Source organism: Microcebus murinus, chromosome 2 (genome assembly GCF_040939455.1).
Source record: "Microcebus murinus isolate Inina chromosome 2, M.murinus_Inina_mat1.0, whole genome shotgun sequence".
Lineage (NCBI taxonomy): Eukaryota > Metazoa > Chordata > Mammalia > Primates > Cheirogaleidae > Microcebus > Microcebus murinus.
Window position 1 is genome coordinate 117,410,507 of NC_134105.1, and position 122,834 is coordinate 117,533,340.

Below are 122,834 nucleotides of genomic sequence, written 5' to 3' on the forward strand. Positions count from 1 at the left end.
AAAACAATGAAAACATAGGCAAAATTTTCAAAATCAACTTTTTCAGAACTCAAGAGAATTAAATCAAAGGCTTGCAATAATCACGGTGTGTTAATGCAAGAAGAATGGCTAAATCTCAGTAAGAAAATCAAGTTTTGTGATGTTTTACTCCACCCTTTTCTCATCTTCTTCAAGCTTCATGATAGCCTTGAAAACCAACAACCTCACAACTACAGTAGCTATGAAAACCAGCAACCTACCTTCTATTAGAGAGGGCAGAATAGGTTTGTATCACCTTTGAAATCCTCCAGGAAACCATCACTATCTGACCTGTCTGGCATCTCTATGAAAAAGCATCATTCATAGAATTTATCTTTATTTGACCTGATTCAGAGCTCATTCAGTACAAATAGCCCTATTATCAGAGCATTTAAAAAAAATAATCAGTGGCAATTGTTTAACATTGCAGCTTCCTAAGGTGGCAATACCAGCTGAGACAAACAAGAATTTTATCAAAATACTTAAAAGAAAAATTTGAGAAATGAGATGTCCACAGGAGAATTTGACATATTCCTGGTTATCCAGAAAGACACACATATGTGCAGGGCTTTGCACATGCCAAGGAAAGAGCTGAGAAGGCCCTAATCTTTCACTTCTAGCTGACCTTGAGGCTCTTTGCAATCAGGAAGTAAAGGCTAAGGCAGAGTTGTAAACTGCTGAAAGTGTTGAAGACATTTCACAACACAAACACAGAGCCCTTTGGCAAAGGCTGAAAAACTTTTTGTTTGAAAACCTTTAAGGAAATTTCTGTCCAATCATTATCTGACCACTAAGCTACCTGAACAGAAAATTCAGTGGCCTCATATGAAAAATAATAACAAACTTTATAGAATTAGTCGATGTAAATTTATGAACTACGTTCATAAAAATAAAACCACCACCACAACAACAAGCATAACAACAAACCCTGGGGGGGGGAGATAATCTGGTTTCCAGAGCTGCCATGGTATATTATTTAAAATGTCCAGATTTCAATGAAAATCATGACACATGTCAAGAAAAAGGAAAGTATGACCCACAAACAAGATAAAAAGCATTCAATGGACACTGAAAAAAATCATATATTGAACTTATTAGACAAAGACTTTTAAGAAACTAATAAATATAGTCAAAGAACTAAAGGAAATCATGTCTAAATAGCTAAAAGAAAGTATGAGAATGATGTCTCTATCACCAATATAGAATATTTTTAAAAGATAGAAATGATACCAAATAACCAAATAGAAATTTTGCTTTTGAAAAGTGCAATAACTGAAATGAAAAATTTACTAGAGTGGCTCAACAACAGGTTTGAGTAGCAGAAGGAAAAATCAGTAAACTTTATGATTGGTCAACTGATGTTACCCAGTCTAAAGAACACAAATAAAAAATAATAATAATAAAGAAGCAGAGCCTCAGAGACCTGTAGGACATCATCAAGCATACCAACTTATGCATAGTAGAAGTCTCAGAAGGAGAGGAGAGATAGGAGCAGAAAGAATATCTGTATAAATAATGTCCCCAAACTTCCCAAATCTGATGGAAAACATTAATTTACATATCAAAGAAACTCAAAAAATAAATAGAATCTCTAAAGACAAAGAGAGACTCTCAAAAGAAGCAAATGAAAATCAACTTTTCATACACAAGATATTATCAATAAAATTAACACCTGATTTGTCAACAGAAACCATGAAGGCCAGAAGGCAATGAGATGACATATTCAAAGAACCTTAAAAAATGATTGCCAGTCAAGAATTCTATATCTGGCAAAACTATCCTTCAAAAATGAAGAAAAAAATTATACATTCGCAGATAAACAAAGGTAGAAATTTTTTTGTTGGTAGTAGCTCTGTCCTACAAAATATATTAAAGATACTGCTTCAGGCTGAAATGAAAGGATACTAGACAGTAACTCAAATCTACACAGAAATAAAGAAATCTACTCACAAATCTACACATCAATAAAGTTAACTACATAGGTATATATAAAAGGAAGTATGAAAATGTTTTGTTTTGTTCTCCTATCAGATTTAGAAGACAACAGCATAAAGCAATAATTATAAAACTAAGTTGGTGGGATTATAATTTTAATATATTTATACATATATATAATATGTATATGTATGGCAATAATAGCACAAAAGATAAAAGACGGAACAAGCTATATTGAAGCACAGTTTTTGTGTACTACTGATCCTAATTTGGTATTAATTCAACGTACATCATTTTAGGCTAAGGTTTTAATTATAATCCCAGGGCAACCACTAAGAAAATAATTTAAAAATATATAGTAAAAAAAATTAAAATGGTACACTAGATAATTTCTATTTAATACAAAATAAAACATGAATTGAACATGAACATACAAAATAAAACATGAATTGAGAAATAGAGAAACAAAAAAGATATGAGACACATATAAATAAATAGCAAAATGGCAGATGTAAATCCTACTATATCTATAATTACATTAAATATAAATAAGGCTGGGCACAGTGGCTCACTCCTGTAATCCTACACCTCTGGTAGGCCAAAGCAGGAGGATCCCTGAGCCCAGGAGTGTGAGACCAGCCTGGGCAACATAACAAAATTCCATTTCTACAAAAAGTAGAAAATTTAGCCAGGCATGGTGGTGTAAGCCTGTAGTCCCAGCTACTTGGGAGGCTAAGGTAAGAGGATCCCTTGAGTCCAGGAGTGAGCTATGATCGTGCCATTGCACTCTAGCCAGGGCAACAGAGCAAGACCATATCTCTAAATAAATAAATAAATAAATTTAAATAAATATTATAAATAAATATAAATAGGATAAACATTGCAATGAGAAGTTGAAGGCAAGTAGAATGAATTTGTAAATAATGATTTGAATATTTACTTTCTATGTCCCTTTCTAAAGGGACATACTTTAGATTCAAAGACTTAAATAAATTAAAAGTAAAAAGGTAGAAAAAGATATACCATGCAAACAGTGATCAAAAAAGAAATTAAATGACTTTAATAATAATGGACAAAATGAACTTTATGAGTAAAACTGTTACTAGAGACAAAGGACATTTTTATAATGATAAAAGAGTCAATCAATCAGGAAGACATAACAATCATAAACACATATGCACCTAGACAAAGAGCCCTGAATTACATGAAGCAAAAAGTGACAGAATAGGATAGAGAAGTAATCAATCAACAACAATAGTTGGAGAACTACCACACCCCATTCTTAATTATGTATGGAACAATTAATCATAAAAACAACAAGAAATGGAAGACTTGAGCAACACCATAAACCAACTAAACTTAAGAATCATCTATAGAACACTCTACCCTGGAACAGAAGAATGCACTTTCCTCTCAACTGCATGTGGAACATTCTCCAAGATAGGTTATATGAGACCATAAAATAAGCTATAGTACATTCTAAAAGACTGATATCATACAAAGTATTTTGCCCATACACAAGGAAATAAAATTAGAAATCTTTTTTCTAATTTTGAGAAATTTGGGAAATTCAGAAACATACAAAACTTAAATAGCACACCCTGACATAACCATTAAGTCAAAGAAGAAATCACAGGGAAAATTAGAAAACATATTGAGATGAACAAAAACAAAAACATAACATACTGAAGTTAGGGGATGCAGCTCAACTGATAACAGTAAATGCCTATATGAAGAAAAAAGAAAAGTCTCAAATCAATAACTAACTTTCCACCTTGAAAATAGAAAAAGAAGAGCAAACTAACTCAAAACTAGCAGAAGGGAAGAAATAATAATGATTAGGATGAAAATAAATGAAATAGAGATTAGAAAAAAAGAGAAATTAAATAAAGTCAAAAGTTGGTTCTTTGACAAAATAGTGAGATTGTCAAAGTTTTAGCTATACTTCCTGCCTCAGAAGGGAGAAGATTTAAATGACCAAAATATGCAATAAGAAAATATCATTATCAACCTTATCAACCTTATAGAAATAGGACAGATTATAGGGGAATACTCTGAACAATATATGCCAACAAATTAGATAACACAGATGAAATGAACAAATTCCCAGAGAGGCACAAACTACCAAAACCAATTCAAGAATTAGAAAAAACTTGAATAGATCTATAATAAGTAAAGATATTGAATTAGTAATAAAAAACCTTCCCATAAAGCAAAGCTCAGGACCAGATGGCTTTACCAGTGAATTCTATCAAATGTTTAAAGACAAATTAACACCAATCCCTCATAAAATCTTAAAAAAAGAAAGAAAGAAGAAGAATCAGGACATTTTCCAATTCATTCCTGTGATACCAAAACCAGGAAAAGGAATTGCAATAAAAGAAAACTACAGACAAATATTCCTTATAAATATAGATGTGAAAATCCAAAACAAAATAGCAGCAAACTGAATCCAGCAACATATAAAAAAGGATTATATGCAATGACCAAGTGCAATTTATTTCAAAAATGCATTGTTGGTTTAGTACCCAAAAATCAATTAATGCAAAACACCATGTTAATAGAATAAAGGAAAAAAGCATTATGAGCACCTTAATATACACAGATAAAACATCTGACATAACTTAACACCCTTTCATGATAAAACCATTCAACAAACTAAAAATAGAAATTTCTTCAATGTGATAAAGGGAATCTATGAAAAACCCACAGGTGACATCATACATACTGGTGAAAGACTAAATAATCTCACTACATCTACTACATCTGTAATGTCAACATTGTACTAAAGGTTCTAACCAGGGAAATTAGGTAAGAAAAAGAAATAAAAGTGTCTGAATTTGAAAAAAAGAAGACTATCACCATTCATAGATGACAAAATCTAATAAAGTCACAAAAAATATTGGAACTAATAAACAAGTTCAGCAAATTTTTGAGTATATTATCAATATACAAAAATCAATTGTATTTCTATACACTAGCAATGAAATTCCAAAAATGGAATTAAGAAAAAATTTTCTTCAGAATCACATAAAAAAGAATAAACTATTTGCTACAAATTTAACAAAAAAAGTGCAAACTTGCACACAATAACAATAAAACAATGTTGAAAGAAATTAAAGAAAAATAAATGGAAAGATACTCCATTTTTCATGGATCAGAACTTAATATCATTAAGATGGCAATATTCTCCAAATGAATCTACAGATTTGACACAGTCCTTACCAAAATCCCACCTGCATTTATTGTAGTCATTGATAAGCTGATCTTAAAATGCATATAGAAATTCAAGGAACCAAGGATGGCTAAGACAATCTTGAAAAAGGAGAAAAAATGTTGAAGGATTCACACTTCCTGTTGTCAAACTTTACTGTAAAGCTATAATAATCAAGACAGTATAGTACTGGCATACGATAAACATAGATCTGTGGGATTGAATTGAATTCAGAAATAAACCTTCACCATTTTAGTCAACTTATTTTTGACAAAGATGATGTGAAGGCAATTTAATGGGAAAAAGAATACTATTTTTTAACAAATGGTACTGGGACAAGTGGATATCCAGATGTAAAAAAAGTAAAGTTAGACCTCTAACTCATACCATATATTAAAATTAACTCAAAATGGATTAAAGGCCTAAATAAAAGACATAAAACCATAAAACTCTTAGAAGAAAATAGGTTTAAATATCTGTGAAGTTAGATTAGGCAACAGTTTCTCAGTTCTGATACCAAAAGCACAAACAGCAAAAGAAAAAATGATAAATTAGACTTCATTTAAACTAAAAACTCTCGTGCTTCTAGAGACACTGAAGATAGAAAGTAGATAGGTTATTGCCAGAGTGGGGGTAGGGGAAGGGGATGGTCAGAGACTGCTAATGGGTATAGGGTTTCTTTTTGGATTATTGAAAATGTTCTAAAATTAGATGGTGCCAATGGTTGTATACCTCTGTAAAAATGTTCAAAACAACTTAATCATATGCTTTAAAAGGATGAATTTTATGGTGTGTGAATTACATCTTGATAAATCTGTTATAAAAAGAATGTTACAATGAACATCCTTTCCCATGCCTCTTTGTCTCTTAGTACACCAATGGTATAAATATTTGTATAGTCTATAAACCTACAATTGGAAATTTGGAGTTATAAGTTTTCAATTTTGCTAGGACTTGACAAATTGCTTTATAAACTAGTTATATTCATTTATAATTCTACCAGTAGTGTAATAAAGGTCAGGTTCCTTTTTATCCTTGCCAATATTTGAAATTATCAAATTTTTATTTTTATTTGTTTTCTAGATTTTATTTTATTGCTTTGTATTTTTATGACTTTAAACAAAACTAACATCTTTTTATATATTTATTGGTAATTCAATTTTTCTCTTCTGTGAACTTTTTATTCAACTCTTTTGCCCAGATTCTATTGCACTGTTGATTTGCAGAACTACCTTTCAGTGCTGGTGACATAGAAACTTCCCCTTCTCAATAGTGACAGGTGAGCATTAGCAAGCAATGGACATGCCAGTGTACATTCTAGCCAGGTGCCACATGCATTCCAGAATGGAATCTTTGAAATATATGGTTGCCATGACAAGTGGCAACATTTCAAATGATTCCCTTGGTTGATACCTATCCAAAGTGTTTTGCCTTTGGTTAAGAGATAATATACTAGAGTTTCTCTTCACCACTTTGTCTCATCAATGATTGCAGAGAAGTGACAAACAGGTAAGTGACAGTCCTATTAACCCTAATTTTCTCAGTATTTTTGTTCTATTAAGAGAAAAAAACTATAGATACCCATTCTCCTGTGATTGCTAAGTTCAAGCTGGTGTTGGATGACCTTCATGTAGGGTGGTTGAGTTGGGGGTTAGGTAAGACCTTCTCCACAGAGGCTGGTATTGTGGGGGGATTGCTCTGTCTGGGGTCTCCCCGTGGAGGTGACAGGGGCAGCTGTGTGAGGCTATCTAGGCAGTGGTAAGCGGTGTCTGGGCTGTAGGGTTTTGTTCAAACCAGGTCCAGGTATTATGGCAGCTCAAGGCTAGAGGGTGCCTTTGGGATCGCTGGACCTCAGGAAGTTTCACAGGCCCAGTGACAGTGGTGGAGACTTGGGGGTGGAGTCTTGGGGCCCAGGTGCAGCCCTGGAATCTCAGGGTCAGAGTTGCGGGCCTGGTGGGATCACTGGAACCACTGGGATGGATCCTTGGGTCCTGGGGACAGCATTGGAGCCTCAGGAGGTAGAGCCACAGACTTGGCAGCAGCAGTGGACCCTGGGGACAGAGTCTCAAGCCCAATGGTAGTGCTTATTCTTGTCCCCTTATCTAACTCCCCCCCTTGAAGCTGAAATATTAAGAATGGGTATAGGCTGAAATTCTGAATAGTATGAAAAATCAATCTCAGAATTATGTTACATACATGGCAAAAGGGATTTTACAGCTCTTGTTAAGGTTATCAATCTTTTGTCTCTGAACTAAAAGGGAGATTATCCGAGTGGCCCTGACCTGATCATTTTAGCCCTTTGAATCTGAGTCTAGAGGATGGGGACAGCCCTATGGAAAGGTTCATATGGCAAGGAACTACAGACAGCTTCTATGAGAGATGTCCTCATAGCACCTAGCAAGAGAATGGGCCCTCAATCTGACAGCCTCAAACAACTGAATTTTGCCAAGAATTTAAATAACCTTAGGAGAGGACCCTGAGCCTCAAATAAGATAGCACTACCAGCTGACACCTTGATTCCAGCTGTATGAGACCCTGAGTAGAGACTACCACTAAGCTGAAACTGAATCTTCTGACCTACAGAAACTGATAATCAATGGTTTGTTATGAAAACTATTAACTTTGTGATAAGTTGATGCATATAATAAAAAATTAGCATAATACATACTATATATCATAGTAACATCAAAATCGATACAGCAAAACTGTAGGAAAGTTACTGGTTTATGTACTAATACATAATACTCTTTTTCAGCATCAATAGTAGAAGACTTTCATTCACCTCTGTCAGCATGTCATTAAAGAGTAAAAGACCACGTAAGGCTTTGGGACATAATAGAAGGATATGAGGTGTGGTGTGTATGTGTCTGTGTCAGAAAGAGAGAAACAAAGACAGAGACATGAGAGACAGAGAGAGAGAGAGAGAGACCCATATATCAATCTGCATCTGTGAGAAAAAAGAATACATCTTTTTTTCCCCCTAATGCCCATAGAACATCACAAAAGTAACCATATGTTAGGCTAGAAGTTTCTATATAAATTTCAAAAAGTAGAAATGGCAGAAATATTCTGTATTAGAAACTAACAATAAATGTATCAAACAAACAAGTAAAAACAACCTATAATTTGCCAACGAAACTTTCTATATTAGTTCTTGGGTCAAAGAAGAAATTAATAAGAAATTACAGAATATTGATAACACTACATATCAGACCCTATAGTATGCAGCAAAAGGGGTGCACAGAGAAAAATTTATACCCTTTAATACTTAGAACAATAAACCAGAAAGAATGAAAATAATTGAATCAAGTATCTAAGACAAGAAATTATAAAAAGAACAACAAAATAAATTTCAGGAAGACAGAAAGAAAAAACAACCCATACAAAGATGTAGCTGAATTTTTGAATGTAGGAAGAGAAAAATAGCAGCACTAATAAATAAATTCAAGTTCTAGTACTTTCTCATGATGAGGTCATTCACTCTCTGACATTCTATCCCCAAACCTATATTCCCAACCTAATAATGTGAAAAAAATCAGTTAAATTCATACTGAGGTACATTCTACAAAATATCTAGCCAGTACTCTTCAAAACTGTCCAGTTCATGTACAAGGAAAGATTGCCACACTGTAAGAGATTAGAAGAGAATAAGGATACATACCGACTAAATGAAACATGAAATCCTGGACTGCAATCTGGAAGAGGAAAAGAACATTAGTGTAAAAACAGATGAAATCCAAATGATGTTTACAGTTTAGTTAATGAAGTTGTACCAGTGTTAATTTCGTAGTTTTGAAAAATGTACCATAGTTAACAGTGGGGAAAAACTGGTTGAAGGATATATGAGTATACTCTAGACTGTCTTTACAACTTTCTTGTAGATTTAAAATTATTCCAAAATAAAAAGTTTATTTCATGTACATGTATTATTTAAAAAAGGAATTCAAAAATTTCTAGAAAATCTAAACAGAGCAATTAAAATGGAAGAAATAAAAATAATTATCAAAGGGCTACCTCCTCCAAACAAGCAAACAAAAATATACTATGTCCTAAATATTTTTAAAAGGCAATTTTACTAATCATATCAGTAATTGATTATTGCAATTCCACTTAAGTCATTCTGATAATATTGAAAAATTTTAAAGGCATTCATATTTTTCCCATGAAGTTAATAATTCAATAAAAATTATCTTTTGCTCTCCAATTTTAATAAACATGCATTCAATTCTATTAATATTTTCTAGTACTACTGAATGGTACTTCCAGAAATGGTAGATGATAGTAGTAATAATGGTCATCTTTGTCTTATTCTTCACTAAAAATTCTTCTAATTATTTCCTTATTGCACCTGGTGTTGGCTTTATTATCTATCACATGAAGAAATTAAATACATATCTGTTTTATTAAGAATTGTTACCAAGATTGGATTTAAAACCTTGTCAGAAATTTGGCCTCAATAAAAATTATCATGTACATTTTCTTTTTTTAGCAATTACTGTTGAAAATTGGACTAAAGATTCTCTTTTACCAAACCATTCTCTATGTTTACAATAGCGCACTATTCTTTTAATGTGTTGCTGTATTCTGTTTGCTAATCTTTTCGTTAAGTGTTGTGCAGTAAGATTCAAAATAAATTTGTCTGTAGTTTGTGTAGTGTGTGTGTGTGTGTGTGTGTGTGTGTGTGTGTGTCTTTGTTGGGCTTTTCCACAAAGGTCATGCTAGCTTCAAATTTGGGGATAAGTTCATTCCCTTTTTAACTAGTCTCCACCTTCTTTCTGGATAGTGACTAGGCTCAAGATTCTGCAGTCCAGTGTGAAATGGCACCAGATGGTAAGTGATATTCTATAAAACATTAATGGAACTGAAATCTCTTGGAAAAAATAACTCCTTCGCTTTCTTCATTAAAAGAATGTTATAATTAATGCTTAAAGTATAATACATGTGTGGTATGGAAGGAAAAACAAAAAGGAATTTGGTTGAAAACTGTTTTTACTTTCTTTCCTGCAAAGTCATGTTCTTGCTCACCCTGCTGTGCCCCTGGAAATTACCTTCAATACTAGTTCAAAGGGATGAAAGTTTTTATCCACCCTACTGTTTTTCCCACCCACCCTCCATTTACCGAATGGTCTCTGTAGCAGTCTCCTCACTCATATGATCTTGTCCACCACCACTGTGGATAGCCTTCCCATCAAACTGCAGCCCCTGCCACCCAGCCTCTGACTGCGTGGCATCATTTCCATGTTTGAGAGCCATTCTACTGTGCATCTTTCCATTTCCATTCATCTTATTTTACATTGTGTTCTAGGCCCTTGGCAGATTTCTTGTCCTTCATCTCTTGAGGGCAGAGATTGTGATTATTTATCTTTGTGTTGTCTGCAGTGTGTAGCACAGCATTGTCTTCATGGGTATTTATCCTGCAGTTTTTAAAAATTGTGCTAAAACCCTGAATCTCTAATAGACCCTTCCACCATTTTAATATCCATGTTCAAATTATTATAACAGAAGATATAGGGAAGGGCTACCATAAGAACTTACATAATCTTTTACCCTTAGAAAAAAGAATGGGCCAGGGTGGACATTAAAACTTTTATAGACTGTTCCTTCATGATCCCTAGGTCAAAGTCACTGATAATTAAAGTAAAATATTGATAATAGTTGATGGAAAATTGATTTTTTGCCAGTCATGACATTGGGACAGTTGTCAATAAAACCACATTCTAGTAAACAGACCAGTTTTGACCCTTTCCCATTTGTACAGCCCTTAGAGTCAGAAACATACAGTTTAGCACTTAACTCGCTCAATCACTCATTCATTCATTTATTCAATACATATATATTGAGCATCAACTATGTGTTGACTATTATGCTCTCCTTTTGAGATGCAAATAGAATAAAACTCAAACACTAGCCTCAAAGTGCTTTTAGTCTAATGGGAGAGAAATTTTTTTTTTAAGTCAGTAATTAGAAATTTCCATAAATTATGATGAAATTACAGTAGGCAGAAAATGATAGAAGCATACTTGGTGGAGACTTCAAATGTGACTTTGGATCAGAGAAGACTTGAGCTGGACTTTGAAGGATGAGTGGAGTACCTAGATGAAGGTGAGGTACATTCCAAGAATAGGAAATGGCACTTGTAAAGGCAAGGGGAAAAAAGCAACATACATTTGTAGAATTGTAGACTGTAGGTGTGATTCCCCAAGAAGCAGACTCTAACATGGTGATTTGCAACCAGGAAGTTTACTGGATATGTTCTTGGAATCTATACTAGTGGATGAGGGGTGGAAGCAAAGTAGAGGAAGCAGGATTGGGTACGGGGAGGAGTTGAACTGTAATTCAGCTGCAAACAGGTTTCAGCTACTCCTAATTGGGAGCTCTGGAACTACGATGGGCTTTCAGAGTTGACTGTCTTTGAGGAGAGGGGAACTTGTCTTTGTTCCCCCACATCAACCAATCATCAGACGTAGGTTGCCCTCAGCAAGGGAACATGATCTCAGACTAGGGGCCTCTTTGGCCAAGGGATTTCTCAGAGACTGCTCATCTGAGAGCTCTTAGCCGCTAACATTCCCAGCAGATGGGAAAAGAGTGTTTCAGTCTTGTAGTGAGGAGGGGTAGTCCAAACAGTGTCCTACAGCATCTACCTATGACAACAGGTACATCTAGGATAAAGACTGTTCGAGGAGAAGTGGTAGAAATTGTGAATAGAGGGTAGGTGCAGACCCAGTCATGAAAGTTCCTTTGAGCTTTGCTAAAAAGTTCAAAACTGTGGTGACTTATTGAATCAAAAGAGTGGTATTGCTCCAACAGAATTATATTAATAGGTGATGAAACACAGAGACTCATTATAAATAATAGCAGGCCATCTGAGTTGAAGGATATAACTGGGAGTTGATGGCTATTGGGAACCCCAGCACATGGGTCAAGTAGACTTGTGCTTCAAAAGTTTACAAAAGATTGAGGATCTTCCAGACCATGTAGTTGGGCCTTGAGAGTGACACTGCTATAGGGGATTGAGTTCCTCATAAGCAGGTACATTGGGGCCATCACCTGCTGGGTCAGAAGTAAAGACCAACAGGAAGAGGACGATAAGTCATGCCATGAACATACAAAAAAAGGAAAATAGTGTTCACAATTCCTCAGCCACAACCCTGGAAAATAAAGACAGAAAAGATGAGAAAGGGCATAGGGACAGAAAAGTGCATGTTAGGCAACTCCCTTCCCCATTCCAAAACAGTAAAGATATCTAAAACTTACATAGCACTTATAACATGGTAGGCATGCTCTGAGTGCTTTAAATGAATAACTTATTTAATCCTCACAACAGCCTTATGGAGTAAGTACTACTTTGCAAATGAAACAGAGACAGCGGGTGCCCTGCTCAGTGGTTACATAGCTACCAAGTGGCAGAACCAGGATATAAACTCATGGAGTCTAGCTGCAGAGCTGCTGGGCTAAGCACCAAGCTATACTGTGTCTACCCTAAAACCAAAAATCTTACCTGCCCTGGAGATCAGGAAGAACTTTGAACAAATTATGAAGTCAAAGATTGTAAATAAACAGAATTCAGCATTAATAATAATAGTGAAACTGTTTTAATAACCAAAAGAAATGGAAAATTTATGGAATCAGACTTAGAATGGTCAATAAGTGAGGTAGCTACCTAGCAGGGAAAGGAGGAATGAGGGAGTTAGTAGAGAAGAAGGGCAGAGCACGGTGGCAGCAGTTACAGGGAAAAATAGAACCATTTTCTACATATACATCTTAGAGGCTGAGATTTCTCAATAAAAAGAATGTTATTAACATTCCTATAGCTATACCATCTATCGCTGGAAGGATGCATAGGAAACCAGTAGCTACTGTAGACTCGGGATGGGAGATAGGAAAGATGTGGAGACAATGTGCACTGGTTACCCCTTTGTACTGTATTGCACATGTACATGTACTTTTTAAAATAATTAAACAAATAGGGTATGATACTTTAAAAATTCATTCAAGGAAATGCATCTATCTATTTCATGGCTGTATCAAACTATGTATCTATATCTAAATTTGTAATTCATCTCTTATTCTTATAAAGGAGCCATTTTATTATCCACGTTTGTAAATGCCCCTTACTCTCAAATATTCCATTTTATGTTAACTTTTATTATTTATTTTCTTTTAGCTTTTGTTTCACATCATTGAATTGTTTTTGTTTGTCTCTAATCCACCTAAAATCTTTCTTCATTTCCCTAGTGCAGAAGGGGAGTCTTAATAAAAAATAAATAGGAAAAAAAGATGATATCTTCTTATGTGGATTTGAAACTATGTTTTTACTGGTAGGAATTATAAAATAAAGACTTGCCATCAGTGAGAAATGATCATACTAAATTTTGATGTAATTGGATTTATATGCTATTAAAGAAATAGAATAGTCCAAACAAAATCATTGCCAATAGGGTGGTGAGTTTTATTGAAAATATAAAGTGTACAGAAACTTTAAAAAGCCTGAAGTGTTAATTTATGATATTCCAACTACAGAAACCAGTGTATTAAATCCACCAATTTTTTGTCTAAACGCATACTAGGAATTAGTGAAGTAGCTGTTAAATATGCATAGTAAGAACATGGTCCCAAGAAGGCAAAAACTGCACTACCACTTCAGGTCTTAACTTGTCTTTCATCAGCATTGTCTACATTTCCCTTAGCTGTGAAAGAGGTCAAGTCCCCAAACCAAATTATATTACAAAGAATGACAAAGACTTAGGTTGGAAATAGGAGTTGTATACAGAAAAGAGAAGATAGTGAAATGGTTTGTGGGAAACAAAACAAACTTGTTTGTTGTAGCGGTCAGGGTTTGAGTCTCAGCTGAGTTCTTGCTAGCACTCAGGCACGTGTAGACAGACCACTCACCATTCAAGATGAGGCAGGACTGGCAGGATCAAAGAGACTGCAAGGAAAGACATATCCTATATGAAAAGTATTAAGGTGCATTCATGTGATTCCAGGACAGTGGGATAGTTTCAGAGGTTGGTAAGTGAGTCTCACTATAGCACAGTCCTGGCTGCTAAGTCCTATAAGGACTGTTGTAAAACAAAGCAAAACAATGATGCTAGAATTGATGAGGGTGAGTCAGGTCACCTGTGACTTTAGCTATAAAGTGAGTGCACCTTTTGTGCAGACCCAAGCTCTTTGAGAAACAAGGAGTGTCAGCAGCCATGGGACTATACCAGCAGGCACTACTACCAAGGCCTTTGACAGATGGTAGGGGCAGCAGCAGCAGCATCTTTGGACTTCAGCATGGATGGATAATGCCATCACATCAAATTACAGCAATAAGGGAGATACCACACTAATCTTAAACTACTACAGGTAGCTCAGATGTATAACAAAATCTTTTGTAATATAATAAGGTAAGTCTATCCAATTATTTTTCCTTTTAAAAAATGTATTGGCTACTTTAACTTGTTTACACTTACAGGGGAACTTTAGAATATACTGTCAAACTTCTTCCGCAATTTCTTTTGGCTTATTGATTAGGAGCACTAAATTTATTGATTAATTTTTTTGTATAATTTGCTTCTTTAAACTATTGTCTTGTCATCAAGAACACGTATTTTTTTCTTTCCAATTACTTGAATCTTTAGTAAAATTTTTTCTTCATGAAGACTTTATATTTTTTTCAGAGGTACTTTATAAATTATTTTGTTATTGAATGTAAAATATATGATTTGAAAATATTTTCTCTCAGTATATGGCTCATCTCCATTTTCCTAATGGTGCTTTTTGAAGAACAAAGGTTTTAATTTTGATCAAGTCCAATTTATCATTTTTTTTTCCTTTGGTGGGCCATGTTTTTGATGTATCTAAAGAAAATTTTGCATAACCAAACATAACCAATATCCTTTTTGTCTTCTAAAGGTTTTATAGTTTTAGCTCTTGACATTTATATCTATGATCCATTTTGAGTATTTTTGTGTAGGTATGAGGTAAGGGTATACATTTATCTTCTGGCGTATAAATATCCATTGTCCCATTGTCATGTTTTTAACATAAAATCTTGTAGCATGGACCTGCATAGTTTCTAACTTTAAGAATTTAAAGAGATTTTCTTTGTGAAGTGGATATGTGATCAATTTTAAATGCTTTTATAGTTTTACAAAAATAATATGCTTTCATTTTAAAAATTCATGCAATATAGATGAGTGAAAAAATTTATCACCGTAAAAATAGCTATCACCAATTATCATTCCAGCCATATCTCTGGGTTGCAAGTCATTTTCTCTAAAAAAAAAAAAAAAAAAAAAGAAAGAAAGAAAAAAAGAAAAACTTTGAAGACATAACTTACGTTGTATTCTGGTATCCAGTGTGACTAATGATGGTGGTCTGATTCTCTAGCTTCTATCACCTGTTTTCTCCTCCAGAAGCCTTTAAGATTTATCTTTATCCTTGGTAAACTGAGATTTTAGAACAATCTGTCTACAGGTATTTTTTAAATTCAAATATACTAGCCACTCACTCATGTTTTCAATCTAAAGACCCCAGCCATTTATTCTTTGACAAATTATATTGCACTTTTGATTGGACAATTTTTCTCCTTATGTGAACTCCATTATTTCTTTCTGGGATTCCTACTATTTAGATATTGAATTATAACATCTTAAGAAATCCCATGATCTGATGGCTTTGAATTTTTTTTGACTCCTTACTATCTTACACTACATTTTCTCTATCCATTCATCCATGGAATGTTACTTAGGTAGATTCTATATCTTAACTATTGCGAATAATGAATACTACAATGAATAGTAGTAGGGAATGTAGATGTCTCTTTGCGATCCTGATTTTATTTTCTTTGGAGATATATATATACCCCCACAGGTTGGATTGATGAATCATTTCCAGTGCTATTTTTAATTTTTAGAAACCCCCATACTGTTTTCCATAATGGCTGTACCAGCTTACATTCCCTGCAAGAGCATCCAAGGGTTTTCTGCCCATCGTCACCAACACTTGTTACCTCTCGTCTTTTTGATAATAGCCATCTTAACAAGATGTTAGCCATCTTAACAGCCACCTACATTTAAGTGAGGGGATATCTCATTGTGGTTTTAATTTGTATTTCCCCAATGATTAGTGATGTTGAAAATTTTTCACATATCTGTTGGTCATTTGTATATCTTCTTTGAAAAAATGTCTATTGAAGTCCTTTGTCTCATTTTTAAATTGGGTTATCTGGGGTTTTTTTCTATGGAGTTGTATGAGCTCCTTATATATTTTGTAAATTAGTCTCTTATCATGTGTATGGTTTACAAATATTTAATATTTTCTCCCACTCTAGATTGGCTTTTCATTTTGTTGACTATTTCCTTTGCTGTGCAGAGCTTTTTAGTTTGATGTAGTCCCATGTGTTTATTTTTGCTTTTGTTGCCTAAGCTTTTGGTGTCTTCTCCAAAAAGTCATTGCCAACACCAGTGAAAAGGAGGCTTCCCCGGTGTTTTCTTCTAGGAGTCTTATGGCTTCAAGTATTATGTTTATAAGACTGTAATCCATTTTGAATTAATTTTTATATATATTTAATATTATAAGATAAGTGTTCAGTTTCATTTATTTATAGGGACATGCAGTTTTCCCAACACCATTTATTGAAGAGACTACCCTTTGTCTATTGTATATTCTTGGCTCTCTTATCAAAGATTAGTTGACTTGAATGAATGCATTTATTTCTGGGCTCTCTATTCCATTCCATTGGTCCATGTGTTTTTTTTTTATGCCATTCCATGTCATTTTAATTCCTGTAGCTTTGCATTATAGCTTGAAATCAGGAAGTGTGATGCCCCTGGTTGTGCTCTTCCTTCTCAAGATTGCTTTGGCTAGTTGAAAAGAAGAATTCTTGAAAACAGAATGATAAATTCCTAATGGAATCCTTTTAATTATCACTGTTAAAGTTATATTAGACAGCTGTGCATTGACCTGTAGTGGTTCTCATTTTACAACGTGAATTTAGTCATTCTTTTATTATTATTATTTTTTTTAGCATATTATGGGGGTATAAGTGTTAAGGTTATTTATGTTGCCCATGCCCCCCTCCTCCCTCTAGTAAGAGTTTCAAGCATGTCCATCTCCCAAACGTTGCACATCTCACTCGTTGTGGTTGTATATACCCCTTCCCCCCTCCCTCCTCCCACACTCCTGACACCCGATAAATGTTACTCCTATATGTCCACTTAGGTGTTGATCTGTTAACACCAATTTGCTGGTGAGTACATGTGGTGCTAGTGTTTCCATTCTTGAGATACTTCACTTAGTAGAATGGGTTCCAGCTCTATCCAGGAATATACAAGAGGTGCTAGATCACCATTGTTTCTTAAAGCTGAGTAGTATTCCATGATATACATATACCACATTTTATTAATCCACTCATGAATTGATGGGCACTTGGGTTGTTTCCACAGCCTTGCAATTCTGAATTGTGCTGCTATAAATATTCAAGTGCGGGTATCTTTTTCATAAAGTGACTTTTTATCTTTTGAGTAGATGCCCAGTAATGGAATTGCTGGATCAAATGGTAGATCTACTTGTACCGCTTTGAGGTATATCAATATTGCTTTCCACAGAGGTTGAACTAGTTTGCAGTCCCACCAGCAATGTAGGAGTGTTCCTCTCTCTCCGCATCCACACCAGCATTTGTTGTTTGGAGACTTTTTGATAAAGGCCATTCTCACTAGAGTTAAGTGATATCTCATTGTGGTTTTGATTTGCATTTCCCTGATGATTAGAGATGTTGAACATTTTTTCATATATTTGTTGGCCATTATTCTGTCTTCTTTTGAAAAGTTTCTGTTCATATCCTTTGCCCATTTTTGATAGGGTTGTCTGATTTTTTTCTTGCTGATTTTCCTGAGTTCTAAATAGATTCTAGTTATCAGCCCTTTATCAGATGTGTAGCTTGCAAAATTTTTCTCCCATTCTGTGGGTTGTCTGTTTGCTCTCTTGACATTTTCTTTGGCTGTGCAGAAGCTTTTTAATTTCAGTAGGTCCCATTTGTTTATTTTTGTTGGTGTTGTGATTGCCTTTGGGGTCTTCTTCATAAATTCTTTGCCTAGGCCAATGTCTAGAAGAGTATTTCCAACATTTTCCTCTAGAATTCTAATAGTCTCATACCTAAGGTTAAAGTCTGTTACCCAGCATGAGTTGGTTTTTGTGAGAGGTGAAAGGTGTGGGTCTTGTTTCAGTCTTTTACATGTGGCTATCCAGTTTTCCCAGCACCATCTGTTGAATAAGGATTCTTTTCCCCAGTGTATGTTTTTGTCTGCTTTGTCAAAAATTAGTTGGCTATATGAGGATGGTCTTATATCTGGGTTCTCTGTTCTGTTCCACTGGTCAATGTCCCTGTTCTTGTGCCAATAAAAAGCTGTTTTAATGACTATAGCCTTGTAGTATAGCTTGAAGTCTGGCAAATTGATACCTCCTATTTTGTTTTTATTGCCTAGGATTGATTTTGCTATACGAGGTCTTCTCTGGTTCCATACGAAGCGTAAAATTATTTTTTCTATATCTGTGAAAAATGATGATGGTATTTTGATAGGGATTGCATTGACTCTGTAGGTCACTTTGGGTAGCATAGACATTTTAACAATGTTGATTCTGCCAACCCATGAGTATGGTATATTCTTCCATCTGTTTATGTCCTCTGCTATTTCCTTCTTCAGTGTTTCATAGTTCTCCCTGTAGAGGTCTTTTACCTCCTTAGTTAAATATATTCCTAGGTACTTTATTTTCTTCATTGATATTTTGAAGGGAATTGAGTCTTTGATTTGGTTCTCATTTTTACTGTTGTTGGTGTATATGAATGCCTCTGATTTCTATGTATTGATTTTGTATACTGAGACTTTACCAAATTCGTTTATTAGATCAAGGAGTCTCTTGGTTGAATCCTTGGGGTTTTCTAGGCATAATATCATGTCATCAGCGATGAGAGTTTGATCTCTTCTGCTCCCATTTGGACACCCTTAATTCCACTCTCTTGTCTGATTGCTGTAGCAAGAACTTCCAGCACTATGTTGAACAGAAGTGGAGATAGTGGGTAACCTTCTCTTGTTCAAGTTCTAAGTGGGAATGCTTTCAATTTTTCCCCATTCAGTATGATATTGGCTGTGCGTTTGTCATATATGGCTTGTATCATTTTTAGGTCAGCCCCATCTATGCTTATTTTGTTGAGCGTTCTTATCATAAAAGGGTGTTGAATTTTGTCAAATGCTTTCTCTAAGTCTATTGAGAGGATCATATGGTCTTTGTTTTTGCTTCTGTTTATATGGTGAATTACATTTATAGATTTACATATGTTGAACCATCCCTGCATCCCTGGGATGAAGCCCACTTGGTTGTGATGAATTATTTTCCTGACAAACACCTGGATTTGATTGGCTAGGATTTTGTTGAGAATTTTTGCATCTATATTCATAAGGGATATTGGTCTGTAGTTTTCTTTCTTTGTTGCATCCTTTTCTGGTTTTGGTATCAGGGTTATGTTCCCTTCATAAAAATGTTCTGGGGAGAATTCCATTCTTCTCAATGTGGAATAATTTCTGCAGGATAGGCACCAGTTCTTCTTTGTAGGTGTGGTAAAATTCAGGTGTGAAACCATCTGGCCCAGGACTTTTCTTTTTAGGAAGGTTTTTTATTGCTGTTTCACTTTCAGTACTTGATATTGGTCTGTTCAGGAATTCTATTTCTTCCTGGTTGAGCCTACGCAGGCTGTGTGTTTCTAAGAATTTGTCCACTTCCTCTACATTTTCCAGTATGTGTGCATAGAGGTTTTTGTAGTATTCATAAATTATATCTTGTATCTCTGTGGCATCAGTTGTAATTTCTCCTTTATTTTCCTGATGGAGCTTATTAGAGATTTTTCTTTTCTGCTTTTCGTTAGTCTAACCAATTGTGTGTCAATTTTGTTTATTTTTTCAAAGAACCAACTTTTTGTTTTATTAATCTTCCATATAGTTTCCCTGTTGTCAATTTCATTTAGTTCTGATTTGATCTTAATGATTTCACTTCTTCTGCTGGGTTTGGGGTTGGTCTCTTCTTCTTTTTCCAGCTCTTTGAGACGATTCATTAGGTGGTCTATTTGTGATCTTTTCGACTTTTGGATATAGGCATTTATGGAAATAAACTTTCCTCTCAGGACTGCTTTAGCTGTGTCCCACAGGTTTTGGTAACTTGTGTCACCTTTGTTGTTTAGTTCAAAGATTTCTATCTTGATTTCCTCGTTTATGAAGTGATCATTCGGCAGAAGGTTGTCTAGTTTCCATGACTTTGTGTAGAAATGAAGACTCCTGTTAGGATCGATTTCTACATTTATTCCATTGTGGTCTGAAAAGATACATGGTATAATTTCTATTTTTCAAAATTGTTTGAGACGTGCTTTGTGTCCTAGGATATGGTCAATCTTAGAGAATGACCCATGAGCTGATGAGAAGAACATATATTCAGTGGTTTGGGGGTAGAATGTCCTGTAGATGTCAGTCAGGCCCATTTGTTCTAGGGTTCTGTTTAAGTCCATTATTTCTTTGTTGATTTTCTGTTTGGAGGATCTGTCCTGTGCTGTCAGTGGGGTGTTAAAGTCTCCAACTATTATGATGTTGTTGTTTATCCATTTGTTTAGATCAAGTAGAGTTTGATTTATGAATCTGGGTGCACCAAGCTTGGGTGCATATATATTTAGAATTGTTATGTCCTCTTGTTGGACTGTACCCTTCACCATTATATAGTGACCTTCTTTGTCTTTTATTACTTTTGTTGATTTAACAACTAAGTTATCTGTAATCAGCACCGCCACGCCAGCTTTCGTTTGGCTTCCATTTGCTTGAAATATTGTTCTCCACCCCTTTACCTTTAGTCTAATTGCATCCTTGCAGGTTAGATGTGTTTCCTGAAGGCAGCAGATACTTGGCTTGTGTTTTTTTATCCATTTGGCCAGCCTATGTCTCTTGAGTGGGGAGTTCAAGCCATTCACATTTATTGAGATAACTGATAGGTGGGGCATATTTCTGTTCATTATGTTGGGTTGAACTTTGTTGCTTTGTTTTCTCTCTTGAGCCATTGTGGTATCTGGGCTTTGATCTTTAGCTTTTAGTAGATTTACATTCGTGAATGTTTATTGTGCTGATCCGTGGGTAACACTGTTTTGAGTACTTCTTCAAGGGCTGGTCTTGTCTTGGTAAATTCCCTGTCTTTACTTATCTGAGAATGTCTTGATTTCTCCTTCCTATACAAAACTTAGTTTTGCAGGGAATAAGATTCTAGGCTAGGCATTGTTCTGTTTCAGAAGAGTGAGAATGGAGCCCCAGTCTCTTCTTGCTTGTAAAGTCTCAGTGGAGAACTCTGGTGTTATTTGAATTGGCTTTCCCTTGTATGTTACTTGCTTCTTTCGTCTTACAGCTTTTAGAAGGGCCTCTTTAGTTGATATTTTGGTCAGTCTGATGACTGCATGTTGTGACGTCTTCCTGTTTGCATTGAATCTCCCAGGGGTCCTCTGAGCTTCTTGAACTTGTATATCGAGATTTTGAGCAAGGCCTGGGAAATTTTCCTCTATTACATCTTCAAATAGTTTGTCCAACCCTTGAGTGTTGTCTTCTTCCCCTTCTGGTAACCCTATGACCCTCACATTAGGTTTCTTCACATAATCCCACATCTCTTGTAGGCTTTGCTCTTTTCTCTTGTTTCTCTGCTATATCTCTGTGATGGTTTTATTTAGTTGGAGGGTGTTATTTTCAATCTCTGAGATTCTTTCTTCTGTTTGATCTACCCTGTTCTTGAGACTTTCCACTGTATTATGTATTTCCCTGAATTGATTCTTCATTTCCAGGCGTTCAGTTAAACTTTTCTTCATTGTGTCTATTTCTTTAGTGAACTTTTGTTCCAGGTCCTGGAGGCTTTTTGTGGTTTCTTTGTGTTGGTTATTGAGTTGTTCTTGCAGGTTATTGAATTTTCTTATGATCCACATTTGGAATTCCTCTTCTGTCATTTTGGTTGCCTGATTTTGGTTGGTGTTCATTACTAAGGGGCTAGTGCTCCTCTTTGGGGGTGTGGTTTCCGTTTGGTTCTTCATTTTCCTGGAGTTCCTTTGCTGATTTCTTCCCATATTGATCGGTTGTTGCTTCTTTCCTTTAGGTTTTCGTTTGGGTATTCACACGCCTTGTTTAATTTCTGAGCTGGTAGGTGGTGTCTGTGGATGAGATTCGACTACTCCCTGTATAATGAGTCAGTAGGTGCCATGAAACGGTTGTGCAGGAAGTCCTCCTTGTCAGTAGGTGGCACTTGCTTGGAGGAACAGGCTATGCTGTTGTTTTTGTGTCCTGTTATCAGCTCTTGTTCCTGTAGAGAGGCACCCTAGTGCCTCAGGTGGTCGGTGGGGCCCTGAGACTTCCAGGTGTGTCCTTTTCTTCCCCTCAGTGAGGGCTAGTCTGGGAGTGAGTCTGGACGGAGCTGGGTTTGGTAAGCCTGCCCTTAGGCACCACCAATGCTGTTAGCAGGGGTCAAAGTTCTGTTCTCTGCTTCCAGGAAAAGCTTTCAGGGAGGGGCTGGAATGGCCCTGCTCAGTCAGAAAGTCTGCGTGTGGAGTGGGGCTATCTGAGACCCGCAGTCTGGAGCAAGCCTCGCTTCTTTCCACCCTCCCCAACTCTGTAGCTACTCCTGGGCTTCTGCCAGCAGGCCAGACCTCACGCCACCAGGCCTCCCCTGTCTTTGATGCCGGCTGGGAGGTTCCCTGCACAGGAAAGCCACCTGGGCTGGGCTCACGGCCTCCCTTTGGGAGGAGGTTTGCCCTCCAGGACGTTGATCTGCCTCTGAAGACACACACACCTCAGTAGTCTGTTCGTGTATATCCCTTCTGTGTCCCGGGCAATGTGAGACCTGGGTGCACGGGATCTGGTCTGCAGGTCTGACCTCTGGGCCCCAGAGTTCAAACTATATCCCCACTAGGGAGAGGAGTTCCAATCTCAATTCACCCACAGGGAGCACAAGCTGGGTCTATGTCTCTCAGCCTCAGGGTCTGCCCCGTTCTCCTGGATTCACCAGGCCAGCAGCACCTGGGAGGGCTAGCGGGTAGGGAGTGCACCATCTGAGTTCCCTTCAGTCAGCTGTAGGGCCCCAAAAGGGAAGGTCCCATTCCCTGGAGGTGCCTCTGGCTGGTGGCTATATTGTCTCTCTCGGCAGCCACAGATAGTGTTGGGGGAGGGGAGAAGGAGGCAATATGGAGCCTGCCGTGGGGCTTGGGTCTGTGCACAGGGAAGTGCCCTGCAGGAGTTGGAAGCCTAGTCCTGTGTCCGCTACAGGCTTACCGCTCACTGGTGGTGGACTTCTCTGGCTGGTGTTCGCAGGTCTCTCCACCCGCTGGGGAGCCCACCAGCAGTCCACGATGCAAGGGAGGGGAGAGTTAATTCCTCTACCTACCCTTGCTGCTGGTCTCAGGGCTGCTCCAGTGGTCTCTGCTTCCAGTTCTCCTCCACAACCTCCTCCCGTGGAGTCTCCCGTGGTCTCAGGTACCCCTCCTTCCAACCCTCATCTGATGTATGCTTGTCTTCTTGCTTTTTTCTTCTAATTTCTACTAGAATCTGTCTTTTCTGCAGAGATACTCTGTCTGGCAGTGTTTCTCATCCGCCATCAATTTAGTCATTCTTTAGTAAGACCTGATTTCAATTGCCCTTCTGAAAGTTTTATAGATAGATTCCACACTCAGTAGACTGCACTTAACAGTTACAGTGGTGTACAGAAGTATACTTAGTAAAGAGCATCCTTAACAAAATGCTGTCTGGAAATGGTAATTATATAAGCATAGTTGGCTGCAAAAGACTACAATTTAGGCTAAAATCCTACTGTGGTTTTAAATTACAGTTATTTGATCTCAGTACATGAACTCTTGATCGTATTTTCTAATCTGATTTATTTCCTTTAGTCTCTGTAAAAGGGAGAACTACACATAATATCATAAGCCTCAGTGGTCTGTTTCTTGTTTCTTTGTTTCATTGTTTCTTGTTTCCCCCCATGGTACTTAGGTGCATCTAGCCGGCAGCCTATGTGATGTATACTCAGGCCTCTTAAGTCATCAATCTATGATCTTGGCCATGAACTCAAGGTATGGTAAGCAGTAAAGCTCTTTCATTTTACTGATTGAATGTCTTTTAAATGTTATATATTTTAAATAACCATAATTGTAAAAAATTTTTAAATTACCCAAAATTCCACCATTCTAATCTAGCAACTGTTATTAATATTTCTTTCTCATACTCCTTCCAATTTGTCTTTATTGCATGTACAGGCAGATAATCTCTTTAGTTGTTGATGGGCACTTTTCATTTGTCATCAATCTGAAGATACATTCCAATGTCATAAATATTAAAAAGTGAAAAACATATTATCAATGATTAGAGAAAATTTGGCAGTAATATAGTTCAACTGTGTAAAGTTTAGCATGGCTTTGTGGACATGGCTGGGAATGTAACCACTCTGCATTATTATGGACAGCTATCTTCTGATTTCTAAATAATTGTTTATAGATGATATTTATAAAGAAATTAATTCCTTTATATTTAAAGAATCATTTTCATTTTAAGGGAATATTTAAGACCTGTGAGTCATATAAAGCCAAAGCTGAACCTTATTTTCTCTTATTGCTAAGGAAAAGCCAGTAAAGTAGGCTTACATTTGTTCTCTCATCGATTTAGTAATTATATCCTTTTCTCCCCAGCTTTGTGGACCCCTTATTGCAATTTGAAAATCAATTGAAGATAATAGAGTCATCCTTTAATATGTTAGTTACCATACCAAGTCTTGCCAAAGTAAAAAAATTGGGGACTACTGATGAAGAAGTTGAGGATGTGGTGGTAAGATTTTTCTTCTTTTAAAGATAATTAGACATTATTATGCACCACAGCAGTCCTGCAGAATGTGTCTCAGTAGGTCATGATCTTTGTAGTCTTCCTCTTCACTGTTTTTAGATAAAATAGATAAATAGTATCTTCTAGCACTAATTTTTACCCCTAGACTCCTTGTGAATTCTACAACCCATGGGATTTTCATGGATTGTTTAAGATTTATTAGAAGAAATGAATGAAGATATTTTTGATTAATTGTTTTAGCAAGGACAGGGAGTTTACTGGCAAGTGCTTCCTAGAAGGGAATAGGAAACAGAGAAAGGTGGAAGTAGGAAGAGTCCTATAGTAAGATTAGCAAATGTCAGTGGTTTCCATTTCTTCAGCATTGCTATGTAGTGAATTTGCTCTATGAAATAGAGAAGCCATTCATAGCATATAGTATTGGGTGGGGTCCCATCAGTGTAGACACTACTCCTTTTTCTTACCTTCAGTTTGTGGGGAGAATTTACAACACACAGATGCAATGCTGTAGACATTAGGTAAAATTTTATATACAGTTGGTTGACTGGTTGTGCAACATTTTTGTATTTCAGAATTTATACCATAATATTTTTAACACATTTGAAGACACTCTTCTGATCTTAGTGTCTAAAGACCTCTACAAACTACAGATCTTAAAGGTAAAATATGGGAAAATAAGTAGTTTTGTTTTCTTATCATAAATCTGGAGAGCTCACTATGTTTCACTTATTTTCCGTTTGCCATATTTGAATCTCCTTCAAGTATTTGGTGGGTAAAACTTATTTTAAACCCAACAAAGTGACATTATTCCCAAAATGAAAGCACTTCTCTTTATGTGAATTATAGAGGCATAGTTTTAAGAATTCAATTTTGGGGAGATGGCATCAGCAGCCATCTTGAGAAGTCAAGTCTTATGTTGCAATATATGGGTGAGCACAATATGGAAGAGCAGAGAATATTATTAGCCTAATTCACCTACAAGTTTATGTAACAATGAACTATGCTGTGATAGTGTCTAAGTGCATGCTTCTTCCCCATCAACTCTGGTGCTGGGGTATGTTGTGTGCATCTTGTCTTCATGGATATTACTGTATCTAAGGATGGCCTAACAACTTTCCAAAACCCCCCTTTTTACAACCAAGACCTCACTGTGCTTTTAACATCCTGACCAGAGACAGAAGACTACTCTGGAAGTCTTCCAGTCTTCAATTTTGCATCCCAACATGTTGACATCAGAGGCCAACTATCTAGAAATACTGCAAAAATAGACTGACTTAACCTATCAGGAGCATCCATGAGTTGTGCAAATAATAAATACATCCAAGTAAAGAGGTTTGGGCAAGCTGGCTGACCAGAGACATTGGTTGCTAGATTGACTCAGAAAGAAGGAAAAGTTTTAGACAGGAAAAAAAAAAAAAAACATAGCTCAGGTGTAATTCTGAGGGGAAAGTGCCAGAACCTATCAGAGATTTCATGGGAAGAAGTTGCAGAGCAGAACAAGAAGGAACAAGATTTTGGCAGAGATCAACCCCTGAGAAACTTGGAGTCCTGTGGAATGGGTAGGTGGGGGTTTTGTTTCTCCCTGCTTCACATCTCCAGTGGTCAGCAGGCTCCTGAACTATTGGAGAGCTTCTCTACACTCATGAGCTCAAAAGCTGCTGATGTCAGTGAACTGGAAGGTTCTTGAAAACAAAGCACTGGGCTGCCAGCCCCCTCAGGGTTGTTCCACTTCACTACAAACCCAAGCGGAGACAGTGGGCACCATACTGCTTCTCCACCCATTGTGTGAATTTATACTCCCCAGGGAGCTTCAGCCCCTCAGTTTTCATGTCACTTGTCCCCACACAAGCATATCTCGACTCCTGGACAGATTAATGGTGGAGACAGGGGCTGATCGGTCCCAGGAGAGCAGTGTGATCCCAGAGCTTGTATATTCCATTGCCTTCCAGGGAGAGGGACAAAGAGGACAGAGTGTCAACTCTCTCCATCCAGATCCTTTTTCTCTCCGTCCCTTCCCCTGCCCACTGCTGCTGAGTGACACAGGTGCCCCAAAGGGTGACTGAGTTAGGGCTCTCAGAAATGGCTGTTTTTCTTCTGTTGGTGTGCCCACCACACTGAGGCTTCCCAAGAGAGTGGGATTCACACCTCTAGTCTTTAAGACCTGTAGCAGAATAAGGGGTGCTCAGACCCTGAGCTCCCTGCCTGCCAGCCTTCCCTGGTGCTACTCATGTGGCTATTCCAGCAAAGCAGGGCATACCCTGACCAGAGGGGCATTAAGGCTACTTGAGCACTCCACATGTAACTGGGGACCAGCACACTTCTCTCTGACATGGTCAGGGATTGAACTTGGGGGACCAGAGGACAGGCCTGCAGTCCAGATCCCATAACCTCAGGACTTGATTGTGTTGCTCAGGGACACAGAAGAGAGATTTGTGAACTACTCTTGGAAGGCAAGGGAGCCCATGTGGGCAGAACTGAAAGGGTAATGCAACATGGGTCTGAGCCACAGCGCACTTGTGCAGCATCCCTCTGCCTATAGCAAAGCCGTGCTCTTGGCCCAGGGAGAGATCCTGGGCAGGGAAGCTCCCAGCCCACAGTGCCATTGCTGATGAGCTCATCTAGTTTAGGCTCCTCCTTGTGGCCAGATTCCAGAAGGAGACCTCGGGACAGGGGAGGAGTGAAGGAGGAAGGGCAAAAGGCACTCCTGAAAGCCAGTCTATGAATCCCAGATGGCCTCTCCCCCTTGAGACTTTCGGGAATGATGGGGCCACTTCAGCCCATCCCTTGTCATTTTCCCCAGTGGCCTGAGAGCTGACCCTCAAATCCTGCTGAGACAGCACTTGTGCCCACATTTGTGGAGGCTGAACACCAGCTTGCCTGACTCAGCCCTGCCCAACCTCACTTCTCCACCCACTTCTGCTGTGGTAGAGAATAAAGAGTCCTCTGGGAGCCCTTGACCCCACCCACTATGTGGGACATATGAGTGCTTCTTCTGATCATCTAGAGCCAGTCACAAGTTCCAGAAAACAACACTATAGCTGGCTCATTCTGGAAAGCACCACCTGCTTTTAGAGAGGACAACTTGTATAGCCCTTTACAGCATTTACTGACTCAATCATACAGGGTGTGGCTGACTCTGATGCACAAGTACAATGTACTGTCTCAGAGACTAAACTGAGCATCCCAATATACCTTGTTAAGAAGACCATAGGGCTGGGGAAAGAAAAAATTTGAAAGATCTCCATCTTCCCTTGTCAACAAGAGATAGGGAATCTGCCCATGCACATAGTATACCACCATTACAGCCTACAAATAACTAGCAAATTAGAAAACTACCATACTAAGAATATCTATAACCAAGGTTTCCATCCAGAACCTAGACATTCATCAAAGTACTCACAAGCTAAGCCAAAGGTCTTTCTCTAACATATGCTACAGACACACCCCTAAGAGTGGTGGGGGAAAGCCCTATCTAAACAAATAAAATGCAAAAATAAGAAGCAACAGCTTCTTCAGATGAGAGGAATCAGTGTAAGAACTCCAAAAGTATGAACAATCAGAGTGAAAGGATACTATCAAAGGAGCACACCAGCTCTCTACAATGGATCCCACCCAAAATGAAAATACTGAAATGACAGATAAAGAATTTCAAATATGGATTGTAAGGAGGCTTAATGAAATCCAGGAGAAAATGGAAAATCAACTCAAAGAAACCAGAAAAACAGTTCAAGAAATGAATGAAAAATTTACTAAAGAGATAGATATATTCTTTAAAAGCCAAATAGACCTTCTGGAAATAAAAAAGTCACTTAGGGTAATACAAAAATCAGTAGAAAGTTTTAAGAATAGACTATACACCAAGCAGAAGAAAGAATTTCAGAGCTTGAAGATAACTCTTTTAAATTAACCCAGTCAAAAATAAAGAACAGAGAGAGAATCAAGAGGACCAAACAAAGTCCGTGAGAAATATGCAATTATATAAAATGGCCAAATATAAGAATCACAGACATCCCTGGAGTGAAGAATAAAAAGCACAGTATTTTGTAGTTCCCTGAATTGATTCTTCATTTTCAGGAGTTTGGTTAAACTTTTCTTCATTGTGTCTATTTCTTTAGTGAACTTTTGTTCTAGGTCCTGGAGGCTTTTTGTGCTTTCTTTGTGTTGGTTATTGAGTTGTTCTTGCAGGTCAGTGAGTTTTCTTATGATCCACATACGAAATTCCTCTTCTGTCATTTTGATTGCCTGATTTGGGTTGGTGTCCGTTTCTAGGGGGCTGGTGCTCCTCTTTGAGGGTGTGTTTTCCGTTTGGTTCTCCATATTTCTGGAGTTCCTTCACTGATTTCTTCCCATGTCGATCAGTTGTTTCTTTTCTTTAGGTTTTTGTTTGGGTATTCACACGCCTTGTTTAGTTTCTGAGCCAGTAGGTGGTGTCAGAGGAAAATGTTGGAAACACTCTCCTAGACATCAGCCTAGGCAAAGAGTTTATGAAGAAGTCCTCAAAGGCAATCACAGCAGCAACAAAAATAAATAAATGGGACATGATCAAACTAAAAATCTTCTGCACAGCCTAAGAAATAGTCATGAAAGTAAACAGACACCTACAGAATGGGAGAAAATTTTTGCATCCTACGCATCCGATAAGGGGCTGATAACTAGAATATACTTAGAACTCATGAAAATCAGCAAGAAAAAATCAAATAACCCTATTAAAAAGTGGGCAAAGGACTTGAACAGAAACTCTTCTAAAGAAGACAGAAGAATGGCCAACAAACATGAAAAAATGCTCAACATCTCTAATCATCAGGGAAATGCAAATCAAAACCACAATGAGATATCACTTAACTCCAGTGAGAATGGCCTTTATCAAAAAATCTCCAAACAATAAATGCTGGCGTGGTTGCGGAGAGAGAGGAACACTCCTACACTGCTGGTGGGTCTGCAAACTAGTTCAACCTCTGTGGAAAGCAATATGGAGATACCTTCAAGCAATACAAGTGAATCTACCATTTGATCCAGCAATCCCATTGTGGGCATCTACCCAAAAGATCCAATGACACTCTACAAAAAAGACACCTGCACTCGAATGTTTATAGCAGCACAATTCATAATTGTAAGGCTGTGGAAACAATCCAAGTGCCCATCCATCCAAGAATGGATTAATAAAATGTGGTATATGTATACCATGGAGTACTATTCAGCACTAAGAAACAATGGTGATATAGCACATCTTATATTTTCCTGGTTAGAGCAGGAACCCATACTACTAAGTGAAGTATCCCAAGAATGGAAAAACAAGCACCACATATATTCACCAGCAAACTGGTATTTACTGAGCATCACCTAAGTGGACACATAGGTAGTACAGTAATATGATATTGAGCACTCCTACACTGCTGGTGGGACTGCAAACTAGTTCAACCTCTGTGGAAAGCAATATGGAGATACCTTAAAGCGATACAAGTGAATCTACCATTTGATCCAGCAATCCCATTGCTGGGCATCTACCCAAAAGATCCAATGACACTCTACAAAAAAGACACCTGCACTCGAATCTTCATAGCAGCACAATTAATAATCGCAAGGCTGTGGAAACAGCCCAAGTGCCCATCAATTCAAGAATGGATTAATAAAATGTGGTATATGTATACCATGGAGTACTATTCAGCTCTAAGAAACAACGGTGATATAGCACATCTTATATTTTCCTGGTTAGAGCTGGAACCCATACTACTAAGTGAAGTATCCCAAGAATGGAAAAACAAGCACCAGATATATTCTCCAGCAAACTGGTATTAACTGAGTAGCACCTAAGTGGACACATAGGTGCTACAGTAATAAGGTATTGGGCAGGAGGGAGGGGGGAGGGGGGCGGGTATATACATACATAATGAGTGAGATGTGCACCATCTGGGGGATGGTCATGCTGGAGACTCAGACTTGTGTGTGTGGGGGGGGGGGAATGGGCATTTATTGAAACCTTAAACTCTGTACCCCCATAATATGCTGAAAAAAAAAAAAGCACAAAACCTGGAAAACCTATTTGAGGAAATAATTGAGAAAAACTTCCCTTGCCTGATTTAGACATCCAAATACAAGAAGTTCAACAAACACTTGGGAAATTCATTACAAAAAGAGAATTACCAACCCTATAGTCATGAGACTGGCCAAAGTCAACATGAAGGAGGAACTCCTATGAGCTGTGAGGCAAAAATGTCAAGGAACTTACAAAGGAAAACCCATCAGACTAACAGCAGCCTTCATAAGAGAAACTTTACAAGCCAGAAAGTAATGGGGTGTTATCTTTAGTCTCCTTAAAAGAATAACTGCCAGCCAAGAATTTTGTGACCTGCTAAACAAAGTTTCATAAATGAAGGAGAAATAAAGTCTTTCCCAGACAAGCAAACACTAAAAGAATTTGTCACTACTAGACCCACCCTACAGGAAATGCTCAAAAGGGCATTATAAATGCAACAGCAGAGTAGATACCAACCAGTGCAAATGGACCTAACAGACATTTACAGAACATTCTACCCCAAAACTGCTCAATATAGATTTTTCTCATCAACACATAGGACATTTTTCAAGATTGATCACATCTTAGGTCACAAAACAAGTCTCAGCAAATTCAAAAACACTCACAGCATTTATATTCTCATACCACAGTGGAATAAAACTAGAAATCAATTTCAAGGAAAACATTCAAATCTACACAAAGCCATGGAAATGAACAACCTGCTGCTGAATGATCCTTGGGTCAATGAGGAAATTAAGATGGAAATCAAAAGATTATTTGACAGAATCACATATGATTCTGTCAATAGATGCAGAAAAAGCATTTGACAAAGTCCAACACACCTTTATGATAAAAACTCTTAACAAAATAGGCATAGACGGCTCATACCATAAATTTATCAAATCCATTTATGACAAACCCACTGTTAATATCATTCTGAATGGGCAAAAATTGAAGTCATTCCCTCTGTGAACCGGAACTAGACAAGGATTCCCACTATCTCCTCTTATATTCAACATAGTGCTGGAAGTCCTAGCTATAGCAATCAGGCAAGAGAAGGGTATTAAGGGCATCCAAGTAGGAGCAGATGAGATCAAACTCTTGCTCTTCACTTATGATATGATATTATACCTAGAAAACCCCATGGAGTCATCCAAGAGATTCCTAGATTTGATAAATGAATTTGGTAAAGTTTCAGGTTACAAAATCAATATACACAAATCAGAAGCATTCATATATGCCAAGAACCATCAAGCAGAAACTCAAATAAAAAAGGCAATACCCTCCAAAGAAAATTAAATATCTAGGAGTATATTTAATGAAACATATGAAATATTTATACAAGGAGAACTATGAAATGCTAAAAAAAGAAATTGCAGATGATATAAACAGATGGAAAAATCTACCTTGTTCATGGATTGGTAGAATCAATATTGTTAAAATGTCAATATTACCCAAAGTGATCTACAGAATTAATGCAATTCCCATCAAAGTACCACCAGCATTCTTTACAGATCTAGAAAAAATAATTCTTCATTTTGTATGGAATCAGAAAAAACTTCATATAGCCAAAGCAATCTTAAGTAAAAAGAACAAACTGGGAGGCATCAGCCTTCCTGACTTCAAGCTATACTATAAAGCAATAATAGTTAAATCAGCCTGGTACTAACACAAGAACAGAAGCATCGATGTTTGAAATAGAACTGAGATACCAGAAATGAAACCATAAGCATATGGCAACCTAATCTTTGATAAAGCAGACAGAAATATACAATGGGAAAAAGAATCTTTCTTCAATAAATGGTGCTGGGAAAACTGGGAGGAGGGGATGGGTGTATACTTACATAATGAGTGTGATGCGCACCACCTGGAGGGTGGACACGCTTGAAGCTCTGAGACGGTGGGGGTGGGGGAGCAATGGCAAGGGCAATATATGTAATCTTAACAATATTTGTACCCCCATAAGATGATGAAATAAAAAGGAAAAAAATGATTCTTTGAACTGAATGTCAAAGGAGATGTAAGCTTTCAAAACCTATGGGATACAGTGAAGGCATCCCTAAGGAGAAAGTTTATATCCTTTAATTCTTACATCAGAAAGACAGAAAGATCACAGATTAACAACCTAATGTCATATCTCAACAAACTAACATTATAAAAGAAGGACAAACCAAAATCAAAGCCAGCAGAAGACAAGAAATAACAAAGCTCAGAGAACTAAATGAAATGGAAACCAAAATAAACAAACAAACAAATACAAAGCAGCAATGAAACAAAAGGTGGTTCTTTGAAAAGATAAATAAAATTGATAGGCCACTAACCAGGTTAACCAGAAATAGAAGAGAAAGGACTCAAATAACCTCAATCAGAAATGAAAAAAGACATTTCAACTGATACCACAGAAATATAAAATATCATCCATGAAAACCTCTATGAAAATAAACTAGAAAACCTAGAGGAAATGGATAAATTTTGGTAACACACAACCTCCCAAACCTGAATCAGGAAGAAACAGAAACCCTGAACAGACCAATAATTAGCAACAAGATTGAAAGAGTAATAATAATCTCCCGACAAAAAAATCCCTGGACCAGGTAGATTCACAACTGAATTCTACCAGACCTACAAAGAGAAACTGCCACCTATGCTACAGAAACTATTCAATAACATCAAGAAGAAAGGAATCCTCCCTAACTCATTCTATGAATCCAGCATCATCTTGATACCAAAGCTAGGAAAGAACACAACAAAAAATGAAAACTACAGACCAATATTCATTATGAACATAGATGAAAAAATCCTCAACAAAATACTAGCAAACCGAATTAAGCAGCACATAAAAAAAAAAAAAAAACTCCACCACAATCAAGTGGGTTTCATCCCATGGATGCAAGCATGTTTTAAAATATGAAAATCATTACATGTGATTCAACGCAAAAACAGAGACTATATGATCATCTCAACAGATGCAGAAAGAGAATTCAGCATAATCAAGCACTCTTTCCTGATGAAAACTCTTAACAAACTAGGCATACAAGGAATATACCTAAAAATCATAAAAGCCATATATGACAAACCCATTGCCAAGATTATCCTGAATGGGGAAAAGTACTAGAACAAAACAAAGATGTCACCACTTTTATTTAGCATAGTACTGGAAGTCCTAGCTGGAGCAATCATACAAGGGAGAATAATGAAGGGCATCCAAATGGGGAAGCAGGAGGTCAACTATGCCTACTTGCTGATGATATGATCTTGTATCCAGTTCAACAAAAAGACTCCTAGAATTTACAAATAAATTCAGCAAATTATCAGGTTATAAAATCAATGTACGCAAATCAATAGCATTTCTATATATTAATAATAGTCAGGCAGAAAGTCAAATCAAGGACTCAATACCATTCATAACTACAAAGAAAATAAAATACCTAATAATATACTTATCAAAGGAGGTTAAGGACCTCTACAAGAACTACAAAGCACTGATGAAAGAAATTGCAGATGACACAAACAAATGGATAATATATCATGCTCATAGATGGTTAGAATCAACATTGTTAAAATGTCCATGCTGTCCTAAGTGACTTATAGATTCAACAAAATCCCTATCAAAATACCAGCATCATCTTTCACAGATCTAGAAAAAGTAATCCTAAGCATCATTTGAAACCAAAAAAGAGCCTGAATGGCTAACACAATCTCAAGTAAAAAGAACAAATCTGTAGGTATTACATTTCCTGACCTTAAATTATACTGCAAAGCTATAGTAACCTAAATAGCATTATACTGGCATGAAAGTAGAGGCGTAAACCAATGGAACAGAATAGAAAACACAGAAATAAAATCATCTACCTACAACTAACTGATCTTCAACAAAGTAGACAGCAACATACAATGGGGAAAGGAAACCATACTCAATAAATGGTGCTGCCAAAATTGGATAGCCACATACAGAAGAATGAAACAGGATACCTGTCTCTTGATATATACAAAGCTTAATTCAAGATGGATTAAATACTTAAATGTAAGGTATAAAACCATAAAAATTCTAGAAGAAAATGTAGGAAAACCTCTTTTGGACATCAGCCTAGGCAAAGAATCTATGACTAAGACTCCAAAACGAATTTAGCAATAGCAAAAATAAATAAATGGGACTTATTTAATTAGAAAACTTCTTCACAGCAAAGGAAATAATCAACAGGGCAAATCAACCTACAGAATGGAAGGAAATATTCACAAACTATGCATCTGACAATGAACTGATATCCAGAATCTACAAAGAACTCAAACAAATCAGCAAGGAAAAAAAACAAAAACAACCACATCAAAAAGTAGGCAAAAGACTTGAACATCATCCCAGGGATGCAGGGATGGTTCAACATACGTAAATCTATAAATGCAATTCACCACATAAACAGAAGCAAAAACAAAGACCACATGATTCTTTCAATAGATGCAGAAAAAGCTTTTGACAAAATTCAACACCCTTTCATGATACGAACACTTAAGAAAATAGGCATAGAAGGGACATACCTAAAAATGATACAAGCCATATATGACAGACCCATAGCCAACATCAAACTGAATGGGGAAAAATTGAAATCATTCCCACTTAGAACTGGAACCAGACAAGGCTGCCCTCTATCTCCACTTCTGTTCAACATAGTACTGGAAGTCTTGGCTACAGCAATCAGACAGGAAATTGGAATCAAAGGTATCCAAATAGGGGCAGAAGAGATCAAACTCTCACTGTTTGCTGATGATATGATATTGTATCTAGAAAACCCCAAGGATTCAACCAAGAAACTCCTGGAACTGATCAATGAATTTAGTAAAGTCTCAGGATACAAAATCAATACACAGAAATCAGAGGCATTCATATATGCCAACAACTATCTAATTGAGAACCAAATCAAAGACTCAATTCCCTTCACAATAGCAACAAAGAAATTAAAGTACCTAGGAATATACTTAACCAAGGACGTAAAAGACCTCTACAGGGAGAACTATGAAACACTGAGGAAGGAAATAGCAGAGGATGTAAACAGATGGAAATCCATACCATGCTTGTGGATCGGCAGACTCAATATCATCAAAATGTCTATACTACCCAAACTGATCTACAGATTCAATGCAATACCTATTAAAATCCCATCAGCATTCTTCACAGATATAGAAAAAATAATTTTACGCTTCGTATGGAACCAAAGAAGACCCCGAATATCAAGAGCAATTCTAGGCAACAAAAACAAAATGGGAGGCATTAATATGCCAGATATCAAACTATACTACAAAGCTGTAGTAATTAAAACAATATGGTATTGGCACAAAAATAGGAATATTGACCAGTGGAACAAATGTGAGAATCCTGATATAAAACCATCCTCATATAGCCATCTAATCTTTGACAAAGCAGACAAAAACATATGCTGGGGAAAAGAATCCCTCTTCAATAAATGGTGCTGGGAAAACTGGATAGCCACCTGTAGAAGGCTAAAACAGGACCCACACCTTTCACCTCTCACAAAAACCAACTCACGCTGGATAACAGACTTAAACCTAAGGTATGAAACTATTAGAACTCTAGAGGAAAAAGTTGGAAACACTCTCCTAGACATCGGCCTGGGCAAAGAGTTTATGAAGAAGTCCCCAAAGGCAATCACAGCAGCAACAAAAATAAATAAATAAATGGGACATGATCAAACTACAAAGCTTCTGCAAGGCCTAAGAAATAGTCATGAAAGTAAAAAGACAACCTACAGAATAGGAGAAAATTTTTGCAACCTATGCATCCGATAAGGGACTGATAACTAGAATATACTTAGAACTCACGAAAATTAAGAAGAAAAAATCAAATAACCCCATTAAAAAGTGCGCAAAGGACTTGAACAGAAACTCTTCTAAAGAAGACAGAAGAATGGCCAACAAACATATGAAGAAATGCTCAACATCTCTAATCATCAGGGAAATGCAAATCAAAACCACAATGAGATATCACTTAACCCCAGTGAGAATGGCCTTTATCAAAAAGTCTCCAAACAATAAATGCTGGCGTGGTTGCGGAGAGAGAGGAACACTCCTACATTGCTGGTGGGACTGCAAACTAGCTCAACCTCTGTGGAAAGCAATATGGAGATACCTTAAAGCGATACAAGTGAATCTACCATTTGATCCAGCAATCCCATTGCTGGGCATCTACCCAAATGATCCAATGACACTCTACAAAAAAGACACCTGCACTCGAATGTTTATAGCAGCACAATTCATAATTGCAAGGCTGTGGAAACAGCCCAAGTGCCCATCAATCCAAGAATGGATTAATAAAATGTGGTAAATGTATACCATGGAGTACTATTCAGCTCTAAGAAACAATGGTGATTGTTTCTTAGAGCACAATAGCACATCTTATATTTTCCTGGTTAGAGCTGGAACCCATACTACTAAGTGAAGTATCCCAAGAATGGAAAAACAAGCACCAGATATATTCTCCAGCAAACTGGTATTAACTGAGTAGCACCCAAGTGGACACATAGGTACTACAGTAATAGGGTATTGGGCAGGTGGGAGGGGGGAGGGGGGCGGGTATATACATACGTAATGAGTGAGATGTGCACCATCTGGGGGATGGTCATGATGGAGACTCAGACTTTTGGGGGAGGGGGGGAAATGGGCATTTATTGAAACCTTAAAATCTGTACCCCCATAATATGCCAAAATAAAAAAAAAAGTTAAAAACAATACAAAAAAAAAAGATTTGAACAGAATTTTTTCAAAAGAAGATAGACAAATGGACAAAAAACACATGAAAGAATACTCAATATAATTAATCATCAGGGAAATTCAAATTAAAACTACAATGTGATACCGCAGTACTCTTATCAGAATGGTTATTATTGAAAAGTCAAAAAACAATAGATACTGGTGTGGATGCAAAGAGAAAGGAACACTTACACACTATTGGTTGGACCTCACGTTAGTGCAACCTGTGTGGAAAACAGTATGGAGATACCTCAAAGAAATATATTCACCATTCAATCCGACAATCCCACTGCTGGGTATCTTTCCAAGGAAATGAAGTCATTTTGTCAAAAAGACACCTGCATGTGAATGTTTATTGCAGCACAGTTCACAATTGCAAAGATTTTTAATCAATCTAAGTGCCCTTCAATTCATGAATGGCTAAAGAAAATGTGATATATATATATATATATATATATATATATATATATATATATTCCTACCATGGAGTACTACTCAGCCAGAAAAAGGAATGAAATGTCATTTTCAGTAACATGAATGGAACCAGAGACAATTATCCTAAGTGAGGTGTCTCAGGAATGAAAAATCAAACACCAAATATCCTCACTCAAGAGTGAGAGCTAATAGATGGGTACACACAGGCACAAAGTGATATAAAAGGCATAAGAAACCAAGAAGTGGGGAAGGCAAGAAGGTAAGTAGCCATACCTACCCTACCATGGCTAAAAACTCCCCTAATCCACAAAAAGAGCCGTAACCTCATTCCTGAAAAGGAAAAAGCAGAGTTTGAACCCGCTGAGATTTAGAAACTCTTCCACCTTAGGAAGCAGAACAGTTTCCACAATGGGAGCAAGTGAAGGGGAAGAAATCTGGGCAACCATTTACTGGCATAAATACAATGAACCCCAACAGATTGCCTTAAGAAGTCTGTCAATGGTGATTGGCATGCGAGGCAAATGCAGTTTTCTTCCTTTCCCAACGCTGTAAATATGTCCCTCTTTCTGAGGATTTAGAAAAAATAGAAGGTACAGCAAAGCCAATTTGAATTAAAATTTGCCAGAATTTTCTAACTAAACTGCCTCACAGTAATGTACTCTCCCACCATGAGACAACATATTTCTGAGTAGTGAGTTTGCAGAGGAATTCTAGGAAAAGATGATATTTCAGTATCAGATAAGATTTCAATTGTCTTTTAAAGCTGAGAAGCAGATTCTGTGATTTAAAAATCAAAGGGGGGAATACATACTTTGTAAGAAAAAGAGGAGACAAAACAGCTGATAATCACATCATGGCCTTGTGGTCAACTTTTCGTGATGCCTGACAAAGTGACTATTATAGTGAATGTCAAGTGAATACTTGTTGAATAGAATTAAATAAAATAAAATTAAGATGTATTTACCATAGTAAATGAAGTGGCGTACTAGATAACAACTGGCTTGCCGTTTGTATTTTTGAGATCAGAGCTGGTTAAGTGTCAAATAATTGGGACACCATATGGACCCCTGAATTGGTGAAGCTGAAGATGAGGAGGGCACTTTGGGAAATGGAAATATGATGGTTCTAAGATGACTTTTATGTTTCCAACAGGAAATTATTGTGTGGATGAGTGAAGATGACTCATACCTGCAAGAGAGAATGATGGTGATCATCAGGAGGGTGTTACACTTCGCATCCAGGGAGGTCGTGGGACATGTAAGTCACAGAGTGCAATAATGCCACCTGATTCTGAACACTGCATTTCCATAGTGCTGCTTTCCATGTCTTGGGTCTTGAGAGCTTGAGAGCCCTAAATGCCTGCCTGGTATCATTGTGCTGGTAGGTTGGGATATCAGGAAAGGAGTCACTATCCTACATGACTTTGTGTTAATCAGAGGAGAGTTTCTCAAACAATTGATTAAGATGTATTATGTTTACACAAATAGTATGAGTGTGTCAAAACCAGGTTCTTGCTGACTTTCTGGAGTCTCCTCTATGAACCACAATCAACATTATTTGTAACTTTATAAATTCATTCGTCTTTGTCTTCCTTCTTGTTTTTCTGAACTATTTTGAAAATCTTATTTATTTTAAATTCATATGAGTAACTCTCAAGTACTTTCATTGTAAAACATGCTAAATAGCAATAGAGTATAAGTCTTCCTTTACTATCCTTTCCATCCCAACCCCACCCTTAGCCATGCCAGTAGGATGTATGTCCTGCCAAACCACCTTCTATGCACACATCTATGCACACACTCGCACATCCATGCACACACTGAGATACATAGCTTTATTATTTAGTGTTCTTTACTACAGTTACAGCATTTTACATACACTTCTGCAATTTGCTTTTTTCACTGAACAATATGTTCTACAGATACTTCCATGTCAATACATGTAGATTTATTTCACTTTTCAAGCACAGTGTATATCCCATAGTTTTGATGTATTATGATCTGCTTAGCTATTTTTCAGTTGATGGACATTGAAGTATATTTTTATTTTTTCTATCTCAAACAATACGAAATGGTTATCTTTGTGCAAGTATGTGAGTATATGCTTAGAAATGCTTGGAAAAATAATTGTCAGATCAAAAAATATGATAGGTTAAAGTTTAGTAATGCACAATTGTTCCCCAATTTGCATTCTTGTGACTATTATAGTATCCAATTCCCCATACCTTCACAAACCTTGGGATATTATACAATATTTTAATTTTGCCTGTCAGGTGGCAAAGAAACAACTGTCTCATAATTGCCAATATTTACTGAGGTTGTCTGTACTTTGAATGACCTCATTGCCAGCCTTCCCAGAAACCTCTATCTGTGAATATTTCTCTCTTGTGGAGACTGTGTATTCAGTCTCCCTTTCCCAACTCATCCTTCACAGTGATTATTAAACATACTCTACTACTTGCTTATCTGATTGCTTTAGTCATTTCAGAAGGAGATATGAGTGAAAGGGGTGGGAGACATGCATTCACAATGCCATCTTTAAGTATCCATTTTCTACTACTTGTACAAATAGTCCCCAGACACGTTGAGACAAAAAAACTACATCAGCCTTATAACATATCTGAATTTTTTAAAAAATTGTCTTTGGAACATATCATAATTTACTTACATGGCGGAATACAGTCCATGATGTTCTTTGCATCGTGTTGATCCAAAAGAGAGGCTGAGTGGCTTCTTTAATCTTGTGATTCTCTGATCTGGGAAGACAGTCTCTTTGTGCTTCTAAAATATCTTTTATGGTTCATTCAAGTGTCCAGAAGTTTCATCATAGAAAATTTTGCAAGCAAGACTTGAGATTAAGTATAGTTCACTACTCAAGGCTGTTTTCTGCACAGTTCCCAACACATGTTATACATTCAGCAAGTATTTGATGCCAATGGAGTCTATTCACATGCTTCTCTCTGTATTTGTATGCATATATATTATGCTATATATATATGTGTGTGTGTGTGTGTGCATATATATATATATATATATATTCATTCTAGTGAATGCCACTCAAGTAGCAGATAAGACATTTTGGAATTTCATCTTCTATTACCTCTTCCTCTTCTCTCTTTCCATTACTGTAGTACAATTCATTCTCTCTTGAAATGTGAACAAACTTTGCTATAGTAACAGTCATTCCTCCATTTAACTGTGAAAGAATAAATGTGGAAATTCACATATGTAGCAGAAGGCTCCCATCTATTAGTTGAGGGTTGCTAGCTATTAACAGATTTGTTTAGGTGACCAGTCTGTTCTGCAATGCTCGCTGAATGCCACCAGGGGGAAGTACATCCGCATTTTCCAGATCATTGAAACTAAGAGCTAGAATCAACCAGCTCGTTAACAGTCATGGGAGCATAAAACTTCACTAAGTTAGCTTTCTCTTTAAAATAATGTCTTCTAAAGATGTTTCAGTCAGTGAAATTAATGTGGTGGGGGAGAGACAAATATATAAAATAAAAGAATTGAAAATATATATTAACAAGTTAAAAGCTGAGATTCCTACAGGCCTAGTTTGTGTATCTCTGTATTTGACACATTATAAACAATGGATATTTGTTCTGCCCTTTACTAACTACGTATAACTACCTATTTTGTTCTCCTGTACTTTTCATACATTGGATAGACTTTCCTCTTTATAATCATGCTTACCTAGGTCTTCCAGAGTGTCAGAGACCCTGGTCCTATTGAACAATCTTGACTATCATTTGTATTCTGTCAGAAACATTTTTTAAAGTGATAATTCCCCTCCCATGACCTATGTCACTCCTACACTCAAAGAATATTTGTTCCTTCAATTAAACTATTTAATTTTCAATAGGCAAAGAAATGGGAGCTAAGCATGTCATAGCATTAACAGAAAAAGATACTTCCTAGCTTCATTCCTTTGACACATCAGCATTTAAAGATGGATGAAGGAGTCCCAGCTAAAGCTAACAAATTCTCCACACGTATTTATCTCCTCTCCTTCCTCTCCTCTCCTCCTCACAAAATGATAGTAAAAAAAAAAAAAATGTCAAAGGTATAAATCCACAGCAACAAAGTGAATTAGTGAAGGGTTTCCAATGGGCTAGAGACGTGGGTAAACTTCTAGAAGACAGAATAGATGGTAACTGATAAAGCCTAGCAGGGGGTCTGAATGGCATGACCATGACCATTAGGCTGGGGACAGCTGAAAAGGGAGGCGGTTTGTCCGGGGGAGCCCTCGAGACAGTGGAGCTTGGAAAGCCCATTAATATGAAGAGTGGGAGTCAAAGGAGGGCTGAAACACATGCACTGATTAAATGGACTCATTGCAAGTGTATACAGAAGAATCTGCGTTGCCTCCCATTTCCTTTGACACACATTGGCCAACAAAATTTTCAGACTTTCTTCTTTCAAAACCATCACTAAGTTCCCTGAGAAAAGAATCTTGCATTCTGTTTAGCTACACTTCAGCATGACCCCAGTCTCCCTGTTAGCCAGTCTAATGCAAAGTAGACCAGGTATCAAGCCTCAATTACACACAAAACCCCATCAGGAAGCATCGCATTCTTAAATAGGAAGAGATAACCCACAATTTGTGACATTTGGGAAAAATCTCCAAGGAAAAGAGACGGAAAAAGTTAGATAAAGAGAAAAAAATCACTATCAAAAATAGATAATTCAGGGTACAGATGAGAACTTATTCTCAAAAAGAGTGGAAAAGACATGTATATGCCCAAAGAAAACATAACCAAAATGAGCATGCCTACACATTAAACAATTTTACTTATTCACAATGACATCATATTATTTATTTTCAATTCTTGGAATTAATCTATAAACCAAGTACTTAAAACAACAAATGAGTTACTGAACACAATATACATGCTATGAACTCAATAATGCAAAAATAAAAGTCCAGGGAAGAGTTTAGTGATTCTTCAACAAGTTAAATATAGAATTATCATATGGCCTAGCAATCAAAGAATTCAAAATTCAAAAGAATTTAAACCAGGTGTTCAAACAAAAACTTGTACACATTTGTAGGGCATACTTAAGAAGAAAAACAAAAACTTGTACACAAGTGTTCATTGCAGCAAAATCTATAGTAGCCAAAGAATGGAAACAACTCAGATGTCCATCAACAGACAAATGAATAAACAAAATTTGGTGTGGTTGTACAATATCATATTACTCAGCCAAAAAAGGAATGAAGTCTGATATATGCTACAACATGGATAAACCTTAAAAACATTATACTAAGTGAAAGAAGCCAGACACAAAAAGCTACATATTATGTGATTCCATATTCACATATTATGTGAAATAACAGAATAGATAGAAAAATCCTTAGAGATTAAAAGCAGTTTTGTGGTTACCAGAGGCTGCAAGTAGGGAGGATGAGGTGGTATGAGTGACTGCTTCACAGGCAGAAGGTTTGTACTTAAGGTGATGGAAAAATTCAGGAACTAGATAATAATTATACTTATATAAAATTATATACTTTGCAACATACACTGAATTATATATGCTTTAAAATAATTTACATGGTACATTTTATGTTATATATAAATTTTATCATAATAAAAAATGCAAAAAAAGAGTACAGGTAATAGTTGTAGAAAAGTAGATGTGACGGAGGGAAGTTGGAAAGAAATAAGAGTTCTCCAAACTACTTACCTTATTAGGTAGAAGACCAACAAGATATCTTTGTTTTAGGAAACAAGAAATAAAAATATTACGGTATTATTGAAACACAAAAGTAGAAGAATTTAAAATAGTAACATATAATAATAAGTAATATACTCTACTGAGAGAATGTGGCAAAGTGGAAAGATGGAATTGAGTTTTAAACCCTAATTTATCATAGCAAGAATAGATAGGTAATATTCCAAACTGATATTAGAAACAGAACAGAAGGTACGTTGTTTAGGGAGCTACAGAGATTACTTACAGAAGAAGGATCTAAAATGCCTCTGGAATCTAGCATTTAAAACTATCTTTATTGTTAAGATAGGGAACTGGAGAGGTCAGATCTACAAAGAGGAAGGGATCCAGATGGAAAGAACCAGAACACTAAGCTGGAGTACTTAGACGTAAGAATGAATACTGAAAAGCTACTTTTCTCCAGGTCTTAACTTCACTTTTTTGTAGCACTTGGATAGATTTTCTATAAAAGCAGGGTCTATCATAATGAAAGTTTTCAGTTTGGTGTCTGAGGAGATGTACCTGTGTCTGACACACTTCCAAAGGGTCAGTGCAGAGTGTAATCAGCGTGCTCCACGATCCACACTGCTTACTCCTCTCTTGGCCTATATTAGGTCATGCCCCACTCCCCCAAAATGCCTTTTTAATTGGTGAAGGTAAGTGGGATGCAATCTAGACATGGCCACATCTACTCTGCTAGAGACATATACCTAGACAGATCTTGTCTGGCAAACAGAATCGAAGGAAACCACTAGTAGCTTCATTTACAAAAACACCTGCTAAGAATTATACATCCACAAATCCACAAGAAGGGATAATCAGAGAGGAAATCTGAGGTAAAAACTGTAATACAATAAGACCGTAGGGCCCATGCCCTGTACGTAGTCCTGTTTCAGTGAGCTAAGCTCTGAGTACTCCTCCTCTATCATGTCCAATAGAGAGAAAGAACTCCTCACCCTTTTAACTTAGGCCCATATACAAGGGTGGTTTTTAAAATCTTGCCATCAGATAGAAAAAAGAAACCTGGAATGCAAATCCAAAGAAAAGGATATCCAGGGAAAGAGATAATTTCTCCCTAGGTCCCAAAGTAGAGTCAGCTAATACTGTCTACTTCTAAATTCTCCTAAGTCATAGGCCTCCTACAAGGGGAAGTCCCCGGCCAGTCTTACAAAGAAGTATGGGTGGGAAAAATCCAAGGAGAATATCCATAGAAGAACGAGATTTATAATCTTCCCTTCTCCTACTGAGACCATCACTTCCAGCATCCCGATTCAGTTATGGCCTTACCCTATGACCTAGGTCACATCAGAGTTCTTAGAAATTACTCTGTATGTGTGTGTGTGTGTGTGTGTGTGTGAGAGAGAGAGAGAGAGAGAGAGAGAGAGAGAGAGAGAGAGAGAGAGAGAGAGAGAGAGAGAAAGAGAGAGAGAGAGAGAGAGAGAGAGAGAGAGGCATGAGTGAGTCAAGCCACATGAGAGGCATAGAAAGAAGTAGATGCAGACTTTGGGATCCCACACTTAAAATCTAACTTTACCATCAGCACTTGCTCCAATCATGAAAGCAAATATCTAGGAAAAGTAATCACTTGTCTTAGAGACAAGAATACCTGGCAGGCCATGCCACCTGTTTGCCAAGCCTCCATGTGGGCAGAGCCCTTCTTTGTTTAAAAAGAAGGCACACAAAATTGGTAAAGGGTACTCATATCTTCATAAAAGCAAATGTCTCTTACACCTCTCCTCTCTTCTTTTATGTCTCCACTCCTTTCTCTATTTGGATTTGATTTAGCTAAGCAGTCAAAGATGAAAACCTAAATATTTCAGCAGCCTATATTTCAAAGAAGTTGTAAGGGGAAATAAATGTTGTAGTAGTAGCTTTGATATCAGAAGCAAACTCTGAATTTAAAAAATTGAGTTTCCCCGAGCAATTCCAGGAAAAAAGGTCAGACTTCTCCCAGTCATTTACAGAGGCATATGGAGTGTTTCATATGTGAAGAAGGAACCATTAAAGATTTTGGAAATCCATGTCTCACCCTCCTTCCCTATATCCTGGAAATTTTCTATCTGCAAATTTCTACCTGCTTTATGGAATAAAAACTAGTGTTAGGGAGTTACTATTATTTCTAAGTAGTTTGCTAGAAACTTAACTTTTTGTCATAAATCTTGCCCCTTTTCCCCCTTCACAATAACTGTTACAAGGTGGCGCTTGTCTTCATTTCTTAGATGAGAAAATTGAGACTCAGTAACAGAGCCAGGATTTGAATACATAGTTTATAAACTCTGAAGTTTATCCTCTAATCCTAGTCTGATATATAATAGGACCAGTTGCAGACATCAATGCTGACTATGCATAGCAAATGCATTTTTCTTTTGTTTCCCCATTAGACAAGTGTTGATGCTCCCTGTTTGGGTGTCCTGGCAGCAGAGCTGTGTCTTTTGTGTTCCCATGCTGATTCCTCAATCACACAGCAAGCAGCACTGGGACTGTATCACCTCCTCCACATTGCAAAGTGTCAGACTGGTAAGAATGGTTCACCACCTTTTCTAAGGGTTACTAAAAATCTGTTCCTAATTATTCTACTTATGGGTCCCAAGAAAGCTCTAGGTCTGTGAATTTCTAAATCCTTCCCCAAGATCTGTAGCTCTACTTTCTAAAACATGTTTGTTTTAATGTTTTTACCATTTTCAAAAAATTCTAATAATAGTTGGTTCTTCAAATTTGTAAACTAGTATGCTTAGATTAGTGTTGAGTGTTAATGATGGGTAAAGGAATGCAGGGAGAAAGAGGAATGAGAGAAGTGACCAATGGGGTTTTAAAAATGAAGTATATTTCTTCCTCTAATGGGGCATCCAATAGAATACTCAAAAGATTATTGCTTTAATGGAGGAGAAGAATCAGCCCAAGACTAAAATGAATGTTGCTATGGCTTGCCTAACAAAGCATAAAAGGAAGATCTGAAACTATTTCCAAGTAACTTACCTGCATCTCAGAATAAAGGTTAAAAGTACTTACAGTATACACCTGCTTTCATGCAAGATATACTAACAGAGAACAGATTTACTCTATGTTCTCTTCCATGAAATAAACTTAAGATATACATTTGGTTCTTAGTTCACTGGAATCAAATAATGGAGGACAATGTTTCTTGTGAGATGGGAAGATGGGAATAAATGAGGTGGGGTCTTTAATTGCCTGAACTTACCATCTAGAGTAAGTTTCTAAGTTCTAGCACACAAAAAAGATAGCCCAACAGTCTCACCAAGTTGAAGAGACAGAACTGATAGTCCAGGGAGATGAAGATATCTAGAGTTCAAAGGGCAGAGTACCAGGGATGAGTGTACACGCACACCCATACACAAAACACTCCAGAGATGTACAGAGACATAAGAGCCCCCTTTAAGTATTTAGCAGAGTACCAACGAGAACATGCCTGTTAGAAAACTGCCTGAGGCTGAGAATGGGGGAATAACAAACAAGGATTACAGAAAAAAAAACCAGTAAGCTCATGAAGGCTGGTAACAGTGCCTATGTCTCTAAGCCAGAATTTAAAACTTCATATAATACACAAGTAATGGGGTAGGGTACTCAGAGAAATATTGTCTCATTAGGAGAAATAAATTATCCCTAGTCTAAACTATTTTATTATCATTTAACAAGGCTTAAAAACAAGATATAAAAGGATCATTACCTCCAAATATTATAATTTCTCACCAGAACAAAGCTAAAGACTACTTCTAGGAATTCAAAAGTTGCAGCCCTCAACAAGTTAAAATTAACAATGTCTGATGTCCAATAAAAAAATATCAAGCATGCAAAAATTCAGGAAAATAAAACCTATAATGGGGATAAAAATCAATCAAAACTGATCCAGAAATGACATAGATGATCAGTAAATGGAAACATTAAAACAATTACAATAACTATATTCCATTTATTTAAGGAGTTAATAGAAAAGATGAACATGTTAAGTAGAGACATAGAAAAACTTCTAAAAGACCCTTACTGAACCTCTAGACATAAAAGCTATAATATCTAAGAAGAAAAACTCTCTGGCAGGGATTAACAGCAATTAGAAATTGCAAGAAAAAAAGGTTAGTGAGACTAAGTTGCAGACTTAGTAATGGTAATTATCAAAAATTAAACAGAGAAATAAAAGACTGAAACAAATAGAACCTCAGTGAGCTGTGAGACAATCTGTCAGCCTAATACGTGTCTCATTTGAGTCCCTGAAGGTGAGAAAGTGAAGAAAGAAAAAATATTTAAAGAATAATGGCTGAAAATTTTTCAAATTTCATAAAAGCTAAAACTAGTAGACCCCAAAACCCAGAAAGTACAAGAAATGTGAAGAAAACAACATCAAGGTACTGGGTAATTAAATTGCTTACAACTAATGATAAAGATAAAATCTGGAAAAGGAGTCAAATTAAAAAAAAAACACATTATACACAGAGGAAGAGAGGTAAGGATTACAGCAGATTTCTCATCCAAAATGATGCAAGCCATAGGCAATGAAGCAACATCATAAAGAAAAAAGAACTATCAATCTAGAATTTTTTAACCAGAAAAAAATGCATTTTGAAATATAGATTTATAGATATAAAAGAGCTGATAAAATTTATTACCAGCAGATCTATAGTATAAGAAATGTTAAAGGAAATCCTTCAAGAAAAACAATGATGCCAGATGAAATTCTAGATCTACAGAAAGGAATGAAGAGCACTGGAAATTACAACCATGTAGATAAATATTAAATTTTTCTTTCTTATTTAAATCTCTTTAGATGATAATCAGCAGTTTAAAGCAAAAAATAACAACAATATAAAAGGAAAACATGTGACAACAATGGCACAAAGCCTTGAAGGGGATAAATATACAAATACTATTTTAAGAAAACTGTTTTTATAAAACTGCCTGAGGCTGAGGATGGGGGAATAATAAACAATGATTACAGAAAAAAAAAAACCCAGTAAGCTCATGAAGGCTGGTAACAGTGCCTATGCCTCTAAGCCAGAATTTAAAACTTCATATAATACACAAGTAATGGGGTAGGGTACTCAGAGAAATATTGTCTCATTAGGAGAAATAAATTATCCCTAGTCTAAACTATTTTAGTATCATTTAACAAGGTTCTTCTACTAGGCACAAAGTTATAAACTACCACTTGGAAGTAAACTTTAATAATTTAAATGATATGTCATATAAACCCTAATGCAACCACTAATATATTAATAATATAGCAAAATTGTATAAAATAAGCCAAAATGGTGATAAAATAAAATAATAAAAAATATTTAATTCAAAAGAAGGAAAAAAAGAGAAAAAACAGAAATAATAGATGGCAAAAATACAAAACAAATAAGAAAAGACTTAAACCCTATCACCATAAATAAATGTTCCAAATAAAATAAAAAGGCAGAGATTCTTAGACTGAAAAAAAACCAAAACTGACCTATACACTACCTATAAGAATCTCACTTTAAATATACAAACATAAGAGTTTTTCCAACATTTTCTTCTAGCATTCTTATGATTTTTCCTGCCTTACATTTAAGTCTTTAATCCATCTTGAATTAATTTTTGTGAGTGATGAGAGATATGGATCCTGTTTCATTCTTCTGTTTGTGGATACCCAGTTCTCTCAGCATTATTTATTGAATATGGCTTTTATAACTAAGTGTATATTGCTTTCTGCTTTGTCAAAGATCTGTTGGTTGTATGTAGTTGGTTTTATATCCAGGTTCCCTGTTTTGTTCTATCAATCTGTCTCTATTTTTGTGCCAATGCCACATTGTTTTTGTTACTATAGACCACTATTAATAGTATAGTTTGAAGTCTGGTAATATGATGCCTCTAGATTTGTTCTTTTTGTTTAAGATTGCTTTGGCTATTCAGGCACTTTTCCAATGAAGCATAGAATTATTTTTTCTAGATCTGCAAACTACGATGTTGGATTTTGATGGGGATTGCATTGAATCTGTAAATCACTTTGGGTAGCATGGACATTTTAACAATGTTGATTCTACTGATCCATGAGCATGATATGTTTTTCCATTTGTGTCATCTGTGATTTCTTTCTCCAGTGTTTCACTGTTCTCTCTGTAGAGTATATTTCTGGATATTTTCTTTCTTTGTGACTATGGTGAATGGTATTGTATCTTTTATTTGACTCTCGGTTTGATTGTTGTTGGTGTATAGTAATACTACTGATTTATGTACACTGATTTTGTACCCTGAGACTTTGCTGAATTTATCAATTCCAGGAATATCTTGCTGGAGTCTTTGGGGTTTTCTAAATATAAGATGATATCATCAAAAAGTGATAGTTTTACCTCCTCTTTACCAATTTGGATACTCTTTATTTCTTCTTGCCTGATTTCTCTGGCTAGGACTTTCAGCACTGTGTTGAATAGAAGTGGTAACAGTGGGCACTGTTGTCTTGTTCCAGTTCTTAGTGGGAATGCTTTCAATTTTTTCCCATTCAGTAGGATGTTGGTTGTGGGTTTGTCATATATGCCTTTTATAGTTTTGAAAATATTCTTTCTATGCCTAGTTGGTTAACGATTTTTATCATGAAAGGGTGCTAAATTTTGTCAAATACTTTTTCTGCATATATTGAGATGATCATATGGTCTTTCTTTTTGCTTCTGTTTATGTGGTGAATCAGTTATTGACTTCCATATGTTGAACTGTCCTTGCATTCCTGGGATGAAGCCCACTTGGTCATGGTGAATTATTTTTTTAATGTGCTCTTGAATTTGTTTTGCTAGTATTTTTGTGGATTTCTGCATCTATATTCATAAGAAATATTTGTCTTTGTTTTTTTTTAATGTGTTCTTTTCTGGCTTTGGTATCAAGGTGATACTGGCTTCACAGAATGGGTTGGGAAGGATTCTCTCCTTCTCAATGTGATGAAATAATTTCTGCAGTATTGGTACCAGCTCTACCTTGTAGGTTCTAGTAAAATTTGGCTATGAATCCATGTGGTCCAGAGATTTTTTTGTTGTTGTTGGAAGCTTTTTTTTTTTTATCACTGATTTAATCTTGTTGCTTATTCTTGGTCTGTTCAGGAGTTCTATTTCTTCCTGATTGAGTCTTGGAAGGTTGTGTGTTTCCAGGAATTTGTTCATTTCCTCTACATGTTTTAGTTTATATGCATAGATATTTTCATAGTATTCACCAGTGATATTTTGTATTTCTGTGGTATCAGTTGTCACATATCCTTTTTCATTTCTGATTGAACTTATTTGGGTTCTTCCTCTTCTATTCCTAGTTAATCTAACAAGAGGTCTATCAATTTTGTTTATCTGTTCAAAGAACCAACTTTTTATTTCATTGATACTTTGTATTTTTTTGTTGTCTGTTTTCCATTTAGTTTAGTTCTGCTCTGACCTTAGTTATTTATTTTCTTCTGTTGGCTTTGGGTGTAGTTTGCTCTTCCTTTTGTAGTTCCTTGAGACATGTCATTAAATTGTTGATCTATGATCTTTCCGTCTTTTTGATGTATGCATTTAAGACTATGAATTTTCCCCTAAGTAGAGATTTATGAAGACTCCAATGGCAATCACAACAACAAAAATAAATAAATAGGACTTGATTAAATTAAGAGGCTTCTGTAGAGTTAAGGATATAATTGACAGAGCAAATAGCCTACAGAACGAGAGAAAATATTCACAAGCTACACATCTGATAAAGGGCTAATAACCAGAATTTACGAATAACTTAAGGAAATCAGCAAGAAATAAAACAAACAACCTCATTAAAAGTAGACAAAAGACATGAATAGAAGCTTTTCAAAAGAAGATAGAATGGCCAATAAAAATATGAAAAAAATGCTCAATCTCACTAATCATCAGGGAAATGCAAATTAAACCCACAAGAAGATATCCTCTTACCCCAGTTAGAATGACTTTTATTAAAAAGTCCCAAAACAATAGATACTGGGATGGATGCAGAGAGAAAGGAACACGTATACACTATTGGTGAGACTGCAAATTAGTACATTTATGGAAAACAGTATGGAGGTTTCTCACAGAACTAAAATTAGACCTGCCATTCAACCCTGCAATCACATTACTGGGCATCTACCCAAAGAAAAAGAAGTAATTTTATGAAAAATACACCTGCACTCTAATGTTCAGCACAGCACAATTGACATTGGCAAAGATGTGGAATAAACCTAAGTACGCATCAGTTCATGAGTGGATTAACAAAATGTGGCAGATATATATATCATGAAGTACTACTCAGCCATAAAAATAAATGAATTAATGTTTTTGCAGCAATTTGGATGGAACTGGAGACCATTATGCTAAGTGCAGTATCTCCAGAATGGAAAATAAACACCACACGAACTCTCTAATAATTTGGAACTAATTGGTGGGTACAGAAAGAAGTCAAAATGTTCAAAATCAATAAGGGGGTATGAGGGAAGAGGGGAGGGGTAAAAACCTACCTAACAGGTACAATGAACACTATTTGGGTGATCAGCACACTTATAGCTATGACAAAAGCATTATAGAAGCTATTCATGTGACAAAAACATTTGTACCCCTTAATATTTTGAAATGAAAAAAATAATGTTTAAAAGAGTAGATTTGAATAGTCATTTCACCAAAGAAGCACAGAGGGTGAAAAATCACATTAAATAATGTTCTATATATAATTATTTAAAATGTAAATTAAAAATACAATGGAATACCACTACATACCCATTAGAATGTTAAAAATTGAAAAGACTGATCATACCATCTGTTGTTAAGGATGTATAGTAACTGGAACTCACATAGGAGAATGTAAAATTGCATAACAACTTTAGAAAATATTATAATTTGGCAGTATCCTAAAAAGTTAAACATACATCTACCATATATAATTCAGTCCTTCCATGACTGTGTATTTACCTGAGAGAAAACAAAGCAAATATCCATACAAACATTTACTTGTCTATGAATGTTCATAACACTCTTATTGGTAATAACCAAAAACTAGAAACAACCCAAATGTCCATCAGTAGGTGAATGGATAAAGAGATTTTGGCATATACACATAATAGAATAGTGCTCATCAATGAAAAATAATGAACCATTGATAGGTGTGACACCATGGAGGAATCTCAATAGTTTTGCTGGGTGAAAGAAGCCAAATTAAAAAAAAAATAGTACATACTATACGACTTCACTTACATGAAATTAGAAAATACAAAGTTGACAAAAAGCAGATTAGTGATTAGTGGTTGCCTTAGAATCAAGGGCCATGTACAGGGAGTAAGTGTGAGGGGTTACAAAAGGACATGAGGAAACTTTTAGAGGCAATAGATATGTTCATTTTCTTTATTTTACTGTGGTATGTTTTCATGAGTATGTACATATACAAAAACTTACCAAGTTATACATTTGAAATGTGTTATATGCCAATTATATATACATAAATACATTAAAAAACAAACAAAATCATTTAAAACCCACTTTGTCTGGAGCTAAAGACATCTGTGTACCTGATGCTTTTACTGAGAGCTTCTGGCTTTCCTAGTATGCTATTCCTCAGCTCTTTTCAAAATGTCTTCAAATCTGTTATCTCACCAGTAGACCTTCCAACTTATCATTAGCTTTTCCAGTGCACTGAATGATGCATTTGATGGTCTAAATATAATTGTTACCTACTCAATCTATTAAAATTATTTATGTTCTTCATTCACATTTGACATGACCTCTCCTGAACACTTTATAAATTCTGGATCACTGCCATCACAATATTTTATGTGACTAAACTCTGAGCATAGAGTTAAATATTCAGAAAACTTCACATCTCCAGAATTGGGCAGGGAAAGGAAACTTGAAATATAATAGCAATGCCATAGAAGAAACCAATGATTAAATAAACATTAAATTATTTTTCTTAATACAGAGGATATTGAACAAAGTAAACTTCCAAGCCATGACCATAACTACCTCCTGCCTTCTTCTTCTGATATAGAACTCCTGTCCACGGGCTTTCGAGACAAAAGTAAGATTTCTCAGGTAACTTAGCCCCTACTTTATCCTATTGCTTTTGTAACAAATGTATTATTACTCTTAGTGGCAACTTATTTCTACAAAGTTTATATTTCTAATAAGAAGTATTTTTCCATATTTTTAAACTCAGTGAAGCAAAGTGTAGTGATACATAGAGCATTTTTGGTTTCCTGATTTTCATCTCTATTAATAAGAATTATGCTCATAATTCTCAAATATAACAATTTATATTACTCTAATTCTTATAAAACGTTCATGAAGTAGGTATTTTCTAGTTATGCTTCTTTTTGCTTGGCTAACAAATAATAAACAGTTCACTAAAAACGAGGACCTGCTGCTTATTTAGAAAAATTAACAAAGTTACCACTTAACAGCCTTTTCAATACAATCATGATTTATTCCCCAAGCATAATAATGACATTGTGACTTGTATTTTGTGTAAAAGAGCTATTAAATTGAAAAACAAGACAATAAAATAGTTTACCTCAGTACCAAGTAAATAGTTTTTACACTGTCCCAATCCTTGAGAAAACTGGGAGGCTGTATATCTCTATATATTCCCCTACTTTCTTCAAAGTACATAAGTTTATCCATAGGCTCTATTAGTCAATTTGCCCTGGGGCTGAGGTTGGGCTGTCCAGCAGATGGCCTTGTATCCACACACAATGAGCCAGGAGCTCAGTAAAACTGCTTGGAAAGCCTTAAAGGTTAGGAATTTCTTAGGATGGAAAGGTCTAAGCAGTGCCTTCTCCTCCCATGGCTGAGGTCATTAGAACTGTGGGAGGCTGAGGAGATACAGAAGCAACACATTTCACATTATATGGTAAAAAATGCCACATAGATTAAATATCCGTATGCCTGATGATGTATCTTTCCAAAATCAAGGGTCATTCTTATCCACCTCACCTCAAAAATCACAGGCCTGGTTGACTCTGAAGCTGTCCATTTTCATGAGGAAACCAGGCATCTGCGTGTAGGTTTACTTGCCATTCTTTCTTCTTCCACACACTCCAGTGCCCTGGCATTGAAATCCTGAGTGCCACCAGTGGGCTAGTGAGCCTAGGCCAGGCAGCTTCCTCGGGTCCTCTTCCAGGTGGTTTGGGAGACTCACTGTCACCATCCCCAGGTTAGTGTCCTCTCTCATCTGAGTTAAAGTCCATCAGGTTTAAAAAACAGATTTGGGGGAAGATTCCTTGGGTCTTTGTGTTCATGACCTGTTATTTAGCTCCCAATTGTGAGACCAAACGAAGCCCAGTGCTAGCTCTGTATGCAGGACTAGCGGCTGGACAATCCAAGTGTAGGACTATCAGAAGTAGATGGAACAGGTGGGTTGAGAGAACCCAAGATTATAGAAGAAGACCAACAGGATCATAGCCAAAAACAAAGTCCAAATGATGTAAATAGGAGTTTAAGCAGCAAGGTTGTTAGCCAAAGGAGCTGGAAGAAAAACACCATTAAATGCAAGGAATGGATTAGGAAAGAAAAAAACAGTTCACAAACTAAGGTACTTTTCTTTTATGTAGTGACCAGTTGTAAGAGAAAACACTGTCTTGTAAAGGATCCACAGAGAGCCATGAAAGTGTCAGTAACTTAAAAAAGGAAAACTTGTTTATGGACAATAAACTATTAATCTCATTCATGGATTTATAAAGTAATACATCTATTTGCGAGATGTTCTTCATAGATGTGAGATTTTTAAAAAGAGTGTAAGTCAAACATGCAGGAATACTAAACAAATTGTGGAATATCAAGTTAACATCCACTATGCTGAAATTAAAACAAGTAGCATCAAGAACATGTAACAACATGGTGTGATAGCAAGAAGCAAGAGGATATAAAGGTGACCTCTAGGGAGTCCAGCTGATCCTATGTGATTGATGTATTCCTACAGAGTTAGGTGTAGATCGTATTTTATAAAGCAAACTCTATCCTTTGATTTAATCTACTGTCATAGCAGTGCCTTTACAAGACAGAAACTTTTAACTCTAGTTCTACATTTCACTGGGAATTGCTTCTACAACTTTTAGATATATAAATGCTTTGTTGAGTAAACAATTATTCAAAAAGAATATTCCCCCTTCCAATGATTTTTTTAACTTAGCATCTTATATAATTAAATTTGTCTTTCTTAAACTAGGGCAAACTATTTATGATATTCAGTCCACCTCACTAAGCCTAGGTTACCCTATTTTAGTTTTCTTCCATAGCTTTCCAAGACTACCATCTGTCACCCCTTGGCCCAAGGGGACAGAGGCTGCTGGCCATCCATTCTCACTCAGACCTCAGTTCTTCCCTATTCACAAAAAAATAGCAATACTCCATCCTTTTTAAGAGGATGCAGAAAAGCTTTATTGGTGATATTGAGTACCTTTTGCACTTGGGAGAGTAACTTTTTTTATGTAAAGCCAAAAAAGACAAAATCTGGCTCATTCATCTTTCATTAGCTGAGAGATCCATAGTAATGTAATTATGTTCAAATTTTATTTTATTTTAAAATTCGTTTTATTTCAGCATATTACAAGGATACAAATGTTTAGGTTACATATATTGCCTATGTCCCACCCGAATTTAGAACTTCAGACATGTCCATCCCCTAGGCCGTGAGCACTGCACCCATGAGGTGTGTACATACCCATCCCCTCTTCCCCACTCCCATCTGTCTGACACCTGATGAATGTCATTCCTATATGTGCAGTTAAGTGTTGATCAGTTAATACTGATTTGATGGTGAGTACATGCAGTGCTTGTTTTTCCATTCTTGGGATACTTCACTTAGCTCTATCCAGGATAATACAAGAGGTACTAGATCACCATTGTTTATTATGGCTGAGTAGAACTCCATGGTATCCATATATGACATTTTATTAATCCACTTATGTATTCATGGCACTTGGGTTGTTTCCACATCTTTGCAACTGTGAATTGTGCTGCTATAAACGTTCAAGTGCAGATGTTTTTTTGTAGAATGTATTTTGTTCCTTTGGGTAGATGCCCAGTAATGGGATTGCTGGATCAAATAGTACTACTTGTAGCTCTTTGAGGTATCTCCATATTACTTTCCACAGAGGTTCTACTATAATTTGCAGTCCCACAAGCAGTGTATAAGTGTTCCCATCTCTCTGTATCCACACCAACGTTTATTGTTTTGAGATTTTTTTGATAAATGCCATTCTCACTGAAGATAAGTGAAATCTCATGGTGGTTTTTATTTCCATTTCCCTCATGATTAGAGATGTTGAGAATTTTTTCATATGTATGTGGCCATTAGTTTACCCTTTTTTGAAAACTTTCTGTTCATGTCCTTTGCCCACATTTAGATAGCGCCATTTGATTTTTTTCTTGCTGATTTTCCTGAGTTCTACATAGATTCTAGTTATCAGCCATTTATCAGATGTGTAGCATGTGAATATTTTCTCCCATTCTGTAGGTTGTCTGTATGCCTTTGTGACAGTTTACTTAGCTGTGCAGAAGCTTTTTAATTTGATCAGGTCCCATTTAATTATTTTTGTTGTTGCCGTGATTACCTTTGGGGTCTTCTTCATAAATTATTTGCCTAGGCCAATGTCTATAAGAGTTTTTTCAAAATTTTCTTCTAGAATTCTTATGGTTTCATTCCTTAAAGACTGTTATCTACTGTGAGTCAATTTTTGTGAGAGGTGAAAGGTGAGGATCCTCTTTCAGTCTTCTACATGTGGCTATCCAATTTACCCAGCACTATTTATTGAATAAGGATTCTTTTCCCTAGTGTATGTTTTTGTCTGCTTTGTCAAAAATTAGATAACTATATGATGATGGTTTTATATCTGGGTTATAAGTCCTGTTCCATTGGTCTATATCCTTGTTCTTGTGTCAGTGATATGCTGTTTAAGTTACTATAGCCTTGTAGTATAGCCTGATGTCTGGTAAATTAATGCCTCCCAATTTGTTCTTTTTACTTAAGATTGCTTTTGCTATATTGGGTCTTCTCTGGTTCCATACTAAGCATAGAACTATTTTTTTTCTAGATCTGCCAAATGATGTTGATATTTTAATAGGGATTGCATTAAATCTGTAGATCACTTTGTGTAGTATAGACATTTTTAACAATGTTGATCCTGCCAAGAATGAGCATGGTTATGGTTTTCCACTTGTTTATGGCCTCTGCTATTTCCTTCCTCAGCATTTTATAGTTCTCCCTGTAGAGATCTTTCATCTCCTTAGTTAAATATATTACTAGATATTTTATTTTCTTTGTTGCTATTGTGAAGGGTATTGAGTCTCTGATTTGATTCTCAGTTTGACTGTTGTTGGCATATAAGAATGCTACTGATTTCTGTACATTGACAGAGACTTTGCTGAATTTATTTATCAATTCTAGTAGTCTCATGGCAGAATCTTGGGGTTTTCTAGATAGAAGATCATATCATCAGCAAAGACTCTTCTGCCCCCATTTGGATGACCTTGATTTCCTTCTCCTATCTGATTGCTTTGGCTAAGACTTCCAGCACTATGTTGGATAGAAGCGGTGATAGAGGGCAAACTTGTCTGGTTCCAGTTCTACATGGGAATGCTTTCAATTTTTCCCCATTTGGTGTGATGTTGGCTGTGGGTTTGTCATGTTATATGGCTTGTATTATTTTTAGGTAAGTCCCGTCTATTCCTATTTTATTAAGCATTATTATCATAAAAGGATGCTGAATTTTATTGAATGCTTTTTCTGCATCTGTTGAGAGGATCATATGGTCTTTGTTTTTACTTCTATTTATTTGGTGAATTACATTTATAGATTTGCATATGTTGAATCATCCCTGCATTTCTGGGATAAAGCCCACTTGGTCATCATGGATTATTTTTTTGATAAGCACCTGAATTTGGTTTGCTATGATTTTGTTGAGAAGTTCTGCATCTCTATTCATAAGGGATATTGGTCTATAGCTTTCTTTTTTTGTTGTGTTCTTTCCTGGTTTTGGTATCAGGGTGATGTTGGCTTCATAAATGTGTTGGGGAGGATTCCTTCCTTCTTGATATTGTGGAATAATTTCCGCAGATAGGCACCAGTTATTCTTTGTGTGTCTGGTAAAATTCGGGTGTGAAACCATTTGGTTCAGGACTCTTCTTTTTAGGAAGGTTTTTTATTGCTGGTTCAATTTCAGTACTTGATAATGGTCTGTTCAGGAATTCTATTTCTTCTTGATTGAGGCTAAGGAGGCGTTTTCAAGTTTATGTGCATAGAGGTGTTTATAATATTCATAAAAGACATTTTGTATTTCTGTGGTATCAGTTGTAATTTCTCCTTTTTTATTCTCGATGGAGTTTATTAGAATCCTTTCTCTTCTGCTTCTCATTAATCTAGCAAAAGGCATGTTAATTTTGTTTATTTTTTCAAAGAACCAACTTTTTATTTTATTACTCTTCTGTATAGTTTTGTTGTTGTTGTTATCGATTTCATTTAGTTCTACTCTGATCTTTGTTATTTCTTTTCTTCTGCCGTGTTTGGGGTTGGTTTGCTCATCCTTTTCCAATTCTTTGAGATTATTCATTAGATTGTTAATTTGTGATCTTTCTGTCTTTTGGATGTAAGCACTGTGGATATAAATTTTCCTCTTAATACTGCTTTAGCTGTGTCCCACAGGTTTGGATACCTTGTGTCTCCTTTACCATTTAGTTCAAAGAATTTTTTGATTTCCATCTTGATTTCCTCCTTAACAAAATAATCATTTAGCAGAAGGTTGTTTATTTTCCATGACTTTGTACAGAGATGAGAGTTTCTGTTGGAGTTGATTTCTACTTTTATCCCACTGTGGTCTTAGAATATGCATGGTATAATTTCTATTTTTTTAAATTTGTTGAGACATGCTTTGTAGCCTAGCATATGGTCAGTCTTAGAGAATGTTCAATGAGCTGATGAGAAAAACATATATTTAGTGATTTGGGCGTAAAATGTTCTGTAAATGTCAGTCAGGCTCATTTGTTCTAGAGTTCTGGTTAAGTCCATTGTTTCTTTGTTTATTTTCTGTTTGGAGGATCTTTCCTGTTCTGTCAGAGGGGTCTTGAAGTCCCCAGCTATTACAGTGTTGCTGTTTATTAATTTGTTTAGATCACGTAGGATTTGCTTTATGAATCTGGATGCACCTAAATTAGGTACATAAATATTTAGAATTGTTATGTCTTCATGTTGAATTGTGCCCTTCACCATTATATAGTAACCATCTTTGTATTTCATTACTTTTGTTGATTTGAAGACTAAGTTATCTGAAATCAGAACTGCCATATCAGCTTTCTTATGGCTTCCATTTGCTTGAAATATTGTTTTCCATCCCTTCTCCCTGAGTCTGAATGTATCTTTGTTGGTAGATGTGTTTCCTGAGGACAGCAGATAATTGGTTTGTGTATATTTATCCATTCAGTCAGCCTAGTTCTCTTTAGTGGGCAGTTCAAGCCATTCACATTTATTGAAAGAATTGATAAATGGGGCAGATTTCTGTTCATCTTGTTGAGTTAACATTTGTTGCTTTTTTCTCTCTCTTGAAGTCATTGAGGTATCTGGCCTTTGAACTTTAGCTTTTTGATGATTTTACATTGGTGAGTGTTGATTGTGCTAATCTGTGTGTAATGCTTTTTTTAGTACTTCCTGGAGGGCAGGTCCTGTCTCAATGAATTCTCCATCTTTGCTTGTCTGAGAAGGTCTTTCCTTCTCCTTCATATAAGAAATTTAGTTTTGCATGGTACAAGATTCTAGGCTGGGCATTATTCTGTTTGAGAAGGGTGAGAATGGGGCCCTAGTCCTTTCTTGCTTGTAAGGTCTCAGATGTGAAATCTGCCTTTATTCTGATGGGTTTTCCTCTGTAGATTACCTGCTTCTTTCACCTTATAGCTCATAGGGTGGCCTCTTTCATGGTTATTTTGGCCAATCTGATGACTCTGTGTCATGGTGTCTTCCTGTTTGCTATGAATTTCCCAGGAGTCCTTTGAGCTTCTTTTACCTGAATATCTAGATTTTTTAACAAGGCCTGGGAAATTTTCCTCCATTACATATTCAAATAGCTTATCCAACCCTTGTGTATTTGCTTCTTTACCCTCAGGGATGCCTATAATTCTCATGTTTATCTTCTTCACATAACCTCGCATTTCTTGCAGGCTTTGCCCTTTTCTGATATTTCTCTGCCTCTGTCTCTGCAACTGACTTATTTAATTGAAAGATGTTATCTTCAATTCCTGAAATTCTTTCCTTTGTATCATCTACCCTTTTCTTGAGGCTTTTTGCTGTGTTTTGTAATTTCTTGAATAAATTCTGCATTTCCAGAGTTCTGTTTGATTTTTCTTTAGTATTTCAATCTTTCAGTGAATTTTTCTTCCAAGTCTTGGATCTTTTTTGTGGTTTCTTTGAGTTGGCTGTCCATTTTCTCTTGCATATTATTGAGTTTTCTTACAATCCATGTTTAAATTGTTCTTCTGTCATTTTTAGTGTTCTGAATTGGTTGATATCCATTGCTAATGAGCTGGTGTTCCCCTTTGGGGGTGTGCTTTATATTTGATTCTTCACACTTCTAGAGTTGTTTCACTGATTCTTTCCCATCTGGAGCAGCTGTTGCTTCTTACTCATGACATGCCCAGATTAGTCTGTGAGCCAATAGTTGGTGAGATTAGTTGGTGAGAATAGTTGTGGGTGAGATTCAATCACACTCTGTATGATGAGCCAATAGTTGCAATAAAAGAGTATTCAAATTGATCTCTCTGTCAGTAGGTGGCACTTGCTGGAAGGAGCAAGTGGTAGTGTTGTTTTGGGGCCCTGTAACCATCTGTCTTGCCTCTCGTGAGGCACTCTAGTGCCTGAGCTGGTGGGTGAGGCACTGGGACTTCCAACTGTGTGATTATGCTCCACTTTAGTGGGGGAAGATGAGGGAGTGAAGCTAGGTGGAGCTGGCTTGGGTGAGCCTTCCCTCAAGCTCCACAAATGCTGTCAGCAGAGGTCAAAGGTCTTTTCTCTGCTTCTGCATAAAGCTGCCAGGGAGGGGCTGAAATGGTCCCACTCAGCCAAAAAGTCTGAGTCTGGAGGTGGGGCTGTCTGAGACATGCAGTCTGGTGCAGGCCTTACTCCTTTCCACCCTTCCCAATTCTGTGGTTTCTCCTGGGTCTTTGCCAGGAGGCAGGACCTCAAGCCAGCAGACCTCTCATGACTGTGATGTGAGCCGAGAGGTTCCCTGCCCAGGATTGCAGCCTGAGCTGGGATCCCAGCCCTCCCATGGGAGGAGGGTTAACCCCCAAGCACACTACAGCTAGGACCCACCCTGATCTGCCCTGAAGTCACACACACCTCAGCAGACTAGTTCACAAATATCCCTTCTGTGGCCCCGGGCAATGCAATTGAGACCTGTGTGTATAGAATCCGGACTGCAGGCCTACCCACTAGCCCAGGAGATTGATCCCTGCCTCTGCCAAGGAGACAAGTGCCAGTCTCAAGTCACCCATAGGGTGACCAAGCTGGATCAATGTCTCTCCACCTCAGGATTAGTGTTGCTCTGCTGGAGTCACCAGGCAAGCAGCACCTGGAAGGGCTGGCGGCTAGAGAGCTCAAAGCCTGAGTACCCCTCTCAGTCCACTCTAGGGTTCCAAAAGGAAAGGTCCCATTTCCTACAGATACCTCAGGGTGGTGGCTAAATTGTCTCTCTTGGCATCTGAGGGTAGGGAAGGGGAAGAGGAAAATGAAGCATTATGGCACTTGGATCTGTGGGGAAGGAGATGCCCCAAGGGAGATGGGAGCCTATTACCCTGTCTGTAAGAGCCTCACCACTTGCTGGCAGCATCAGTCACTGCGCTGGTGTTGGCAGTTCTCTCTAGCAACTCAGGAGCCCACCAGCAGTCCAAGATGCAAGGGAGGGGACATTTAATCACTCCACCTACCCTTGTCACTGATCTCCAAGCCTCTCAGGGTTTAGACCCTGCTGGTGCCTTTCTCCTTCCAGTTCTGCTCCAAAACGTCTTCCCATGGAGTCTCCTGTAGTTTCAGGCACCCTTCCTTCTGACCTTCATCAGATCTATGTTTGTCTGCTTGTTAATTTTTTTTGACTTTTATCTAAAATCTATCTTTGTTGCAGAGACACTTTTAAAAGGGATTGTTTGAATTGTATTTCTTACACCTCAATCATGAACATGTAAGCCTTTTATCTCTTTCTGTTTCCTGATCCCTTTCTGGGAAAGAGAAAAGTCCTTTGAGTCACCTTGACTTTCTCACCCCATCCCCTCCTACATCTTCTAGTAACCACGTTTGTTTCTGATCTGAGCAAACTCATTTCCAAAGCTGAAGAAGTTCATTATGATATTTGAACAGTTGAATTCCTTTAAAATCAGAAGAAACAATTAAGCATAATTCCACTTGTATTGTACTCATTTTTATACCAACACTGTTGTAAAATATAATTTTTAATATTTTCTAATAAAGGAGGGGGTCCTTCCTCTCCAGGGGCTTGGTAAGACTTTTTCTAGCCTCCCTTTGAATGCTCTGTCCCACTTCAGTAGAGGACAACTCTATTTTATAAAGAGGTAACCCCTGCCCTCCAGTTTTCCCTGTTTTTGTCTTTGCTCTGCAGAATGCTCCTGTCTACTCCTGTCTGCAGAAGCATTGGGAGTTTATATGAATCATCACTTTCCTTTTCCTGCTGTCTGAATTTGAGTAAAAGCTCTCAACTTATTTTCAAGGGCAAAGTTGCAAAAGGTGCACAGAAGTCTTGGGGCCCCACCTGGCCCTGGAGCTTCCCCACAATGTCTGAGTTTAACTATCTTTCTTATGTGGGGGTTGGCAAGGCCTGATGTCATGACTCTTTTTTTTTTTTTTTTTTTTTCTTTTTGGTTGCAGAGAATAGGACAAAGCTTACTGCCCTCCTTGCTGACTGACTTTGTGTGGAGTCTCCTGAAGAAACTCTGTATCTTTGATAACAAAATTGCAACTGAGGCAGCATCCATATTGAAACTGACTCTGGAATACCATGCCCAGAAGGTCACCATGGTAAGATACATGACAATAAGCAGGTGAACACAGGGTTTCCTCTCTAAAATACACGTACTGCCTTTGGTATATGCCTACTTCTTTTTTTCTGTGTGTGTGGGGGGAGGCGGTTTCATTCTTTTTTTATTTATTTATTTTTAGCACATTATGGGAGTACAAATGTTAAGGTTATGTATATTACCCTTGCCCCCTCACCCCTCAAGTCAGAGCTTCAAGCGTGTCCATCACCCAGTTGGTGCACATCGCACTCATTTTGTATGTATATACCCAACTCCTCCCCTGCACCTGCCCCACACCTGATAAAGGTTATTTCTATATATCCACTTAGGTGTTGATCAGTTAATACCAATTTGCTGGTGAGTACATGTGGTGGTTATTTTTCCATTCTTGGGATACTTCACTTAATAGAATGGGTTCCAGCTGTATCCAGGAATATACAAGAGGTGCTAGATCACCATTGTTTCTTAAAGCTGAGTAGTATTCCATGGTATACATATACCACATTTTATTAATCCACTCATAAATTGATGGGCACTTGGGTTGTTTCCATAGTTTTGCAATTGTGAATTGTGCTGCTATAAACATTCGAGTGTAGGTCTCTTTTTTGATAGAGTGACCCTTGTTCTTTTGGGTAGATGCCCAGTAATGGGATTGCTGGATCAAATGGTAGAGCTACTTGTACTGCTTTAAGGTATCTCCATATTGCTTTCCACAGAGGTTGAATTAGTTTGCAGTCCCACCAGCAATGTAGGAGTGTTCCTATCTCTCCTCATTCACGCCAACATTTATTGTTTTGGGACGTGTTAATAAAGGCTATTCTCACTGGAGATAAGTGATATCTCATTGTAGTTTTGATTTGCATTGCCCTGATGATTAGAGATGTTGAGCATTTGTTCATGTTTGTTGACCATTATTCTATCTTCTTTTGAAAAGTTTCTGTTCATGTCCTTTGCCCATTTTTTGATAGGGTTGTTTGATTTCCTTGCTGATTTTCCTGAGTTCTAAATAGATTCTAGTTATCAGACCTTTATCAGATGTGTAGCTTGCAAAAATTTTCTCCCATTCTGTGGATTGTCTGTTTGTTCTCTTGACAGTTTCTTTGGCTGTGCAGAAGCTTATTAGTTTGATCAGGTCCCATTTATTTATTTTTGTTGATGCAGTGATTGCCTTTGGGGTCTTCTTCATAAATTCTTTGACTAAGCCAATGTCTACAAGGGTATTTCCAATGTTTTCCCCTAGAATTCTAATAGTTTCACACCTACTGTTCAAGTCTGTTACCCAGAGTGAGTTGATTTTTGTGAGAGGTGAAAGGTGTGGGTCCTGTTTCAGTCTTCCACATGTGACTATCCAGTTTTCCCAGCATCATTTATTGAATAAGGATTCTTTTCCCCAGTGTATGTTTTTGTCTGCTTTGTTGAAGATTAATGTTGGCTATATGAGGATGGTCTTATATCTGGGTTCTCTGTTCTGTTCCACTGGTCAATGTCCCTGTTCTTGTGCCAGTAAAAATATGTTTTAATTACTGTAGCCTTGTAGCATAGTTTGAAGTCTGGTAAATTGATACCTCCTATTTTGTTTTTATTGCCTAGGATTGATTTTGCTATGAGGGGTCTTCTCTGGTTTCATACGAAGTATAAAATTATTTTTTCTATATCTGTGAAAAATGATGACAGTATTTTGATAGGGATTGTATTGACTCTGTAGGTAACTTTGGGTAGTATAGACATTTTAACAATGTTGATTCTGCCAACCCACAAGCATGGTATATTCTTCCACCTGTTTACATCCTCTGCTGTTTCCTTCTTCAGTGTTTCATAGTTCTCCCTGTAGAGGTCTTTTACCTCCTTAGTTAAATATATTCCTAGGTACTTTATTTTCTTTATTGCTATTTTGAAGGGAATTGAGTCTTTGATTTGGTTCTCACTTTTACCATTGTTGCTGTATATGAATGCCTCTGATTTCTGTGTATTAATTTTGTATCCTGAGACTTTACCAAATTCATTTATCAATTCAAGGAGTCTCTTGGTTGAAACCTTGGGATTTTCTAGGTATAATATCATGTAATCAGCAAAGAGTGAGAGTTTGATCTCTTCTGCTCCCATTTGGATGCCCTTAATTCCACTCTCTTGTATAATTGCTGTAGCAAGGACTTCCAGCACTATGTTGAAAAGAAGTGGAGATAGTGGGCAACTTTGCCTTGTTCCAGTTCTAAGTGGGAATGCTTTCAACTTTTCCCCATTCAGTATAATGTTGGCTGTGGGTTTGTCATATATGGCTTGTATCATTTTTAGGTAAGCCCCATCTATGCCTAATTTGTTAAGCGTTACTATCATAAAAGGATGTTGAATTTTGTCAAATGCTTTTTCTGCGACTATCGAGAGGATCAAATGGTCTTTGTTTTTGCTTCTATTTATATGGTGAATTACATTTATAGATTTGCATATGTTGAATCATCCCTGCATCCCTGGGATGAAGTCCACTTGGTTGTGATGGATTATTTTCTTGATAAGAACCTGGATTCAATTAGCTAGAATTTTGTTGAGAATAAAATCTGTCTTTTTTGCAGAGACACTTTGGCTTGCTGTTTTTCTCGTCTGCCATCTTGCTCCGCCCTCCCCCTACATGCCTACTTCTTTTCATACATATTTCTTGCCATTGTTCTTTATATCACTTTAATAAAATGAGGCTTTTTGTGTGAAATAATTTAAGCATTCAGAACAATTTTAGAGAATATTATAATAAATACTCACCTACCAATCATATTAAATCATATTTTGCTACATTTCCTTTAGATTTTTTAGCGAAATACATTAATAATAAAATAGTACAGCTGTAATTGAAATCCCATGTGTAGCCTCTAGGGAAGGTTTCAAGATTCCTCTGCTTGGTATAGGGCTGGCAACACAATTAGTGGGGCTTAGTGGAAAATGAAATATGGGCCTTCCTTTTCACAACAAAGAAAACAATTGTCATTAAATATACAAGCATAGGAAGTATTTTTTTTTCCTCCATTCCCTCTCTCTCTCACTCTCTCTCATCTTAATGGTGTTTTTATTTGCTATTTAATGTATTTCTAACTAAAAAACAACTAAAATTTTAAATTATTAGCCCAAATTTTACTATATATATTTATATTGTGCAATGCCAGTCATAAATGTAAAATAAGAGAACTTAATTCATATGCAGAATCACCAAAGTAATGTCATTTGTATTTTGTAGTTCACATATGCATATGCATTTCATTGTTACCAAAAGAGTGGGAACACTGCACAAAACTGTTTTCATCTCATTCATTTCTTGTCATTCACATGTCCTACTCACATTCTCTACCTTCAGCTTATTGATGACTAAGGAAAGACTGAAAGGAAAAGGATTTATGGGTTGCCGTATCATACTGTAATTGCAATGTATTCTGTTCCATTGTTTTGATTTTCTTTTTTTAAACACTTGAATTATTCTTATGTTTTCCGTACTGAGCTTATATGTTTCATATAATGAATTCTACCCTCCTAACATAAACTTATTTAAAAAGGGGGCATTTTCCCACTATCCATAAATGCACATATTTAGTAGTCATCCAAATAAATATTTTGCATTATGTAGTCAAACGTATAAATATGTTTTCTGCTAGCGCTTATTTGAGTATTAATTGATACCTTGGTCATTCTGAGAAGGACTGAATTCTTATGTCCAAGAAATGCTTTAGTTTAGAGGTGACCATGGAGCAGGAGACTCCTGTTGACCTGTGAAATTTCTCTTCCAGGTTTCTAAGATTGTGGATGTCATTTACAACCAACTGTGTGAAAATTCTGCTCACAGTATGAAGCATGATATGTTACGGGTCATTACCTTGCTGATACGCACTTCACCCAAGAAGATCATCTTTCAACTTATGGACTACCCAGTTCCAGCAGACGAGTAAGACGCCCCCTACACCCTGCCCCTTCCATGAGGGTTTGTTCACAGGCTCCACATCGCAGATGGACCTGGGCTTGATTCTTGATTTATCATGGTCAAGACTGGTTTCTTTTTCTGAAAGAGAAAATCTATTTTTGCCTCATGTAGGATGATTGTAAGGCTTAAATAAGATGTTATATGTTACTTATATCCTGGTACAATACCTGACACACGGTAGTCCCATAGGAAATAATCAATGTCACTAATATTTACCTGAGGCTTTAAATTATGTCGTGTTGCATGTCCCACAGAAACAAACCTCTCCTCAAAGTGATACTAGGTTTTTATTCCCGTTTGTGAATGTAATCATTTTTCTTGAGGAAATAAATTCATACAAGTGTTTTTTCTTATTTATGAAGGACAGAGACAAGATGTGTCTACCCACCAATAAAATAACAACATTAAAAATTCCCAGACAGACTTCCGGTCCCGCCACCCCGCCCGGCCGGGCATGGTGTTGGGCGCCGGGCCCGCCTCGCCTGTCTCCGGGTGCCCAGGGTACAGGTGGCAGTAATGCTAACGCTAGCAAGCAAACTGAAGCGCGATGACGGTCTCAAAGGGTCCCGGACGTCAGCCACAGCGTCCGACTCCACTCGGAGGGTTTCTGTGAGAGACAAGTTGCTTGTTAAAGAGGTTGCAGAACTTGAAGCTAATTTACCTTGTACATGTAAAGTGCATTTCCCTGATCCAAACAAGCTTCACTGCTTTCAGCTAACTGTAACCCCAGATGAGGGTTACTACCAGGGTGGAGAATTTCAGTTTGAAACTGAAGTTCCCGATGCATACAACATGGTGCCTCCCAGAGTGAAATGCTTGACCAGGATTTGGCACCCCAACATCACAGAGACAGGTGAAATTTGTCTAAGTTTACTGAGGGAACACTCAGTTGACGGCACTGGCTGGGCTCCCACAAGGACACTGAAGGATGTTGTTTGGGGATTAAACTCTTTGTTTACTGATCTTTTGAATTTTGATGATCCACTGAATATTGAAGCTGCAGGGCATCATTTGCGGGACAAGGAGGACTTCCGGAGCAAAGTGGATGACTACATCAAGCGTTAGGCCAGATGATGAAGGGGCAGCTTGCAGGCCCACGGACTGTGTTACAGTTTGTCTCTAACGTGAAACAGCAAGAGGTAGCCCCACCTCTCCCCCGTCCTCACGCTCCCTCTCAGTCCCACTGGATTGTCCCAGCCCTGTGACCATGTTGTCCCGAATAAGACCATCTTCATGACTGCCCATCGTAGATGGAGAATTCCACATAAATACAGCAAGAACATGTATTTGGGTTTCTAAAGAGTTGTCTGCTTAGCTTAACATGTTTACTTTTTTGAAATTGTACTGTATAGGCTGTTGGTGAAATTCTTGAGAAGTTGTAATGAACTCAAAATTGAGGCTAGAGCTTGCTTACCCTTCCCCAAACAAAACTGGTCTCCTAGCCGGGCGCGGTGGCTCACGCCTGTAATCCTAGCACTCTGGGAGGCCGAGGCGGGCAGATAGCTCGAGGTCAGGAGTTCGAAACCAGCCTGAGCAAGAGCAAGACCCCGTCTCTACTATAAATAGAAAGAAATTAATTGGCCAACTAATGTATATATATATATAAAATTAGCCGGGCATGGTGGTGCATGCCTGTAGTCCCAGCTACTCGGGAGGCTGAGGCAGAAGGATTGCTCGAGCCCAGGAGTTTGAGGTTGCTGCGAGCTAGGCTGACGCCACGGCACTCACTCTAGCCTGGGCAACAAGCAAGACTCTGTCTCAAAAAAAAAAAAAAAAAACTGGTCTCCTGCACAGGTGACGCTAATGATGTGTTCAGTGTAACGCGCAGGTTGGCAGTAAGAAACCCGCTACAAACTGTGGTTGGAGGCAAATTCTCTTAGCTTCTTCCATGAATGTTGGCCCTGCCTAGATGTCGTGAAGCTCTCCAGAACGCATAGAGTCACTCACTGTAGATCTCTTATTGAAATGCGTATTTTATTTAATGTAAGTATAATTCGGAACAGATTTGTAATTTGTACAATTTAATGCTTCAATCATTTTTTCTATTCTCATTTAGTTTGTATTTTCATTGTATAGAGCAGACAGAAAGATGTTGGGTCAATCAACTATTGAAGAGAAATACAAAGAAAATATGAAAAAAAAAAAAAAATTCCCAGACATAATTGGAAGTCATCTGTCTGAGCCTATGGGACTGTATGATCTAACAGGCACATTAGAAGCGCTTAGAAAGTCACATCACTCCATTTCTACAGTTTGCACATTGGAGAGGCAGGAATTGCTTCTCTAGGTTGGTGCAAAAGTAATTGCGGTTTAGGCATTGTTGAAATTTGCTATTTGATTTGGAATACATTTAAAAGTAAATGTGGTTATGTTATGCATTATTTTTTTGTTTATTTTATTTATTTTGAGACAAAGTCTCACTCTGGGCCTGGTGCGGTGGCTCATGCCTGTAATCCTAGCACTCTGGGAGGCCGAGGCGGGAGGATCGCTCAAGGCCAGGAGTTGGAAACCAGCCTGAGCAAGAGCGAGACCCCATCTCTACTATAAATAGAAAGAAACTAATTGGCCAACTAATATATATAGAAAAAATCAGCCGGGCATGGTGGTGCATGCCCGTAGTCCCAACTACTTGGAAGGCTGAGGCAGTAGGATCGCTTGAGCCCAGGAGTATGAGGTTGCTGTGAGCCAGGCTGACGCCATGGCACTCACTCTAGCCTGGGCAACAGAGCGAGACTCTGTCTCAAAAAAAACCCAACAAATTCTTACTCTATTGCCCGGGCTAGAGTACTGTGGTGTCAGTCTAGCTCACAACAATCTCAAATTCCTCGGCTCAAGTGATCCTTCTGTGTCAGCCTCCTGAGTAGCTGGGACTACAGGCATGTGCCCCTGCCTGGCTAATTTTTTTTTTCTACATATTTTTAGTTGTCCAGTAAATTTCTTTCTATTTTTTTTTTAGTAAAGATGGGATCTCACTCTTGCTCAGGATGGTCTTGAACTCCTGAGCTCAATTGATCTGCCCGCCTTGGCCTCCCAGAATGCTAGGATTACAGGCAAGAGCCACCACCCCTGGCCTTTTGTATCATTTTAATGCACGTTTCTCACTTTATTATTATTATTATTTTGCTAGTGACTTATTACTTGCTGTTTATTTCATATTTGTTTTAGACTATGGAAATGATGTTAGACAAAAAGTAAATTTGAGCAATTTTCTTATTGGAGTCCAAAATGGGCTGTAAAGCAGCAGAGACAACGCACAACATCAACAGCGAATGCATTTGGGCCAGGAACTGCTAACAAACATACAGTTTAGTGGTGGTTCAAGAAGTTCTGCAAAGGAGATGAGAGCCTTGCAAATGAGGAGCTCAGTGGCCAGCCATCAGAAGTTGATAATAACCAACTGATAGCAATCATCAAAGCTGATCCTCTTACAACTGCATGAGAAATTGCTGAAGAACTCAATGTCAACGTCAATAATTCTACAGTCATTCGGCATTTGGAGCAAATTGGAAAGGTGAAAAAGCTCAATAAGTGGGTGCCTCATGAGCTGACCGGAAATCAAAAAAATCATTGTTTTGAAGTGTCAGCTTCTCTTATTGTATGCAACAACAACAATAAACCATTTCTCTATCGAATTGTGTCGTGCAACAAAAAGTGGATTTTGCACGACAACTACTATGAACAGCTCAGTGGTTGGACTGAGAAAGTTCAAAAGCACTTCCCAAAGGCCAACTTGCACCAAAAAAGATCATGGTCACTGTTTGGTGGTCAGCTGCTGGTCTGATCCACTGCAGCTTTCTGAATCCCAGTGAAACCATTACATCTGAGAAGTATGCTCAGCAAATCGATGAGATGCACCGAAAACTGCAATGCCTACACCCAGCATTGGTCAGCAGAAAGGGCCCAATTTTTCTCAACAAAAATGCCTGCTTGCACATTGCACAACCAACTCTTCAAAAGTTGAACGAATTGGGCTACGAAGTTTTGTCTCATTTGCCATATTCACCTGACCCCTTGCCAACTGACTACCACTTCTTCAAACAACTCAACAACTTTTTGAAGGGGAAACATTTCTACAGCCAGCAGGATGGAGAAAATTCTTTCCAAGAGTTCACTGAATCCCGAAGCACGGATTTTTACACTACAAGAATAAACAAATTTATTTCTCCTTGACAAAAAATGTGTTGATTGTAATGGTTCCTATTTTTATTAATAAAAATGTATTTAACCTAGTTATAATGATTTAAAATTCAGGATCCAGAACTGAAATTACTTTTGCATCAACCTAATATTAAGTGTAAATGACAGAAAGTTATATTATGAAAAGGACCAGGCTTTGAAGAAAAATGAATCTGATTTTATATCAACCTTCACTCTTACATTCTATGTGATATCATGCAAGTTTGATAAACCTCCCTGATGCTCAATTTCCTCATCCACAAAATGAGGAAAGTTCTTTCTATCTATATAGTTGATATATAAATGAACTCAGGTTTGGCCACCTCTCACTTGAAAAAGCAGACTTCAGAGAGACAAGTGTTGGTAGAAGGAAAAGTTGGTTTATTCAAGACTAGCACCCTGAGGAGACGGTGGACTACTGTCTCAAAGACCATCTCATATTCCTGAGGCTGGCTGAAGGGTTTTAAAAGGAAGGAATTTGGGGAAACTATGTGTAGGTCAGCATATTTTCTTCTGATGATTATCTTGAGTCGTGGGCCATCTGGCAGTCCGGCTGGCATAAGCTAGACCACAGTAGAATTGAAGGTTAACTTCTCAGTATTTTCCTCCATAAGGGAGTCCTGCAATCTTGGTTCTATACTTAGTTGCTCAATGCCAGTTCCTGGAATTCTTAAGCCAGCACACAATTGGGCATTGTAAAAGAAAGAGTTATTAGTTAACTTTAAGATGTAGCCACTGCTACTGTTGCAGTTATATAAGCTAGTGAGTTCATGTCTGTGAAATGGCATTGAAATCAGCAAAGTTCTAAACAAATCATATAATTTTGTTTTTCTGACTGAAAGTTTATATTTATTTAGGAGGCTTTAACTCACAAAATATTTTATGATTCATAAAATTCCTGGAGAGCCTGTCACAAGGCTCAGTGTTTTCTCTTTCTGGAACTAAGCACCCCTGTGTGGAAAGCACTTCTGGCCGTCCAGCATTGTGTTGAGGAGAAGGGTGTATGCCCACATGGATAGAAGGCAGAAGTTGCCAATGAATCCAGCACAAACAATATGTGCCGAGAAGGTACAGAAAGCAGACATAATTTGAGTTACATGAACTTAATTTAAAGAGTCACCAGCAGATCTAATTGTAGGTGAGGATTGCAGTAGAAAGGGCCAGGATTTGGAATTAAAGTAAACCAGAGAAACATGTGGAAGAATTGATCATCCAGAAGGTCTGAACAAGAGTTAAGAGAATGAGACAGGGCACATGAGATTTGATGTCCTTCTGCTTCTAAAAGTGAGTCCTCCAGGCGGAAGCAGTTGGGCAATGAGTCCTGCAGAGCTGGGCATGTCCATGTGCCAGGGAATCAGGCCCCATACGAGGAACCCAAATGCAGAGAGACTGAGCAATAGGCTTCAGAACCCAGCACGGATTGACGAAGTATCAGAAATATATTGGCACAGAGGTGTACAGCAGTTGCTAAGATGAGCAATAGTAAGAGTAATCCTAAAGAGTGGCTGAGTATATAGGCAAAAGAGCTTGGAAGCTAGAGGTCTAGAAACCACAATTCTAGTCTCATCTGTTTCGCTAATTAAATCTGCAACATTTGGCAAAATGGCTCACTCCTCTGAGCTCAGTATTTTTTATTTTTATATTTTATTTATTTAGTTTTTTTTTTATTTAGGGCTTTAAAACTTTTTTATTTATATATTGATCTATACATTAATTTGCATTCCTATGCCAGTTTTTAAATATTCTGTTATGCCTGCACAAACAAGGTAACAAAGTGGGAGGAGCGGAAAGAGTAGGGGGTACAGAAAGCTGATCAGCTCTTGAAATTGAGCTGAACAGATATTTAAACAGCAGTAGGCTCTTGTAGACTTGCAGGCTGTATTTTTCAAAAAATTTTGTTGGAATTCTTCCTCTGTCTTGGAGGATGAGAGACATCCAATGTCATTTGGAAATGGGACTCTGTTTGTTTTGGATTTGTCTGCAGTGTCTTTGCTATGCAAAGATGTAAAACCAAGGCTCTTTTCCTGATTCATGTCACTGTATCAAGTAGAAAACCACAAACTTATGACTCCTATTTTGGGGGGTGGGGCTGTGTTTGCAGCATTCTCCTACTGATGTGGCAGGCGGCGGGTTCTGAAGCAAAAGTGGCCCCTCACGTGCTGAAGACAATCTTGTTGATACTGAAAGGAAAGCCTGGGGAAATGCAAGAAAGCACAGAAAGAAGACGTTTCTCTCTCGACGCTGCCAACATGATGCCCGTGGCGGTAAATAGCACCATGAGGATTTCTTCTTTTTGGCATTGTTGGCATTCCTGCTCATGAAAATCCCTGTCTATCCACAGACACAGTTAGACTTTCCTACTGTAGACCTTCTCCCATGCGTCCATTCATCCAACACATGTTATTGAGTGCCTACTATGTGCTATGCCCTGATTATGGAGCTTATATTTTTGTAGGAGACACAGACAATGAACAAATAAATGTTTGGCATGTCGTATGGCATAAAGCTTAAAAGAGATGTAAAGTGGAATGAGGGAAGTAAAGTGACAGGCAGGGTTTAGGTAAGTTGGTCAGGGCAGGTCTCTCTGCTGAGGTGACATCTAATCAGAGACCTGAATCAGGTGAGGGTATGATCCTTGAGTTGAGCATACTGGGATAGACAGCTTTAAACAGAGAGAAAGACAAAAGCCCTCGACTGATGGAACTTTACCTAGTAAGTCAGTGAATACAAGGAGGCCAGAGAATCTGAGTGAATTGAGGGTGATAGTATATATGATATGAGAGAAGTAGCCACCGGCTAGATCACATAGACTTCTGTAAACATGTGAAGACCTAATCTCATTTGTGTCCACTTTTATATATCTCCCAGGGACCAAAATCACCACTCCTAGGAGTAAATTCAGGTCTCACAGGGATTTAATAGAAAAAATTGGCATTGCTTCACAAACATGAAGTGTTGGAACATGTTTTTCTGCAGTGCCAATTATAATCCCAAAAGGCACAACCCCAAACACCATACCCTTAAATACTGAAATCCCCAAAGATCAAAATCCCTAAAGTACCTCTAATGTGTAATTGAATCCCTCAAACTATAATAACAGATTTAGAATCAGGTGCAATCAATGTTTCTAAAAGTAAATTTCAAGTTGTTACCAATCAAGTTTTTTTTTTCATTCAACTCAATGCATTTGGCAGAAAATTCAGATGAGTGGATTGGCCAAGTAATATGGCAATGATGAAATCTTCAATTTAAAAATGTGTCATTTGAGGCCGGGCGTGGTGGCTCAAGCCTGTAATCCTAGCACTCTGGGAGGCCAAGGCGGGTGGATTGCTTAAGATCAGGAGTTCAAGACCAGCCTGATCAAGAGCAAGACCCTGTCTCTACTATAAATAGAAAGAAATTAATTGGCTAACTAAAAATATATATATAAAAAATTAGCCGGGCATGGTGGCACATGCCTGTAGTCCCAGCTACTCCGGAGGCTGAGGCAGAAGGATCACTTGAGCCCAGGAGTTTGAGGTTGCTGTGAGCTAGGCTAATGCCACGGCACTCTAGCTCAGGCAATAGAGTGAGACTCTGTCTCAAAGTAAATAAATAATTAATAAAAATGTGTCATTTGTATGCATTGGCTGATGAAATTCTAGAAGCTTTTAATAAATTAAAGCCATTTTTGCCTGGAAAAGCCAGCAGAAATGTATTATTATTGTTTATTATGTTAAGTGGCCTATGAAGTGTTCTGTAGTGTTTTTATATGTTTTTTAAAATAAATCTCCCTTTAAAAATGTAAATAAATGTCTTTTAAAGAATTTTTAAATTATTTTTTCCAGAATTCTATTTTTAGGATTTAGATCTTTCAGGATTTCAATACTTGGGATTATGGCAAATGAGATTGTCTTTTAGGACTATGGCCAAACCTGTATTTCAAATATGGTAGGTTTTGCAGCAGTCAGTATACCAATCTGTTGGTGACCCGGCTTACCTCACTTCCCTGTATTGTTTAAGCACAGGGAGGACCTAGGTTATTAGTAGTACTATTCTTCATGGCCACATAGGAAGGGAACTTAGGATGGATGCCTCCTTGGGAACCAGTTTGCTTCCCACTGGTTTGGCAGCCAGGGTTTATTTTTAGTGCTTTGGAAGCCTCTTGCCATTGAATGGTTCATGGCTGACTTGGTGGCTGTTATTGTGGATATACATGCATGCTTCAGGCTCTCTTCAAGGAGGCTGGGGAAAGGGTGGCAGAGTCACTCCCTCTCTCCCTGAGTAAGGCTGACTGGGTTTAGAGGAAGATGCTCACATTTCTCCCTCCTTTTTCTTCCCCCAATAGGCATGTCAGGCCCTGTGCACACTGCTGCCTATTACTGCCTACAAGAAGGCTGCGGCTCAGTGTTTCCCCCACCTCTTGATGTCTCTCATGCTCCAGCTCTTCTACAGCAGCGATCTGCGACTGATACCCATGAACAGTCGTTTGTGAGACAGTCTTGGCTATTTGACGTTAAGTAGGAGATAAGTGTCCAGCTGTAAATATGTCTACTCCCGCGAGTTCATGTGGAGCTCCTTATAGTCCTATGTGTGGTGTATTCACTTACTACAATTTTCTCTTCTCTACAGCGTAGCATGCCTTCAGAAAAGTAAACATGAGTAGCTAGAAGTTAGCTCACACCTTCCCTGGGTGTGTGTAGTATATAAAGGACCATTACCACAAAGCACTGTGCATTCCTGCCACACTCCCTGTCAGATCACTGAGAGGCCACTGTGAAAAATGAGAGCAGAGAAGAACATTAGATCCAAAGCCAGGCATACCCCAGCTCTGACATTACTTTTTTACTTAATCTCTGACAGTAACCTCTCAGGGTTATTGTACATGTAAGATAAAAATTGTGTGCACAAATGTGCTGTGTGAACTGTAAAGTTGTTCTGTGGTTAGGATGTGATGTGTGGATTTATGACGACATGCAGTCATCTGTTCACATAGGGAGAAGTTTGGCAACTCCCTTTTGCAAATAGATAGTTGGTTTCACTGTCCTGCAGGGAAATCTCTACCCCCACTGCCCTTGTCTGGTGTGGAACTTAAGCCAGGCAGAGCCCTAAAGCACAATCTGTCCCATTAAGGTATATAATCCATTCCTTGTTCCTCAAGCAGACATATGCCAAAGCAATCCAAGTAGATAAGAATATGTCCTATTTATTTAAGGAATCCATAGAGGAAAATGGACACCTTTAGCAAGTCATTGCATCGGTGAACATCTCTCACAAATGAGCTAATAGAGTAATAACATGTTCTGTGATTAACCCTAGATTTTATGTGCTACACTTTCAATTTAACCCCCTCATCTCATGTACTATTAATCAGGGAAAATGAAGAACATTTATAATTGAATCTCCTTCCATTGAGATATCCCCTTTCTCAAAACCTATATTCTGCCCAATATGGGATGAAAAGACAAATCTTGTATGCTCAGTTTTGTGAAGTCACTGTCAGGTGGTGATTCTGTTCTCCTTTGGGGCCTTAGATGTGTCCTGAATGCCCTGAGAACTCTGCTGAATTGTTCTGGACTGCAGCTGGTGGATATTGCTCTAGAGAGAATGAACTGTTGGAGCCAGTTTTCCCAAGCACTGTTCCAAAATCATGGGGTCCAAATTATTGCCAAGTAAGAACAGGGAGCTCTGTGTAAGATTCTCTGTGTCTATCCTACCTTCTCCAATCTCCTTCAAGCAAGCCATTTGGGAGCACGGGAGACATCTACTTCAATTTCTAAATCTCCCTTAATGATCTGAATTGTCATTTGATTTCTACTTCTTCAGTTATTTTAAGGGGTTTATATTTTTGGAATATTTTTCACTTTCCTTGCCCTCTTACCTAATGATACAAATACCCAATACTCTCCCCTTGCAGGACAGGTTTCTCTTTCAGATACAGAGAACCAGAGGTGAATTCATTTCTTTTGCCTCTGATGTTAGCTGATTCCTATTCTGCAGGCATCAGACAGTCTTAGGTGTGCCCCCACTTTAAAGAAGTCAGTCTGATGAAAACCTATGCTCAATGACTCAGATAAATTTGGCAAAGTATAATGAAAGAAGGCTTTCAATTTTCTTCTCCTGGAAGGGGGTGTTTCTAGTTAATTCCTTACTGAATGCCAAGCTTCTGATCATCGACATTAGATTTTCTGATCAAGATTCAAGACATAGGGTCTTGAAAATATAACAGACTACTGGAAGTTGTGACTAAACCAGAAAATACAGTCTATATGGTCTATGGGCCCTTGATGTTTTTAAAATAGCATCTAATTTGCACATACATTTCAAGAACACATATTAATGTATAAAAATATAGTACAGCTACAAGTGGCCAGTAGTTAAGTGTCCCTCTATCTAAGGACATCTAGGAAGTGCTTTGGATTTTCTTACTCAAAGTCTGGTCCACAGATTAGCAGCAAAAGCATTACCCGGGAGTTAAAAATTCAGAATCTCATGGCTCTCTCCAGACCTACTGAATCAGAATCTGCATTGCGGCAAGATCCCCAGCTGATCTGTATGCAAATTAAAATTTGAGAAGCACTGATTTGGAAAACCAGCCTGGAGTCTTAAAATGGGAACTGTATTACACCATCCTTCCCAATCCTACCCCTACTGATCTGATCCAGGTCCCCATGTCAGGACAGCTGTGAGCCTGGCCACTGCTCATGTGTGTTATGGAGAACAGCTTAGTGAACCAGAGCTCACAAGCTCTTCTCCTGAATAACCTAGGGTAGTCCCAAAGTCTCTTCTGTGTTATGTCATTCAAAGGAAGAGCTTAGTCCAAAACCATAAAAGTGACCTGCACACACCCATCTTGGTCCGAGCACTAGATTTTTATTTCCTCTCCATTGGTCAAGGATTAATGGGAGCTTGCATTAAAATAGGGCATTCTGTTCTATAGCAAAGGATGGGAGAGACAGGAATAAGGAGTGATGTTACGCAAAGATGTTGGCAGGATCCAGGTATATATTAATGTAATTCCCCAGAGTCTGTGTAGAATTCACAGTGGAGCTGCAGTTTATTTAAGGAATAGAGAGTATCTTTCTGTTTATCTGGGAGGTACAAGGTATGAGAATAATGATCCTTTCTTTACCACTGTTAGCATTTGCTGCTACAGAACATGTTGTTTTCCTCTTCTTTGCTAATCCAGCACCTTATACTCCTTTACAGAGCTCTCACTGACATTAACTTTCCACAGTTTCCAGAAACCTTGCATTATCTCTACAAGCTCTCGGTGGAAGGTCCTCGAAGGTCAGAAGACAGTATCATCACAATACTATTCCTCACTGAAGTGAGTTTTTACTGGGAGACTGTGAACAATTGAGATCTCAATCCCTTACCTTATCCAGACTCAAATCAAGATTCCAGCTTCTTATCTTCCTTTCTGAATACTGGTTCTTACCAAGACTGAAGATATCTGAACTTGAGGTGGGGAGAGGAGGGGAGTTAGATCTGGACTATAGGAGGGTTGCCCCTTCAGCTTGCTCCAGGAGTTGGCTTTTATCATTTTCTGAGGGTGTTTTTGCACAAACACTATTTTTATAATACCAGTTCATATATTTCTGGATGTTTGTTAAAGAATATCAAGGGATAATTGAGTTTAATAAATATAGTAGGTAACATCTGGAATCCAGATGATACTTTGGACCATCTGGGGAAAAAAAAGAAATTGGCTAAATAACTAGGTGAAATGAAGAATTGTATTACTTTTCATATGAATACCATGCCATATATTGTAATGTTATGCTGGATTCAAGCAAATTGAGGAAATACTTTTACTTACAAAAAGTAAAGGTTCTATAAGTTGAAATTATTAGAATCAAATTTAATTTTTCTGTAAAAGTAATATTTTAATCCACAAGTATGACCTAAGGTGTGATGTCCAATATTTTCAAAAATTTCAGATGATTTCAAATATTATAACAAAATGGTTAATAAACTGTGAAAGACAAACCCTATGTACTTCTACTCTATTACTTCTGAAGCTTTACAAGTATTCGTAAATCAGTTTAACTGAATATTGCAGTAGACAATCATCAGTGTTTTTCAATTTTTTGAGAGATTGAACATTTTAAAAATATAATTACTAATAGTTTAAAATTCCATTTTGTGAACAATCTGATCTCTCCTTTCTCACTTACCTATTATGGTCTTAGCATTTTTTCTCAATAATTTGTATAGTCTCTTTCTTTGTCTTTCTCTCTCTCTCTCTCTCTCTCTCTCTCTCTCACACACACACACACACACACACACACACATTTAAGTATGTGAAGGATATTGAGGTTATTTATATATTTGCTTGTAATACCTACTGAGAGTCAGTACCCTGTCTGTTGTTTGCTTTTTGTTTATGGAATATGATTTGTTACATAAAAGTTAAGCCTTAAGAAAAAAGCTTAAAGAGTTGAGAAATATTCATGTACATTTTACTTTAATATATATACAAAAATATATTAACTTTTACATATAATTCTTTTTCACATGGAGTTAATATGACATACCATAAAGTGAGGATCTAAATTTAGTTTTGTTAAATAATTAACTATTACGTCCCAGGGATAAATCCCACTTGATCATAGTTCGTATCTTTTAATGTATTATTTAATTTGGTTTGCTACTATTTTTGTTGAGAATTTTTGCATCTATGGTCATCAGGGATATTGGCCTGTCATTTGTGTTTTTCAAATGTGCTTAATCCATTTGGATATCTCATTAGTTTTATTGTGACTCATTATTTTTATTATATTGCCATTTAAGTATGTGTAAACATTAAATAGTTCTAAATACAACATAAAAAGAGCTCCTATGAAATGATATATTCAAAAGAAATTTACAAACTGCATATGATTACTATGAGCATCATTAAAGTGACAGATGATATTTAATGAAACCTAATGGCCTCCCTCATCTTGAATTAATTCTTGCTGCTATGGGAGGTTGGCATATCTGCCCTTCCGAGTACTTAGGCGGTGACCACATTCTTCCACCACCGTCTCTAATTTGAATTTCTGGGTATCTCAGTTGTCCAGTACACTGTAAGGTCACTTGGCCTTTAGTTGTTCTGAACATACAAACTACGTATTTTAGCATATTTGGGCCTTGTCACCCAGTAATTCTTAAGATAGTACCATTCATGCCCATGCCATTTATTCATATATACTTGTTTTTTCTAATTTTTTTACTAATATGAATATCATCGAGTTTACATCTTTGTGCCTAAATTAATCCATTCACATTTAAAGTAATTATTGAGAGGTAAGGATTTACTATTTCCATTTTGTTCCTTTCTTGCTGTTTTACAGTTTTCTTTCTTTCTTTCTTTCTTTCTTTCTTTCTTTCTTTCTTTCTTTCTTTCTTTCCTTCTTTCTTTCTTTCTTCTTCTCTTGCTGCTTTCCTTTGTGATTTATTGATTTTTGTAGTGGTATGCTTTGATTCCTTTCCCTTCATCTCTTTGTAGCTACTACAAGCATTTTCTTTGTGGTTACCATGGGGCTTTTATAAAACATCATATAGTTATAATAGTCTATTTTAAATTAATACCTACTGAACTTCAACTAAGTTCAAAACTTTATATTCTTTCTCTTCCCTGACCATGTTTCATGCTATTGATGTCACACTTTACATCTTTTTATATTGTGTATCTATTAACCAATTATTGTACCTATAATTATTTTAATTCTTTTATCTTTTAATTTTGATACTAGAGTTAAATGTGATATATATGCCACAATTCCATATTAGAATATTCTGAATTTGACTATATATTTATGTTTACTAGTGAGTTTTATGCATCCATATGTTTTCTTATTGTTATGTGTGTCTTTTTATTTCAAATCTAAGAACTTCCCTTAGCATTTCTTATAAGTTAGGTATTATGGTAGTGACCGTCCTCCACTTTTGTTTGTCTGGGAATGTCTTTATCTCTCAATTAATCATGAAGAACAGCTCTGCCAAGTATAGTATTCTTGGTTGACAGGGTTTTTTTTTTTTCCCTTTCAGCAGTTTGAAAGTATCCCACTCCCACCTGGCTTGTAAAGTTTCTATTGAGACATCTACTGATAGCCTTATGGACGTTCCCTTGTATGTAAGAAGTCTCCTTTCTCATGCTGCTTTCAAGATTCTCTTTGTTTTTGACTTTTAACATTTTAAATTAGAATGTGCCTCAGAGAATTATTTGGGTTGCTCTTGCTTGGAGTTTGGAGATTCATGAATATGAATATCTATAACCCTCACAAGATTTGAGAAGTTGTAAGCCAGAATTTCTTTAAGTAAACTTTCTCTCCCTTTCTCTCTTTCTTCTTCTGAGACTCCTATTATTTATATATTCATATGCTTGCTAGTGTCGCATAGGTCCCTTATGCTTTCATTACTCTCTTTCATTCTGTTTTTTATTGTTGTTGTTGTTTTTGCTATTTTCAAATGACATATTTTCAAATTTGATAATGCTTTCTTCTGCATGATTGAGTCTGCTGTTGAAGCTCTCAGTTGAATTTTTCAGTTCTGTCATAATAGTATTCAGCTCCAGGATTTGTTTTGTTACTTTTTATGATTTCTATTTCGTTACTAAGCTTCTTCTTTTGGTCATGCATTGCTTTTCTAATTTTATTTAGTTGTCTATCCATGTTCCCTTTCATGTTATTGAGCTTCTTTAAGATGATTATTTTGAGTTCTTTGGCAGGCAATTTGTAGTTCTCTATTTTCTTTGGTCAGTTTCTGGAGATTCATTAGTCTCCTTTGGTGGTATTATGCTTGCCTGATTCTTCATTATCTGTGAAGAATTGTATTCATGTCTGCTCATTTGAAAAAGCAAACACCTCTTCTGGTCTTTACAGACTGGCAGGTAAAGACCTTCTCCTCTTGGGTGCCTGGGCCAATGGGATTTCCTTTAATATTATATTTGAATGAATTTGGATCTGGGTCACCTGGCTACTGCTAGGATCTGCCATTGGCTGACCTGTTACAAGGGGCTAAAGCAAGTGTGGATTCTGTCTAGTTCCTGGATGAACTGGTCCACCTCCAGGAACTTGGTCAGTAGGATTGGCTCTGGTATGAGGTTCCACTATAGAATCTACAGATGGCAGTAGTGTACAAATGGCTATGGCTTCTTCTGGGTCTGTGAGAGGGCTCCTTTTGTGTCATTAGTTGGCCTGGTCCAGGACCATGGCTAACAAGGCTAGAACTGAGTCATAGGATTACTTCAGTGTTCACAGCCAAGATTGTGGTCTGGGAGCCTGACACTAGGTGCATAGATAGGCATGTCCCTAAATTGCTCCCTAGGAAAGAAGAACTGCATCCAAACAACAGCTGAAAGGGGCTGGAGCCAAGTTCCAGGGCCTTTTCAGGATTTTCTGTGAGACCAAATTTAGCAGTCATAGATAGGCATGTCTCCCAGTGAGCTTTAAGCAGGCAAGACTTCTCTCAGGTCGTAGCTGAGAGAAGCCAAAGATGAGATAGAGGGCTCAAAGCCAAAGATAAGATAGAAGGCTTCAGGGTCCAAATCCAAAACCAATGTCATTAGCCCTGTTGCCCAAAGCACAAGGGATGTGACTTCCTCCTGGTTTTCTTGGCAGATAGTTCTGGTGGCAGGACTAAGACCAAGTATAACTATAGCCAAGTCCACAGGGGGACAGGGCCATTTTCTGGGTCTGGAGCTAGGAACACAGTCAGCAAACATGTCACCTAGGCAAGGGTGTGCCCTCTCAAAATGACCCTCCTCAATCTTAGACTCTACCAGATTTTTTGCAACCTCTTATCTAAATCCCAAAGAGCCCCCACCAAGGCACTTTTATCCATGAATGACTGCAAAATTATTGTTGCTGGGGGGGGAATATTAGTGTGGAATCTCCTATTCTGCCATCTTGCTAAACAATTTTAAATAATCATGATGATAATACACCATTCTTACTTTAGATTTTCTTATAATATTCTTATTATAGATTTTAACAGAAATGCTGCTTCTGCTTCACCATTAAGGTGGTTAACTTTCATTGGAAATAGATTATTATTACTGAGCTATTGTTCTATTCATAGTTATGATTCAAATATTGAATTTTATTGATATTTTTTAACTGTTAGTATATTTTTCTTATGTGACTTATTAAAGTTATATAATGTTTACACATGGCCTACTCTTAAAACTATCATCACAATTTTCTACAAACTAGGTATCATTGGAAATTGATTTATCAGGATTTTATTACAAATGTTTACATATATGATTAGGAGTGATTTAGGTTTGATATGGGATTTACATAGATTGTAAAAATCAATTGACTAATTTTAAATATTTTCGTATGCTATTGAATAATTTATGAATCTTGGAAATTATCTATTTCTTAAAATTTTGGAAGAATCCTGTTTTAAGTATTATGTTGCCATGAAAGTAAGGAAAAACGCAGATGCATTGGTAGGTATCTGTAGTTCCAGCTACTTGGGAGGCTGAGGCAGGAGGATTGCATGAGACCAGAAGATCAAGGCTGTAGTGAGCTATGATCACACCACTATACCCCAGCCTGGGCAACATAGCAAAATCCCATCTCTTTAAAAAAATGAAAAAGCTCTATATGTAGTGACACAGAGTGATTTCCAGGTGATGATGTTAAGTGAAAACAAAACAAGATGTAGAACAGTGCAGATGTTACTGTTTGTGTAAGAAATAAAAGGAAATGTATTGTATGCTATAGAAATATGTAAAATATAGACTTATATTTTGGGAAATATACACATATATACATACTATATATTTATATAGAAATTTAATTCTATTATACAATTCTATTATATTATAAAATATAAAGATTTAAGAATACATACTTACTTTTTGGGGGAAAGACAAAACAGATATTAAAGAAAATGGTTACTTTATAGTAGGTAGGAAGAATGGGTGAGATGGATAGAGATGGAATAAGACACTGCAAGTATACCTTCTTGTGTAATTTTGATTTGTATAGTTATGATTGAAAGAATAAAATTAAATCAAGAAAAAGAAATAAACCAACCAATTTAAACTGACACAAATGGACTTACTTGCATGACAAGTTAATAATACATGTACATAGACACTATAATTACTTTGAGTAATTTATGAACATAATACTTTGGCTTGGCAAGATATATTCTAAGGATAAAAATCTGTAAAGAAATATTCATTTTTACTTGAAAGGTTTATTGATATTGTATATTGATATCATAATTTTAAGACTATGACATGTATTATTTAATAGCAGAAAGCAAATAAGTAAATATATTAATACTAATATATTAATGCTATTTGGCATCAAAGTTTTCCAAGTAAGAGAAAAGTGGTGCAAACATAAAATTGTAAAAGTTTAAGACAAACTCTCTTATATTGGCTTTGAATTGAAAATATCAACCTTGTCGCTATGAACTTGTGATTTTAAAAAAAATTATTTCTTAGCTCTAACTAAAGGCCAAGAAGACATGGACTATCATGTATTCTTGGCCTTTACTTTAGTACCCATTTCTAGTGGTTTCTAAATACCATTACTCACCAAAGAAATCATGTCTCATTAATGAAATTGTGGATTCCAGGGGGCAAGAAAAATGTAAGGTGAGCCTGAGACATCTAATTTTTCCACAAACCAAAGATATGCTAAAAGCCCATGCAGTTATGTCAAAGAGTCACAAGAGTCAATCCAAAGTGACTTCTACCAGCCAACTTTGAGCATCAAAAGGAATAATAAATGCAAATAATCACATTTTGGAAAAATTTTTTTTAAAAATTCATAAATCTTTGGTGATACAATGAAAGAATGAGAAGAAAAGCAGAGAAAAATTAACAGAGACAGAGACAAGCAAAGACAGGCAGAAAGACAGATGCCAGCCAGTAAATGTTAGCCAGTAAATGTTGAAGGAATGCTACAAGTGGTAAAGCACCATTTTGCAAGGCCTAATGTTATAGTAAATCCAGAAAAAGTCATTAATGGATGTTAAAGAATTAAATGAAAAGCTGTTGGAGAACAGAATATACTCCCTATGGCCAACACCACCCTGAATATGTCAGATCTTGTCTGATCTTGTAAAGCTATGCAGGATTGGGCCTGATTAGTACTTTGATGGGTGAACAAAATGTCGACATGGTAAAATTATCCCCCCCCCCATAGATTATTTGCTAATTACAAAGAGAAAATATGCCTTTTATTTTGATGTGTGCTAATCATTCGAAAAGAATTATCCTTGATCCTGTTTGGAAATTATACATTGATAATTATCAATCTTCCATTGTTTTCAATCTGCTTCAATTATCCAATTTTCTTTGACTTATGTTTGGTGACTTATATTTTTTCCAGAAAATAATTTATTTTACTCAGAATTTGAAATTACTGCCACAAATCACTGGGTCTCAACTAGAGGGGCATATTAACATCACCAAAGAATATTTTTTAAGTACATAAGCCAGGGCCCACGATTGGAGAGTCTACTGGTATGAAGCCCAGGCATGTGTAACATATAAACGTTGCCCCAGAAGATCGTATGCTCATCCTTGGTTAAGAACCACTAACAAAGATATTCTCTTTACATTTTTAATTTGTCCCATACTTTTTTCTTACTGCTCATTTTACTTTTTCTTTTTTTTTTATTATATTGGTCAAAATCTGTTTATTTTATTAGCTTTTTCCCCAAGCACAAGGCATTAGATTCATTAATTCTATTGTTTCTGTGTCCTAATTCAATGATTTCTGTTCTTGTCTTTATTACTTTCTTACACCAATTTTCTGTAGCACTATTTTTTATTTTGTGATATTTTTTATTTCTCTTAATTTCAGGAAATATATAATTTGCTCATTTTAACTGTTCTTTTTAATTAAAGTATTTAAAGTTAAGTAATATATTTACTTTAAACTACAGTATAAATATGTGCTACTATAAAATTTTGTTATTTTTCATTGTTTTATAGTAATCCTTATTGTATGTTTGCTTTCCCTCTGTGGTTTAAAATTTTGAACCGCAGGCCAGGTGCCACAGGCGGTGGCTCACACCTGTAATCCTGGCACTCTGGGAGGCTGAGGCTCGGGGTTGGGGGTGCAGGGGGGGGATTGCTCAAGGTCAGGAGTTCAAGACCAGCCTGAGCAAAAGTGAGACCCTGTCTCTACTGAAAATAGAAAGAAATTAATTGAACAACTAAAAATATATAGAAAAAATTAGACTGGCATGGTGGCACATGCCTGTAGTCCCAGCTACTCAGGAGGCTGAGGCAGGAGGATCACTTGAGCCCAAGAGTTTGAGGTTGCTATGAGCTAGACTGACGCCATGGCACTATAGCCTGGGCAACAAAGTGAGACTCTGCCTCAAAAAAAATTTTTGAACCTCAAATGAGAGGGTTCTCTTAAATTTTCAAGGGCTTATAGGCTTTCTTCTTTTCCCATTTAGCTTCTTCTCCTATTATAGCATGCTTAAAAAGTGTTTTTTTAAATGTTTTGCTTTGGGGAAGTTATTAATATTTTTTGATCTGGTGCTTAGTAAGAATAAAAGTTCTTTGGAAGTTTGGGGGAAAAAAGTATGTTCTCTCCTCCTCGCTCTCTCTTATCCTCACACTTGCTCTCACTCTCTTACTCTCTCACTGTCTCTCTCTTTCTCTGTGTGTACTTGATCTGTCTTAGTTATATTTTTCATTCTTCCATGAAAAATGTTTTTTATAAAACTATCATTGTGCTTCTAAGAGACTTTTAAAATATGCATATTTGGCTGCCAGTTATTAAATTCATGAAGGCTCATAGTAATCATGTCTACATTTGGGGTATTAGCTATTAAATACTAAACCTCCACAACCCAGCCTCCAGGGCCTAGGCCACCTTCCCTGTCTGCCCTCAAGCCTCACCAGCCCCCAGTCTTGTCTTTCCTCTACACTTCTACCACTCATCTTTCAGGTGTTCAAACACAGTCTACTTCACCTACCTCAGGGACTTTGCACATGGGTCACCTTCCTTGGATGTATCTTGTCCAAATGCTTTATGTAGCTAATACCAACTCTGTTTTCAAGTCCAAATCTAAATATCACTTTTTTTTTCCTACATTCAATCTAAAATACACAATCTAAATTCAGTACTCCTGTGACTGTTCTGTGGCATCTGGTAATAGCTTTCCTTCCTAGTACTGATCACAGTTAGCAATTCTGTTTCTATCAGAATAGAATATGGTGTAGTATCGTTGTATAGTATTAGTCTCTCCAGCTAGTCTATAAGCTCCACAAGGGCATGGATTGTAACTGTTGCACTCACCACTGTGTCTGCATTTACAAGTACAGTCAGTGCCTGGTCCATAGTAGACATCACTTCTTAACGTATATAAACATACACAGTTAAGAAACTCACCCACCTGACTATAATCCAGAAGAAGAGAGTAATTTAAACTGGGTCACTCAATTTCTAACAATGAATAAAAATTTAATATATATATATATGTATGTTCATATAAAAACAAAGCTAAGCATCTATTTCCTATTCTGATCACTGTTTCTCCTCTGCCCTGCTATATGAACACACAAATAAATGAAGAATGTATCTAAGTATATGGAATTTTAGTGAGATTTATGTTCTAGTTTTACTGAAAATGTCTTGATTTGTATGACAGATAGAAATCATGCAATTTGACCTCTACTCTGCTTATGAACTTAATTGTTTACTTTCAGCTTCTGGAAAATGTTTTCAAGAGCCCATTCCCAGAAGAGTTTTTGGTCCTTTTCAGAAACTGGATCAATGATCCTAATCCTTCAGTTAGCAAACTGAGCCTTCAGAAAATTTCCAGCATGGCACCAGTTATCAATGAGGTATGTGTGTGGAATTTGTGTCTGCCAGCGCCAAAAAAGTCATGATATATAATTTTGATATTGCTCAGTATCTTTACTGATAAAACATTGATATTTTTCAGTTTCCATATAGCTTAAACAATATTGAAGCCTGGTATTTTATCAATCAGGAAACTGAGTTGAATGGAAAGGATATGTTAAGTCAATTTAGTGGCCTTATCACCTTATTTATATATTTTTACAGAAAATTATTCATTACACTCAGAATTTATCACCATTTCCTGACATGAACACTCTTCTGACACTCTAAACCACACACAGATAACTTTCCCTCCAACACACGCACATTTATACACACTAGCACCTACCTCAGAGCTTTTTCTTCCATACCTAATACTTTCCTCCTTAACACATTCATATTCACATTTTTCTTATTTTTCAATGGTCAGCTCGAGTCAAGCTGCACTGAATAATTTGATCTCCAGCAGCCTCATTCCTCTCAGAGCCAAAACAATGAAGAGCGCTTACTTGTATAATGTTTTATATCAGTGGTCCTCACGGTGTGGTCCCTGAACCAGCAGGGCCAGCAGCACCTGGAAACTTGTTAGAAATGCAAATTGTCAGTCCCCACTCGCCCAGGCTTATGGAATTAGAAATTCGGGGGGTGAGGCCAACCAATCCGTGTTTTCAGAAGTCCTCCGGGTGCCTAATGAGTCACTGTCTTACATGGTTTCACACTAACTTGTGAATGATGTTACCAAAAATTTGGTCACTTGTCCTTGAGACCAAATCAGAAGGATGAGGTCAAGTGGACTGAGGAGAAAGGAAAAAGAGTTTACTCTGCAAAGGAGGAAAAATGGTAGGCCTTCTCATCTCAAAATCTAAATTTTCTTGAACATAGCAGAAATACTGAGCTATTAAAGGGAAGGTTCTCAGCTTCAGGTAATTACTATGGTTAACAATTCTTAATTGCCCATCTCAGCCAAAGACAAAGCCTGGGAACTCAGTAGCCCACATAGGGGGCTGTCGCCACCTGGGAGTTTTAACAAAAAATTTAACCTGCTTCAGGGAGGCAGGCCAGCCTGCAGGTCCCCAAATCAGTGGAGGAAGTTTTAAAGAGACAGAAAAGCTTTATGCCATTTCCCCCTCAGGTCATTCCCTCTGTTACATGAATACTTCTTGCCTTCTAAGTCACTTGAATTTAAGCATGCTCCTGTGTTTTATATAATAGCCTTAAATTCCAAAGTATCTTGCACAATGCTGACATTAATTCATTATTGATTTAATAATAAATCTAATAATAAATCCTTGTTTACCTATTGAGCGTAGTGTCTGAAAGCTTATACCTATCAGGGGAAAGTCAATAGGTTTATTATTGATTATTATTAACATTATTAATTATTAATTATTAATAACATTATTATTAACAATGTACATCCTTTTAGTAAGCAGCAAGTTATGTCTTGCTTTGCCCAGAGCTCTTCTCAATGTTCTCAACAACTGAAAGGGAGATGCTGTATTAAGCCTAGCTAGGAGAGTGAACGAAAAGCAGTGGAGAGGGGCCTGGGTTGAGATTTCACATAATATTAGTAAAGACTCAACTTTCCAGCCAGACACAAGTGGCTTCTTGCATTGACATAGTTCTTAATTCAATTTTTTTCTCCTTACGATTTTTTCTCCTTATTTGGCATATAATATTTATTCATTTCCTCTATTCCTTTTCTTCCTACCTTTCTCTTCTTTTGTGTCTCCTTTTCATGTTTTTCCTTGCCTTCTATTCTGTTTGGCTCTGATCTGCAGTTGAGTCCCATAACCTGTTTCAGCTGCTCTGCAATTCTCATGTCCAAACTGGTCACAACAACCAGCTCTCTGGAAACAAGACCAATTTCCCTGGTTTAAATATCCCCACCATATCTAATTTCAAGCTGTCAAGGGGACTGAGCATGGAGTTGGGAAGAGATGCCCCTCCTCACATAATTTAATGTTTCCACCATTTGAATACATGACACATAAATAACCTCAAGAGCATGGATAATAGTAAAATGTAGCAAAAGAAGTAGGAAGTGATAAATTTTTAGTATTTATTGCCATTGTTTTTATTTAATTCTAAATCTATAGAGTTTAATTTTCAATAATGGCTTGTTTTAACGATCAGCTTTGAAGAGTTTTGACAATTGAACAGTTGTCTCTTGTGAACTAGCTCCAGCACACCATGATGTGCAGCCCAAACTCAGCAGTGTGCATATCAAACGCCAGTACGAGTCTTCTACTTCCATAATCTCACCATTTTCCTCCTTTTACATGTAGATAGAAAATAGCTGCAGCTTATTAATAGCCATCCTGGATGCCTTCCTTTCCGAAGACAATACGGTTATAATTCGGGCTTTGTTCACCCTCCGAAAACTTTTAGACAAACTGGACAAGGTGACCTACTCCACTTTGTGCAACACAATTGCTTCCAGCTACTGTCCTCTGATGGATCACGTGAGTTGCACAGTTAGATGTGTGAGATCATTAGGTTTTGTAGTTCAGCTGAAGCTCCAATTGAGGCAATGATATTATATCACAGAATAAGTTAACAGAAAATAGCCATTTTGTAAGAAGCTACCATTTCTTTTCCAGAGATAACAATATTAGGTAAGTGCTATTCTTTTTTTTTTTTTTCTTTAACTGCACTCTGAGAACCTAGAAAATTCTGCCCATAAATAAGGAGAATCAAAGAACAACCTCTATCCTTGATATGAAAGAGGCATTACAGCTTAGTGGCTACAGATTGATTAACCCTGAATCTGGATTGTCTGGGTTCAAATCCCTGTTCTGCCTCTTATTCACTGTGAAATTGTGAATAAATGATTTCTTCAATCTCTTGGTGCATTACTTTCCTCATCAGCAAAACAGAGACAGTAGTAGGTTTATCATAAGGATTAGAGTTGATGTGCCATATCCCAAGTAAATATCTGTTATCATATTTTAATTATAATACTTGAATTAAAATGTATTTCATGAGAAAATTGTGCATTTTGAAAATTTTCATTTTATATAATAAATATGTTCCAGAAAAGTTGAATGACAGTAATATATTTTAATAAAGAAGAACCCTTGGGTAGCCATGAGAAATCCATATATTTTTAAAGACTTCATAAGAAGTTGTTTATGAATGAGAAAATTATTTCATAATAAATTATCTTGCCAAAAGTTATGTTTTTAATTATTCATATTTCAATGAAGAAGGGCACACTATTATTAACTTATAGAAAGAAGGAATTTGGTGGCAAAAATGATTTTTATAAAGACATAATGATAATAATAGTAGTGGCTTAATTTATTGCACATTTACTATGTACCAGACACTTCTCTAAGAAGTTTACATGAGCTACCTAGAAAATATATTTGTACCAAAGAAAATAAATAGACATCTCTAAGCAGCTCTATTACTATTATCCAGTTCACATATAAGAAAACTGAGGCAAAGAGAAGTCAATATTTGGCCAAGATCATACCAACTGATAAAGTCATTGGAATCTTCATATAAAAAAATTATTTTCTAAATGAGATCATAAACATTTACTTAAAACTGGAAGTTGATATTACATTTTTTTAAAATTAACTTCTGACTTGCAATTTTTCTTTTCTAGAATCTTTATAATTCAATCACCTTCCTATTTGGCATAAGTAGCTCTTGGAAACCTGGTTGTGTGCCAGTATGCGAAGAGGTCACTTTGTTATTCAGTAGCAACTCTGCAGAGTCCTCGAGCATGTGAATGCACCATGGTTACGTTACTATAAGTATCTTTATAGAAATTATCCTCAAATTATACAGATTATTCTAGTTTATACTTTCAGGGTGTTATTAAATACTAATCATCTTCCTGAATTTAAGAAACTCATTTTTCATGGGAGATTTTTTTTTAATGCAATCCGTATTTTGGTAAATAAATGTTTTGTTTTGTTTTGTTTTGTTACCAGTTTAAATATTTTCCCCAGCTTTAGTAAGGCATAACTGAGACATAAAAATTCTATGTATTTATAGAATGGTAGGTCCGGAGTCAAGAGACACGGGAAGCCTCATGTGTAGCAAAATGCTGTTCATTTTGGGCATCCGGGTGCAGATGGGTGGAGGCCAAAAAAGGCATCCACCCTGAGGGTAGGGAAAGCCTTGGGTTTTACAGAGAGTTTCTTTGGGGGGAATGAGTAACTGGGCCAGAACAGCCACTGCAATAAAATTTTTTAAACCATCAATTTCAGGGACCCCTGCTAAGATAAGTAAGGGAAGGTGCTGGTTGTGTCCTTATCAGCGGGGATAGGAATGCCAGCATTTGGAGCTGTCTGGTTTTACAACCTTGGGGACTCTCCAGATTTCTGCGACTATTGTTTTAGAAGCGTTAAGTTCTCCATCAACCGCATTCCATCCTATACATACTTTTCGGTTTCCCACCTGGGACAAACCTAACACAGAATCCAATGTAATTGTTTTGATATATGTATATACTGCGAAATGATTAAATCAAGCTAATTGACATATCCATCGCCTCACGTGTCATATTTTTTTGTGGTAAAAACATTTAAGATCTAATTTCTTAGAAAGTTTCAAGTATAAAATATGTTATTATTAACTACAGTCACCATGCTGCACATTAGATCTCCAGAAATTATTCATCCTGCCTAACTGACACTTTGTCAGTTTGGCCAACATCTTCCCCAACTCCTACCCCAAGCTTTTGCCACGGGCAACCACCCTTGTACTCTTTGCTTCTATGAGTTCAAACTTTTACTATTCCACATATAAGTGAGATCCTGCAGCATTTGTCTTTCTGTGCCTGGCTGATTTCACCTAGCATGATAAACCTCCAGGTTTCTCTATGTGGTCATAAATTATAGGATTTCCTTCTTTTTAAGGCTGAAGTGCACACTATTGTACGCATATTCCACATCCTCTCTATTCATTCTTCCACTGATGGGTTGATTCCATATCTTGACTATTGTGAATAATTGGTAAGCAAATCCTATTTTAAATCTTATTATAAAAGAAGAGCTAACTACTCAGACCCAAGGTGAATCTTTTCTAAAATTAATGATAATAATTTCATATAACATATATGTATATATACATATATAGTGCACATAATTACATATATATATATTGCCTGTGTATATTCCACTGATTAAAAAATGAAGCATTAACAGTATCCTCAAGTGAGGCCTTTTTCTTTTTCTATGTGCATATTCCAGAGTAATGCAAGCATTCGAAGTGTAGCCGTTCGACACTTTGGTGAATTACTTAACGATATGTGTCAGTACACATGGATGCTCAACAGTGTGATTGTAGGAGGCTTGGTGCCCCTGATCCTGTTTTTGGAGGATAGAGACACAAGGGTAGTTAAAGTAAGTCACTTAATCTCGTTTTTCTTAATTTTATAGAGAATCACAATGTTTTGTTCTAACAGTGGATGAATAGATCCTCATTAACCCCTTTTTCTGTCTCACAGGCATGTAAATTTACATTACAAATCTGTATCTCACAATTAAAGTGGCCCATACCATGTTTGCTCAAAGATAGAAGTTACAGTTTTGAGCTGTTGGTGCTCAGCATCTGTAACAATCTTGTAAGTGGCCCTACCATTTTTACTATCCATAAGACTTATAGACAAAACTTAAAGGATATCCAAAGTGATGAAAAGTTTGGTGGGAGTAAAGGTAGATCTTAGAGAAAGAATGTGAAGGAAAGATCTTAAATGAGTGATTATAGCTAGGGCTTGAGATGTGAGGAAATTAGAACTTTCCACTTTCTCTTCCTCACATTAATCATTCATCTTAGCTTCTTCCTCCAAACCACCTACTTTGAGCTATGAATGGATCCAAAGATAGAAAGAGCATTCCAGATCGCCAAAAAGAACATTGAAACTGCATTGCCACTGCCTTGTGATCTGGTCCTCTGAACCCCAGCATGAACTGCAGTAATCGACAAGTGGGGGTGGAAGAATGCTAGCCAAAGATGGTAACACAAAGTTGGATTTGAAAATCATATCATAAATGGAATAATACCTGCAAGCGAAAGAGTATAGTTCACATATAAAAATCCCCAACTTTTAAATTGGTCCTGATTTGGTATAAACAACCAAGTTCTTTTCTCTTGAAGCCTTTCTGGAAGAAGCAATTGTGCTTTTTCAATAATTGAAAGAAGGTTTTTTTTTTTTCCTTTTTATTCTCAGATCATTACTCATAGGAACCATATTACAGATTTGATATCTGACACGTTAGGGTTCCTGGGGAGTTCCCGAACATATCTGAGGAGAACATCAACTATTTTATTAGGTAAGTAAAATTCAATTCTTATAGCCTAATTTGTCTTAAAAGGTATAAAATAAGGAAGCCCCTGGAAGTCTTCTTTAAAATGTTATAAATTTTCTTGGTTTATGATGGACAGCACCTGTCATGGTGATATTTATGATTCAAAAAAAAAAAAAGGCTAGGTGCGGTGGCTCATGCCTGTAATCCTAGCACTCCGGGAGGCTGAGGCGGGCAGATCATTTGAGCTCAGGAGTTCGAGACCAGCCTGATCAAGAGCAAGACATCGTCTCTACCAAAAATAGAAAGAAATTAGCCAAACAACTAAAAATAGAAAAAAAAAAATAGAGGTTAATACATGTGATGATAATAGGGTTCTATTTTATATCACACAAAGTGAATATAGCTATATGATTAAATTATATAGTGTGTTCGACAGGGTGGATTTTAAAATTTAATATGGTGACAGATCACTGCTCATTATTCTCCTTCATTGCTTAAAAATCACTACTCAATGAATAAGAATAATCAAAATATATATATAAATATCGTCTTCAACACAACTTGGACATCTGTAACCACAAACTACAACAGACAAGGGAGAGCTAGCTACCAAATCCAATAAAGTTAAAAAAAAAAAAAGAGGGGCAGAAGAGAGTTCAGGAAGACTGTAAGAGCAGACAACTAAAGTTTGTGATCTTGCACAAACCTGACCAGTTTTCTCCAGGAGATTCTCACTGTGGAGATCAAAATTAATAATCTCTTATTTTGGAATTCCCGACTTAGTGGTGAGTTCCCAACTTGGTAGTGGGATCTTCCCTTTACCCTATTTGGCTCCATGGAGTAACAGGGGTAGCAATGAGTGAGGAAATACACGGTTAAGTTAGCATGCAAGAATAATGGAAATCCTAACCAAAAAGAATAATGACTGTGGACTAGCCCTATCAGACATTAATATGGCTACAGTAATTAAAATCACATAGAATGAATGGGCAGATAAATGGAACAAAATGTTATCCAGAAATAATCCCCTAAACATACAATATTTTAGAAAGTGAATCATTGGTTTTAACTAACAGTGATGAAAATGTATAATATTCCTTAAAATTGTATTGGGACACCTGGTGGGCCATCTGAAATTTTTAAAATAATCTTGTTCCTATCTTATTCCTTCATCTAAATATATCCCAGATGGTCAAAGGTTCAAATGCTAACAATGAAACTACAATAACAAATAAAATTAGATAAAGTAATATGAAAAAAAATTGCTTTACAATCATGGGGTGGGGGAGATCTTTCTAAGTAAAAGTTGAAAGCAGCCATAAAGAAAAGATTGACAGGTATAGAAAAATGAAACATTTTTGTAACCCAAAGCCACTATAAACAAAGTCAAAAGAAAAATTGAGTTGAAATAGTTATACTTGTCACAGGAAAATGGTGAATTCTCACTCTCTAAGGAATCTTTACAAATCCATAAGAAAAGACAACTGTCCGGTAGAAAAATGGACAAAGAACAAGAAAAAATTTTATTTGGGTCTTAAACATACATTTTTCACAAATTTATCTAAAAAGTGGTGCAAATTAAAATGAAATGTTTCGGCTCAAGTATCCAAAGATCAAAACTTTTATACTGTATGATTTTTGTCAAATTTGCAGGAAGTGAGCAAAATGTGAGCAAAATTTGCAGAATGTGAGCATGGTCTCACATTACTGGTGAGACCATAAATTGTTACTAGCTCTAAGGAGGAATTTGGTAATATTCAACAAGATGAGAAATGCACATTCTTTTGGCTCAGTAATCTCCTCTCAAGAGAATTTATCCTCATATACACACGGTAGAAACAATGTGTGTATGTAGCTACTCACTGCGTCTCTGTGCACTCTCTTCCATCCTTATCAGGTGGCTTTTATCCTCATTTGTGTTTTCTGATGACCTTCAGCATTTCAACAGTGTTATACCGAGAAAGAAAGAAAAAAGTAAAGAACAAAAGGTGCATTTTCCAACTGTGTCAGCCCAGTTTTACAAAGCTGTCTTCAAACTGCCAGTGACTTATCTTATAGTCCCAATGACCAGAATTGTCACGGTACCAACATTAGTTCAAGAGGTGGTTGGAAATATGATGATTTCAGTGGGCAACAAGGGGACAATGATATGGGATTGACAGCTAGCAATATGCTACAATTGTTAACATTTAAAATTTGACAGAAACATGAATATCTGGGACTCCAGTTATTCATGAGAAAAAAGAAGATTGAGTCACATTGAACCTGCATTTCGGCATGGTAACGATTTGTGGATGGAGCCTGTACCTCCTGCTCACCACACTGCCCACCCCGCCTATTACATTCTTCCACATGAGAGCACCTGGTTACCCACAGGGACCTTTGCACCTTGGTGACTCTGCCATGTTTTCCAAAGCATCAAATTATGTTTGAAAGTTCATTTGTGACTTTCAAAAACATGATATCAGTAGAGCCATTTAATTTTCAGGTGTTTTTGCCTAATTTCTCCACTTACTTTGTGTTTTGTGTGTGTGTATGTGTATGAATGTGTGTGTGGTAATATTATATTCATGAAATAAGTTTCAGCAGCTGGAAGAAAGCTCCAAATATAAATATGGCTTAAACAACTCTATGGCTTACACAAGATTTTAATTTACTTCTCTCTCACGCAGCAGTACAAATGTAAGTAGACTAGAGCCAGCTCTTTTTCTCTTCTAAGCATTCTCATCACACAGCATTCCACATCGGGTCCAAAACATTTGCTCCAACTCCTGCGACCACTTCCACATTTCAGCTGGTTAGAAAGAAAAAGATATGAAGAGGTCACACCCATTCCTTTAAAGAAAAAATACCACTTATGCTAAACGAGTGCTGGCCCAGAACATAAACATATTGTCATACCTAGCTACCAAGAAGTCTTAAAAATCTAGTCATTAGCTGGGTGGCTAGCTCAGCCTCAGCAGTTATAGTAAGAACACTAAAGAAAAAGAAACAATTTGACATTAGAGGGAATTAGTACTTGCTAGCATAAAAAACTTTCATTCATTTATTTGTAGCCTCATCTAATTCTAAAAGGAATTGCAATGGAATACAAAATTAAACAGAAAAGCACACTAATTCAGGACACCCTCACAACACAAATTTTTGTAACAAGTATTATTCTTAAATTTTTAAGCCCATGTTTCACTGGCCAATAAGAGTATCTTGAACTCTGCTAACTATAGATTGTATTATGAAAATGATTATTGTGCATTTCTTAGTCACTATTTTAACTGAAGCAGAGGAAAAACATAAAATATTGGTTTAAGAGTAAAATAAGCAAAGGAGATACTGCTATTTGAGACAAAAAAAAAAAAAAAGATGAACCTAGAGAACATAATGCTAACCAAAATAAAGACAAAGAAAGAAAAATACTGCATGATCTCGCTTATATGTGTGATCTAAAATAAGTTGAATTCATAGAAACAGAAAGCAGAATGGTGGGTACTAGGGGCAGGGGAGGGAGGAATTTGGAGACATAGGTAAAAAAGTACAAATCTGCAGTTATATAAGGTGAATAAATCTAGAGATCTAATAAAGCATGAGAAATATAGTCAATACTATTGTATGGTATATTGGAAATTTGCTAAGATAGTAAATTTTAAGTATTCTTACCTAAAAGAACACTTAAAACACAAAAGGTAACTGCTGTGTGAGACTATAGATATGTTAATTTGCTTGATTGCATTATTCACTTCACTGGGTGTATGTATATCAAAACATTATGTTGCAAACAGAAACTTTTCAAAAGAAGACAGACTAATGGCCAATAAATGTATGAAAAAATGCTCAACATCTCTAATCATCAGAGAAATGCAAATCTAAACCACAATGAGATATCACTGAACTCCAGTGAGAATAGTTTTTATCAAAAAGTCACCAAACAACAAATGTTGCCATTGCCGTTGATACCGAGAGATAGGAACACTCATGCGCTGCTGATGGGACTGCAAACTAGTACAGCCTCCATGGAAAGGAGTTGGAGATACCTCAAGGAACTAAAAGTAGAACTACCATTTGATCCAGCAATCCCACTGCTGGGTATCTACCCAGAGGGAAAAAAAACATTCTATAAAAACGATATCTGCACCCAAATGTTTATAGCAGCACAATTCACAATTGCAAAGATGTGGAAACAACCCAAGTGCCCATCAATACATGAGTGGATTAACAAAATGTGATATATGTATACCATGGAGTACTACTCAGCCATTAAAAAAAAAAAAGATGAACTTCCTATTGTATTATCCTGGATGGACCTGGAGCCCATTCTTCTAAGTAAAGTATCACAAAAATGGAAAAACAAATGCCATATGTACTCACCATTAAATGGTACTGATCAACACTAATGTGCACATACCATTCATCAGGTGTTGGGCAGGTTGGAGGAAGGTAGAGGGGATAGGTAAATCCACTCCTAAGGGATAGAGTTCATGCTGTCCGGGGGATGGGCATGCTCATAGCTCTGCTCGAGAGGTGCAAAGATAATCTATATAACCAAAACATTTGTACCCCAACAATGCTCTGAATTAAAAAAACTAATAAAAAATTATGATGTATGCCTTAAATATATACAACAGGAAAATACATTTTATATTCTGATTACAGTATAAAAAATAGATAAGCTTGCATTCAATCTTAGAATGAACACATACTGGCCATTTGACCTTTGCCAAATTACTTAATCTCTATGAACTTTGGTTTTATCAAGTGTAAAAGAAGGTTAATACAAACAGCTTCACAAAATGGTTGTGCATATTAATTGAAATAAAGCACCCACAAGAGTGTCTAGCGCATAGGAGACGTTCAGTCCTTTGTAGCATTTTGTTTTTATCCAGTTCTTATATTTCAAGTCACTTTAAATTTCTGCTTCTACCAATGGTTGGCTAATTTGTTTTAGGCCTGGCTCTTGCTAAGAGTAATTAGAAAAGTCAGGGGATGGGGGATATTTTAAAAACTTTTGAAGATATTAGGAGAACTTTTATAAAGGCAGTAATCCAGAATAGACTAGAAAATCCAAAAGAAGTAGCCTGATATTTCGAGATTATTTTACTTTTTAAGTTTTACCAATTCTAATTGCAAAAATGGTAGTTAAGGGGCTGATAAGCTATGCAGAAATTTTAGCAGTATCACTGAGCTAAAGAAACTAAACTTGCAGTGGACTAACATTGAGGAGAAATTGTAATAAACACACCCAGGCATTCAGCTGGGATTTCTGATGGCCCTAACCTAGGAGTAAGAGTAAACTAGAAATAGGCCAGCCCTCACAATGACTGAAGCCTTAAATATCTAATTCCCTGGTTGGCTTACAGGGATATATCTCTAGCCTAACTGTCTGACAAATGCAAAAATAAATTCTCTTTGAGAGAAGATAAACTGCCCAGAGATTCATATTCTCTACAAAAAATTTTATACGCAATAGCTGACATTTAATTAAAAATTATGAGATGTATAGAAAGATTTTTTAACTATAAGAAAAAACTCAATAAAAATGGAATTCAGGATGTGTAGTTATTAAAGTTGTTAGATATGCACTTTAAAGTAAATATGATTGCTATATTCAAAATATTAAATTAAATAATGAGATGGAATACAGAACTCAATGGATGAAATTAGCAGCAGATTAGAAAGAGTTTAAAAGAGAATTAGATATGTCAGAATACAATATTCAACCTCAAGACAAAACGAAGAAATAAAAATGGAAAAGATGAAGAGAGCATAAGATAACACAAAACATGATTAAACAATCTAACATAGGCATTCCACAAAAAGAGAGGGGAGAGAATGAACAGAAGAATTACTTGAAGAGATAATGATCAAGAGTTTTCCAAAGCTAAAATAAGTCAACAGCAAAAAGTAAAATATCTAAGTTTGAATAAAAGAAAATCAAACTTTCAAAATTTACAGATAAGTAGTTGCATGTTTAAATTATTGGAAGGAATTAAGAAAAACTACTCTAATTAATAAATTAATTTGCCAAGTTTTCTAGATATAACATCAATATACAAAGATTAATTTGATTTCTATACACAAGCAATAAATAATTAGAAAATTGTTTTTAAATACCAAACATAATAGCACCAAAAATCATCAAGTACCTGAAATAAAACTAAAAGAATATGTATAAAACAAATACACAGAAAACTAGAAAACACTGAGAAAATTTTATAAAGACTTAAATACAGGGATATATCATGGTCATGGATTGAAAGGTTAAATATTGTAATAATGTCAGTTCTCCCCAAATTGATATATGTAGAATCAATACAATCCCAAACAAAATCTCATTGGGTTTTGGGAGTGTGTGTATGAAATTTGACAAGCTGATTATAAACTTTATGTGAAAATTTAAAGGTTTGAGAATAGCTAAGATAATTTAAAGAGGACACAGAGTCAAACAAAGGACTTGTACCACAGGCTATCAAGGTACATTATATTAATACATGAAGGCAGTGTGGTAGTGGCACAATGACAGACAGACCAAATGGAGTCAACACATTGATCCACACACAATTTATGATATAGGTGACCCTGCCAAGCAGTAAGAAAAGGACAGGTTTTCCTTTAATGGTGCAATGTCAGTTAAACAAGTATACATATAATAAAAATATCTGGACCCCTCCTTCATGCCATATAATTCCAATTGGACTATAGATCTAACTCCAAAATGTGAAAAAATAAAATAAAACTTCTAGAAGTAAATATAGGAGAATAGACAGGCAAATATTTCCTAACAGGACTCCAAAATTTCCTAACTATAAATGAAAAGATGAGGAATTAGACTACATTAAAATTAGGAACTTATGTACATCAAAAAAAAAAAATACAAGTGGACAAGTTTAACCATTGGATGGAGAAGATATTTGCAAGGCATATAACATTAAAAATAATTAGTAGCCAGAATTTAAAAAATGCCTACAAATAAATAAGGAAAATGTAACTCAATGTAAAAACTGGCAGGAGACTTACTTGAATAAGCACTTCACAAAAGAAGATATTCAAATGACCAATAAATACACAACAAAACTCTTAGTAATCAACACAAAAATGAAAATTAAACCACAATGTAGCACTACCACTAAATCCATGAGAATGACTGAAAGGAAAAAGATTACAGCATTAAATATTGGAGAGGACACAGAGCATAGAAATGTTCATACGCTGTTGGTGGGAGTGAAAATTGGTACAATCACCTTGGAAAACTGTTTGTCAGTAACCTTTAAGGTTGAACATAAGCATATCCATTACCCAGTAAATCCACTCCTAGTTATATAGCAAACACAAATTATACAAATACATGCCAAACTTACTGTACAAGAATGCCCATAACATCATTATTCATAATAGTCCCAAACTACAAACGACTCAAATGTCCATCATCAGCAGAATGGATTAAAAAAAATCAAAAACACTGCATTCATAAGATGAGCTGTCATAAAACATGGTTCAGCAAAATCTTTCTGTTAAAGACTCAATAGTAAATATTTTAGATTTTGAGTGCCATATGGCCTCTGTTGCAACTACTCAACTCTACTGTGGTAGACTGAAAATAGTCATAGACATGACTATTTTGAGCCATGACTATTTTGAGTCATAGATCATGACTAACATGAGCCAGTGTACATGGCTGTGTTTCAAGAAAACTTTATCTGACAGCCTTTGCCACATACAATGGAAATGAATGAACTATAGCTACATGAAAGAACATGGATGAATCTCACAATGCAATGTGAAGCAAAAGAAAGCAGACAAGGTGGAGAATGAGTTTGGGAGGGGCTTGAGGGAAGATTCTGGGGTGCTACTAATCTTTTTAAAAACCTGGGTGATAGCTTTGGTGTGTTCACTTTGTGGTCATTCATTGAGCAGTCCAATATGATTTGTGTACATTTATACATATACATGTATTATGATAAACAACTTTATGAAATAATAATTATTTGAAATCACTAAAAGATAACTTAAAGATAATCTACAGAATTTTTGCTTTGGTAAAAGCAAAGAAGGTAGCCAGATAACATCAGAGAGAATGTATTTTCATAATGTATTTTGGGGTAACTTTAATTTTACTTTGTGTATAGGATATTTGACAAAAGTGGGTGGCTCTTTGCTCCTCAGAGATGAAGTTGAAGTCATGCTTGGGGGTAAGTATTGAGGTTATAATGAAATCTGTATGCATAGATCTAAACAAATGTACTGTGTATGATTCTAGTCACATACGAGTTTTTTAGGGTCCCGGATGTGGGGAAGGTGGTAATGAGAAGGTGGTTATGGGGAAATCAGCCAAAGGACTAGGTTAAAGGGCATCTTTTTTCTCTTTCTATTTCTCTCATTCTCTCTCCGTGTGTCACTCTATTCATTTGTCCCTCTCATTGTCTGAGACCTAACCATCATCCTAGAGCCCTTAGGAACTACAGAAAGTTGAGGATTCATTCGATCATTCATCCAACAGATATGTTTTCAGAATCTTTTATGTGGCAACACTATTCTAGCTGTTGAGGATAGAGCAGCAAATAAAGCAAAGTCTCGTTCCTCAGTGCATTTACATCTTAGTGGCTAGCATTTGCACAATACATTTGCAGAGGAGGAACTTAAGGGTAATATGATTCTATCAAAATGTTTAGGTCTCAGGGATCTCTCTGTTAGCCTCTGTCTATTGCCCCATGGGGTCAGAATTACGAACAGGTGTAATCCTGTTATAAAATAGGATGGCTGCCTTCTTTCCTTACAGTTTTAAGTTCACAGCAAAATTGAGCTGGACGTACAGAGATTTCCCATGTCCCCTCTGCCCCCACCTATGCACAGCCCACCCCATTATCAGCAGCACCCACCACAGTAGTACATTTGTTATAATTTAGGGACCTACATTGACACATCATTATCTTCCTTCCTTTTTGATTCATTCATCACTCATTGATTCAGCACATATTTGACTGCCTGCTAAATGCCAAACACTAAAATTCTTTCTCCATCTTTCTTACAACCTTTTCCTTCTTTGTATCCTCCTCCTCCTCCTTCTGCTTCTTCTCCTCTCATTCTTTTCTAAATCTCTCCCTTTTGCTATTTTTTTTTATTAAGAAAAAAAATAAGTACCTGCATCCCTGTCTCAAGTCAGTGGCTGGGAGGAGCAGGGCAATGTCTTCTGTTCTCTGTGCTAGAGGAGATGGCTCCACAGAACTGTCCAGGTGGAGGTCCTCAGTGGAGGTCCTGGGACTGGGGCAGAAATGGGATAGTGGGAGATGGGACGAATCATGAACTGTAGTTAAACAACAATAGCCTAGAACTGAAAACCATCCTTTAAAAGCTCTGTATTTCTGCTTATGATTAGGAAATGGCACTTTGACACGGCAGTCTGCCATTTTCCTTATTTGCTGGCAAATTAATAAACTCTTCTTTCCTTTTCCTCAAAAAAAAAAAAAAGAAAGAAAATAGTAATTTCTCACAGTCAACTATCTGGATATAATGATATTAGCATGTTGGTATATATATTATCACAGACGCTTTTAAAGAATATAAGCTATTACATATTTAAGCTTAAACTATCATAACCATTTTATAACTTTTTTACTTACCTTTATATTGCAAACATCTTTCCATGCCAAGAAATATGGATCTACATCATGTTAATATGTGCATACTTTTTCATTTTGTGATATTCATAATTATATGCAGTTCCCTATTAATGAACATTTTGGCTGATTTCAACTTTTTTATAATTGTGACCAATATAATGTATATATATGTTCATGAACCTCTTTAGATATTTATGCTATCTAGCAGAATGCTTAGCGCATAAAAGGTACTCAGTAAATGTTTAGTGAATATTTCCGGTTTCCTTTCCCTGGGGTCTGCTAGGGATAGAGCAGGGGTGGGGAACCTGTGGCCTCAAGGCCCTTAAGTGCAGCCTTTTGACTGAATCCAAATTTTATAGAACAATTCCTTTTATTTTTATTAATGCATGTTTGTTCATCTTTTTAATTTTAATTTTATTTTTTAAATGAACATACTTAAAATAAGGAAGAATAAAATAAGTATCAATGAAGTAATCCTCCCAGATTGACTGGCACAATTAGAAAATTCGTAAGCCACAGGGCAAAATCGATGGCTGTTTTGCTCATGGTTTACTTCTAACTTCCCCTGCCTGACTGGCGCCACTCCCTCACAAGGCTGGTTGGCGAGAGTTCATGGGAATTGAGTACACCAGTCTGTTATCAGCTTTTGGCAATGGTGCACTGTGTTTCTGTTTGAAGTGGAATTTGTGAATAGTTGCACAGCTCGATGGTATTTTTTATTTTTTATTTTTATTTTTTTTGAGACAGAATCTCATTTTGTTGCCCAGGCTAGAGTGAGTGCCGTGACGTCAGCCTAGCTCACAGCAACCTCAAACTCCTGGGCTCAAGCGATCCTGCTGCCTCAGCCTCCCAAGTAGCTGGGACTATAGGCATGTGCCACCATGCCCGGCTAATTTTTTATATATATAGTAGTTGGCCAATTAATTTCTTTCTATTTATAGTAGAGACGGGTCTCACTCTTGCTCAGGCTGGTTTCAAACTCCTGACCTTGAGCAATCCGCCTGCCTGGGCCTCCCAGAGTGCTAGGATTATAGGTGTGAGCCACCGCGCCCGGCCTCGAGGGTATTTTTTAATTCTGTCTGCTTACCAGCCCATCATGTCAAAGAACACCAAGAGAACGCTGAAGGAAGAAAACAGATTTTTAAATGAGGATTGGGAATTGCAATATGCTCTCATTTCTGCTAAAGATAAGATGATTTGCTTGCTTTGTGATACTGCAATATCAACATTAAAGAAATTCAGTACTCATCACCATTATAACATTCCTAAGGACCACAAATATTTTAAATTACATGGAGAGGCGTGAAAGTTCACGTTGCAGAAATAAAAACATGAAAAGCAAAAGCAAAGACAATTCTTTCAAGCATCAATAAGACCTGGAAATAATGCCACTGAAACAACTTATAAAGTATCTTATGTATTTGGGAAAAAAGGAAGTCATTCAGTGATGTAGAAATTGTGAAAGAATGGATTGTTGAAGTTATAGGATGCTTAGACCCCAATAATGTTGCAAAGTACAAACAACTGCCTCTTTCAGGGAGAACCAGAACTGATCAGCAGCATGAATTAGCCTTCCACTTAACAGAACAACTTCATGCAGTACTTCAAAAGGAAAATAGTTGGTCAGGCATGGTGGCTCATGCCTGTAACCCTAGCACTCTGGGAGGCTGAGGCGGAGGATGGCTTGGGCTCAGGAGTTCAAGACCAGCCTGAGCAAAAGCAAGACCCCAACTCTACAAAGAAAGAAAAACTTAGCCAGGGGTAGTGGTGCATACCTGTAGTCCCAGCTACTCAGGAGGCTGAGGCAGGAGGATTGCTTGAGCCCAGGTATTTGAGGTTGCCATGAGCTATGATGATGCCACCGCACTCTAGCTGGAGTGACAGAGTGAGAATCCATCTGCAAAAAAATTAAAAATAATTTAAAAATTTAGAAAAAGTACAATATATTATATATTATTCACTTGGTTTGGATGAATCAACTGATACTACTGACTGGGTGCAGGTTTTATACTTCATTCAGGTCATAACAGAAGATTTTCTTTGCTATGAAGTGGTACTCATTTTGGGCACTCTTGTGAATAGAACACAGGAATCTTCAACAACTCTCAAGATAAATGTTATGAATTTGGACTGAATTTGGTAAATTTAGTGAGTATGTGCACAGAAGATGCACTTTCCGTGACAGGAAAACATAAAGGGTTTATTGCACATATAAAAAAAGTATTAACAGTTCCTTAGGCTCTCATTTCTTTTCATTATATCTTGCAAAATCTCTGTGCTAAAGCTACTATTTAAGTGACACTTTGCAACAAGTTGTAAGTGTTGTTAACTATATTCATGCAAATGTAACCTGGTATTGTCAGTTTCCTAGCATGCTAAAGTTGATGGATGAGGTATTCAGTGTGAATTTGCCATATCATTCTAAAGTGCATTGGCTATCACAGGAAGAGATGTTAGCTAAAATTTTATCTCTGAGAGAACAGATAGTTAAATTTTATGAAAAACAGAAATAACAATGTGAATTATTAAAAGAAGATTTCTATAGGAAATGCAGCATGTCTGTGTGATATGTCAAAATGACTTTGAATATTTCTTTGCAAGGCAAAAGTAAGTCTATATGTGATATGTGGCAAAAAAAAAAAAAATCCAAGCATTTTGAAAAAAAGCTATCTTTTTTCAAAACACTTCTTCAAGAGGAAATTTCAGATGAACATTTTTCCCAGTTAGCAAAGGTCACTGATGAGCAAGATGATATCTGTGAATCATTTGAAGAATAGGCAGCTGTGATAAACCTATTAATTGGAGAATACAATGAGTCACTGACTTTGAGAACATGACACTCAAATTAGCATTTCAGCCTCACTTAGTTGATATCACCAAGGCATCTAAAGAACTACAGATGGAATTGATTAAGCTCTCAGTAGATGACATTTTAAAGTCATTGTTTGATGCTAAGAAAGATGCAATTGAAATATGGAAAAATGCAGTAGAATATCCAGGCTTTGGCAACATGCCCCCCCAAAAATGCTTTCTTGCTTTTCAACCACTTATTGCTGCAAATCTGCATTCTCCTACCTAACTCAAATGAAGATGTCCTAAGGTCACAAATGACTGATACCTACCTGGAGGATCAGCTGAAATTGCAGACCTCCATGCTGCCACCAACTATTCAAATGCTTTCCAACAAAAAGCAGACCAAATTCATTAAAAGGTTAGTTAGCTTTAAAATTAACCAGTATTTTTCATTTTGTGAAATTATTAAGTACATAATAGTTAGATATTTACAAACTAATGTACACTTTTAAGTATATCTAATGGAAGTTTCTTGAATGTGGCCTTATTAGATTATAGGTAAATTAATGGAGCCTTCCAACATGAAAATATTCCCCACCCCTGGAATAGAGTATAAAACTTGCTGTACGCTATTAGTAAAGGTAACAAAATGACAGGAAAGTAAATGTAGGGAACATGAAGAAGTGGGGGAACTCTGTAAAAGGCGGTAGGCTATTTAGAGTTAGAGCTTTTTGGAATCTAAAGGAGAGATGCCTTGAACTAAGGTCTCTTCTGCTGTTACAGCTATTGAACGAGTGCTTCGAGACGAAGACCCTCTGATCAAGCAGTTGGGAGAAATAACCCACAACATTATTAAGGAACTATCCCATGCAATAACCTACTTAACTGTTAAACAAAATTTACAAAGATTTCTTAAGTTTTTCTACATCAAAAAATTGAAGCCTCTTTATAATTATACCACGCCCTTCGAAGACCAGATAGACAGTACTATGGAGAGTCAAGATTTCAAGAATTATGAGGAGGACCTCACAGAAGAGAATGATTACCAACTTATTGGGTAACCTTCATCATGTCCTGGTTCTCTCTCCTCTTTCCACTTTCCACGTCTTTTCTTCACCTTACATTTCCCTTATTTCCCCAGGATTTCTGAGTTCTTTTCACTCCATTTGGTAAAACACACAACTCTTCGTTGGTTCCAACTCCAACCTGGATACCCAGATCTTCCATATGCTCCTGAAGATAATAAGGCATCCTTTCAATAGATTCCACCTTCTTCGGGAGATAGTTGTGGTTATGAACAGCACCTTTCTCCTTGGTACATTTTTCAAATTATAATGATCTTGGCAGACTTCCCTATTGTTTATAGGGGAAGATAGAAATAACTAACATGGCCACTGAGGCCATGCAGAAGCTGACCCTGTATCATTTGCCAACCCCATGGGACACTCCCCTGCCTACTGTCTGTGCTCCAGAGGCACGGGCCTTCTCGGTTCCCCACGCCTCCCCACGTACTAGGACATTCTTTCCCTACATGCTCTCCCTGTGCCTGAAACACTCTTCCTTCCCCCTCAGCCAGTCAGTTCCCACCCATTCTTCAAAATCCAACTGAAAAGTTATCTCCACAAGGAAGCCTCTCTCACTTCTCTAACTCCCAATTGATTTGAGGATTCAGCTAATTCTTCACCATTTCCCTGGCTTCATAAGACTAACTGGGCTGCCTCACTTTTGGGCTTGCATATTGAATCAATACACTTATCACAGCAGATTTTTTTCTTCCCATTTTTAGGTCTGTCTTCTCCACTAGATGAGAGTTCCTTGAGAAAAGGACTCTTCCTCACTCTTTTGTGCTCCCAGTAGAGGGTTTGGTTCAAGCAAAGAGTGAATAAAGAATAAATTAATGAAACACACAGTCAGACCTGAGGAGAAGAAGGTTCAGCCAAAGGAATAAAAATTTGCGAGTAGCTTGTGCCACCATGAAATCCAAAGAAAGTTTTAGATGGTATGATGGCAGTAACTCCTGCCAACCAGACACACCCAGACTGGGCCTTTGGGCCTGCAATTCCCATTCCCGATCAGAAAGATGTGTTGGTGTGATCCCAATAAACGTTCCAACTTGGCAGCCAGTCTTGTTTGAAAACATATTCTAAGGCGTTTACACACTTGAAGGGGAACTGACAAGCACAAGGTGCATCAGTCACTGTGTGAGCTACTTCACATAAATTTTACTTTCCATAATTCTCATGGTAACATTGAGGTGAACTTTATTATCCCAGGCTTGCAGATAAAGAAAACCTCTGTAATATTTGACTAAGGACAGAGAGCTAGTGCCCAGGCAGTGTGGGTTCATACGCAGCTCTGCAGAATTCCACGGACCTGGCTCTTTTCAGAACATAGCTGCAGTTTTGCTGGCCTCTGCCCCTAGCAGTGTAACATATTTTGCCCAAAAGATTTAACTGCAAATGTAACTGGTGTGGATGTGGTGAGCATTGTATGGGGGAAGGGCACACCTCTAATCCTGGCTTGGGTAAGCCAAAGTCATAACATGTAACCAAACTGTTTGTATCCTCATAAGATCCTGAAATAAAAACAAAGAAAAAAATGTAACTGATATGTTAGATAACCAAGTCTAGAGTGCCTGAACTCTGGGATTTTTAGGAAAATATATAACAGCATCTCTGTCAAGATTCAAAACAAAACAAAAAAAAAAGAGGTAGAAACAACTGAAATGTCTATTAATATAGGCAACTGAATGCATAAACCAAACATGATATATCCATACAATGGAATATTACTCAGCATAAGAAATGAATGAAGTACTCATACATACCACAACATGGATGAGCCTCGAATACATTATGCTATGTGAAATGAGCATATATTGTGTGATTCTACATATATGAAATACCTCGAACCCACAAAGACAGACACAAATTAGAAGTTGCCAGAGTCTATGAGGTAGAAGGGAGAACACTGAGAGTAAGTACTTATGGGTAAAGTGACTTTCGGGGGGCAGATGAAAATGTTCTAGAAATACAGGTGATGGTTACATAATATCATGAATGTACCAAATGCCACTGAATTGTGTACTTTAAAATGATTATGTTATCTGAATTTTACCTTAATTTTTAAAAAAGTGATAGAAAACAATTCTACTCTGCCTGAGCACTGGAAACATTAACTCAATCCAACCTCCTAAATAAGCCTGCTACCATCCCTGAGCCAGGGGCCTGGAGATGATGGTGGTTTTCATCTCTGCTGAAATGTGCACCATTCCCACGCCGCTGGAGAGGGCAGTGCTCCGGGAGGGATCTTTCTCAGGCTCCTGTTATATGACCGTAGGTGCACTTAAACTAGAGGGAAAACATCTGGTTTTATTTGCTCATAGTGTCCTCATGAGGCCCAGAGAAGACCAGCAGTGAATGTACTTGGTGGATGGTATCAGTATGTAAGTCACTGAAGGTATCAAAGCCAAAACCCATGGACAAGCTGCTTCTCGAGGCTGTGGACGCACTGTAGGGAATGGTTCACCTAGTCAAGCTATGCCAATCACAGCAAAAGGATGTCATGAGATATCACCTTTACTTTCAAAGAAGGGAGAGAAAGTATGACTCCTAAATATGGCATTGAGCAGTAGTAATCTCCATGAGGCAAGTCTCATGCAGTGATTTCAAGGCAGAGGAAGGCATTCCATGGTGGAGACTGTTGATTGTCCCCCACATGGTTACATGGCCACACAGCCGGAGACCAGTCTCTCTCAGGAGTAGGTGTGGCCAAAGTTATGACCGATGGATGGTGAACAGAAGCAAAGCATACAACTTCACATTTGCTTAAAAGGAAATTCCATGCCCTAGGTATCTGCTCTATCCCTTTTTGCTGGCTGGAACCCAGATGTGGAAACTCAGCTTCAAACTTGTTGGCAATGATATGTCCCTGGGAGTATAGCAGAGCCCTCTCATCTCCCCATCAGGCTGGGTGCCTGGATAGCTTCTCAGAGCAGGCCATATCCATCATGAACTTCTACAAGAAAGAGAAATAACTGTTTCTTTGAGTCTTTGGATTTAGGGATTTCTTTATTTCAGTGATTTAGTCTTCACCTTAATTTTTTTTTTTTTGAGACAGAGTTTCACTCTGTTGCCTAGGCTAGAGTGCCATGGCATCAGCCTAGCTCACAGCATCCTCAAACTCCCGGGCTCAAGCAATCCTTTTGCCTTAGCCTCCCGAGTAGCTGGGACTACAGGCATGCACCACCATGCCCAGCTAATTTTTTCTATATATTTTTAGTTGGCCAATTAATTTCTTTCTATTTTTAGTACAGACAGGGTCTCACTCTTGCTCAGGCTGGTCTTGAACTCCTGACCTTGAGCAATCTGCCCGCTTTGGCCTCTCAGAGTGCTAGGATTACAGGTGTGAGCCACAGCGCCCGGCCTTTTCACCCTAATTAATACAGTCTCTCACCAAATAGCCACCTCTCTAATGCCTGAAAATACACTACTAAAACTTTATCCTTTCCCATAAAAACACCTCTGTTAAAAATGCAAACACTGTATCTCAAGAAGGATTCACATAATGAGGTAGCAATAATTAGTTGTGTCTTGAATGAGTTGAAAAGGATTCTTTCTGGAAGAATATGAAGAATATAGCAGAATTCTTCCACATCACCAGAATGTGGAAGATAACAGTCTCATCAAGTTACTGCTCTTCAATTCTTGACCTCTAGGTGACATGCCTGTTCTTTAGGTATGGTTTTCCATGGTGTACCCCACTGGACAGCGGCAAAACTCGTCTGTTGCACTAACAAGAGTAGACCTGTATTCTGATCCAATTTTTTTGGATAGTGCTGAAAATTATGACTCTATATTAGATTAGATTAGCATAATAATTTTAATAATAGAATTTCTGGAATATATTGGCTAGATCCTTAAAAATTCCTTCTTCCTTTCTGGTACATTGGATGAGATTTCCTAGCCTGCCTTGCAGCTAGGTTGGCCAGGTGACTCATTCTGGCAGTCAAATGTGAGAATGATGAATGTCACTTCTGTATGTAGTGGATAAGCACTAGATATTCTTGCCCTTGATCCAAAAATAAAATCCTAAGCCTTCTGCTAACTGAATGGACCCCTCTTGGCCAAGGGGACCCCAGAAACACCTTAAAACTGAGTTCCTAGCCATGACGGGATGGAAGAGATAAACCACCATTATACATGGGCAAGATTTCCTTTCATAAATATTCATGAAATAATATTTAGCTTATATCTTGTTGAATATGTATATTTAACCACCTTGCTCAGTATAAAATCTTGTTCCTTTTGTCTGTCCTTTGAATCATGTGTGCCTGGCTTTTGGCCAAGGCTCTGCTTCCCAACCTGTTGGAATGGCTGCCCAACAGGCTGCTACCCCTTATAAGAAATAAAGCTCTCCTTTTTTCAAAGTATAAATCTCATTAATTTTTTTTAGTTAACATGCTCTTTCCCTTCTGCATCAGAGGTCATTTATGAAAGACAATGGCATCACAAGACAAAAGGTGCTTGATCTTTGAGTCACTACGTGGAGGACAACTTCCAAGGCAAGGTACTCAACTCACATCAAATTGTTATATGAGGATTGAAGATATGTTTCACTAATTTTGAGAAAACACTACCTACCACAGTACCATAGCTTGTAGCCTTACAGAGTTAAAAAAAAAAATCAACTAACTGCCTCTGTACTTCAAGTCCCTCCTCTTTTGCATAAGGAGTTTGGAAGGGGTGGCCCTGAGATTTTGATTTTCTTTTTACATTCACAAACACAAATTCTACTATGCAAAACATTTCACTTCCTATATTATCTGTATTTTTCTATAACAACTTAATTTTTGTCATAGCCTATTTTCTGTCTGAGGACAGAAATGCATTCTCAGTCAATGCAGGTTGTTGCCTCAGCTCCATCCTGTGAGTAGGATTCCTAGGGGCACTAAGTAGCACCAAGCCATCAGGTGATAAATGTAGGACAGAAGAGAGATGCCGTGGGTCCTTGGTCATCACCAACTATCCACAATGGCATCCCCTGAGACCACCTCAAGTCTGTCAGGGGGTTAGTCATTAGCCCATTTGTTAGGGTAGAAAGCTTAGTAAGTGCTCACAGCACAGGTGGAGAGGTGAAGCTTTCCAGAGGTTAAGTTATCAAACAAAAACGTTTATTTTATTTTCTCAGAAGGATAGAGAGAATGAGAATGAAAGAAAGAGAGAGAAAGGGGAGGAAAAAGAGAGCAGGGAAACTGTATGGCATCCCAAAGAAAGAGAAGGGGATGTCAGCAGCAAGGCCAAGTGGCTCACTGATTTTATGGGGACAAAGAGAATAAAAGTGATTGTTGTCAACAGTGGCTGTGGTATCACCTTGATAGCAAAGCCAGGAAATAACATTGAGAAGGAGAGAATCCTCCCTAACTCATTCTATGAAGCCAGTATTTCCTTGATACCAAAGCCAGGAAAGAACACAACAGAAAAAGAAAACTACAGACCAATATCCCTATGAATACAGATGCAAAAATCTTCAAGAAAATACTAGCAAACTGAATGCAACACGACATCCAAAAGATAATCCACCATAATCAAGTGAGTTTCATCCCAGGGATTCAAGGACAGTTCAACATAGGCAAATCAGTAAATGTGATTCCCCACATAAACAGAAACAAAAATAAAGGCCACATAATCATTTCAATAGAGAAAAAAAACACATTCAATAAAATACAGTACTCTTTCATAATAAAAACCCTCAGCAAACTAGGCATAGGAGGAACATACCTTAAAATTATAAATGCCATATATAACAAACCCACTGTAAACATCACACTGAATGGGGAAAAATTGAAAGCATTTCCCCTTAGAACTGGAAAAAGACAAGATACCCATTGTTATCACTTCTATTTGACATACTACTGGAAGTCCTAGCCAGAGCAATCAGGCAAGAGAAAGAAATAAAGGGCACCCAAATTGGGAAAGAGGAGATCAAACTATCCCTGTTTGCTAACAATATGATCTTGTATCAATAAAACCCTAAAGACTCCACCAAAAGACTCCCAGAATTGATAAATAAATTCAGCAAAGTCTCAGGTTACAAAATCAATGTACAGAAATCAGTAGCATTTCTATATACTAATAATAATCAATTGAAGAGTAAAATCAGGGACTCAGTACCATTCATGGTAGCTACAAAGAAAATAAAATACTTAGGAAAATACTTAATCAAGGAGGTGAAAGATCTGTACAAGACTAACTACAAAACACTGATAAAAGAAATTACAGGTGACAAAAACAAATGGAAAAACAATCATGCTCACAGATGGGTAGAATTGACATTGTTAAAATGTCCATATTGTCCAAAGTGATTTACAGATTCAATGCAATCCCCACAAAAATACCAATGTTATATTTCACAGATCTAGAAAAAATAGCTCTATGCTTCATTTGGAACAAAAAATAGTCCTAATACCCAAAGCAATCTTAAGAAAAAACATATCTGGAGGCATCACATTACCAGCCTTTTTAGTATACTGCGACTATAGTAACCAAAACAGCATGGTACTGATATAAAAGTAGAAACAGACCAATGGAACAGAATAGAAAATCCAGAAATAAAATCATCTAACTATGATTAAACTGATCTTTGACAAAGTAGACAACAACATATAGGGTGGGAATCCCTATTCATAAATGATGTGAGGAAAATTAGATAGCCACATGCAGAAGAATGAAATAAGACCCCTATCCCTCACCATATACAAAAATTAATTCAAGATGGATAAAATACTTTAAAGTAAGACATGAAACCATAAAGATTATAGAAGAAAATGCAGGAAATACTCCTTTAAACATTGGCCTAGACAAAGAATTTATGACTAAGACCCCAAAGTCTAACATAGCAACAATAAAAATAAATAAATGGTACTTGATTAAATTAAAAAGCTTCTGCACAGCAAAGGAAATAATCAAGAGAATAAATAGACAACCAACAGAATGGCAGGAAATTTTTTAAAAGGATACATCCAAACAGGGCTGATATCCAGAACCTACACAGAACTCAAACCAGTCAGTAAGAATAAAACCAAACAACCCCATAAAACAGTGGGCAAAAGACATAAATAGACATTTTCAAAAAATGGTAGACCAATGACCATATGTTTATATGAAGAAATGTTCAATATCATTAATTATCAGGGAAATGCAAATTAAAACCACAATAAGATATCACCTTACTCTTGTCAAAATGGCCATTATTAAAAAGTCAAAAAGCAACAGATGCTGGCTTGGATGCAGAGAGAAGGGAATGCTGATATACTGTTTGTGGAACTGCAAATTAGAATAACCTGTATGGACAACAATATAAAGATTCCTCAATGAAATAAATGTACACCTACCATCCAACCCAGTGTTCCCACTACTTGGTATCTATCCAAAGGAAAAGATGTCATTTTATCCAAAGGACACCTGCACTCAAATGTTTATTGCAGTTCAATTCACAGTCACAAAGATATGGAATCAACCTAAGTGTCCATCAATTTGTGAGTGTTTTAACAAAATGTGGTATATGTACACACACACACCATGGAGTATTACTCAGCCATTAAAAGGAACAAAATAGCTTTTCCGCCCGCTCCCCTCTCCCCCCGAGTGCTGGTCCGGCTCCACTGTGCACGCTCCGAGCTGCAGGCTCCTGCCAAGCCAGTGCCACCGTCGTCTCCCTTCAGCCGCCATCATGATTATCTACCGGGACCTCATCAGCCATGATGAGATGTTCTCTGACATTTACAAGTTCCGAGAGATCGCAGGCGGCCTGTGCCTGGAGGTGGAGGGGAAGATGGTCAGTAGGACAGAGGGTAACATTGATGACTCGCTCATTGGTGGAAATGCTTCCGCTGAAGGCTCTGAGGGTGAAAGTACCGAAAGCACAGTAATCACTGGTGTTGATATCGTCATGAACCATCATTTGCAAGAAACCAGCTTCACAAAAGAAGCCTACAAGAAGTACATCAAAGATTACATGAAGTCAATCAAAGGCAAACTTGAAGAACAGAGACCAGAAAGAGTAAAACCGTTTATGACAGGGGCTACAGAACAAATCAAACACATCCTTGCTAATTTCAAAAACTACCAGTTCTTTATTGGTGAAAACATGAATCCAGATGGCATGGTTGCTCTACTGGACCACCTGAGGACGGTGTGACCCCATATATGGTTTTCTTTAAGGATGGTTTAGAAATGGAAAAATGTTAACAAATTTGCCAATTACTTTGGATCTATCACCTGTCATCATAACTGGCTGCTGCTTGTCACCCACACAACACCAGGACTTAAGACAAATGGGACTGATGTCATCTTGAGCTCTTCATATATTTTCACTGTGATCTATTTGGAGTAGAGGCATTGTTTTTAAGGAAAAAACATTGTCATGTAGGTTGTCTAAAAATAAAATGCATTTAAACTCATTTTGAGAGAATGCCTTTTAGTTTAATACATGTTTAAACTAAATCCATCCTATAGTGTTCCTGGAGAAGCTAGAGCCTGGTTGTAGGCCACTACTAGAAAGCATAAGACTGTCATCAGATAAACTCTATGGTGGAAACTACTTCTGGGACTGGAATATAAAAAGGAATCAAAAGTTTTAATTCTGAGTTGCAGTAAAGGGAAAGACCATGCTTGAAGTGGAGCCTTAACACATTTCATCACCTCCAATGGAAGTAGTAACTCTGGAAGAGATTACCAAGAGAATAAAAAGAGACTAACTCAGTTGGAAAAAAAAAAAAAGGAACAAAATAATGTCTTTTGCAACAAATTGGATGGAACTGGAGACCATTATCCTAAGTGAAGTGTCTCAGGAATGGAAAAACAAACACTACATGTACTCTCTAATAATTGGGAGCTAATCAGTGGGCATGCATGGACATGAAGAAATGTAAATGTCATTAGAAATCAATAAAGGGGAGAGGTAAAAACTTACCTATTGAGTACAATGAACACTATTCAGGTGTTGAGCACATTAAAAGTCATGAATTAAACATTATAAAAGGTATCCATGTGACAAAAACATTTGTACCCCCTTAATATTTTTAAATAAATGTCTAACCTGGCTTTAAAAAATAAGTACTCCATCCCATTTATAATAGTCACAAAAATTAAAAATTTCAAAAATTAAACAGCTGGGAGTAAATTTAACCAAGGTGGTAAAAGAGCTCTACAAGGGGAACTACAAACCACTGATGAAAAATTTCATAAATGACACAAGCAAATGGAAAAATATCCCATGCTCATGGATCAGAATAATTAATATTGTTAAAATGGCCATATTGCCCAAAACTATCTACATGTTCAAATCAATTCACATCAAAATACCAACATCATTTGTTTACAGAATTAGAAAAAACAATTCTAAAACTCATATGGAACAACAACAAAAAGCCCAAATAGCCATAGCAATTGAAAGCAAAAATAACAAAGCCGGAAGCATTATATTGCCTGACTTCAAATCCTACAAGGCTATTGGTATAAAAATAGAAGCACAGGATCAATAGAAAATAATAGGCAACCCAGAAATAAAGCCACATTCTTATAGCCAACTGATCTTTGACAAGTTGACAGGAATATACATTGGGGAAAGAATACCTTTTAAAATAAATGATGCTGGGAAATTTGGATAGTCACTTGCAGAAGACTGAAACTTGACTCCTATCCCTTACCATATACAAAAATTAACTATATGGTAAATTAACTAAAAAGCTTCTGCATGGCAAAATAATCAAAAGAGTAAATAGACAACATATGGAATGGGAGAAAATATTTGCAAACTATGTGTTCTCAAAAAAACTAATTTCCAGAATCTACAAGAAACTTAAACAACTCAGTAAGAAAAAAATAAACAAACACTTTAAAAAGTGGCAGATGACATGGATAGGCATTTTTCAAAAAAGGATATACAAATTTCCAACAAGCATATGAAAAAATACTCAACATCACTAATCAGCAAGTAAATGCAAATTAAAACTACAATGAGATACTATCTTACTCAAATTAGAATGACCATTACTAAAAAGTCAAAAAGCAATAGAAGATGGGGAAGATGCAGTGAAAAGGGAACACTTACACGCTGTTGATGGGAATGTAAATTAGTACAACCTCTATGGAGATCAGTATGGAGATTTCTCAAAGAACTAAAAGTAGATCTACCATTTGTTCCTGTAATTGTATAATTGGATATCTATGCAGGGGAAAAAGAAATTATTATATCAAAAAGATACCTATACTCATAAGTTTATCATAGCACAATTCACAATCACAATGATATGGAATCAACCTAATTGCTCATAAACTGATGGCTGGATTCAGAAAATGTGGTATACATATACCAGGAGTACTACTCAGATATAAGAAAGAATGAAATAATGTCTTTCATAGCACCTTGGATGGAATTGGGGGCCCTTATCTTAAGTGAAGTAACTCAGGAACAGAAAAATAAATGCCATATGTTCTCACATATAAGTGGAAGTTAAATTATGGTTACACAAGAGTGGTGTAATGGACATTAGAGACTGGTGTAATGGACATTAGAGACTCATAAGGGGGGAAGATGGGAAGGGGTGAGGGATGAAAAATTATATGGGGTACAATGTATACTAGTCAAGTAATGGGTACACCAAAAATCTAGACTCTGCCAGTGTACAATATATTCATGTAATGGAATTCATCTCATATCCCCTCAATCTATTAAAATAAAAAAAATGAAAAAGAAAAACATGATAAAAATAAAATAAAATAAAAACATGATAAAAATAAAATAAAATCCCATCAGGTTCTGAGAATATATAGGCTTCATCTTTCCTAAGAGGCTATCAGAAGTTCTTACAAAAGTTAAAAGTCTAATTCACAAACTAAAATTTATCTCAGGTTGTTGAGCAATGGATGTGAGTGTGGTGTGTACATAATATGCACTTGAAACAGATGTCTGCTGGGCGCTGCCACAGAAAAACCATTTTCAGTTCCAAAGTCAAAGCCTATTAGACCAGGTATCAATTGTATAGGGTTTGGATGAGGATTCAAGGTGTTCCTGGAACATTCTTCAAGGTCTTTCCTTCCTTTTCAGTTTTTTTTCCACTCTCTGCTTTTTTCTTAAACTTATTAAAAATCTTCTATTTTTTATATTCAATAGTTCCTTGTACTCAGTTTTTTCAGAAATTATCACATATGAATCATTTTTTATCTCCAGTACTGCCAGCAGCTTAAAGATGTAGATATGAAATAATTTGCTGGACTGTTATGCTACAAGTTAAAAAATATATATCAGGAAAAAAAGCTTAGCTGTAAATTTGGAGAAGTTTTTACATTATATATGTAATGTTTTATCAGTCTCTCACATGTGCACATGTGCACATTGTGCAAAATATATCTTCTCAACCAAGAAAAGGGATTCATTTCTAAACATTCATCATGCATTATTGCAGATCTATATATCACTATCATGAAAAATCTGGTGCTATTTTCTAAGGTCCAGTTCAATACCCCTCACATGTTCAAAGTTTTCATTGATTTTTTTCAATTAGAAAGTTCTTTTTATTCATTTCCCTTCAACATGTACACATTCTGTGTTTATTTTCAAGACTACAACCCTGTCAAAGAACATAAAAATACCAGAAAAAACTGTTTCAAACAGCCCTTACACACCTCATCACAGAGTTCCCAGAACCCCATGTGCAGATTCCTCAGACTAATATCACTGCACCATCCCTAATTCCTTTACCTTTTAAAAATGCCTTAGGTAAAAGATCGCATCTCACTCTTAAAACAAAAGCATGAAGTATAGTATAACTGATGAGGAACCTGAAGTCTAGAGAATCCAAGTGACTTGTCCAGGATTAGGTACATAGCTAGTGGGGAGAGTTAAGCCTTTTAACTCTAACTTCCAGGGTTCAGCCTACTAAATCAATACATCTCCAATTTGAAATTTATTATAATTATTATTTTTCATTGTGGTGGATGTCTTTACCTGTTATACTGTTATGATAAAGAGTAGCAGAGTTCTAGACTCAAAACTCCCAATGAAAAAATCTGGATAAGTTCTATTATTTAATCTTGTAAACTAGACAGTCAACAATTATGAGTCGGAGAGAAGTTTTACTTTGATATTCTAGAGCAGTATTAACAGGGAATAGAAGTTTATATTAAGTACCTACACTCTGCCTTCAGCATATACAATGCAGCCAAAAATAGGTTGGGACCAAGGCTCTGAGAACCAAAGAAGGCCATAGAGTAGAAATAGTATCCTCCAAGCTTTATGTATAATTATTGGATGCCTTCATTTTCCTCAGATCTTCTTCTCCAGAAATTAACACAAACTGCCTAACATTTCATTGCTTCCCACAGGGGAATGATAGTAAGAAAAAAGACTACAGTTATAAATCTCTGACTTCTCTAAAGTTTCTCTAAAAAGATGATGGCCTGTCATGATTTTTTCCATTCTGGAAGATTATCCTAATTCCATGCATAGTAGTCAAGTCATGAGGTATTTCCACATAGAAGTAATTTGACTTACTAACATGTATTAGATTTAAAATAAGAAAAGGGAAGAACTTAATAACAATAAACTAATAATAAATTACAGTATACTTGACTAGAGATGTTTTGTTTTGCAGTGAAATTATTTCAGCTTCCTTTATTGCATCAATAGCACCACAGATTTGGTATTTAGTCCAGGGTTCTTCCGCATGGAGGAGCAGAGAGGGTAGGCTTCTTGCAAGCCAGCTACCTCTGAAAGAGAAAGTGGAAAGGGCTGAGCCCAGCAGGCTCAGTCCGTTATCCCAAATGCTACTGCGACTTTTTTCTCATATTCTCACGTCCTGGGCTATGTTAAAGGCATAGACCCATCTGCTCCCTCAGGGTTTTACTCTTGGTGGCTGCCCCATCATCACCACAATGTCACGCACTGCCACCAATGTCTGAAATCCGACACAAGGAAATAGTCAACTGTGTCTACACAACCTGTGCATACTACTATCAGAAATATTGCCCAAATGCCTGCCCGCTGTGGGGGCCATGGCTTCACCTTTTTATGAAGGAGAGCTGCTATGGTCTGAATGCATGTGTTCCTCCAAAATTCATGTTAGAATGTAATCCCCATGGGCATGATATTAATGGATGGAACCCTTGGGATGTCATTAGTGCCCTTAGAAAGGGGGTTGGGGAGAGTTCACCCTTTTTTCCTTTTCCATCTCTTCTGCCATGTGAAGACACAGCATTCATTCCTTCAAGAGAGTGCAGAACAAGGCTCCACTTTGGAACCGGAGGTAAGCTTTCACCAGACAATAAATATGCTTGTGCCTTGATCTCAAACTTCTCAGCCTCATACAGACTGTGAGGAATAAATGTCTGCTATTGTAAGTTACCCAGTCTGTAGTATTTTGTTATAGCAGCAGGAACAAACTAAGACAAGAGCATATTTTCTAAATTGTGTTGGAAAAGACTTGAGCCTACTGGCTAGGTGAGTAAGGCACAATTTAAACCTGAGTGAGGAGCCAACACATCCTGAAATTCCAGTCACCATCTCTTTCATTTTAACAAACAGGTTGCTCAGCAAGTCTCCCATAGCAGGTGATGATCTCCCCAATGTTATTCTCTCTGGCTGTCAGACATGAAGGCGTTTGCAGAAAGAGCAGTGAGTGCTCTTTGAAGATGGCACTGGAAAGGAAACGACTTTGCTATCATCTTTGCCATTGGTCATTCCTTCTCATTATCTTTCCTTGAGAAATCCATCCTTGAAATTTACAGTAACAATCAGGTCTCGTTCTACAAGTATTTTTCTCCTCCATACCCGGGAAAGCCAACACTGGCCACTATTGGCTTCCTTCAATCTCTGGAAGCAACACTCCAATTGCACAGTTGCAAGCACATGAGGCCACCTGGGTTTTCAAGGGTGAAAAGAAAAGTATGATGAAGTGGAGAACTCAAGGACACAGCTTTCTGACCAACATTGGGCCTGGGTTGCTTAACAGTGCTGCCTGATCTCTTGGCTTGTGCCACCAAAATGCCGTTTATCCCCCCAGTTTGCTTCCTAGTGTCCTTCTTCCAAAGCTAGCCTACGCCATTTTAAACATAGCTCAGATAGGTCATAATTATACTTTACTAAGGTGGTTTGAAAACATAGCACGTTTAGTACAAGTAAGCTCAATTTACTCAGGCTTCTAAACAGCCTTCAGCAACCTCCAAATTTCATCAGATATCTCTCAAATTTTAGTTCACACTCAGTATACCTTAAATTCC

At 36.9% G+C, this 122,834-nt stretch overlaps 1 protein-coding gene and 2 pseudogenes across 1 annotated transcript; all 3 read left to right on the plus strand.

Annotated features, from left to right (window-relative positions):
• Positions 1-11,263: 11,263 nt before the first annotated feature.
• Positions 11,264-108,617, plus strand: MROH9 (maestro heat like repeat family member 9). Its single transcript, XM_076010452.1, is given in 22 exon segments — positions 11,264-11,269; positions 24,202-24,281; positions 24,894-25,029; positions 25,614-25,700; positions 39,401-39,505; positions 46,347-46,482; positions 47,262-47,284; positions 50,836-50,840; positions 53,894-53,978; positions 63,805-63,954; positions 67,718-67,872; positions 74,186-74,348; positions 76,412-76,554; positions 77,598-77,735; positions 79,273-79,393; positions 88,751-88,888; positions 91,175-91,351; positions 94,097-94,249; positions 94,354-94,470; positions 95,077-95,179; positions 103,273-103,335; positions 108,340-108,617. Coding segments are annotated over 22 exon segments (2,562 nt in total).
• LOC105871692 (NEDD8-conjugating enzyme UBE2F pseudogene) lies at positions 68,335-69,356 on the plus strand (annotated as a pseudogene).
• A 7,627-nt stretch (positions 108,618-116,244) lies between the features above and the next one.
• Positions 116,245-117,161, plus strand: LOC105871693 (translationally-controlled tumor protein-like; annotated as a pseudogene).
• Positions 117,162-122,834: the final 5,673 nt, after the last annotated feature.